Source organism: Bradysia coprophila (genome assembly GCF_014529535.1).
Source record: "Bradysia coprophila strain Holo2 chromosome IV unlocalized genomic scaffold, BU_Bcop_v1 contig_144, whole genome shotgun sequence".
Lineage (NCBI taxonomy): Eukaryota > Metazoa > Arthropoda > Insecta > Diptera > Sciaridae > Bradysia > Bradysia coprophila.
This window is the reverse complement of record NW_023503373.1, coordinates 2,346,635-2,490,813: the sequence shown is the minus strand read 5'-3', so window position 1 is coordinate 2,490,813 and position 144,179 is coordinate 2,346,635. Positions and strand designations below refer to the sequence as shown.

General features: G+C 33.7%; 3 protein-coding genes across 4 annotated transcripts; 2 read left to right on the top strand and 1 right to left on the bottom strand.

The window, feature by feature from the left end:
- Positions 1 to 22,022: 22,022 nt before the first annotated feature.
- On the bottom strand, positions 22,023 to 23,517 carry LOC119071244. Of its 2 annotated transcripts, none has more exons than XM_037176079.1 (3): positions 23,356 to 23,517; positions 23,070 to 23,297; positions 22,023 to 23,002 (listed from the first exon to the last, which is right to left on the bottom strand). In XM_037176079.1, exons 1-3 carry the CDS (start codon positions 23,417 to 23,419, stop codon positions 22,110 to 22,112), a joined length of 1,185 nt encoding a protein of 394 aa, XP_037031974.1. In that variant the 5' UTR covers positions 23,420 to 23,517; the 3' UTR covers positions 22,023 to 22,109. The 2 variants fall into 2 exon arrangements, with proteins under 2 accessions (XP_037031974.1, XP_037031976.1); XM_037176081.1 differs by having other exon boundaries at positions 23,070 to 23,294.
- A 3,593-nt stretch (positions 23,518 to 27,110) lies between these two features.
- LOC119071187 (dipeptidase 1-like) lies at positions 27,111 to 143,730 on the top strand. Its single transcript, XM_037175961.1, has 6 exons — positions 27,111 to 29,113; positions 64,767 to 64,811; positions 124,481 to 124,841; positions 140,624 to 140,789; positions 142,493 to 143,322; positions 143,390 to 143,730. Exons 1-6 carry the CDS (start codon positions 28,823 to 28,825, stop codon positions 143,452 to 143,454), a joined length of 1,758 nt encoding a protein of 585 aa, XP_037031856.1. The 5' UTR covers positions 27,111 to 28,822; the 3' UTR covers positions 143,455 to 143,730.
- Positions 112,593 to 114,153, top strand: LOC119071287 (40S ribosomal protein SA-like). Its single transcript, XM_037176157.1, has 3 exons — positions 112,593 to 112,723; positions 113,083 to 113,334; positions 113,449 to 114,153. Exons 2-3 carry the CDS (start codon positions 113,116 to 113,118, stop codon positions 114,073 to 114,075), a joined length of 846 nt encoding a protein of 281 aa, XP_037032052.1. The 5' UTR covers positions 112,593 to 112,723; positions 113,083 to 113,115; the 3' UTR covers positions 114,076 to 114,153.
- Positions 143,731 to 144,179: the final 449 nt, after the last annotated feature.

The window sequence follows — 144,179 nt, the reverse complement described above, 5'->3', positions numbered from 1 at the left end:
TATAACATCATCGCGTTCTGAATTTAAATTAGAAATGTAATTACTAAGTTAAACACAATTAACCAAATAAGTTTTGCATATGCATACCTCGTTGACCTTACTTTTGTCCATACCAATCAGGGAAAAAAATTTTTAAGATCGGACACGTTTTACTCAAGTTATAGGGGTCACGGACGGACGGACGGACATTTTTTTTTATTGCGGATTCGTCATCTATGAACATAGGCAAATGCTTTGCCCTTACTGTCTGCTTCCAATTCGACGTGTTACAAACGGCATATTAATCTTATAAGCCCCCAGTACTTCGTACGGGGCTAAAAATAATAATAATAATAATCCATTTATTTAGCAATGCTATTCCTTTACATACATATTCATACATATTCATTGATAATCCTTTACTCAAATTCTAGAAAAATTGAAAAACTGATCCCTTGAATTTACGTTATAGTCTTACACATAGGGTGTAGCGGTTTTTACAAAATGTCTTATTTCTTTTAAGGCTCAGCCGGAAATCCACTCAGCTGGTCCAGCTGATCATTTTATGGAAGAAAAAAATTTTTTTAAATTTAATTTTGTGCTGCCGCCAGATCGATTTTTGAAAATTTCGTCGTTTTCGGTCCACGTCACATATATCGATTTTTTACGGTGGGCTCAGAGTACATAAAAAGTTGGGTCTATATGGTAATCTAATCTCCAGACTTCATAGATTATTTTACAAAAAAGATAAAGTCTAAAAAATATTTTTTGAGTTCGTGACTGATTGTCAAAGTCGGGGATGGTGATTTTGAGACCTTAATCTCGCTACAAAATTTGATCAAAATGTGCAAAAATGTAAATCAAACTTTAAATATGCTAAATGGACCGCTGTGAGTCAAACAAAACATCTGATTTGATTTGGGATATCTGAATTTGATATTTATCTGACAAAAAGTTGTGATTTTGGTACATGGAATATTGGTGACGAAAGTCGGATTACCTCAAATCAATAATTTTTTAGCTTACAATGTATTCCCAGGTTCTGACAATACGAAACCTTTAATTTTAAACGTTGTCTAAGCTAATTTAAGTACTGTTGACAAGTTCTAGTGCTAGTGAGTAGGTCTCGCTACATTTCCAATTTTAATGTATTTAATGATGTAAATTAGCTTAGACAACGTTTAAAATTAAAGGTTTCGTATTGTCAGAACCTGGGAATACATTGTAAGCTAAAAAATTATTGATTGGAGGTAATCCGACTTTCGTCACCAATATCCCATGTACCAAAATCACAACTTTTTGTCAGATAAATATCAAATTCAGATATCCCAAATCAAATCAGATGTTTTGTTTGACTCACAGCGGTCCATTTAGCATATTTAAAGTTTAATTTACATTTTTGCACATTTTGATCAAATTTTGTAGCGAGATTAAGGTCTCAAAATCACCATCGGGGAACTTTGACAATCAGTCACGAACTCAAAAAATATTTTTTAGACTTTATCTTTTTTGTTAAATAATCTATGAAGTCTGGAGATTAGATTACCATATAGACCCAACTTTTTATGTACTCTGAGCCCACCGTAAAAAATCGATATATGTGACGTGGACCGAAAACGACGAAATTTTCAAAAATCGATCTGGCGGCAGCACAAAATTAAAGTTAAAAATTTTTTTTCTTCCATAAAATGATCAGCTGGACCAGCTGAGTGGATTTCCGGCTGAGCCTTAAAAGAAATAAGACATTTTGTAAAAACCGCTACACCCTATACACAAATACTTCAAATTAAAAACAAATCTTTTAAAAACTCTTTCTCCTTTCAATTCGCTAGGCAATTCATTAAAACACTTTAAACCTTCATATAACAGCATCCTTTGGGTGCATGATTTCCCGTACAATGGTAGTTTGAAGTCACCGTTGTTCCTGAGATTGTAACCATGGGTACTGCCTCTTTTGTCGATTCTGTTCGAGATGTATTCCGGCCCTAGTCCTTGTTTTATCTTGAAGACCAGTTTCAGTGTATTGAATAGAAATCGTTGTTTGCAATTCATGATATCCAATGCTTCGTACATCAATGCAGTACTGGTGTATTTACTGCATCTTAATACAACTCTGATGGCTCGATTCTGTAAACGCTGTAGTTTAGTTCTGCATTGTTGATTAGCTGACATTAGAAGTGATGAACAAAAATCGAAATGACATGAGATGATGCTCCTATACACACTCATTCTTATTCTCATTCTATTATAATATGAGTTGAACATTTGTGATATTTCAAGTAATACGAAGCGATTCAGTTTTGAAGAGTAAACAGTTCCGTTTGTGCAGTAATTAGGGTCCTAATTAATTAGCGACAAATTCTCCCAAATAATTTTAAATTCAGATAATTTTACGGAAACAGTGTGCGTACTTTGAAAATTTATAATTAAAAAACATGATTGGACGTTGAACTGAAGCCCTTTGATTGAATGCATTCTGAATTCGAAAGTAGAAAAAGTCACAAGTTCATTGGTTCTCCCTACAAAAATGTACTCGCGACTGATCAATAAAATGCTGCAGCTAAATCGAAATCGCTAAATTTGTAAATATCGAGACATTGGAAATTTACTTATCGAGTCGAATTAGTAATTTTCATGTGGAAAAATCGTTCCACTTGTGGAGCCAATGTACAAAAGTCCGATGTATTTCCGGCTGGTGGCCACATAAACTCGTTAGAGTGGAGCCGGACAAGCCGTGAGGGACAGTTTTTCCGGATGGCTAGGGCTTCGCCGGACCAATATCGAGACATTGGAAATTTACTTATCGAGTCGAATTAGTAATTTTCATGTGGAAAAATCGTTCCACTTGTGGAGCCAATGTACAAAAGTCCGATGTATTTCCGGCTGGTGGCCACATAAACTCGTTAGAGTGGAGCCGGACAAGCCGTCAGGGACAGTTTTTTCGGATGGCTAGGGCTTCGCCGGACCAATATCGAGACATTGGAAATTTATTTATCGAGTCACACATTCAAATAACAAATGCGACAAGTTCATTAAATGAAATGAAATTTCTTTATTGAATGACGAATGGTCAACATTTTACCTATGAACGGCCAAACAAATTGTTGGATAGTCGTAACCCCACAAATGTCAACACCGAAGTCAACACATATATCGATTGTTGTCATTCCTTGTCAAAATGTTTGTATTGAAATGAGTTTACAGGCGTTGATAGGTGCTGCATTTGCCGTTACAATTATATGTCAAACCTCAATATGTCAAAAAAGAGCTGCCATTTGAGAATTAAATTTAAAATCATGTGAAAAAAAGGAACGAACAATAGGCGGCGGTTCAAAATTTTTCGTTCAAATGAAATTGTTTCTAACGTGGATGGCAGTTCTTAACGTGGATGGCATTTCAAACGGCCTTGTCGATATTTTATTAACGAGCTGTTGTAGTTATCACTAAATCTAAAAATAATTCGAATAATTTGTAAAACTTGAATATAGCCAGTAAATCTGTGTCTTCTTTTGTTCATTGTTTAAATATTATTTATTATTTAAATATCGTCTAGTGTTTGCACAATCTATTACTTCATTCATTTTACTAACAGATGACGTTAGAATCATTATGTTAATACTTTCGAGAAAGATGTAACAACAAGATCCCCAGAAACGAGATTTAACGCTAGTGTTTTTGACTCACACTTCTGAGTTTGTCTCTATCACAAAACTGTTACCTTATGTAACTAGGTCCCACCTTTTGGGCGGGTCAGGTCCCTTGACTGACACTTTTCTAAATGTATTTTTGACGTATTCATGAAAACTTGTCACATTTAATACATAATATATTTACTATATTAATGACTCCACGCAAATGACAGTAAAATTGGACAATTTTTTTTTTCTTGGAAACCATCGAGGGTAAGGTGGAATTATTTTTGACAACTTTTTGAGCTCTCAATTTTCTTCATCGTGTTTAATTACCCGAACGCATGGGGGTGTTGGATCGAATAATTTCTTTAATCAGATAAACTATATGCTACGGTGTCATCGTTAAGTGTAATTTAATAGACATTTTAATTGCAACGTAATTTCCCAGAAAATTAAATTTATTTTCGTTAATTAATCAATCGAAATGAGCATGAGGTTCGAAATCATTTGAAATGTATGCTCTGTGTTATAAAATGATTTTATTGTGTTAACATTCCAATTACTATAATTATACACACAGCAAATAATCATGAAATTTATTTGCTAAAATAATTCGAAGTAAATTTATCTCCACATGTATTGTGTAATTGCATGGTGTTCATTAGAAGTAGAATTGTGTGGTACCAGGCTCTAAATTTCCAATTAGCAGAGAAATAAATCTAAAATAATATTAATTAAAATCGTATTAAACTTGCACAGAGATGAGTGATTGTGATTTATATCTCAATTATTCGCTGGTTCAGATGTGATTTGTTGTTCCCTAGCTTTTCGAAAAACACACACACACCAATTTCCGGGTATAGAAGAGTTATGTTCGACAATATGTTTGACAACAAATATGTGCGCCTTGTGCCACATAAAACGTTAAAATACACCAATAAAGGTAAATTATCCATAAAATTACCACTGAGAAAATATAATATTTCAAACGTTTTATACTGATGTTGTGTTTTCGGCATCAAGCGCGTTCTACACCGTACACACACAAAAAATTTTTTACTTAGTTTTATCGGGAATACATCATATTTTTCATATATATTGCATGAGATATTCTTTCACCCCAAAATCCATAATTTACCCAGATAAGGTTCGATGTAGAAGAGAAAAAAAAAACTTTGCTATAAATCTAAATTAGTTCCGGTTTGTATAAATCATACGGAGCCGAAAATGTTTCTCAGATTGTATATTTCCATTGTATACCTTCTAACCATGACTTTTTTATACGACGAGACGTTAACAAAAGAGGAGTCTGCACTTTTTGCAGAATTCCATTCGCTTTCAGTGTTAATTTGACTCGCTCTCTCGTTGTACTTTACAGTTAAGTATACAGTTAGAACAATGTCATGTCATTTCAATTATTAAAGTTTAGTGTAGAGAAGCTTTTTTACTGTTCATTTATTAGTATGAGTTTGTAAGGATTAGTACGGAAGGTATAACACAATTAAGAAATTATGACCATGGCATTACATCTTGTAGAACAGTTGGTGTATGAACGTATATTATATTCACATTTCGTATAAAAGCTTTAGGAGAGTCTTTTCGATGATAAATTTCTTCCATTTTTATTTGCTTTTTGTTTTTGCGAAGTTTTTTTTTCGATTTAAGCCAAGTATACAACCAGCCGGTGAAATGAAATTTTGACACAAAATGTATGGACCACCTGTCAAAATTTTCAGCGCGCGTTGAAAAATGTGTGAGAAATGAGAAACACATAAACAGTTTCTATTTACGACTAATCATCTGCTATAGAAAACAACAATAAGAGACGATAATAAACGATGAACATAGATCCTGTGATCAAAACTAAGAGATATTTGAAACAAATGAAGTAACAGATTTCCCTATATTGTTTATAAAATTTGGCAATGAATTGTTTTTTGGCAAAAACCTGAACATGAAGATTTTGGACTAATGCGTCTTGGGAGGCCTCTTAATTAAATAATGTTCTTTTGCCTGTTCTTGGAGTGCTAATTATTCGGCCATAGTCTACTTGCTGAAAATTCTTTATATTAGGGCGTAAGCTCGCATAGTCATAACATTTGCTAAAATTCTACTTAAAACTTTAGGTGTTATTTAACCAACATCGGAACACTCAACAGATGATTGGAATCCTGATAAATTCATGGAACAATTTGTCATTCTCTGAGTTTATTTAAATATAATTCCGAATATTTTAATGTAATTCACTTAACTTTATCATAGTTTAAAATGCATTACATAAGTTAAACGACATTTCATATTTAAACAGTCACCGATGCAATACACTAATGCATTGCACGTCTAGCAAAAATTCAATTATTACTTCGTTTCGTAGTAGAATGTAAGTAGAAACAAACATTGAACAGCTGTACAGAGCATGCATATGCTTTATTTTAGCATTTTCCCAATTTTTTTAAACTAGCGGTGCTCTGTATTGTTGTCCATGTAAATTAAAGAACACAATTCAATTATTAAAGTGACGGTTGGGTGCATATTATGTGTTCTTGTATGTTTTGTGCTATATCCACACGTTTCACATTAATTTCAAATTGATGTACCGTAACGTTATAATGACAGAAAATGCAGCATAACTTTTTGCAGCATCGCAAACTTTTACAATAACGATACATTTTGTACCTACACTCAATGATTTTCGTAGCGAAACAACTGCATATCGACATTGGAAAACAATAAATTTAATTCTGATTTATTTTACGAAATGAAGACTTTGATAGGAGGTAGAATAAACTCAATTCATTAATTGAATCAGCGACATCAAACATTATAAAGTGAATTGTCTTTAAAAGTTTAAGGAAAACCAAAAATGGGTACGGTAATTGAAAATTTATAGCTTTTCAATAATGGGGAGTAGCTTCCTGTAAATGGAGTCTTTTGTTTGCGAATGTGATTATTTGGTTGCAATTTTTTTTAGTTTAATTGCCCCACCGAAATTTTCAGCGATGTCATCAAAACATTTCAATGTCTTTTCATGGGTTGTGTTCATTATTAAGTCTTTACAATAAAGGTTATCTTCGAATTGATAAGAAAATAAATTCATATTTCGGAAATAGCGACAGTGATCGAACATAATCTTTGATACATAAAGTTAATTGACATGAAGTGCTACCTTGTTATTAAGCACTTGTGTAACTAGACAGTCATTATATGTAAAGCTATACGATGAAGAATGTTTGATAAGGAAATATAAAACTCCTCATAATATGGCTATACGACGTATATTATACTTATACTCTTTCGAAGATTCAGGATACTTTGTTTACTTGGTAAATAATTTTTTTTTTGTTAAATTCAAGAACAATCAATATTTTAATCATTTCCTAAATTTTGTTGTTTGTTCTGTGTACATCTACATTACGTTCACATCACGCTGAGTCAATATTAATTTGTGAACAAAACATACAACTCCGGATTTAAACATAATTTAAATTGAAGAGATTATTACATTTGGATGAAGCATTGGAGTATGATACAATGGTTTCAATTCAAAATATGATTCAATTTGAAGGATTCACTACAATTTTGGAGGTAGTTGGTGGGGAATTTAAAAGGAACTTAATGCAAAGCCAAATTAATTCTAATTCTTATTAATCTTTGATGTACATGGTCTTAATTATGTACTTACGAGAGGCTCATGTCAGACCCCATTCAAATTTTAAATTACTATATTTCCAAATTAGTTTCAGGCATCATCTGTTAGTGGTAATAATGACCGAAGGAAGCAATAGGAATTAGCCACTTGGGTTGTCTTATAAGTACAACAAGTTGAAATTATAATGAAGTACAAGATTTAGTAGTAATAGTTCCAACAACAGAAGTAGTAGATTCCGCAATGTGATTGCATCTAGTATAAGCTGAAAAGAATACTACACTACACTTTGTGCACCTATTTCTTTATCTGTTCCCTCAAATATGACATAATAAGTAACTCATAATGTTTCTAACACGATTGGACTCGTCGACAAAGAACAAACTAATTTTCGTTGGTAAATTGTTTCCTTCATTTTGTTATTAAATTTGAATAAATTTGATCGCAAGGAGAGGAATTATTTAATAAATTCAGACAGTCACAGTTCAAAGTAATTTATTTGAAAATAATTTATAACAACATCTCATCGTGAACTTTCTGCAAGAAAATGTAAATTTCCTGGTTTACTTTTCCGAAAATTTTCTCATTAATTTTTTTTTTACTTATTGCTTTTCACAATTATTAATGTATTTATATACACTCCATTCAGATACTCCAAGGATGTTTATTCATTCAATGAATACATTATTTCAAAACATCTTTCAATATTTCCGAATTATGCAAATAGATTTACCTTATAAATATTTTGTTTTCAAACTAATAACGCCCCAGAAACGAATGATAGGAACGATATGACACGACAGTGAATATTACAGCGAATACAGCTATTTTATCCTGGAGCTGAAGATATTTTCTATGTGCAGCAAATGAGCCATGGATTTTTATATACATATTACGTTCGCATAGTAATAACTCCATACACATCGATCCCGTGTTTTCCACAGGAGAGGTGGTTTTATATTTTTCACCGAGACTTTCTTCTATAATTTTCTACTCTGCAAAGATTAAACTACAATACGTGACCATCTTCAAAATTTCCGAGTAAATTCAAAGAAATTTAGCTTCTTTTACATTTTTTCTCACATCGAACTTTTGCAACCTGGTACATACTAATAGCAAAACCCTGGGTGAAAACGTTTCAGCCATTAATTTCAACAAATATTTTCCGAACATTGTTTGTGTTGTGTCATGGGTTGCAGGCTCTTTCTTAATGGTACATCTTTGCTGTAAATTAAAAAGTTGCATTTGCGTCATTCGCTTGCAATTGTTACAAGTTAATAGAAAATATTCGCATTCCAGAATTGAAGGTATTTTCCACCCATCCAAGTCTACTGCAGGTTTTCATATTTAATTAAGAACTCTACCTATATGTGTCTATCCATATGTGGTGTTTGACAAAGTCTGTCTACCTTTGTACATTTGTACCTGTACCTTTTTTAGAGCAATCTAATTTCGTTAAGGTCAATGCGATAAAATGGGATTACTGCACGACATGATTCTTTTTCCAAAAAATCTTTTTTATTACGAATATCGCCTTTTATAATGATGTGTATCTCGTTTAATAAAATATTTTAAGCTTTAAATCCGTCCATACGACTGTTGTACTACGAAACTAATCTTATTGTATCTTCTATATTTTTTGCTATGCAGCTTCATTAATTTGATGCCTCTTCAAGCAAGCAAAACCAGAGCCGCATCTTGTTTACTCAACGCTCTGGGCAATTCCTAAACTATTCCCTCTTCTTACATTCATGTTTCATATTTGATTCATTACCTCGTTGAAATTCTTACGAAGCTCCTCAAATGATAGTCAAGTTATGTCTGTGTAGAAGCGCATGAGTTAGGTAAAAAGTTTGAAATCAAATCGTGAACTTTCTACTGTCTGCGACCTCTTCACCGAGTTTCATACAATGTTTTCTCAACGCCCTGGAGCCAAGGTTCAATTATTTCCTATGAAAAAGCAGCACTGAGCGGCACTAATCAAAATTTAAGAACATACAATTGAAAATTAACCCAGTATGACTCTAGAATGGTTAACTATATTTGGACTCTTATATTATACACTTGGTTTGGTGCTCAATGGCGTATGGTCGAAGCAATTGCATTATATTGATAATAAGGTTTTCCACTTTCAAAGAGCTGAAGACAAATTTACCTTGGTCAAGTTAATTAAGAATGCTTAATTTGTACGTGTAGTCGGTGTAGTTAAATTGTTCTCTAATTAAGAGAATTAATCAGAACCATTATTGAGCTATTTTCTGGGAAAATTTTAAACCAATATTCAACCGTCTCTTTGTTTAATAGTACATTACTTATCAATGGGGCAAATGATGGAAATGGTATTTCTTGTTTGAAATTTGCTGATCGAGGCGTAGCCGAGGTCGGTAAACACACAAGAAGTACCGTTTCCATCATTTGCCACATTGATAAGTAAGGTATTTTATCCAAAAACTTGAGGTAAAGTTTTGGATCCGTGCAGTAAAGTAAACTTTACCTTACGATGTTGTTTAAAAGTCTATATTCGGTATAAGTAAGTTAAAATTCGAAGAGCAGCATGTAAACGTTTGGCCTAATTTTTCCATGCCGTTACTTCGATAGAATGTACGTAATTAAATTGTGTTTACATACACTTCATGCGAACATTGTTTTCTACCAATTTAAAGGGTTATTGCGCCAAATGGAACAGCATTACTTTCTCTTTTAACTTCCTTCCATTTTGCGAATATCTATATGTGTGTATTGTGTACCTTTATGCATTATACCCTAATGTACACGATAATAGGACTATACCTTCCCTTAATCTATATATAAATATATAATATACGTACACCGGATGTAACACAGCAAACCCATTGAGAGGAACATATATTATATTGAGATAAATACGTCCTAATACACCAGTCAAGTATTTAGAAAAGGTATACAAGTACGGGATGCTTTGAGTATAGTACATATATTTCATCGCATAAACAAATGAACCACATAATAGTAAAAAGTTCGGAATGAGGTGGAAAATGGTAAAAGGGTTTTTCGTGCTCTTCTTCAAGCATATCAGGAACCCGCACTCATTCCACATGTGTGCAAATATTCTTCATTCTGTGTGTGGTGTATATTGTATGTACTGTACAGTGTACGTGTACATGTACTCACACGAGTCTTCTATTCCCGTTTTTCGATTCGGTTTAAGGATGCGGATGTGGATGCGGCGCATTTTAGCATCGGGGCTTCTTTCGTTTTATATAAATATTACCTTCGTTGTATGAACCGATTTTGATCAACGTACATTGTTTATTATGCATAAGTATAATGTTGCGGTCAAAGATCGTTCGTTACTTTTATGTTAATGTTGAAAAGCGCCCTTGTCTGGCTACATCGAAACGATGGAATAAAGGCAACGAAAGTTTTGCTTTTCGTCACTGTGTTGAGAGACTTTTATAACAATGGTATCAGCAGATACGTGCTGATTTCAATATTTTGTTATACCCTTTTAACGACAGGAACAAAAATCGTTTTTAGAACCCCTATAAAATACATTCAGAGCATTAAAAAAAATCTCGCACGAGAACATGCTGTTCCTTTTTTCTGCCTAATTGTGCCATTGTACCGAACATATCGCAAGTACTAAAATCATCTCAAACCAAGAGTAACGTCCCATGTGGGTATGGAAGCAACTTTACCTGCAATATTGGGAGACTTTAAGCAGTCATTTAATAGTAGCACATTTTACTCGCGAAGCGAGGATCCACTTTTTAACGCTTGTGTCCTTGAATGAAAAAGAGTTTCCGGGGAATTTAGCGAGAAAAAAATTTCTTTTGGTACCCTTTTTCAACAATATTTTTAATGTCATTAGCAGTTTGTAAACAGAAAAGCACTTGAGTTGAAATGTCCGTAAGGCTTTTCTATGATTTTTTCAAAATTTTGTATTTACGATTTGTGCATTACGTCCGAGGTTCCAAATTTTTATTTTGACGAGTGGGGACGTTATGGCCCGACCCGAAGGGGTGCTTCCGGTCGGTAGATGCGAAAAATGTACTCAAAAAATTGCATTTACCGACAAGATTAATTGATGAAATTCATGAGATCAAGTTTGTAGAAAGGTAATATTGGAGTAGTTAGATGGGAGTGATTTTCCACAGAATTTTCCACGATAACTCTTGACTGATCTTCAAAATGTTTGCTATAATCGATGAATAATGAAATTTTTGATGTTGAGTTCGAACATGGATCATATTGGAGTGGTGAGATTGAAATACTAACATTTTATGAATAATTCTTTAAGACCTGATTGGTATCCTTTCGGTATCCAATGAACCCATTTGGTTTAATTCACAATTATCAAACATTCCCATGGATTATTATGATCAAGGTTGCTCTAGGTAGTCTACCTCTATGGGTGAATGAAATTGCGTTACGATCTTGGCCTATTTTTCATGATGTTGCAATTACTCTTCGATTAATGGAAAATATATAAAATTTTCAATTTCTATTAATTGTAACTGTTTATCTTTGAAAAGATGATTTTTTTCGCTGGCAGTGCAGTGTGCGATAATAAGAATCTTTATCTCGTGTTTGGTTTTGAGTGAGCCAATCTTCGCTCAATGAGATTTCTATATTTATCTTTATTGCCATGTTCACATTATGACACCACAATGAATTTATGGAAATTCATTAGTCATTACTCTACCGTTTGAGAGTTCACTCAAGCAAGCATTCGTAAGTCTCAAGATTTTCTACTTTATACAGACTGAGACGAAAACGAAGCAATGAAGGATTTCTTACTTTCGAGGAATCATAATTTTCGAGAAGTTAACCCTTGGGAAATCGATTCTGGATAATCCGCTTCTATTGAAACGGTTACTATGGATGTAGAAACGGTTGCTGTTGGTCACGTAAACTTTTTAATTGTAATTGATTCATTACCATAAATTACCTACTTTTCCATGATTAAACGTAATACCTTGAGTGCTCTATGAGAAACAGAAATCTCAAAAGACATGTATTTCTTTTTGAATCAATAAAAAAAATCATCATCAGATTTCCATTCGAATAAGAAATTAATATTCCAATTTTCAAATTAAGATTGATTCTCATCAGAAAGTTTTCTTATAATCCCCAGATATAATCCAGTTTCGGCAGCAGCAGAGCTTATCACTTAAAATAATCAAAAACAAACACACGATTCATATATTTATATTATGTGAATTCACAAAGGATTTTCCTCCGAATGTGTAAGAATCATTAAATATATTGCTCTTGAACTTCTTCTTAACTCACCTAACACATCTCCTATGCCAGCCAATTGTTCTCGTGGTCAGCATAACCAAACAACATTACGTAAACAGTGTTTAAACAAACACAGAAAATATAGAACACATTATACTTAATAGAAAGGTCAATCTAATCCAAATCTTGAATAGATTGATAGCAGACTTTCCTTGCACATTTTTCTCAATTTACAAGGGAATCATTTCGGACATGATGTGAATAGCTGAAATACAATCAATAAACATACTATTTGTGTATACACCATACATCGACAATACAACATTGGATTCCAGTCTTGTAATATTGACTATATAACGTTTTCGACCCACAAAACAACCTAATCCACAATACAATAAATTAATTTCCAAAACATATCGCCATTGTCTGGTTTAGCAATACATCATTGCCCGATCACATTTGTATAAAACATGTATACAAAATGCAAAGTATAAGTAGAAGATACGAATGTCTCCGCTCTCTAAACATTTTCCAGGCCATTTTCCATGTTACCGTTCATTCATCCCCGCATTGTACACAGCCCTTAAATAGTATTTTCTACTCTACATGCAATACATATTTTGATGTTGAGTTTCTATATTCCGTCACGGTTTCGTTGGGTTGTACGTGAGTAGCGTGATTATGATATATATACACTTTATAAAACATTTTGTTGATCTAATAGTTATTTATTATTCGTTGAGTGAAGTTTATAGAGCACGGTTTTTGGTGTGCAACGCTAAATTTATCGTTGGCCAACAAGAAAATAAAAACTGAAGCGTAAAAGGTAACATTAGTTTTCCATGTTTATGTGCGATTACTTGACGAAGGTTCTTTTTTTTCTCTCGCCTTTCAAATCTAACGCAAAAATGTATTTTGTACCATTTTACAATCGTTTTGAACTGAGGTTTAGCAACCTTTTAAAGCTTTACTGGAATGATGGAGATTGACGAAATTCTTTTTATACCAAAAATAGAATGGATAAAGCTGCGGGCGAGGCAAAAATACTTTCCATGTTTGCATGAATGGTCTATTTTGATACGATAAATGGTGGTGTTGTTTGTTATTTTACGAATATACAAATGAAATTTGTGTAATTTTAGAATTCGTTCCTATTGTTGTTTCATTCATGTACTTACTTCACTTTGATAAAATTGATTTTTATGAATTTTAACAACATGATGTTAGGTCAATGGTTTTATTGCCTTTAGAGCAAAAATATTAATTTATGCAACAAGTTGCGAAATGGGGTTGGTTTTGCCACTTCATTTCTTAACTTGTTGCATACAACGTTTTCTGCAACCAGCTGCGAAAAGTGATCTTTTACAATGCAAACTCCACTTATGCACACTTCAAAAAAAATTCCACTGCGATTATATATCTCAATAAATCAATGTCATACAGCAGTTTCTTCTATCAAATAAGCTGTCGGTTTCACAGAGCGAACCTCAAAAACTAAAAACTTCATATATAAAGTTTGTAAGTAACTCTTTGGTACCTTTGGGTCACTAGAATTTTTTCCCAGAAATCCCAGAAAATCGACCACCCCTTGTGGCTAGCTTTGTGAAAATGACAGCTTATTTGACGTGTCAAACGAGCTTTTCATGTATTTTGACATTCTTGAAGCATTTTTGATTTCTAATGCCAAGTATAGTCAAATTCATCAAAAACAATCGATTGAGATGGCTCGGTCACGTGCAACGAATGAATGAGGAACGTGTACCACTGAAACTGGTAAATACAAATCCCGATGGTAACCGCAGACCAGGAAGACCGTAAGCGAGATGGAAAGATGGAATTGAGTCTGATCTGAAAGTGCTAAGAGTAAGCGACTGGAAAACGTTGGCGCGAATAGGTCCGATTGGAGAAGATTGTTGGAGGAGGCCAAAACCAATAGTAGGTTGTAGATGCCCGCCTAAGTAAGTAAGTAAGTAATGCCAAGTATACAACCAGCAGGTGAAATGAAATTTTGACAAAAAATGTATGGACCATCTGTCAAAAGTTTCAGCTTGCGTGTGAAAATGTACAAAAAATTGCGTTTCACCGACTGGTTGTATACTTGACTTAATGAAGAGATTGGTGGAAAAAAAAATACTGAAAAATTCACTCTATTACACCATTTTACACCTGATAACCTGATAGTGGAGCGTAATGAAATTCAGTCGAATAGTAAATACGTAGAAAGTGATACTAGAGTTCTGTAAATATTATCCTCAGCACATACATCATAATAATGGATTTATTTAGTTCCATTTCTTGTGGAATAATAAACTTTTCGGGTCTCTGTTTGAATCACAGTTCGGCAGAATGTTGCTTTGGACAATACGAAATGTTTTGTTAGGGTTTGCATAAAATGAATGGAAAACAATTGTTTTATCGAAAAGGTTAAGGTTAAGTTGTTTTAGTTCTTTAGATGCAAATGTGAAAGGGTATAATCATACTACACATGGTACCACGTAAATGCTTGGCTTTCGGCTTGAACATGACCTAAGCTCATAATTGAGTTTCATTGACAATTGAATTTCATGTTTTGTGAAATTCGAGTGTCTGGAAAATACTCCCCAGCCTCATTATTCCATGCTCCAAATGAATAGGAAGCTTTTTTCTTCCTCCAAACTCATATTCTAGCAACAAAAAAAAAAACTTCCTTTTCTATTCATTTTAAATTGGGTGTATTTGTAGCTGACTGTCTATGTTTAAATTTAACATCGTTTCATTCGTCTGCAACAGGAAGCTGCGGGAATTTGCTCATAGATAGGCCTCACAGATAAATGGAATTTTTGGCTAATACTTAAAACATATAATTCCAGTCATTGAAAGTGTATTTAAAATTCCACGAATCAATGCTAACTTTTTGCATTATTGTTGTTTGAAGAACGAATTAAGTACAATGACGCTCTTAACGATAGCTCGAAAAATTAGAACGAAGTTCTGTGAGATATGAAATCTCAATATTCCCATCTGTGTAACAAGCGCCTTTTGCAATTAAACCAAAAAATCCATTTTATTATACGAGCCTATCACGCAATTTTTTTCGTTTTAATAATTTAAAATTAAACCTTTCCAGCTACCAGTCTAAATAAAAAAGACAAAATTTCGATTCTGTGAACAATATTCAAAATCAAAATTATACACAAAAATGCGCGCCAACAATGCGAATTGAATGATTAAAGTGTGCGCATTCCAAACGTTTCAGATGTATGCATTGCACAGTGCTTTTTACGGCAATAAGATAGCCGTGCCTTTTCGCCCACAAATGTTCTGAGTGATATTTTGACCAAAATGTCCGATCAATCTTCACCAAACTTTAGAGAATGAAAGTTCCCCACGACTTTTAACGATATTCCCAAAAAACAAATCAAAAAGTTAATATTTACTATGAAAACGAACTTTCTCAAAAGGGCATTTGGGGTGCTATATAGCACCCCAAATGCCCTTTTGAGAGAGTCCGTACGGGAACAAAAACAAAACTTTTTGAACTTTTTTTGGGGAGTACCGCTAAAAGTCGTGTGGAACTTTCATTCTCTAAAGTTTGGTGAAGATTAATCGGATATTTTGGTCAAAATATCACTGAGAACATTTGTGGGCAAAAAGGCACGGCTATCTTATTGCCGTAGAAAGCACTGTGCAATGCATACATCTGAAACGTTTGGAGTGCGCACACTTTAATCATTCAATTCGCATTGTTGGCGCACATTTTTGTGTATAATTTTGATTTTGAATGATTATTGTTCACAGAATCGAAATTTTGTCTTTTTTATTTAGACTGGTAGCTGGTAGGTTTAATTTTAAATTATTAAAACGAAAAAAATTGCGTGATAGGCTCGTATAATAAAATGAATTTTTTGGTTTAATTGCAAAAGGCGCTTGTTACGCAGATGGGAATATTGAGATTTCATATCTCACAGAACTTCGTTCTAATTTTTCGATTTATCGTTAAGAGCGTCATTGTACTTAATTCGTTCTTCAAAGAACAATAATGCAAAAAGTTAGCATTGATTCGTGGAATTTTAAATACACTTTCAATGACTGGAATTATATGTTTTAAGTATTAGCCAAAAATTCCATTTATCTGTGAGGCCTATCTATGACCAAATTCCCGCAGCTTCCAGAAAAATCTCAATTTTATCCATTCAGACACCATCGTCAGATTAATTTCAATATGTTTTGTCGATGTGTTTACTCATCAAGTTTTTTTTTTCTATACATCCCACACTGTCGTTTCCATTAGATTTTTCCTCTCAAACTTAATGCGATTTGTATAAAAGAATCCTTTTTGTTCGGAAAAAAAATCTTCTGAATGTAAAACGCTCAAGGATGGAGAAAACCTTTTTGAGAAATTATTTACCAGACACTTGTGTAATTGACAGGAATAATTCACCATCAATGTTGTAATTCCCGGAAAAAGGAATCATAAAACTTTTCAGTTGGCATGAATTGAATTTCTATAAAATAGTTTCCCTATGTAAGTCAATATTTTCAAATTCATGGCTTTGTTTGTAAAGAGGAGTTTTTCTGCTTTTATTTTCTTTGAAAATCTAAATAGAGAATACAAAACAAAGAGATATTACCGCTCTCTACGTAAGTAAAAGAGGTTCCAAATCTCAAAGTAGGTCAAAGAATTAAAGAATAGCTCTGTGGCTTGAAATAACAGTATTGTTGCCTTTACTTTCAAAAGCGTTGTTTGCAACACGGTGAGAAATGAGTTAGATTTCATCCTATTATAGCACTATTTTCGAAAAGTAAAGCACATGAAGTTTACTTCCAGGTTACTAACCTCTGAAAGACGTTAGTCTTCCTACTGGAAAATGAAATTGCATATTACTATATAGGATTTTACTTTTACTGTGTTCTGCGAGAGCGTGAGGAAATAGTAGATTACATTGGATGCGGAGGAAAGCATTCATTACATGAGGGATCAATTTGTGATACGAGCCGAACTCACAAGTGTGTTTTTAAGCAACGAGGTCGGCTTCGGCTCGGATATGCAATTTCTACACTTGTCAAAATAAAAGTTTCCAAACAGAGTTGCTTAAAAACATACGAGGGAGTTCGCAAGTATCACAATTGATCCCGAGTGATGAATGCTTTCCAAGCATTCAATGTACGCTATCTTATTGCCTAACCACCCGGAAAGTTGTAGTTACAAGTACATTTGCCCCCCGAGGAAGTAGAAGTTCCAAAATATCCATTATTTTAGGAGTTGGTTTGTGAGAATCAAAAAAAATATTGCTAATTGATGAATTACTTCGCATTAAGCCTATCAGATCAAACAAAAACAAAAAAGCGTTGAAACGTTTAGACACGAATCTTGTTCACTGATGAAATCGGCTCATATTTCTTCAAAAATTATTGATCCCAAAAACATCAATAATGCTACATTAGTGGCAACACTGCTTCGGTGATTTGTTGACATGCTACTTCTTTTATGAAGGTGCTAAATATTTGTTGATTCTGTTGGTGTTTCAATAAATTTTGTGGTGATGTGAAATGAATAAATGTAAAATACAAGCAAAAGTGTTTAGTGTTTTCGAAAAAGGGAGAAAAGCAAAATTAAAATTGTTTGGCCAATAAGTGTTCATTGAAATTAAACAAAAATAAAATATTACTAAGACCAATATGGCCGACGTGTTCAATTCCGTGCTTTTTATTATTTTTGTTTTCGAAAATTTTAAATCAATTTGCTCATGTATGTACTTTCTACGTATTTACTCAAGCCACAAATTTATGGTATCACCAATTAAACAACAAATATTTCGATTGCAGCGTTCAATAATTCAAAACAATATTTGAGATGTTGAATTTTTTCTATAAAAAAAGAACTTTCCTTTACTTGGCACAGAAGAGCTTTCCCTCATTTGGTAGGGAAAGAGCTTTCCTTCACGGTCACAAAAAAGTCCCTCATGTAATGACCACTTTCCATGGGGGATAAATGTACATGTAACTACAACTTTCCGGGTGGTTAGGCAATCAAATATTTTGTGATGTAAAAGTCACTTCAGCTGTATGTGCACCTATTACAGTAAAATATGTTTCAAAATAGACCAATACACACAGGGTGTGTACTTTCCTCGTGCTGCGAACTCTGTACACGTACACGCCTTGCCTGTATTGGCCTAGGATGAAATATACTATTGATATAGTTAGTTCTGACAGAGACGTTATATAAATTAGAATTACCAATTTCTATCGGAATATTAACTCCAATTATTTCAAAATCAACCTTTGGAATTATACATTTATCAAAGTACAATCTTGACTAATTAAACATCAAAGCACTATGAACCATAGGATTTATTCACTTACAAGCACACACCGTCGACTCAGTTGAGTACACATTAATCCTCCAGCTTCTAGCTACAAACGTACTCTAACATTTTATCCATACTCTTTACGACAATAATTAGCCAACGAAAACAGTTGAAAATAAATACCAGTTGAATACCATACAGTTCACAAGCGCTCTTCAGATGAAAAATAAAACAAAACTCTGGTTAAATAGGGCAAAACTCTCATCAGTACAAATTGAACTCAACTGTTTCCTGTTAATCGGTCTGGAATAATTCATAAGTTTACCGAGTGGGCTTTATATGGGTGTGTGTATGTGTGTTACGTAAAATCATGTGTGAATAGCACTTTACGCCGCTGAATTATTTGCTAAGCAAATTACATGATTTATTTTCAATAACTTCGGTTTGATGTGAACATGTAAATAATTTATTGTGATTTAAGGATTTATTCACGTTAATCAAATAAACAAAAAATTCACGGAACATATTCGTTATAATTAATTTTGCTAAAGTTAATAACTTTTCGACATTTAGTTAATTATTCATTCTCGATGTGATCCAAGTGATTCTTAACTTTTGCCATATTTCTACGTAATAGCTTTTCTTCTAGCCCGCATAACTAAGATAACTAACAATTCACCACAAAATATAGAGAGACATTATAGTACGGTAAGTTCATTTTTGAAATTTCAATGTTGTAACTACTTAATATTCGTTAGACAACTTTCTTGTTCAGACCAGGAGCTATTGCATTAGAAAATGAAGGTAGATTAAGCTGTGTGTCAGAAAATCTTCTTAGATAGGACATTCGTGTGTTTTGTATTTAGAGAATGCTTTCTTGAATGGAATGCATTCACTAACTGTGGCGTCAACTGACAAAGTATTAGTGCGAAAAACGACATAATGTGTGTGATGATATAATTTTTACACGCTTCATGATACGAAAACAAACGAAATCACGCGCCGAAAGTTATCGGAAACCATAGTTTTTTAGTTCTCTCTGAGCAGACCTTGTTAACAGGTCTAGGGATATAGATGATGTTTTACTCGCATGTGACCTGTTTTGAATGATTTATACAAAGGCGTAGCTAACTCTCTCACTTTCTTTTGCTCTTTTTGTTTTTTTTCTTCTGTTTTTAGTATCATAGAGCGTATAAAATTGTGTTCATCGACTTCGTCTCGACGAAACATACATACTTATGCAAAATTATTCGCTCGGCATACGAATTCACACGTATACTGTAATTTCGTGATTTCTCTCCTTATGATGAAAATAACTATTGTTCCGTTGCACTCATTATTTGCACTCATGTGCGTTTCATTGCGAGAAGTACTACATCGTGGATAAAACATGCCTTGAACTATGATTTTACTGAACAGATAAACCTGACATTTTCGTATGACAATTTGACATTCACGTACGCTGTTATTGTGTTTTCCCTTACATCATAAGGAGATAATCTAGTATTTTATTACTAATCCTCACTTACTTTTTAGAATTCACTTCACAATGAAATTGAAAATTTCATTTGGATAATGCATATTATGGGGGCTGTCAACGTCGGTGATTGTTGTACAATAGTTATTAGTTAAACAAGAGTATAAAATAGGAAATTTCACCAAGAGCTCTTGTTGCCAGAGCGAAGCGAGGGTTGCAATTCGCTCAAGGTAGAATTGCCTATTTCTTCACGAGGTGAACACAAGGTTTTTTATGCTGGCGTTTTGCGAAAATCCGTATTTTTGTCCACTTTAAAGAAAACAAAATAAATAGCGTGTTTTGGAATATTCAGCCATTTTAGGTGAGAAAATAAACATTTTCACCCAATATGGTAGAACCCGTCATTCTAGGGGAGCAATTATTATTTTCTCACCTAAAATGGCGCCTCTCAGAATGACAATAAAACGCTATCTTTATAGTGGACAAAAATAAGGATTTTCGCATCGCTAGCATGAAAAATATTTCTGGCATCCACCCAGATTAACCATGGCTTTCCACGTCGTACCGAAAAAGGTGGTATAGGTATTTATTGCGCTATAACTCAAATTTCTTTCAAAATCAATAATCAATAACTGAGAGCTTCAACTTTCAATCATTGTCTGCTATTCAGAGAAATGCAAATAGCTCGAACCGGTTTCTATCGTAAGATATCAAATTGCTACGCTAAGCCCCGTACGAACTCGTTTACCTACAGCGAGCGTAAAAATAGAGCGATATGTATGGATACTATATTTTAACACATATATCATGCGACACATACCTACTGCCGTAAAGTTTTTCCAAAGTCGTAAAAATTGCGTAAGCACGCACAAAGTGATAAAGCAATAAAATTGAAGAACTCTTCAAGAAAATGTCATTCTTTGTCATCGACACATTTTCGGCTCGTAAACCTGTATAGCTTTCACTTTCAACCAACCAAAACGTGGTACGTTAAGCCGTAACTCTTTATTTGCCACCCTTTATCAGATAAAGCTAAAACCGTAAAGTTGAAACAGAATCTGATATTTTTATATAACTAGTATACTTTTTACTCTTCATTTGCCCTTCAAAGAAAAAAGTAGGTGAAGGTCGGTATGTAACTACTACAAAAAAATACGCCTATAATCCTACGGACTAGCAACTGTCTCACTTTCTCATCATTTTTTTGTCGATTAGGCCCTTTACTAATTTTTTTATTATAGAAGTCCTGCATGTCTTCGGGGCTCGCTAGTAGACCAAACCTTGACCCTTGCTCCCTGCTGAGAATTTTAAAAAAGTGGCACCTTTAATCCAATAGCCAGTACGTCGTACGAGATTAAAAGAACGAGTAATAGTGTATGATGTGATCTTGTCTGGGTAATTATAAACGTAAATACAATGAAACAACAAGCAAACAATATGTAAGACTTCAAGAAGAGTTTCCCTATTATATTCATTTCTTACTTCAGTAAGTAGATACTCTTGTTGTTGCATCCATATACATTGCGATTCAATTGAACGAAAATATATTTATTCAAGCTATGCCAATTTGCCAACATTCTCAACCGTTCACGTTCCTTCTCAGTAAACTTATTTACTTTCATTTACTGGTATTTACCAGATCTCATCGCATTTACTCTGCATTTTCTTGAACCCATAAGAGTACTTACTCGGGTCGTTTTGCTCTGAATATTAAGATTAAAATACAAAAGTCGTAATAACAGTGGAAAATTATAATGAAAAAGAAAAAGTGCTTGAACTTTTGACTTATTTTTCGTTTCTTCTTTTTTATTTAATAAAATTGCAGAACACTCCAAAAGTTTTGAAATAAACTTTTTTTTTCTTTAAACGAATAACTCAAACTTTCCAGTCAATTCTGGCATTTCAGGAATGTTATTTTTAAAATTTTGATATTCACAGCAAACTATTTTACGATTATCGGCCAAGTTCCTTTCAACAACTTGCTTCAGCCACGTAATTTGATCACATTTACTGTTAAAGAATAAATCAGCTTCAACTGTTGGAGAATTGACCACAGCAAATCCAACAAAATTACGGTCGCTTTTCACACCGATCCAAACGTATTTCGGAACAGGGAAACGATTCTTATTCAAATATAATTCGGTGTCACCGTTCTTACCCAACACTTTCAGCACACCGTTGGTACCAATATATAGGTCGATGCTTTTCTCAGATTTTATCTGAAGGATATCACTTTCGAGTAGCTCTAAATTAGTGACCGGATCAATGCCATTAAACATAACGTAGTTCCAGCCAAGTTTCAACGTATTGTAGAATTGACGATTCAACAGCACATTCATTCCGACAAAGTGGTTTTGGCTCAACGATTCCGGGACGTTTTCAGCTCCTAGACTCTCGGTCATTCGACTATTTAAACCGTCGATTCTCGATGCCATCAAAAAGTCCAATTTGTATCGAGACAACGGATGCTTATTTTTGAAGTAATTGGCATCACCAATTTTCAGAGATGCGTCCATTATTTCAGCGCTGATAAAATCTGACTTTGATTTAATATGCACGAAAATGGTTCTTCCTAACTCTTCGTCGTAACACGCTTCACCTAGAACGTGTGACTGTTCTGTGACTGGATTCGTATATCCAAATTCCACAGATGTGTACTTTGAGTCGCATCCAGTTACTGGTGTGAGGATTTCTTCAATAGAACGCATTTCGCAGGACAAATCCTTGAGGAAATTTTTGTTCACATCATTTACAGCTGGACAAAGACAAACATTTTCAATTTGAGAGTTGGTTCTTCTCGTTTAATCATTTTAATACTTTACCCAATAAATTGTTTCCTCTGCATGTAGCCTCTACGAATTTCGATTCAATGGATTTAAAATAGTTCGGTGCACAAGAGAGGACAATCTTTTCGGCATTTTCAATTTTAACAAAATTATTATCCCCATTGCTTTCAGTCGGTTTGAGCGTTCCGTTCGGAGTGAAAACAAGTGGAGCAAAGAATGATAATCTCGGTAATTGTAGCGTACAGTCATCTATCTCCACTTCTACTGAAGAAAAGAACGAATTGCGCTTCTTACAAACAATTTATAATCATTAAGAACTTACTTGCGTCTGCTGTTATGTACAACATAACTAGCAAAAGAAAACATTTCTTTGAAACAACCTCCATGAGAAGTCCAACTGAATATTTGAGTGAGTAAGAATAATTTTATTTTTTTGATAATAATTCGATATAATTCGACTGACTGACGATTTGGCAATGATCTGTTGAAGCTGTTTTTATAGCAAATATTGTGCTAATATTATCTCTTTCTGGGTCACACAAGGTGATGCTTTCGTTGTGATGACTTTATACACAGGCGTGTACCTAAGAGGGTTTGTTGACGTTAAACGTATTATTTCCTACGAAAGCATACTCAGCGATAATTTAATATTCTCGGGGAATATTCTTGAAAAATTTATAAATTTTATTTCGTCCATGCCTCGTTAATACGCTACTGGTAATTTTATATTTTATTACTCAATTAAGTTGATGCTTATGCGTAATTTTCGGACGCACAAATATTTCTTCGAAATCTAATATCGGACTAGTCTCAGAGAAATGTTTGTTTCGGAAGGTGGAATTCAGATGTACCGCAATTTTATGCGGAATGTGGTATTAATGTCAAATTTTGAGAATTGTTGTTTTTTGAGTGATAAGAAATAGACAACAGTTCTTCTCTTGGTTTACGAACATTTCCAATGTAAATTTATCGATCAATATTGCACATAATTTACTGTGCAAAGTTCCTTATATGGTGAAAAAAATTTTTAATCGGACACACCATTTTTGTTTCCGGGCGTTTATAGTGCTATCGATAGGAAATTTCAAGGGTGATCATTTCGTAGAAGAAGTTTATTTTAAACGACCTCTCCAGCTTTTGGCGACTTCTAGAAAATTTCAAAATTTCAAAATCATGACTTTTTCAGAAAAGTTTACCCGAAATGAAACGACCCGGTAGGTTTTGATCTAATGGTGTAAACTTCATTAACCACCTTATTTGACATAATTTGTAACTTTATTTCGGTTAAAATTGGTAATAAAAAACTGTCTCAAAAACCTTTCGAGTAGGTCGACGTACTCACATATTTGACTTCGTAACGAATACAATCCAGATAGCGAATAGGGCAAGTATGGTATTTTTGTAAAGGTGCGGTCTCACGCTATGAGATATAGTTGCAACTGAAGCTATACCCAGCAGTGGATGAGCTAGACATGACCAGAAAGCTTCCCGATGGTGAAAAAATCTTTGAAAGTTGTCCACATTTACAAAGTAAAAATGTTAAATTTCTTGTTAGTGCATATAACTGTTTGGTAGACCAGATACAACCAGAAAATAGCAATTAATTTCATTTTTAGTCAAACTTTCCATACATTTCCATTAAAAAATCTCAGGAATGTGGGCTTAAGAAAGTTTTTCAAGATTTTTTGAAAAAATTGAAAAACCCCTTCCCAATTTTTTGATATGTTAAATGGGATGTGCTAGCCTTCATTTTAAGCCAATAAAATGAAAAATCGGTTGGGGTGCTCATTGACAAAACCATAAAATTGGACTTTGATGCCTCACCCTGACTCACAGCTACAACCTTTCGACCCGACGATACATTCATTAGAATCGTCTGTCAAATCTCTACAAACTACCATTAGATCAAAACCGGCCGGGTCGTTTCATTTCGGGGAAAAATTTTCTTAAAAAGTCATGATTTTGAAATTTTCAAATTTTCTTAGAGTCGCCCCGAGCCGGAGAGGTCGTTTAAAAAAAACTTCTTCTACGAAATGATCACCTTCAAATTCCCTATCGATAGCATCATAAACGTGCAAAAACAAAAAATGGTGTGTCCGATTAAAAAAAAAATTTCACCATATGCAACAAGTGCACTGAACTAACTTAGTTAGCTTTGGGGAGTTTTCCGATCTCTAAGGCAGTCGTTTTGTGTTGGTTACTTAAGATCGTTTGGAAAGCGAACAAAATGTTTGAAGTGAAATTAGATTCTCCGGGCGCCGATTCTCGTGAATTTAAAAAATCTTTACTTGACGGTTTTCACCTTGATACCATACGACCATATGATTCGAAACTTTTACGGTGACAACTGTCAAGTTACGCATTCTTAAATACGAGAATCTACGAGAATCGGCGCCCAGAACTTCTCAAATTGTTAGCAAAGCATATGCGAAATTTAACGCACTGGATAATATATTAAAAGAATGAAAGTTAAACTATCACTCTATCTATGCAAACTTTTTAGCAAGAGACTAGTTTTGTGTTTACATTTAAGAGTCATATCGCCAAATCTTCAGACGATTTTTTTTAACTTTGGGAACAAGCCGTCTCCGATTTTAATGAGTGATAGCTCGTTGGATTCGTCTTTCAATTCTAGGAAACACGTACTTTCACTTTTTCTAAAAAAATTGTTTTCTGTGAAAAAAGCTCAAAAGTAAAGACATGTCAGAGGGTACCGAAAACAGTTGTTTGGCAATAACTCAAGAAAAAATTATTTTAAATTGTTGTACGCTTCGATATGTCGCGAATATATGTCGTTGAAACGGATCCAACGTTAGTAATATCAAGAGAAAAATTATTATCCTCAGGAGTCCGAAACAGTAATTAGTTTTTCAATCGGACCAATATTTGCTACTCGACAGGAGTTTGGAAAAACGATATGATCAAGTGGGAGCAAACGGTTTCCCAATCTTCTGTCACGTAGCAAATATTGGTTCAATTCAAAAACTATTTACTGTTCCAGCGTCCTGAGGTCATTTGCTATACGCTAACACTTTATTTGACTAAAACCCTCGGAGAAAAATTTAATGATTTTTCTCTTGATATTACTAATAGTGGATCTGATATATTCGCGACATATCGAAGCGTTTTTCTATTGATAAGGTAAAAGAATAGTAGACAATAAAACATGCCTGACCGTAGTACCGTTCCAGATGCTGTTCCAGCTGTAGAGACCTCAGAAAGAAGGAAAAAATCTGCAGTTTGGCACCAACTTTTTTTCCCAGACATCTGTGGGCCTGCAGCACAAAAGTACTGCGATCATTTATATGTGCAACGATAGTGGGTGAGGCCAGCTACAACACCCCATACTCAGTTCCGTGGAACAACGAAGCTTCAGAGAATCCGGACTCTCCGAACATTCACTATATTTTTAGTCATAACTCTCCTGGATGTATTCGCACCAAGTGCATATACTCTATCTGTAGGTCTTTCCAAGGAATTTAAAATAATTTTTTCTTGAGCTTTTGCCGAAAAACTGTTTTCGGTACCCTCTGACATGTCTTTACGTTTGAGAGCTTTTGACAGAATTTTTTTTTTTTAGAAAAAATGAAAGTAACGTGTTTCTTAGAATTGAAAAACGAATCCAACGAGCTATCACTCATTAAAATCGGAGACCGCTTGTTCCTCAATCGCCTGAAGTCTTGGCGATATGACTCTTAATGTTCTTAAATCTGCAGTAAACCCTCAGAGGATATTCCATTTTCTAAATGGACCGATATATTTAAACAGATTCTGCTTCGTACCTGTTTCTTCGCAGCATCGAGTAAATGGTGTACAACAATATACAATTTCCATACGTGCTAACTAAGCAAAACCGAAAGATTCGATGAGAATTTATTCTTCCGAAACAATGACGAAACAAAATCCACATCAAAGTTCCACAACGCATTATTGTAATACCGTATACCGTACTGGAAGCGACAGCTTATGAATGTTTTCATTAAACTTAAAATCATTTCCACAAAGCCAGTATTATCTGGGAAGCGTTCACTATTAACATAAAATCATCTTAATAATTAAAAGTTAATCCGTGATATGTTATGATTTACACTTCGCCCTTTACCACCATAAATTTATTCGGTTAGAGCCTTTATTCATGAGCATTACTTACCTATGCACGATCATTATTCAGCCACCTGAATAATTACACACAATTTCGTATACTACGTATACCCACCAGAACATCAAGGACGAGTATGAGCATGAGTATAAATGCTGATGTATATTGTGTCTGTTGTCTGTCTTTCATATTATGTATCTACTCGGTTCTCAGTTATAGAATCCCACAGAGATAAAACATACAGAAATTTCCATTTTCTATCATACACGCAAATATAGAGAAAAACCATATCAAAAGCTCGCCCCGTAAAACGTAACATTTATACCTTTCAAAATTCCAGATCTAATAAAATGGAAATTTACAACCAACAACAGTTGCCAATGTACCAGGTCTACCATTATTCTTTAAGCTCATCACCAACTATAGACGTATAACATCCCCTTGCCCATTCTATTTTCAAATGTATTGGTTGGCGGTTTATGGAGACACAAATATGGTGGTATTGTTTGTTGTTGTTGTTGTTGCTAATGGATGCTACCGTTCGGTCCCTGGGAGGCTGGGAAAACATGAGAGTTCGGTACATGTGCACACAGCAGTCGTAACCATGCACAGAATTATATTTTGTATTATATAGAAGCGTCGAGCCATCGTCTATAGCAATAATCAAAACATACAAACCATCATCATTGCATGCTGCTTGTTCCTTGTCGCTGTGCGTACAGTCTCCCTGTGAATATACCAAAAATAAATGTTTTCCTCTCTCTTGTTGCAAAAATTTAAATGAGAATGTGAACGGCGCACTGATTTTTCATTATTTTCCCTTTCTCTTGCCACTATCGTCCATTGACACATCTCGAACACATTTTTCTATAACAGAGCTCTGATAACAGTTTTGCTGTACATACAATTTAAATGCAGAATTTGGAGGAGAAATAAGATAGCTGAAAAAGGACCATAGAGAATATCCTTTTTTGCGAAAGAGCATAGGGAGAGAGAGAGAGAGAATTTTCCCGGCTCAATTATCTCCGGAAAGGATTCGAAATATCCCAAGAATGGAAATCGAGGTGATTGAAAGTGTTTAGTCGTACAGTAAGCGTTTAGTCGCTGAACTGAATGGTTCAGTGTGTGTTTTATCGGTTGAATCCTTGGTAGATCCAATAATTGTGCGGTCCAGTTCGTTTACATTTTACCTTGTGTACCATTGGAGTGCAATTGAAATGTCGCTGAATGCATGCATATGATAGTACTCTCGTATAGAAAAGCTACCTTGTCGTCGCGAAAATAGTTTTCGGTCGGTTTTTCGTAGTTTTTTTTTTATTTTGCTGTTGAGCTCAATTTTCATTCAAATGTTGTTACATACATTCGCCAACCGTTATATGCATGACATGTAAGAAAGGATAAAAATTTAAATATAAATCCAGAAAAAAGAAACAAAACTTTTAAATTAGGTTTCCTTTTACGAAAATGAATCGTTTTTTTATTTCTGTACTGTTTTTTGAATAAATATAAATTCGGTGTTGTGAAAATATGTACATAGCGATTTAAGAAAAATAGATGTATAGCGTCGTTTATGTATATTCTATATTTTTATGTGTGTGGAATAAATGAATAAATAAAAAAAAAGAGTTGAGCGGAAAGCGGCAGAGAAAAAGAAGGGAAGGAAACCAAAAATATTGTCGAATAAAAGTTTATGTTAATGACTTCAGGACAATGGGATTTGAATGCCTTGGAGGCGTTAGAGCGAGAAGCCTTAGATGTGTTCGATGCATTAGATGTACCCGAACACATACGGCCACGTTCATCGCCGCCACATCAACATCATTCACACACCTATCATCACCATCATCTAAATCGACCCCATTCCATATTAACAACAACAACAACAAACCCCGACACCATGGACATAGAATTAGAGTCTCATATACGGAACTGTCCGTGTAACTGCAATCACATGGGATACGGAAATTTCATGGACTATCAAGTAAATATAATTTTTGTTGACGTTTTTTTTTTCTTCATCATTTTTATTTTTATTTCGTTTATACCATGTACGGCGACAAAATACTTCCCATCGCATATATCAGAATGGAAATGAAAAAGAAATATACTGAGAAAGAAAAAAAAAAGGTTGGGACACATTTTTCATTTCATATGAACATGTATCTTGAAACATATAAACTTCTTGGATAAATATGAGCATAAAGGCGAATGAAATAAATATATAAAATGTAACAATTCACCCACATCTTGATTTCAAGTGCTCTTCAGGGAAAATTTTAAAAAAGAAAACAAAGACGAAAAAAAGTATATTGAAAATATTAAAGGATGTTGAACGAACCGATGTTTGTATTATACTCTCTTCACCAGTATATATAATATACATCGTTCAGAACTCCTCTATATCATCGTAGATATACATTAAAGCAATTTCTGATGCTTGAAATAATGTTATTGTCTCGTTAATGGTCCTTGGAGGGAAGACAATTTTCATAACTTTTATAATTTAAAATGTTTTTTTTTCTATATTACATTGGGCATATCGTGTTTTTATAGAGAAAGCTCCATATGGTTTTCTTTCGGTTGTATTCTTCTCGTATTCGTTTTCAATTTCTATCAATTTTTAGATACAAATGATGATTTAAGATGCGGTTGGGGAGAAGATATTATATAGCTGTTGTCATCATGAAATAAAAAAGTTTTCCGATATGTAGGTGAATGACCTGAATTTTCGTTTAAATTGTCTGGGTTCGTTTGTCGGTTATACATATTGTTAAACGAAAAATGTCTAACATGAAAATATTATCCCAAAAATTTTAAGGATTCGAAAATTAAATTTTGAAATGGAAATATGTTTTCTCTTTAAAACCGGTCCGTTAATGTTTTTAATTCATTATTCAGAGGAATTGTCTCTACGACAAGCTGTTGTTTGTGAGTACCGAGACGATGACTTCTCAAGGTTTCGTAAATATTAAATGAATCATAATTGCCACCTTTTTGGTGCTAGACTAAGAGAATGGCAAAAATGATGCAAAATACCAACATTGAATGGTGAATTCCAGTGAAATATAAGTACATAAAAATGTATATAAAAATACGGTTGTTTTTTTTTTACAAAATGCTTTAAATAGCTTATCCAAACCAACTTGTGGAGTTATTTTAAAAATGTTACAAAAAATGTATAATGGAACTACGGTGGAATTGTGTTGAGAGCCAGGTATGTATTGACTGGTGTCAACATTTTAAACTTTTGAGGTTAAAAGTGGTACTATTGAATCTATTACTTCTTTTAATCTGAACATTTTCAACAGAATGTTACAATATTTTTACAGTTTGAGAATAATAAGGAAGTACATTTACAATCCAATGATTGGACCAATCGTTTCCATTTACTCCACATACGCTACAACGGAATATGGAATGAATTGGATTGAAATTGTGTGACGATTCTCAGACTGTAATTAAATTATTTTTAGCGATGTGTTAGATGTCAATGTGTTGTAGTCAAAGTCGAATGGACCTACTTCATTAAAATTATTTCAGGCACCATAACGCTGCTCTCGAAATACTGAAAAATACGCTGAGAACATTCGCAATAACCTAACGTAATTAGCAAATCACGACATAATTATCATAAAGTTTGTTACTTCTTCTGTTTAAAGTACCACCGAATATTTGGTGTAAATTCATTTACTTCGTTTGTTTAAACATGCATTTGAAGTCTTTAGCTATCTCGGGGTTTTTCTTTCTGGTACATTTTCATATTAATTGTTCTCATTGAAAAAAAAAGTAACAAAAATGGGGCACGAAATTCAGCACAATTATAAAACATCTTTTAGTTTCGGTTTTACTTGCAGTTCAACACATAAATCAACAAATAAATGCTCGAGTCAATAAAACCACTATTTTACTTATATAACCGACCAAGGTTTCAATTGCCAAGCAATCATCTTAAGGGTTCTTTTAATGAGTCTCTACTTTAGCTATATTATGGTTATTGTAGTTGCCGATAACAAGTGGATAACAGTAGTAGTTTCTCAAAGATAACAAGTCTTTCGTTGAACAAATGGAAGTCTAGATTCCTCGTCATTCTGAATTTAATAATTCACGCCGTAAGTGCGGTTGAAATTCAAAATGGAAAGTGCGGAGGTCTTTCTAACGTAGCGTCATACAAGGAAGCGTTGAAAAGTACTTTTCGGTTCACTTTTTCAACGAATCGTTCACTTAAAATTCAAATTTTAGGCACACTAACGGCGTGAATATAAATGCATCGTTCACTTAAAACAGCGAATTTTCCATCGATGAGAGAACCACCTAGAATGTTCAGAGATGATAAGAAAAGAGTGGACGGAGTCACATTGATACCATGGTGTAATGGTCAGATGTTGGTCTGGGATGGAACATGTTCCGACACCTTAGCTCCGTCATACTTAGGTTTTAGTTCAAAAAAGGCTGGTTCAGTCGCGAGAAAAGCAGCAGACGTCAAATTAAACCGTTACAAAGAGCTTTCCGACCAGGGTTATTTCATTTTACCATTCGCAGTAGAGACGCTAGATCTCGGTGCTCGGTTCGTTTCGAATTCTTTGCAATTTGATCTCTGAAAGAACTGGTGAAACAAGATGTAAGGCTTATTTGAAGCAAAAAATAGGTATTGCTTTGCAGCGTTCAAATGCAGCTTGTGTCATGGGTACGTTTAGATAAGATGAATTCGGACGGTTGGACGAGATTTTTTATATACTCTGATTTCATGATTTGTTGAATTGTTTCTTAGTTAAGTTTTTAGCTTTTCGCCTGTTTCTCCTGAATCAGGTCAGTTTCAATGGTTCTGGATAAATGTAATAGGGCAATTTTTGTTAAGTAAGAAGCCATTCCATGGGTGGAATTTGTTTCATGCTTTGGTGCAAATTTAGGGTTTAATCAACAAAAATTTGTATTTGATGTAAATCGTTAAAAAAAACAAGTCTAGATCTTTATTTTCTGAAATACTAACATAACAAATATAAATTTTCATTTGTTAAACAAACTTGTGTGGAATCATGTACAAACCATAACAACTACCCAAACAGAAAACATGTCGAATTTCACTTTTCTCCCCCTGTAACACTTATAAATCACAAAACATATTCAAAAATTTAGATATTAGGAAGTTTATAGAACACTAAAACTAAAATAATCATCATTAGGAATCATATGTGCACATTGTGGAGAACATTATCGGATGCACTAAAATATAACTAATTTAACCAATCCAGAAATTTAACACCAGCAAGCATATTTCACAACTATATGTTGATCTTATCTTACCACGAACTGAAACAATCACTTATATACGCTTAGAACAGCAATATTGCAGACATTATGTTTGAAGAGTTCGTACAGTGCTTGAAGTAATTAACAAGCAGTTTTGGTAAAGTGTACCCAATATATATTACTACTTCCAATGGAACTTTATGGTCTACACACGAACACATGTACGGGCAGTAATCAAAACGTTCACCTTTCGCAAAAAGCTTTCGAAAAAAAAACGAAACTTTTATTTCTTTTATTTTGCACGATTATATGGGTTTTTCGAGATACCAACCAACATGTTGCATGCTGTCTTCATACATTTAATGGCTCTGAGATGTTGACTTTACCTTAATTTTTCTTGATTGTTAGAAATACACCCATTCTGATATTTCATGTACTCACACAGTGTTCGGTTTGTCTAAAGTGTAAAAGAAATTCTTCTTTTTATATAAATTAACTCAAAAAAGAAGAAGAGGAAAATACAAAAGCAGAAAATATGAAAGTACTTTTCACATTTCATTATACATTATAATACACAACCAGCGACAGCCAAGCAACACATTATACTCGTGTTAGAAAACATGGAATTGCTTATCCTTGATAGCAATGGATAGTGCACACAAGATGCTTGGAAGGATAAATGTACTTGCTGTATTGTAGTATTAAGTAGGATTTTAAATAGCATCTCATATATATTTCACGTTCAGTATTCCCACACACTAGCATAAACGGTACGGGTTATATTCGGTTTCATGTTCAAAAACCATATATGCGGGAAGACAACTCAAAATATTATTTGTTTGGCAGAGCAAAGCAGTTCAAAACATTAGAGAGATCGGTGTTTAGACGTTATTATGGTATTTATGTGTTTATGTTTTTATTACAAATAAAATTTGTGATGGTTATTTGCAGTCATGCTGAAATGATCTACTTAATATGGTTGAATTTCAATGAAACAATTCGTTTTTGTTTGGAAATGTGCGGGCTTTCAGAAAATGTTATTATGAAAGTAAAACCTGGAATGTTTTTATCAAAATTTTTGCGCAAAACTATATATTTGTACTGCGTCTATATTTATGTAGAGTGTTGTATAAATATGAATTAGGCGTACAGTTTAAAAGTTTACGGAAACACAGGCATATGCAAAACCACATATGAGTTTAGTCGTAAAGGAATTTCATTCGGAGTTCAGAATGTTATAAGACTAACGCGAATATGCAGAATGATTATAATAATTAAAACTTTCCAGCAATTTTCAACGGTATTCAAAGTTTTAAGAGCTATGAAAATTGACTTCCTCAAAAAACCTATAGTCGCTTCAGTGGCATGCATTGCATTAAGAAGTATGTACTTTTCAAAATAAATATTTTGGTTAGCACTAGTTTTTCTCCCACATATAAACAGTTCAAAAGCCGTACAAAACTTTCTAGACTGCGCATTACCACGAAAATGTTGAAAATTAATTGAAAAGAATTGGAAAATACATAAAACGTACCGCGTGTTCTCTCTTTTCAGATTCTACTGTATAGCCAGTAGATCGACATATTAATTAGTACAAACGACAGGATTCAATTTCTATAACAGTTGCTTGCTTCAGTGATTGAAGCTCGGCCATACAATGTTTTGTACAGAAGAAAAAGTTTTAAAGGGTAGTAATGCAACACAAGAGGATGCCACTAGTTTTCTTCGAAAACTTCGAAGCGTGTTCACCACCTTCTGCTGAATTATACCAACTGGAGGGTGGTGAACTAGTAGACAAAAGCTTGTTTTTATTGTGAACACTTTTTTAATGAGAATTTCTTCGTAGAGAGAAAGTTATTTGCATCACAACGGAACAAAAGTAAAAATAAAGCGCAACAGTCTGAAAAGTTGCACCGAGTTAAAGAACACAATAGGAATGGTTTCAAAACGGCGAATTATCTCATAATTAGAAAACTCTGCATGAATTACAAAAATACTTTAGACTTTCGTTGCCATTGCTACCTTCATTTTCACGAAATACTAACAGGACTCTTTTTGTGGAAATGATTACCCATATTTTCTCTAATTCATTTTATTTTTTTGAAAATCAGAGAACATTAGGGAATTTATGGGGAAACTGGGAAGATGATATCCCAGAATATTTTTGTATAAACTTTGAACTCAGCAATCTCTAGTTTGTTTACCGATGCCTTTCATTTTTGTAAAAGGGTCAGTAAAATTACCAAAAGTACTCAAATGGTTTAACATTAACTAAATTTAATTGTTCTGAGTTTATCGTATGAATTTAATGATCTTTCGTTCCTGGTCTCTGAATTTGTAGAGAAAAAAACAACAAACATATAAGAGTTTCTTAATTGTCTGCATTCAGAAGTCTTATCTATAGCAATGTCACGCCTTTAAGCGGTTGCATGAATCAAACATTACAACGAAAACTATACCAACGCAAAAAAAGTTTTATTCCCTTGACTGAAAGTCAGGGTCTTACACCAGAAAATACCGAAAAATGTGGGTAACAAAAAGGTTCACTGTGATTGTTGAAAATGTATGAAAAACGTTAAATGTGGGTAACAGTTTTTCGTTGAAGGCACGATAACTTGAGTAATTCTCAACCAATTTGGATGATTCTTTTTTTTTTAAATACGTGGAATTAAAATCCCGAGGCTAAGTTCGAAGATGGGCCATCTTTTAACGTGTAAACTAAACATCTCTTGCTAGTGTACTACTAACATCTTCATAGTTGACTAACAACTTGATAGTTGACTATCAAATTTGATAGTTGACTATCAAGTTGTTTGTCATTTATCAAGTCGGTAGTTTTTTACTCCCTTTGCAACCACATCTTACGCCAGCAAAATGCCTGTTATCAAATTTGCACACTTTGATTAAAAGTGCAAGAAATTTTTTTTAAAAAGTTTAATTTTTGCAGGCAATATAAGATGAATTATCTCAACTAATTTCTGAAGATTTTTTTTAATACATGGAATTAAATGAATCAAAGAGAAAAATGTTAAAAATTTACGAGTGTGACATTTTATTCACGATTGAAGGTTTTGTGAATGGGAAATCGAGGGATTATTTTTTCTCGGTCTACCAATAAATTTCTCCTTTTACAAATATTTTTAATCCCTTTAATAAAGTCGAAATTGGTACCAATTGACCGAAAATATTGGTAAACTGAGTTTTACCGCAAAAACTAATAAAGTTCATTTATTACCATGTCACCATGTGAAGGTATATTAAGTACCGCGGGACGTCCTTTTTTTACGCAAAATTGTAAGGGAAGAACATCTATCGCACTTTTTTATTTTGTGAAAAAGTCCTCGTTCTACATTCACAAAACAAACTTAGCATCTACTCTGAAGTAACAAAAACGCAATCTAACAGAATAATATACAGCTCATACGAGTCATATTTTATTTATGATTTGAGGTTGATTGAAAATCTTGAAAATTGAAAATTTGTAAGAAAATTGAGAGCTCAAAAAGTGGTCAAAAATCATTCCACCTTACGCTCGATGGTTTCCAAGATTTTTTTTGTCAAATTTTACTGTCATTTGCGTGGAATCATTAATATAGTAAATATGTATTAAATGTGATAAGTTTTTATGAATACGTCAAAAATACATTTACGAAAGTGTCAGTCAAGGGACCTGAACTGCCCAAAAGGTGGGACCTAGTTACTAGTTTGTGTCGTTTTTATAAAGTTTAAATTTTCCTTTAACTGGAAATAAAAACGACAAAAAGTTTTCTAAGATGTTTAAATTTACGCAAGTCTCTATAGAAAACGAAAAAGCATAAGTAGATTACAATTTGTTTATGCACAAACATTTTAAACACTCGGATTATAATGGGTTCTCCTTGACGTCATCTTTTATCTGTGGATATGTTTGCCGTTTTTAAAAGGAAAACTGCTGAACATAGTTATAGACTCAATTCACGCCGCACTGTGCGCCGTAAGTGCGGTCGAAATTCAAAATGGAACGTTCGGAGGTCTTTCTAACGTAGCGTCATTCTCATACAATGATGCATTGAAATGTATTTTTCGGTTCACTTTTTCATCGAATCGTTCGCTTAAAATTCAAATTTTAGGCACACTTACGGCATGAATTGTGTTTTAGAGATTTCCGCTATACTTTCACAAAGCTAAAGAGCCTCAGTGAAATTGGTTAACAGTAATTTATTCAATCAGAAGAATTTCAATTTTTTCTAAATTTTACAAAGTTAAAAACTGTCGAGGCCTTTCAACATTGTACTGCAGAATAGCACAGTCTGCTTCATTTCATTTTTTTGAATAAATAAAGTTTTGAAGAAAGGTGTCTTTCTAAAAGTTAAACTTGACATTGTAAAAATTGTTTTATTTGAAGTTTATGTTGTGTTTGTCAAAATTGTAGAATTGTTGCAGAAATTGTTTTAATTGACGTTTTGCAGACCTCTCACTCTAAATTTGGACTCCTTATTAAGGAATTAAGGAGGTTTTAGCACAAAAATAAAGAAAAATAATGAAATTGTTAGTCAAAATTAAGGAAAAATGAGGAGAAATCTTTCGATAAAAATCGAAATTATTCTAAGATACAGCAATTAACATCGGAAGTGCGCCTCAACTTTAAAATAAAACGCATTATTGTTTATTTTGACGTGTCGTTTTTGTAAAATTGTATCGTAAAATCCACTTTTATCACGATGTACGGTGGCAGTTTTCAATCAGTTTTTGATGCGACAAAATTTTTGAAATTTAAGACTTAGTTACGGCGTGAATTCTTACTTGACCCCACCCTCAAGTTTAAAAACTTGCTGGATTAGATTTTGATCTCGTTAACTGTAAAAGCTGTTGTTTGTTATCCCGTTCGAATTTCGAAAAAATAATAAATTGGTGAAAGTATAAAAGTATAAATTTGAAAGAAGTAAGTGTAAATAAGGATGAAAACTTGAATTGTATGTAATAAGGACACATGTCTGAGACAATGTTAAGGGTGATTTACATGTTAAATCAAATAGTTCTACTGTAGACTCTCGAGCCGAGAGGCGGCGTGGAACCACAAAAATATATGTTAAACCATTCATGTTGGAACGACGGTCATGAGCTACGACACCACCTTTTTATTAGAGTTCTTTGTGTTAAATAATAAAAAAATTTATTTTTGCCGCGCAGTGACTTTTTGTTCTTAATTTTGATTTGCGTCGATGAAATTTGCGAAATTGCCTGAGTTTGTCAAAATTGTTAATTTTACTTGTGTAATTATTTGTGTAATTTTGATAAATTTGAAAATATGTTGTAAAACTTGACGAAATTTTGAAAAATTTGACCAAATTTTCAAAAATTTGGCAAAAACACAAATTTGACGAAAAAACTTCGCAAATTTCACAATTAATAGGCGCTAGTATATCGTCTCAATTTTTTTTTTTAATAACTGTTACATGTTACTTGCGTCGCAAATAGGGCTCGAAACAGATCGTTCTGACCTGATCTGAATCTGAAAAAAGGCGATCTGAAAATTTCAGATTCAGATCTCATTCGGCTTGATCTGATCTGATCTGCAATCTGAAAATTGGAAGCAGATCTGATCTGATCTGAAAACTGAAAATTTGAATATGGAAATTTTCGGATCAATCTGAAATCTGAAAATCAGTATGACTAAACAAATGCTATTTAATTATAAATTCTTGAACTTGAAGGCTCAGCGAGTGCAGGGGAACTAATAGAATCAAAAATATTTCTATAATAGTAGCAAGTTTTGGAATTTCAAATTTTATTCTTGGGACTTCAGATTGCTTCAGATCATTCAGATTGGATCAGATCAGATCAGATTCAAGTCTTTAGATTTCAGATCAGAATCAGATCAGATCAAAATTTTCAGATCAGACTCAGATCGGGTAAATTTCAGATCAATCCGAAAAAAAATCAGATTGATCTGATCTGTTCCGAGCCCTAGTCGAAACCCGTACTTTTCGTGTTTCAAACACTACTTCCTACGTCCTTATCATGTAAAATAATAAGCTCGGGATAAAAATGAAAATTATCGTTTTCGTGTGTTTATTGACCTCGGCTTCGCCTCGGATCAACAAAATTCACACGAAAACTCTACTTTTCATCTTTTTATACTTAGTTATTTAAAATACTATTTCATCCAACCTTGTTCGAATTTTAATTTTAGTCTCTCTCTATAAATATTTTCGCAATTATAAAATCTCTTCTAACCATATATATAGCCTCTATCTTATTTCGTTAATAAAGTCCTCTCAATTCTATTGACATGGAAAAAAATTCTTGTACTCTTTTACAATTGTATAGAAAAAGAAGAAATTCGATCACGGTCTGCTAGAATAATAAAATTGACAAAAAGTATTTATGGCATAGGTCAACATTTGGAAAAGGTTTTCGGGATTGATATCCTGTTTTTTTTTATATTGTTTGAAAAAAAATGTTTTATCGCCTAATACACGTAATAATTTGATTTGTCTTTTTTATAATATCTTCATATTTGCTTTTTTATTAGGATACAAATAAACTTTGAACCGTAAAACAAAAAATGTTCGTATATATTCATCATACACATTAATATAATCGAAAAAGTTGCTAAGCCATATTTTCTGCTATGCCACCTTCATATCATTGGTTCATATAATAATAAATAATATTGTTAAGCTATTTCATCATGTATAGCCCGCACATTCATAACGAAATAAAAGGGAAAAACTTTTAACGATATAATGTTTTAGTACTGGTTACACAAATTTTTACGTCTTCATATACTAAAGATCTATGTGTGTATACGGCGATACTATCTTATTTATTGTAGCTTTTTCATTTATATCCGTTGCTTGAACAACTTTTAATATCGATATAAATATTTTTTATATGAAAATCTGTTTGTATATATTGCTGGAGAGGAAAATTGTGTATAAACAATAGCGTATATCCGTGATTCCATACCGTTAATAATCAATCTCCAAACAAAAGCTTTGGTTGATTAGTTATGGTTAGATTTGTACATCCGCTTAGATTTGTGTTATACGTCCGATGTTTATTTATTCTTTTGCAAAGTCACAGCCAAATTTAATTTAACAGCTCAATAAAGTCGGAAATTGGGTTGGAATTCAACAATTTCACTCGGCAGTTTCATGCATGTACGAGCCACCATTCAAATATGAACCACATAAAATGCCGTTCATTCTGAAACTATTTTCGTTCGTGAAAAAGCTCACATAATATTTCTGAATGAATTTAAATTACTTTTTTTTGGTGAACAAGAATGTGAAATCATGTATTTCTCGTGTTTCTCGCATTTTGGCTAGCACGGAAGAAGTGTCGGAAATACAACGCCTTTGCTCTTTTATTTTTAACTTAGCTGTTTACACGATATCTCCAACTGCACATATGTACAAAATTTCGTTTCGTTTACATTTACTAATGTTTTCTCTCATGCATTTCCCGTTCAATGCAACCATGAACCGAGTTGATAGCGAAAAAGGAAACATTTTTGCTGATTTAACAGAAACTTTGTTTGACCTTTGTTTACGAAAAAAACTCGTAAATATTCCGGAAGCTGTAAGTATAACTAAAAACTTTCTGAGCCAACGCATTCACATCACATGTACTATGGACGGAACATACTCCCAAGTAATGTACATACGATACTGAAATTTGTTTTTTAATTTTTCAGAGCGCATATTTTAAGTCACTAACTCCTATCTCTTAATTGGAATTTTAATTGTATTGTGTGACATACAGTTCCATTTTATGCACACCAAGCACAATGCTGGGAATAGTGTTGGCTCAGTGTGTTCGTCACTGCAGGCAGCCGTTGCAGCAAGTTGCATGTTGTTTTCCTTATTATTAGTTGTTTCGAGTCCCTGTCGTTGCAGATTTGTAATTTGATCTACTGGTAATAGACGGTACGATGGAATAGCTTTACCACATAGAGGATTCGGGTTTGCATTTTAAAATTTTTGACATTGTTACAAGTTTTACTCCATGACAATCAGTTAGTGGTAATGTTGAAATGAATATTATTAGCACTCGAAATGTTGAGATCTGTCCAACAAGTTACTATTTCATGATATACATAATAGAAAACTATAATTCAAGCAATCTATTGAATCCGAGAAATGTTTTAAAATATCCTAAATTTCGTCCTTTTTTTTGACACACAAAGAGAATCCTTTGGAGATTTTCGAGGATTTTGGAATTAAGGTACGTTTGACCACTGTTTCGATCTGTGAGAAAATTAAATATGTCTTTTGACAATGTCGAATCGACATGTTGCATTAATATGCAGTTCAAAAATACCATTTCTTATCAGGCCATGGGGACAGTGGTACTTGATACAATGCTCTAGGAACACTATATCAATTTGCGCACGAACAAGTATAGCGAATCATGATCGAAACGAATATCCAATTTATAACTATCCTTGCAGACTCGTGGCGGTCTGTGGTTAAGCCACCACAAAAGCTATAGAAAGTTTGGACTTTTGTGTCTCATACGATGTGAATTAAGGAAAGTTTTTTCAAACCTTCATAAGCCATACAACATGTATGTGACGACGGTGTTTTGATTCTTCTATAGATACGAGGTGCAATGTATCTATATTTGTTGCAGCCTGGATGATTTTCAAAGGAATTTCATGAGCCTTTTAAAGAATTTTCTATGATTTAGCGGATTTTCTAAAAATTTCAGGATTTTTTTTCGTAAAATTTTTCTTTTGACTGGCAAAGGACTGTTATTTAATATTTGCTCTTCGGTCCAAAATTATGATTAGAATGTAACTTGAAAATTCCACTTGTTTGTGGAATTTGGTAATCCGAGACGAAGCCGAGGTCGATAATCACACGTTGACGGGACTTTTCGATAACAAAATTTACTCTCCTAGGGTTGTAAAACATGTATGTCTATCAATTACACCCAGCGCATTTTATTATATATTACACACTTGTCATTCTAGAGAAATTCTTCAGAAATTTATAAAATTCTGAGAATCCAAAAAATATTTTAGACTGATATTTTAAGATTGCGCGACTCGAGTGTACAAATAATATACACAGTCAATTATGTCGGATCATTTCGTACCAAAACATTTGTACGTAATCAACTTATTCATCCTCAGAAGATTTAAAACGCAAATATATTGATATAATAAGTTATGATGTTATCATGCTCAACTTGTGTACTAATGTACATATTGGATGGAGTCTTTGGGTTATGTGTCTGTGAGTTAGCATTTAATCAATCAGAAACTTGCTTTTCTTAATCTATTTTTCTTTCCACGAAACGTTTCACATAATAACCAACCTATTTGGTATATTGATGCCATCAAAACAAATCTTGAAGTTCAGTAAATCGATTATGTTATTTCCTTTACACCCATGTTGATTTATTTGAATGATATACAGAAAGAACGTCGAAACGTTATTTGCTTTCTCAAGTAAGCAGTTAATTTTTACACCCATTGGTGATAAAAAGTTTGAACGATCAATACATGTTCGGTTCCTAATAGCTCCCAATTTCAGCATTTTTATTGAATTTGGAAACTCATTTACAGTTTAAAAAGGATATCCGTAATGGGTTTTTCTGGAATTACCTCAAATTCTCAACCCAATTATTGCTTTCGTTTATTGTACTCGAGGTGAAATCTCCACGCATTCTCCATCCTAATTTCACAAAGCTAAAATTCACCTTAAATTAACAAAATCCACTCAAGAAAATTGATGGGAAATTATATGCTAGCGCTGTGTGTTATGGCTTCTCTGTCGATACATAAACAAATTGGCAAACATTATACCGTATCAATATTTTCTCATTCCATTCGACAAATTAATTGGAGCTAATTAAACATAATAACATTTCAAAGCGATTCCAATGAGATCAAATTGAATGCAATTTAATCCAAAAATCCTAAAACAGTACAAAGCATTAGTTTGTACGGTGCATATATGCGCTTAGAAGTGGCCTATGATTTTATTTATGTGTGCAAGCAGTTTCGTTTCACAATAATTGCATTTATGTAATTTACCGAATGTTCTGAGACACTTGATAATATGGTACTTAAATACGTTTTACACTCATGATTGTATATATACCGTTTAATCGGTTGGAATTTAACTCAAATATACCTTCAGGATAGAACAAATATCTTTCTGAAAAGTATACACGGAGAATGCCAACTCCAAGAAGCGATAAAACAATGATAAAATGAACATTTATTGATCACAGCTTTTATATTACACGGCAAATTCAATATGATTTTACGACAAAAACATCGATCAATAAATAGTCCAAGAGTTATTTATGCCGGTTATGTATGCATGACGGTAATAAAAAGATACGAATGAAACTGGATGCTTAAGGGAAAAAAACTATAATCGAACCGATGAAATATAAACTTTTTTATTTCAATTTGGGTTTTAGTGTAATTTCTCACTTTCTTTGTGAGTGTGACATTGAAAAATAGATTCAGCTGACTTACAACGGCCAGACGATTTCTTACTCTGAAGTTTTCAGAGTTCAATGTAACTAGAAGCAGCAGTTGTACCTAATCCGTAAAAAATTTGATTGCTTTTCTTCTTCAGAGATACTAATCCAACAAACTTTTTCGTTGTATTTGCATTTAATTTGAGTAACAACTTTAAAATTTGATAACTAATTTACCATTTGATAAGCCAATGTAAACGTAAAAATATTCTTATTCTAATTCAAATATTAAACGAAAATACCAGACATTCAGAAATATAGTCAAATTATTTTTTTTATTATTTTGGCTGGGTCATCAACTTGAAAAAGAAAAACTCAACAAAAGAAAAATGTTACTGAAAAACTTATGTAAAACATGTTGTGTGCTCATTATTCATGCACCGAAAGAATTGTGGAAAAGAAAGCACACACAAAAACCATCATGTAAACTTTTAGGACTTTTAGATGGCAACTATATTGCAGACTGAGAGTTGAGAGTTCACCTTAAACTCAATAATACAAGCAATAATTCCGAACGAAGAAATAGAATTTGAATGCAATATTCGGACTATTTGTTGGATTATCAAATTTTATACATATGTGAATGATTTAAATTCAGAAAATTGACTTAAGAATTGTTACTCTATTGGAATACTGTATTGTTAGACCCGTACGACGTACTGATCTCATAAATTCGGCGTGAACTATCTGTATTTGAATGGTCTTTGTTGAAAATATTCAAAACAAATTGTGATACACTTTCATACATTGCTTTGCAAATGATTATCCGTAACTCAAATTTACCATTAAAAATTTTCTTACAAAAATCGAAAAGGTCCCTCGGAAATCGACGGAATTCTCTGCACAAATAAAAAAAAACCAGGTGCGGGTTTCGCCTGCAGCCCCAAATCATTTGTTTACTTGTGTTAGAAATGTTTTCGTTGTTGTTTAGTTTTCCAGTGCATATTGAATTTGCATAAAGGAAAAAGTTCGATTTAGTATTCAATTCAAGTTTTGTGGCTCTTGGGGGAATGGGGATACATTAACAGCAATACTCTATCCGATTCCCAACAGCATGCGTTCGTTGAATTTCATTTATTTATTATCACCAAACTTCATATTAAAAAGTTAATGTGAGGACTGAGTAACTTTTAATTATTTGCTGTATGTTTTCAAACTTGTAAGTTATATTGGGACATAGGGAGTCACTAATTAAACGAAAATTCAGTGTGACATTACAGAACTATATTTCAATTTATTCCCAGAATGAAAAATACTTCAAGTTGATTTATAGTTTAACTACTTTTCTTTTGCAAAACTTTAAAAATATTATTTCTGAAACATTTTTTTAAATGAAATTGGATATTAAATAAAAACGTATAATGGATGTGAAAAGAGTGTGAGAAAAAAGAGTATTTTTCCGTATAACCTAAGGGAACATAAATAACATTATTTTTATTATAATAATAATCATAATCATTAATCAACTTTTTAGACATGAAAATTCATCATTTGCCTACCATAACGTTATATGTGTACGCCTATGCCCCCTGTAGCCGCTTTTAAACTCAATAGTTCAAAATGTTAAATGAGCTTAATTTATCATAAAGACAGTTCGTTTAAACGACTAAAGAAAAGTGTAATAAAGCTTTTCTGTTCGTTGTCGACGTCTTTTTCATGTAATAAAGGGATATGCGGCACGATATGAGAACAAGAGCAAACGCTTTCTTTCCGCATTGTCAAAATGCACACTGTCTTTCTGTGATTCCTTGAAAAATATTGTTTGTAAAATATAAGATAGATATACAGCAAATCGTTCACCATTTTTTATGTATTGGAGTTACATTGCGCGGTTATCTACTTATTACATGACCCATTTTTTATAGCATTTTCCTCCACAGAATTATATTGGTATTTTATGTGCTTGGGTCTTTTTATGCAAATCTCCAACAACAATGGAAAATAAAAGGAGAATTGGATAACGGAGAGAAAAGAAATTCCGAAAATTAACAACCACATGGGCAATATATTTAATGCTTTCGACAGAGGTTGAATAATAAAAGCCATTTATCTTCCACATTTGGAGATATTGTGTTTTAAACTTAATTTGTTGTCAATTGTGGTCTTTTCTGGAAATCAGACTATATGTACTCGGTATGTAGATTTTCATTGAATTATTCTCAAACATAATTCTGTTACATTGAGTTGTGATCATGTACACGGCAAATTCAACAAGCAAATTTAAAGTTTCTGTTACAACAGTATGAATGATACGATCCAGAAACTACGTAGAAGTTTCTTTTTTTGGAAAATTCATTTAGTGTTCATCGTGTTCATTAAGAGTCCGTCCGCTGCTCTAATATCGTATAGCTAATTTAAATTTTCAAAGTTACTGATGAAGCTCCGACGGAAACTTTCATACCGTAGAATAGTTAAACACATATCGGTATAGTATCTTTTGTTTACAATTTTACTTGTATGGTACATGTTTAAGTGGTTAGTTCTTTGTACATATTCTCCTATCTCTGTTGCAGTTTTACGTCGTTTTCTTCTAAATTTTTATAATTTCCCTTTATCACACTTTCTGCAATAGTAGGTATCATCTCCTTTCCAGCACACAAATATTGTCTTTTCGACAATCTGTAATCATGCCATCATATTCTTCGCTTTTGCGGCAAACAGGCAAGTTTAATATTTAACTTTTAACATCGTCCCAGTATTATGATAATACTTTCGCAAAGTTTGGCATACTTTATATCAAAATAATGAACTTCGTAAAACTCATTTCATACATAAGTTTTGAACAACTTTTGCGGAGCATACCATACCCGTTTCCACCTGTCCAATACATTATAATGAATCACAATTATCTTCGGGTTTTAACTGGCATGGAAACTATATGTGTAAGGATACTGAGGGTGCCTTTCTACCATCAGTTAAGCCGTATGCAAATTCATGTCAAAACTTATGAGCTGATATCGAGGCTGATATCGATTTGAATAGTTGATACGTTGATTTTCCATTAATTAAGTGAAAATTGATGGAAAGTAAGTGAAAATTGATGAAGAGTAATTAAAGATTTTCACGATCTCTTTTTGAAAATGGAATCAATTATTTAAAGCTATAATGCTATTAAAAGTCTCTTTTGACGTCTTTCCATAACTTCGATATCATCTGTTAAAATTTATGTTTAATATTTGAAGTAAGATATTATTGCTTTCATCTGACGTAAATACTTAGGATGTAATAGATTGGTCACTGGACAATAAATAAAAATTCTTAAGCTTCGAATGATATCTACTGCTTTGATTATCGTCAACTTAAATACAGTTTTCAAACTGTACAAATAATACCAGCGATATTCTTGTTCTCAGCGATATTGTGGATATTACCGTCGAATGATACAAAGAAATGGATCAGACCTCTATTAATGACAAAAGTTAGTATTATCGCATGTGAAAGACGTAATTTTAAAACTTTGCAAAATATCTTGCAGGTAACGATTGCATGCAGTTGATTTAAATTTTAATGAGAAACTTGCTACTCCTCTTTCACTCGTATACAATACGAATGAGGTAGAGATTAAGGTAGATATTTAGTTAGTTTATTGTGAGCCAAGTTGTATTCAATTATAAGAAAATTTCCTAAGATAATTGCTAATCTTACGCTTGTTTCATGAGAACATGGGTTCTAAGAGTCTTACAAAGCGTAGTCAAAATCTGTAATGTGAACATATAAATAGTGGTAGTCTAAAAGACAATGAATGCTCAATCTGTAATTGAAATAGACTTCCTGTGAAATTAATCAATAAACTGAAAACTTTTCGCGTATAACATTTATATTCACTGACAAGTTGGTTTTATTTGATTTAATCGCATGATAGATAACAAATTTTGAGTTACTTGTGGAAACAACATTACCACTCAGTTCGTTAACTGTCTTCCTACGAAAAGTCTCAATAGAAACGATATACAACGCCACTATCCCAAAACTGGGTAATAAATTACACCATTAATCTACAGATACAGATGCTGCAGTCAAGGAATTAAATCCACAACAACGCTAAATACTTTTAAATAATATGTTAATTCCATCTAAAAAGTTTTCAACTGAAAAATACTCGAATCAAGAACTTTGGATAAAATAGATATCGTCGTAACGTTATGTCAGATTAAATGTTATTGCTTAATTATCCCGATATTTTCTTGGAACTTTAACTTAACCATAGCATGTTGTCGTTCACAGTAAAGAATTAATTAATTACCGACGACAATAATCATTTCGTTAAATCGGTTTATAAAAAGTATTTTGAATTTTGCATTTTTCTAACTGGTTGGACTAAGATTTATTCGATTTTTTTAATAGATATAGCCAATAGTACAGTACATTTTAAAAAAATATGGTCGTTAGCATAGACCATTAATACCACACATTTTTCATAATTTTTCTTTTATTAAAGTTGAAAAAGTAATGAATTATGGAAGGTAATTATATTTGAGAGGTGGAAGTGGCTGTTTATTATATTAATCTTATATGGCTGGTACCACCCACACTTATTTAAAGAATTTCCTTATAAATCTCGTAACTGATTTTTGAAACAACCTATTTAAATGACGCAAGTGTTGTCTATTTTTTCAACTTTTCGTTGGCGGAGAGTAATTTGGCGAAATATATGGCTCTGCAAAAAAAAAAAAACAAAATTCATATATGACACACTCTATTGCCGCTTTTATTACGCCAATCATTCATATTTCCGTATAAGTAACGCATTGCGTTACTGTTAGCAAATAACGTATACCTTCACCCAGTATTCGTATTACCGAAAATGTTATTTTTGATATCGGTGTAAGCGTTGGGGAAAAAAATAAATTTGGATCACAATAAATTTCAATCAACAGCACCAAAAAAATTTCCAACAAAATACCCGTCCAAAAAGAGAACATTTTTGTCATGGAAATTATTTGAATAAATTGCGATTTCGTAAGCATAATGTTGAAGGATCGGTAAAGAAGTGGATATTTATGCAATGGGAATAAATTTTACCATGTACTTTTAACCATATAATCATATCCAGTCCAGATTCGTTTTTAAAAATGCTATGTGTCGTAACACATTTGCATAAAGAACATTAAATATTTTTCATTTTTTTTCTCCCTTTCCTTCTCTAATGTAAACAAACTGGGGAAAAATATGATACTTAACCATTTTTTGAAAACGGTCCCAGGCTGCAGTTTATTCAAATTTCTCAAGAGAATTGAAAAAAATAGAAGCAGCGAAAAAGGCAAATATGTTAAAGGAGTCATGTGCATCATGTGGCACGAAATTTTTCTTTACTCTTCTCTTTTTCGTTCTTCACACAAATAAATTTCTAAATTCAACAATCCCATTGCACACATTTACATTTCAAAAAATAAAAATAAAATTTAACCTTTTCTGTGTCACACGCATGATATTATTTTACTTTTAAATATATTTACCCGTATCGTTACAGTCTTCATAGCAGATACAATTTTTATACAGTCAGAGGATCATGCATAATAATTTTCTGACTAGGGCCTTAACTCTTGCGACTCAATTAAAATTAATATTTCAATATAATTTTGGATCATTCTCGAAGGGTCATTACATGCTGCTCGACCAAAAACGGCCTTTAATTCAGAAACTTACATTTTCCTAACTTTCCCTTCCTTTACTAGAAAAAGATAATAAGTAGAGTTTTCGTGTGAACTTTGTTGATTCGAGGCGTAGCCGAGGTCAATAAACAAACGAAAATGAAACTTTTCCTGAGTTTTGTAATGGACTTTTGTGCCACCGAGAATTGAAATACGACTCTTTTCAGCACTCATTTTAGTGTTATAAAGCGACTTATTTCAGCACCCGTTTAATGTGATATTACAACACTCAAAGCAGTGTTGATATGGAATTTGTATGTTTGTTACAGCATTCGTTTGAGAAAATGCAAAGCAATGTGATCGATCAAATTTGAAGAGTGATTGTTTATTGTCTATTGTCTTGTCTATTTCAATTCTCGGTTGGCACAAAGCATGATGTGTTACACGTATTGTAATGAGATTTTTTCAGCACACGTCGTTTAAGAAAAACTTGGTTCCTAACTCACGCTGAAAATCTTTTTTAAGGAATTCGATTCCAGAATTCGCCTCCGGCTCGTGCTGGAAATAACACATTCACTCAAAAGGCCTTTCAGAAGGAAAAAAAAACTATTATATGCTGAGGGAGTCGAAAGAAGTGCTTGAAACATGAAGAGTGCGGTTTTCGACGAGGCCAGCTCTGACTCCGGGCAATATGGGATGTTGGGCTTGATGAGGTGTTTTTCTGTGGCGGAAGGCTTAGATATTGGACCCATATCTTTTTTTTGGAAATTAAAAAAATAGTTTAGGCATGTAGAGCGAGGCATTTGTACAAATGTACTAATTCGATGGTTAGAGCAGTAAAAAAGATATTATTCTCCTATTCGAATTTTTCTTTTGCAAACATTTTTCCCGATATAGAATGTAGCACACGCTATGCTCCTCATTCACATATATAATAAAGACGTCGTTAAACTAACCATCACTTCCCTCTAACGTCCGCTCATGAACACCATGGTCAACCCTGCCTCCAAGGTATTTTTGTTTTAAGGAGCTTGTTATGTTTATCCATCATGATGGTCGTTTCTTTGTGGGCTATAAAGTTTCTGAATGTAATTAGTTTTTGGATATATAATTATTTGACGTAACCATGTAGAATACCGCATACATATACAGACTATACGGAAGAAGCACATCATTTATTATTCATAATCTATTTTCAACTCGTCCATCAATTTTAGACTTCATTATTAATAGGAAGTGTGACATATTTCCCATTTTATGTTAGAAAAGATAATATGAGGTCATATTTCAACATATTATATGTATTTATAATGCTAAAGTATTATGAAAGCACATCCTTTTCTAAAGGGCTGTATAATATTATTAAAACTGACATTCTTTTGTGTGTGGAATGGTGTATATAGTAGACATGTATGAATCCTCCCTAGTTCCGCAAAAGTAATACAAAATTTTCTCAATTTCGAATAAAATATTGAAATATTAGGTTGAACATCCACACAAAACAAAATGGACTTTCAAACATATGGATTCCCCATTTATCCTGTTTCGAATGGGTCACACTTTGAATGTGCTTCTGTTCAAAGTAAACAAAACCGAACCAACTAAAAGTCAGATGCTATATTTGATACTTTCATGAATACATTGATTGAAAGAAGTCTTATATAACATTTATATAATCATAGTTGCCAGACACCTAATGGTAAAGGTGAATTCATGCTCATAATATAGATATGCAAGATGTTTGAAATTCTGGAAATACTAGGCCCCACCTCTTGGGTGGGTCAGGTCCCTTGACTGACTTTTTTTTTTTTTTCTATAATTCCAGTCTTAGTTTTCCAGCCATTTTTAAATAAGGTGGTGTTTTTGAGATAAAAAAACTAAAGTCACATGAAAAGGTGATGTCTCTTTTATTTAGAAAACAGCAGATTCACATGCTTCATTTTACGGTTCATTTCATTTTGTACACAAAAAATGAGTTCTGTACACAAAAAATGATTTTTATACACAAAAAAAAAATATTTTGTACACAAAATGTTCATTTTGTACACAAGATTGTTTACATTGTACACAATAAATGTATTCTGTACATAAAATTGAATATTTTGTACATTTTCATTTTTTATTTTGTACCCAGAGACAGTTATATTGTACAGAAAAAATATTATTCGTACACATAAGAAAAACACTTTGTACTCTAGTATTATTTATATTGTATTAGGTGTTCGCGTGGTTTCTTTTCCGCAACAAAGTAGTGAATGGAAAAAACTAATTTTTTATAACTAACGACAAAAATAACTAACACCTTTCTGACTTAAGCACAAACAATTGGAGTCAAAAATTACTAAATACACAAATTACTCCCGTACAAAAATAATATGAATTTTCGGATAAAACACGTAGACAATCTCCTGAACATTCAAGGGGGAATACTCCCCCCTTGACCCCCCTTTGCTGTATGTTCATATGGTTTTATTGTGTAAAAGGAAAATATTGAGACTTTGGTGCCACATTGTGTAAAAGGAAAATATTGACTCTCTCTGTGTCGTATATCAACTTTCGAATGCTATTTACTTAAAGGTAAAATTCAATTTTCCCCTACATTCACTCTGTGGTGTGTTACTCTGTTAAAGGAAAATATTGAGACTTTGGTGCCACACTGTGAAAAAGGAAAATATTGAGACTTTGGTGCCACATTGTGTAAAAGGAAAATATTGATTCTCTCCGTGTCGTATATCAACTTTCGAATGCTATTTACTTAACGGTAAAATTCAATTTTCCCCTACATTCACTCTGTGGTGCGTTACTCTGTTAAAGGAAAATATTGAGACTTTGATGCCACATTGTGTAAAAGGAAAATATTGATTCTCTCCGTGTCGTATATCAACTTTCGAATGCTATTTACTTAAAGGTAAATATCAATTTTCCCCTACATTCACTATGTGGTGCGTTACTCTGTTAAAGGAAAATATTGAGACTTTGGTGCCACACTGTGTAAAAGGAAAATATTGAGACTTTGATGGCACATTGTGTAAAAGGAAAATATTGAGACTTTGGTGCCACATTGTGTAAAAGGAAAATATTGATTCTCTCCGTGTCGTATATCAACTTTCGAATGCTATTCACTTAAATGTAAAATCCAATTTTCACCTACAATCACTCTGTGATTACTCTGTAAGGCCCGTCATTGGGAAATGACAGGACAGTTTCCCGAAAATGTATGTAAAATTTTATCACAAAAATTCACCGAAAAATTTCAAAGAAACTCACCTCTTACGCTTTCCATTGTATTCGGGCATAGTCTCTTTAGGTCGCCAAGGCATATTTGAACACTAAAACACTTTTTACTCGATGCAAAAACAAAAAGTTTTTTTTTTGTTTTGTCGCGACAAAAACAGAGAAAATATTTCGACACAACTGTGACACTCCGCTACTATAAGTACTAGAATCAATGTTTACTGTGTTCACTTCGGCGGTAAAATATTTTCATTCAAAAAAAGTTTCGGACATTTAAAAACAATCATCAAACGGTTGACAAAAGGTAGCGTATACATTATTGCTCATCGACCATTTTTTAAAGCTTTACGAGAGCTCAGCGGACATTCTCTCAACGATGGGAGAGCATTTATTAAAAATTTAGCCTCTCGTAAGACTGCGCTGAGCGTAAATAAATGTTCGTTCCTCTTTAGTAAGCTAAGAAGACTTCGCGAAGTCTAATTATGCCACCTCTTTGAATAAAAATATCGGCTGAGCTCTAATAATTCTTCGCTGAGCTTTAACAAACCTCCGCTGAGCTCTAATAATTCTCCGCTAGGCTTCAGGAAGTGTCCGTTAGGCCTAAGGAAGTTGCAGGAAGGCTTAATGGAGCGAATCGGACACTCAGGGGAGATCTGCCAAAGCTAAGTGGAGTCTTATTAAATCATAGCAACAATTATTAGGTATCCGCTGATGCTTATTGAGTGTTCGCTTAGCTTCATTACCTTACTACAACGTGCTAAGGTCTGACGGACTCTTACTGAAGGCCTAGCGGAGAATTATTAGAACTCATTAGAGGTTTGTCAAAGCTCAGCGGAGAATTATTAGAGCTCAGCGGAGGTTTGTTAAAGCTCAGCGGAGAATTATTCGACCTCAGCCGATATTTTTGTTCGAAGAGATGGCATAATTAGACTCAGCGAAGTCTTGTTAGCTGACTAAAGAAGTGGGAGAGGTTACAATTTTAATAAATGTCTACCATCGTTGAAGTGTCGGACACTTTTTTGAATGAAAATATTTTACCGCCGAAGTGAACACAGCAAACATTCATTCTGGTCCTTATAATAGCGGAGTGTCACAGTTGTGTCGAAATATTTTCTGTGTTTTATCGCGACAAAACAAAAAAACAAAATTTTGTTTTTGCATCGAGTAAAAACTGTTTTAGTGTTTAAATATGCCTTGGGGACATAAAGAGACGGTGCACGAATACCATGGAAAGCATCATGGGTGAGTTTCTTTGAATCTTTTCGGTGAATTTTTGTGATAAAATTTTCCATACATTTTCGGGAAACTGTCCTGTCATTTCCCAATGACGGACGGGCCTTAAAGGAAAATATTGAGACTTTGGTGCCACACTGTGTAAAAGGAAAATATTGAGACTTTGATGCCACATTGTGTAAAAGGAAAATATTGATTCTCTCCGTGTCGTATATCAACTTTCGAATGCTATTCACTTAAAGGTAAAATTATATTTTCCCCTACATTCACTCTGTGATGCGTTACTCTGTTAAAGGAAAATATTGAGACTTTGGTGCCACACTGTGTAAAAGGAAAATATTGAGACTTTGGTGCCACATTGTGTAAAAGGAAAATATTGAGACTTTGGTGCCACATTGTGTAAAAGGAAAATATTGATTCTCTCCGTGTCGTATATCAACTTTCGAATGTTATTCACTTAAAGGTAAAATCCAATTTTCACCTACAATCACTCTGTGGTGCGTTACTCTGTTAAAGGAATATATTGAGATTGAGAATTTTGTGCCACACTGTGTATAAGGGATAATATCGAAAACTTTGGTGCCACATTGTGTATAAGGATTATATTTATTCTTTCCGTGCCGTACATCTAGTTTCTTGTTCTTATGCTTGTGTACGAAATCTATTTTTTGTGTACAATATGTATTTATATGTGTATGAAAAAAAAAATTAGTGTACAGTATCACTCTTTCTTTGTACAATGTATTAATTCTTATGTACAAAATATTTATTTTTTGTATTAATATTTATTTGTTATGTACAAAATTGACATTTTATGTACAAAATAAACATTTTTGTGTACAATTAATTATTATTTTGTGTACAAATTATTGGTTTTTTTGTACGAGAATTTTTTTTTGTGTACAGTTATTTTTTATTGTGTACAGATTTCATATTTTGTGTACAAATTAAATTAAACCTCATTTTACTCATATTTATTTAATTTCCTCTTTACTCTTTACTCTTTTACTCCATTACGAGTCGTTTATATTGTCTTCTAAAAAGCACTATGAATGGAAGGTCCAGCGAGGTACGTTTAACTCCTAATATGAGTCTACTAAAAGCGCCGAAAAGGCGGCGTATTTCTTGCCTACCTCTTGAAAAAATAAAACTCGTGTGCATTACGGCCCTCGCTTCGCTCTGGCCGCAAAGTTCACACTCGTTCAAACATTTTAGGAACGAAAAAATTCTTTTAAGAATACGATTTCACCCAAAAATTGTCGTATATCCCAGATTACTAGTCCAATTAAATTGCAATGTTCGAGTTTAACCACATGAATTTCGCTACTGGTCGAAATTGATTTTTGAAGCCTCTGAGAATTACACGAGCTATCGGTTTCTCAAGCAAGAAAGCAAAAACTCTTTTGGGAAGTACTTCTAAACTGTTAGACCAGAAAACCAGAATTTCACTACTCGTCAAATAAGAAATTTTTCTGTAAATCCGTTGCAAAAATGTCGTGGTATAACAAGTTATCTTTACAATTACTCCAAACTCACTACTCCAATATGTCATTCTCTGTCAATTAAAACAAAAAATTTGAAAATCGGGTAAAAATTACTAAAGTTATCGCGCGGTAACAAGAAAAAGCGTCTGTGTAGAATATCTCCCATCTCGTTGTTCGAATATTATCCATCAGCAAACTCAGTCTCAAGAGTTTCAATCTTCGTCGATTAAGACAAAATCTTTGAAAATCGGATAAGAATTATGGAAGTTATCGCGGTAACAAGTAAAAAACTCTCTTGAGAATTACTCCCAACTCATTCCTCCAATATTGCCCATCCACGAACTTAACCTCATGATTTTCATTCTCCGTCGATTTAAACCAAAATTTTGAAAATCGGTAAAGAATTACTCGAGTTATCGAGTCCACAAGGAAAAGCGTCTGTGAAGAATTTCTCCCATCTCCTTGTTCTAACATTATCCATCTGCAAACTCAACCTCAAGAATTTCAATCTTCGTCGAATTACACAAGAAATTTGAAAATCTGATAAGAATTACGGAAGTTATCGCGGTAACAAGGAATAAAATTCTCTTGAGAATTACTCCCATCTCATTACCCAAATATTGCCCATCTACGAACTTAACCTCATGATTTTCATTCTCCTTCGATTAAAACCAAAATTTTGCAAATCGGTAAAGAATTACTCGAGTTATCGAGTCCACAAGTGTACGGACGTTTTCTGTATTTAACGTTTTTTGCCAATGTAGAACATTTTCAAAATATCAAAGTGAACTCAGCGTTACGGACATTTAAGGGTATTTTCTTTCATAAGACCCTGACTTTCAGTCAAGGGAATTATGCGAATGGGTGAAAAAAGGTCGATCTGGTTCATTTTTTCCGGTATTTTGTTATGTATTTTGTACTATGTTTGTACCAATAAAATGTTAATCAAAGTATGAATTTATTATTTTGATGGAATCAGCAAGAAAGTTTGATTATTTCTTCTGTTTTTTTTTTCTTTCTCTTAGATCTGATGGGTAGCATTGAAGCTACTCTCATAAATTATTTATAAGATTTCTTTGAACATAATTTAGAAGTAACTGAACCAACTTTGTCTTTCATTACCTTTTTATGAAAAACGAAAGAGTAAAATAAAACACGCTCTGTAGAAAATTTTATCTCAAAGGCGATCAAATATGTTTCGTTTAGTAATGTAAAGGTGTGCGTTAATTTAAAATCTTACGGATTCGAATCATTCGAATCGAAAAGGTTCACAAAGTGTAATAATTATATACTCACTATAAGTGAAGTGAATTAAGTACATGAAAAAAGAAAGGAAAAGCATTTAATTAAATTGATTAAACATCGTGCCATCGTCAACATTTTTGCATTCGTATGTACCTTTGTAATAAATGAATACAATAAGGGAGTCTTCTAATGTAATGGTCATCTGAAGTATTTTTTTTATCAAATAGTTTCAATTTCAAGGGAGTGATTTCAGACATGACAAGAAACTTCTTTGAGGTCGTCAATATGATACTTCTCATTTTTAATAGGAACCTACTAACAAAGAAAAATGCAAATCAATCGAGCACTCTTCCCCTTTCATAAACTGCTAATCATTCACGGCAAATCACAGTGTGCTTGAATGCCCTTTAATTAAACATGTGGAGGCATATTTGATATTTTTGGATGGTATTCATTAGTTCGGAGCCTTGAACTGGGTTTCACAACTGGGTGCACCAAGAGAAGATTTATTCATGTTGTAATCGGTAGGTTCCAATGAACCATAACCATCAGGCTACTAAAGATTGATCCTATGGGGTGCAAGGGTTGAGACTCATCGAAATTAAAAAATTCTCATACAAAGGACGATTTTCGAGAGACAGATCCGTAGTTGTCGTAGTACTCCATCGAAGTCTGCAGTGGTGAAACGTTTTGACCACAGCTGCGTAACTTGCTGACATCTGAGTCAACATACTGCTCTATGGTATTCAAAATACTTATTTTTGTTTTGCTGCTAATCTCAGCTTACAAACGACACGAAATTTAGTTTACCTCACGTTAACAGTGCCGACCTTTTGAATGCGAAAGTGAGGAATTCCGTCTGTAATCGCGATTCGCTTATTTTCATGATGTTTGTGAATCGAAAATTTTACAAAAAACGTAAAAATTCGAGAAATTTCACGAAAATAATGAAAATTTGCGAAAATGTTTTCACGATAACAGTATCTACTGTATGCAACGGTTACGCCAGTACAAAGAGAAATTTCCCAGGAGTATGCTTATTTACGCATGTAGAAGTATTTTTGCGATATTAACTGCTTACATCTATTACGATTTGCGTAGATCACTCGGGCAAGTTTGCATCCAAGATGACGCTATCATTTTCTAAACATATATTTACGAAAAGAGAACTAAAGATAATGGAATCAGCCATCTGTAGCTTCAACAATTCTAATAAGTATATTTCGAACAAAGGTGAATTGAATTTTCTTTATTTCCCTGCAGATAAGGCTCCATTGTTTAAATTTTGTTTCATGCTTCAAGTGTACCGCGGCAGTTCGTTCTCAATACACAAATTAAATTATCTCGCGAATATCGATTACTTTGCTACAGAGTTTCTTTGATACACTCAAGATAATCTCCGATCGAGCGAACCGATTACACTGAAGGCAGGTATATGTATTATATGCTATATATCTGTTAATAAAAACAAGTTGCAAGAACGTTTATATGCATTTAAAAGAAAGCAGCCGTAAATTTATGTGTATCTTTTTTCAGAAAGAAGATTGCATTGTGGAAGAAAAGCTCTTAAACATATAACTTTGAGACTTATTTCTTATCCCAAAGTGAAGGAATATTATGTTCTACTATTATTGCTGCAATAATACAAGATTGTAATTTTTTTTATGCAAATGAAACGATATAACATGCTCTTGGAAAAAAAAGTGGAACAAGTCTTTTGTCTGTCTTGAATACGGTTGTAAAAATGTTCACAAAGATGTTTTTCACTTTATCGGCGGAAAATAAAAATATTATTGTTCTGCTTCGCAATTGAAACGTTACCCTTCTATGCGCAAAAATTGGTCGAATGCTTTATACTACACAGTTACGGTGGGATGAATAGGGATCCAAAGCATTTTATCGCAACGGATGCATTCAAATAAGGTAAGTGCATTTGGTTTCCAGCCAAAGCACTGTAAACATTGCAAATTGAAAACGAATTGCTTATTTACTCGTGGGCATACTGTAACAGCAAACAGTTAAGCGTGCATATTATTCTGGGGAAAAAATGAGATTCTCTTTTCATTTATAAATAAAAACGTAGTGTCTATGGAGACACTGCAGGTGATTTCTTAGTAAGAGCTACCTCAGGCTATATCAAGTTTTTGTAAGAGATTCGTATTTTTCATAATTAATGGAACATTAGAATCATCCACGTGTGACTTCATTTATAAATCGTTTCTTTGTGCAGTAAACGAGGCGATAAAAAAACAACAGCTTCGGGTATGCAAACCGTATGATTTATTTGTCAATTTTAATTTAAATTTTTGTGACATTTTCGGAGAATAATGTGACACTAATAAATGTATTTTTGAGTCAATGAACCGCAGCAATATCAAATATCTTTCTCGTTATACGCTTTTCTTTTTCTTTGCTTGTTTCCAGCTGAGCTTCGATGTATCAGCAAGTAAAATATATCTATACATATAAAGCTGAACGTCGGCGCACCACGACGCCCCTTGGGGCACCTCGGAGCACCTCGGGGCACCTCGGAGCACCTCGGGGCACCTCGGAGCACCTCGGAGCACCTCGGGGCACCTAGGGGCACCCAGCCTCCGAGAAGTCAGCCGGTCAGCCCTCCGAGGCCGTTTTTCGAAATCGGTCTCCGATAGGTCAGCCGGTCAGCCCTCCGAGGTCGTTTTTCAAAACCTGCCTCCGACGGATAAGCCGGTCAGCCCTCGGAGGCCGTTTTTCAAAATCGGCCTCCGAGAAGTGAGCAGGTCAGCGCTTCGAGGCTTTTTTCCAAAATCAACCTCGGACAGATCAGCCGGTGAGCCCTCCGAGGTCGTTTTTCAAAATCGGCCTCCGACGGATAATCCGGTCAGCCCTCGGAGGCCGTTTTTCAAAATCGGCCTCCGAGAAGTGAGCAGGTCAGCGCTTCGAGGCTTTTTTCCAAAATCAACCTCGGACAGATCAGGCGGTCAGCCCTCCGAGGCCGTTTTTCATATAAACTATTTTCAGTGCATTTTTGCCGAAAAGTTGTCTATACATATAAAACGTTTTCAATGTATTTTTCGTGAAAAGTTGTTCCTCGTATAAAATTTCAAAATCAGCCTCCGCGAAGTCAGCGGTTCAGCCTTGAAAAACGTTCTTCAACGCCATTTTTCAAAAACTGCATCTGGACACTATTAGGTTTTTCAAAAAATTTGTTTTCTCCAAGACCAAATGTGCTTCATACAGGGAGAAATTACAAAAACTCTATGATAATCAAAGTCATTGTATATTTTGTATCCTTGAGTATAACGCACGCCAGTCAATTGGTATCGATGTTAGATTATTTTCTATATTCACATCATTTTGAAATATAACCGGCCTGATCCTATAAAATGATCGTTTGTAATTAAGACAAGAGATATTTAAATGTATTCAATGGCTCTAGCATTTTTAGCAGTTCTATGTTCATAAACAAGTTAATATTTGAAACGATTAACAGCCCAATGTGACTGCTTTGCCGGAGAATGTTGTAAAGGAGCAGCTTCGTATAAAGTAATCTAGGGGGTGGCGCAGTTATACTCAGATATCGAATAGGCATGTATTTAAGCTGATCGATGTTTAATAAATTAAAATTGTATTAGCTTTCAATAAAGAATAGACATAATTGACGCGTAGCGTCGCGGCGGACCCAAAAAATGGAAGTTGAAAGAAAAAATCGATTAAATCCTGCGGATCCTTAGTCATGTTTGTGGTGATGTAGTCAATATCAGGGTAGTTAGTTTTTAAGGTTAGGATTGAATTGAGAGTTATTAAAAAAAACTTGGCCTAGATGGCCTAGCCTGATATCACGGTTACTTGAGTAAATTTTAATATTAAACAAGAAACTTTTGAACTAGCCATTGACCAACTTGTTACAAATGGAAATATCGGACTCATTGTATACTTAATAAGTATACAATGAGTATACAATAAGTATTACTTATTAAAACTTTTTATAATTTTCTGATATATAATTGGAATAGAAACAGAATATATTCAGTTCTACTGATAAATCACTACCAATTACACGTGTATTATTACGCATCCTACCTGTCAGTAATGTTAGCCGGTCGAAAAGGGATCGGCGGCGTGCGCCGGTCAAAAATTGCTTGGCGGCGGGGAAAACGGCGGCGTCAAAACGGCTGGCTGTCACTGGTCGGCTGAGCCGATTTAAATTTTTTTTTTTAATTTTCTTTTGAGACTCAGAATCTGAGTATTGTGTTTGTACCCCACCAATAAATCGTCAAATAAACTGCATTTTTCTATCTTATGGTGATTGAAAATACCACACGTACATTTCGATTTTTTGGGTGTTGCTTTTTTAGAATTGATGGTAATGTTCACCGAGTTAAAAATCGTATTTTTAAGCATTTGAAATTGGCATTTTCTACGACACGATACTAGATAGAAACGTAATTTAAACTTATTTGAGAAATGCTTAAGGCTGTAAAGAAAGTACTATTGAAAAATCGCTGCCATAAGAGATTTCGTGATTGGATAACAATTCTGTTGGCGTGTTTATACCCTTCACCGTTGAAAAGGTAACGGCCGTAGGCTTTTAGCTCTGCATACACCAACCGTATTCAAGCTTACGTGTTGTCTCAGTATTAATTCGAAAAAAAATTATTTGGCCACTGACCATCGGAAAAACTAAAGTCTCAATGTCTCCGGAACTAAGACCTTTTTTCCAAACGTCTCTTCATAGAATTATAACTATTGTCATCATCCAATATAAATGCATACAAAAACATTGGTGCCACCTCCTCGCAATATTCAATTTTACCCCTTTGACAATTTTTTTTGCAAGGATGTCATATCAAAACGATAAAATCTGGCAGCCTCAAATCTTTCTCAAACAAGTTTAAGTTACGTTTCGTGTCGTAGAAAATGACAATTTTGTGTTTACATTCTTAAAAATACGATTTTTAACTCGGTGAACATTACCATCAATTCTGAAAAAAAGCGACCCTCAAAACATCCAAATGTGTGGTATTTTCAACCACCATAAGATATTATTTCGAAAACATGTAAAGAAATCGAGAAGTAAAATAGCACTTCATTTTTGCTTGAACCTTGATTAATTTCTTTATTTTCTCAATAACTGCAATATTTTGAAATCTATATGGCTGAAAAGTCACGCCGACTTGCAGCCGGTAAAAATCATCAGCGACGGCGGGACAAAATACCTCGGCGGCGGCTAAAACGGCGGCGTCAAGTCGGCGGCATCACTGCTACCTCCTACCTGATATTACTATGGCGAGTAGGACTGAAAAGATCCGCTCGTGATATTGAAAAATAAAACGAAGTAAGTGATTTTATTAACTGTAATGGCGTACGGTCTCCGGAGCGTTTGATTAAAGAACAAAAAACATGAATGAGTTTAATAAAAGGAAAAGCAACATGGCGGCCTCATATTTTTTCGTTAGTTGAAATATTCAAAAGAAGACAGAAAGTTTAATCTTTTTAATTAAGCCTAAAACTAGAGGATGAAGTGCGGATAATAATAAGAGGTAAAAAGGAAAGCCGATGTGATTGAAAAAAATTTATTTCATTTGATGGAAAATGCTATAGCTAACTGCTAAATCAAACATTGCGTACTTGTACATTTTAATCGATGAAACTTTGTTTAGTCTAGAATTTACTTAAAGAAATGATTGTTGATAATTTTCGTTTGTGTGATTAAAAGAGAGCAAAAAGGAAAGCAAGAAAGAGATAATTAATGAAAATGCTGATTTTGAAAGAGAAAAGAAACTAAGGATTGAGATTATGATTACATTAAAAAGGTAGAATTCGATTTCGAAGTTTGGAAAACTGGAAGCGTAGGGTTGAATCTCTGAACGCAAGAACTTTGAGTGGAATCCCGGAAAGCTGGAAGTGTAGAGTTAAATCTCGAAACACGATAAGCGTAGAATTAAATTTCGGAACGCGAAGCCAGAATTGTAATAATAATTTTTAAATACGACATATAGGGTTGATATTTAACCAAGTGAGGAAACTTTATTTTGATAAATAACACTGGGAACAGTACGACCCGGCCGAAGGCCGGGAAACAGTGCTAGTTTGTAATATAAAATGGTAAAATGGAAAATTTTTAATATAAAATAAATTTACTTCTTTTCAGCATATTCTTTAGCGTAAGTCGTAAGAGGATACACATCTATAAAGTATATATATATATATAAATGTATGCATAATCCCAAACATTATATCATCACTATGGTATACATTATCTTATCTTATTTGCATTGGCAAAATATTCTCCGTGTAGTCATGTGGGAAATATTATTGTTTTAAATTGATTTTATTTTGGCGGAAGGAAAGTGTAATATCAAATATCTAAGACAAGAGCTTATAGAAGATGTTTCGTCGTTGCTAAAATTAATTACTCCCGCACAGTTAGAGGCAGTGAAATTTCAGCAGGAATTTGCTTGAGCTCTTCTTCAGCTGATCCACATAAACAATCAAAACTGTTTATACGTCTTTATACGGCTTTACCGTTCCTACGTGCGTGCATCAGCTTCAACCGTATAAACAGTTTTGTTTGTATGTGTGGATCAGCTGAAAATCAACTGAAGCAAATTCAGCAGTAATTTTACTGGCTCTGACTGTAAGTCTATTTTTAGAGTCGAAATATATTCGTAAATATTATCTGAACACACATTGAATCAAAGGCATTGATGTGTTTAAATTATAATTTGATGGATTTTGATACAATGTAAATTGGAAATGGTTCACAGCGCACGAACGACGGAACGGCTAAATTGCCGGGATCCTGAGTTCATTCGCTACACACTGTCAGTTTGCTTGACCAAAAGCCGTCGAGGTGAAATTTAATTATTTTCAGGTGACGGTTGTCAAAGCTTTGCTATTTATACGCAATTTATTCAATTGAAATATACTCGATATTCACTGGATATACGCTCGAGTATAAAGATGAACAAAATGAAAGAAATTCCCCTAAACATTTTAATGAAGTAGAACAGGATTTGTCCCCACAATTCATTACAAATTTGAGCAAAATCATAAATGCAGTAGGTGAATTTGTGAAAGGTTTCATGGAGAAAGCCAGCGCCGAGACGAAGATGTTTTATATTACATTATGCAATCATAAGCAAATGCAAATCGTAATTTATCTCATGAAATTAAATTTCGCAAATATTTCGTCTGTTAGATATCTGTTTTATAATTTGATGAAAAAAAAAATCCAAAAGAAAATAAATTAGAATTCAGATGGTACAAAAAATGTTGTTGAGAAAACTGTTCGAGCATAAATTTCAATACAATTTTAATCAAATATTAGAAAATCATTATCTGGAAAAGGGATAAGCTTATTAGATAAAGCATTAGAATGTTCAATGATTAAATCGGAATGTATTTGAATAAATAAATTAAATTCCTACTCAGTGAAATGTTTCTGGAAGCCAGCCGATTCGAAGAATTTGTAAAATGAGTACAGGAGTTCTGTTTTGTTTTGTAAAACAATTGATTAAAATCAAATCTCACAAATAGAATGGTGGCGTTGTGTACACCACCATAAACTCTCTATTTGCACCGCAGCAAACATATTTTTTGCTACATTAAACTTATTAGACAGATTATCATTTGTTTCATAATCCTAATACGACCACGACAGACGTACGTCCGCCGTGGTTACGAAAATTTTGTAACATGTTTTTATTGAAGAAGAACACCACAGAGTAAAGTAATTTAAGATGGACATTTCTTTTTGGAAAGACTGTTTGTTTGTGGAACAGGTGGTAAATTCACCTGAAACAAATAACTGGTAATCAACGTAAATATACCGGATAAATTATAAATTGCTGCTAAAAAAACTCAAAATATAGAATTAAATCGGTGACAGTAAGATCCGGGGCACAGTGTAAATTATTTGGTATAAAATCCCTTAACCCACCAAACCCTTTTTATTGAAAAAACGAGCCGTCAGAACAGTCGGAGCGTTTGCTGCGACTGAGCCCCGTACAAACCCGTACATCTATTGCGCACGTGACCCTACTTCGTCCGTCGCCCTACTCTTACCGTAAGCCTATTGCGCCCGTAAACGTCGTAAAATTCTTATGCAATGTGTACGTCTTAAAAATTGCGCATAGCGCAATTACGAAGCCCCGTACGACGTTCCTTTCAAAAGTAACACAAACTACACTTCCCACTGATCAGTGATTTTGGAATTATCATTTTCACCTATTTATATTGATTTTACAAAAATCCAAAATGGCGGCCGACGGCCATTTTGTTAGGAGGTGGAAAGTACAACGGCTGCTTTACATTCGTTAGTACCTTTCAAACAAAAAAAAATTCATGAAATTCGGTTAAATTTTACTCGAGATATTAACAAAAAACACCACCTTCACTGTACGGCCGAGTAGCCACATATAAGCTAACTCCAAGAGACCTAGCTCACGCTCCGGTAAACCGAATTTCATAAACTTTTTTTTCCCTGATTGGTACGGTCAATACCTATCTAATAAATCAAAATCCATCTAAATCCGTTCAAATATGACTAACCTACAAGCAAAAACGGCTTGCCGCCCTGTACCTAGTTCACACCAAGGGGTCTAACTCACGAGTCGGTCATCCAATTTCCATAAACTTTTTTATTGTGGATAGGTATTGTAAATACCTTTCATTTGATGTATCACTTACAAGTGTAGCCTTTAAATGGCCAGAGAAATCTTTGGAAAACGTTAAAGCACTTATGGGGCCCCAGCTCTGGAGGGTCGACCCAAAATCGCCCATCTTCGAACTTAGCCTCACTATTTCAACTACCTTTCAGGGAAAAAAAAAATTTTTGAAATCGGATTTGATTTACTCAAGATATCGACGTGACAGACGGACAGACGGACAGACGGACAGACAAAATTTTTATTGCGAATTCGTTATCTATGAACATAGGCAAACACTTTGCCCTTACCGTCTGCTTCGAATTCCATCAATTACACACGGCATCGTAATCCTATAAGCCCGTTCGTACTTCGTACGGGGCTAAAAAACCGTCACACTCTGCTATACGTAAATCAAACTAAGCCAGAAAAACGAACTCGTAACATGGAGAAAAGTATTAATTAAACATATTTTGTTACAGGTGAGCCTCCCAGAGACTTTAATAGCTACAAGAACGAATGTAGAGGTAAGAAATTTTTTTAAATAAATTCTTAACTTCAAATTATACGTTAGCGATGATGAGTTCGCCAAAGAACAAGCATAAAATTATTGCTATCAAGGATAATTACCGCATTTAGTTCGGTAAATTTAGCGTCTATGAGCAATCATGACAATACCTTGAATACTTCAAAGCGACAGTCGAACGAACTTTGTTTTACACGGTGCTGTATAACAATTTCCAAAGAAAGCATAATGAAAGCAACAAGACAAATTATTCCATCTTAAAATGCTGATCTTACCATGATGCCGAACATTATACCCTCAAAACATTGCTAATCAAAACTTTCTTAAGCCTAAATTACAAGATTTAAAATGAATTCTCAACAGCGCCATAAATTTTTTTTTCCGGCTTCAATTTATTTCGTTGTGTGATGTTCATGTACCCGAACCCATCTCTGGCGGAGGCAATTCATTTTGAAAACAAAACCAAAGTTAATTTCAAATTACATAATTTCGTTTACGGCATTACATCCACATACAGACAGAGGAGCCTTTAGCTTCCCCAAAAAGTTTTCATATCGACATAAACTCTTGATTGAACTTATCCCCAAACGGTTTCCATTTCATAATGTACCTAATTTGTTGGTGGAGAGATCGGCCTCCCGATGCTATAAACTAAATGTCCATCATCGTTATCACTTTTATTCTCACACTGTTCACATGGTATATCGTACATTTTTGCTAGTAATATAATGAAACACCCACCGTCGACCACCCGGTTTCTGTCGATTAACTTGTACTGGTTAAACCTTTTCCTTTCTACGTTATACTCGTTCGTATATCAACCAATCTTTATATATTTAGTGGTATAGATTACTTCGACGTCTACCCCTTTTTTTATCGAAAGTTTCTCTGTGTTGTACACCCCAGCGCATATTTTATGTAGCTGATGGGTTATCTAAACCAAAAAAATGTTTCTCATCAATACCATTTCCGGTGCTCTATATCGCCGTTTATGCGCAATTTATGTTGCCGAATGAAGTAAAATACACTACCGAAATGATTATGTCATTATTAATCCAGTGTTTGGATTATACCGAACAGATTGTGATTGAGTGCTTTTATGTATAATTATTGCAAACGAAAGTTTCCGTCATTCATTTCTAAAATGAGAAAATTTTCAGCTATATCATGGAGGGATATTTTATTCAAATTAATTTTTACAGGGAATGGTACACGTATAGTACGCATTATTATCTGTTATTGTAATTATTAGTAATAATTTATTACAGACTGTATAGTTTAGCGATCTGGGTGTTTAACTCGATATGTATTTTGATATGTATGCAACATTTGGGGTCAATGTTTGTCAAAGCTTTACCGAAAATGGTATACAACATAGGTGGTTAGATTCATGTTACTGAAACTGAATTTATTGGCTTTTTAATGGAAAATATAACATTTTACGTGTTACGGCATGTTTCATTTTCATTTACATTGCCTAATCACGTAAAGCATTTTACTTACGAGGTTCCAAGTTGTGTATTTGATAAGTGGGGTGTTACAGCCCGACCCGAAGGGGAAGCTGTATTCCCCACTTGTCAAATACACAACTTAGAACCTCAATTAAGAATTATTGGTGATTGTTGTTAAGTATAGTTTCCACTTAAAAAGAGCACTCCGTTTAGCCTCCATTTAGCCTCCGTTTACATGACAGTTGTAAAATTGAACAAAAGAACTGTCACGCAAACGGAGTGGAAATTGAATTTATTTCAATTTTTTACTCCGTTTACGTGACAGTTCCTTTGTTCTATTTTACAACTGTCATGTAAACGGAGGCTAAACGGAGTGCTCTTTTTAAGTGGAAACTATACTTTAGGATAGGTGTATTGTCGAATATAACTTATAGAACATCACTTTTCCGTCAACGGGAAAACACGGTTGGTTTGATTTTTCAGTTCTCGATATTAAATTATTCCCATAAAATGAGCGCGCGCACTGTTTGCTTTTTAAATTTATTTATAATTTGATATTAAATGTGTACCAAAAAATGAAATTACAAAATAATTTTTCGGTCCGGTGAGAATTGGCAAAATGATTTTTCACTCTTTGTGTGACTAGGGATCGTCGGCATTAATGTATATTTCGCTCATTGTCAACATTTTGGGACGATTTCCAACAAAAGTTTATTTAATTGTTTGCACTGCCTCCGAGTATCGTGTCTGATACTAAAATTGTCGAGGAAAAAAATATTACTTTCTGAAGCATCCAGCAAACTTCGTTTGTTATACCAATCGCATATTTCTATCATCACATACTGGAGGATGGGTATTTGTTAAAATTGAATTTGCGAGTGGAACTCAAATATAATTTACTTTAAATGCTAGACGAACATCGCAATCAATTTTTTTTTCATCTTTTTTTTTTTACCGAGCTCTTACAATTTTGTTAGTCAATCATTTCAAAGTCAGAAAGACGGCAAATAAATTTTCATGGGTAGAAAAGAGTATTGAGTTGCGATTATGTGCGAATAAAATATGGTTTGTAAAATATATACTGGCAATAAGTCCTTACACAAATTCAAAGACAAGAAAATCAATTTAAAGAATTGGCATATTTCATTCGCTCAATTGCTGAATACTGGCAGTCGAAATGTTCTTTTAAAGTTGTAAAGAAATGGAAAGTTTATACAAATAACTTTTTTCCTGTTGGTATAGAATTGAGAACACCTAAACATATTTATATAGGGGCGTATGTATAGAGATGTGGTAGATACGTTCGCAATCGGTTTGTAGAAATTGAACGAAAAAATATGTGACAATAGTAGAGATTTGAGGGGATGTACAAGTAACAATTTAATTCAATAAAGAAGCATATTGTTTTAAATCTCAAGAAAATGCCTTGGAGACATCCTGAAATTGAATTGGATTACGTTGCTCTTTTTTTATCATAAAAACGCTATTTTTGATTTTCCCAATCCCAATCCCATATAGATATGAGAATCGACTTCAACGAATTTTCTTAAAATTAAATGGCTTCGTTATCCTATTATCCCTACCAGAAGATGAACAAATCGAATCAGATAAACCCCAACAAACAATCTAATTACTGAAAACTTTTATCTATCTTCCACTTCCTGGACTAGCGTAACTCGATTAGGTTAACCCAATCTTGGAATATTTTTCCAATCACAATATAATTGGAACCATGTCTTTTAACACAATTATCCTTTTTGAAATCATCCTTGAATTTGTTAAGTTGATAGCATTTTTAAGTGTTTTTATTGTGTCGTGTTTCTTTTCGCAGCTACAGAAGAAAAAGCGATGTTGACATAAACACAAAACCACTTGTGTTTGCTACTTCAATTATTTCGGGTGTTAAGTATTTTTTCTTGTATGGTTTGCCCTCGAAGCTGACTTAAGATAACGTATAAAGTATATATAAACATTGGGAAAATATTGATTGATGAATCAAGCAGACAAGCAAGCAGAGGCGGAGAAGTGACTTGGATGATATATTATCTGATAGAGTGGAATCAAAGACGACAGATAAAATATCAAAAGCTTCGAATAGAAAAATAGATTTTGTCATATACGGACTGAGGAGTTAAGAAAACATGTCCTTTTTATGCTATACAGAGATCAAAATAATAGTAAGAACATGGCGATGTGTTAGTAGTTCAAGACCTATCGGTACGACAGCGATGACTGACGACCAGATACATCGGCATAGAGTTGACATCGTTTACGGAACTATCAACTAGATTCTATTTGCCTTATGAAAGCTTGTCTTGTGCACTAAAGTAGTATCTACTTAATAAAACTTTGATTTAGGGGTCTAAGCGACAAAATATGTACATCGATGAATTCAGGCTGATGTCGTTACTAAAAAAAACAATGTTTCAACTAATGAAGTACAAGGTTTCGCATCAACCGCTGCAAATACTTAGACCACAGAAAGTAGAATTATCGATTAGGTTACAAGCTTTAGAAATTAATAAGAACGACGGAGCACTCTTAAAACCAAAACAGAACAAAATGTACTCAGACAATTGAATAAATGAATAATAGCAATCCTAAAAGGTACAAACCCAATGTTGAATTATCTCGACACTTCCATTCTAATTAGCAGGTCAAATGCCCGGTCAAATTATGTTGATGGAAACTTCATTCAGTAAAAGTTTTGCCAAATAAAAAACGCCTTCGTCATTTAAGTGCAACCTTCTAGAAATCCTTTCATAAAGTTACTTACTCGATTCCTTTACAGACTTTGTTGTTGCGACCGAATAAACCAAGAGATTCTGAGTACAATTTTATTGTTATTTGGCAATGATAAATTATTGGCTTTGTTTGATGAACTAAATGGATACGAAAGCCAATACAGTGTTTGTTTCTTTTGTGGAATGATTTGTTTGAACTGTATCCTAAAAGTTACAGACCCATATCGGGAGCAAATGACACATCCAATAAGACATAATAAACAATATATATATTTGAGATATGGAGAACATGGACAACCAGTTGGTATATAGTGACAGCCAGCCATTACTTGTAACCAAACCACACACTGGGTTTTATTCTAAATTGAATATATTTGTCATTCTTAGCGTAAAGTCCATAACTTAATAAAACAAACTACTTAAATAAATATGATGAATGTTGGCTTGTTCATAATTTCGTATTTATACTGAAAATAACAATACAACCATGGGACTTGATGTTGTTGAAACGGTATTCAACTATACAATTCCACACAACAAATCCACTAAATAATGTTAACCTTTCGTATGTTTGTTTCTGGATTTCGCTGGATTTGGTATTTAAGTGGATTAGAGTATAGCAAAATATTTAGTTACTGGCTACAGAACGTCAATAGTAAACAAAATTTGCTGTTAAAACAATTCATTTGTTTTAACTTATATCCTTCTTTATTTGTAAGTCTAACGAAACTGACATCCAGATAAATATTTGCCAGCGAATTATGAAAGTTTCCATGAATAATTTCTTGTTTCATCTAAAATTTTAGCTAAATTATTCTAATCGTCTTGATTAAATGTACATAAATTATCATATTCAGCTTACAAAATGATAAAGTAGTGAGTGTCTGAAATGCTGAAAGGAATATTATTGAGAAATTATTCGTTTTAGATTTTTCACTAAGATAATGAAGAGTAACTGTGATAAATTATTTTATAAACACGTTTCTCTTAGCTACCGTGTCGTCGCGCTTATGAATTGGGTGATATTTGGATATTTGCGTGTTTCTTTTTAGTTCAACAACGTAATTTTTCTTTGAAGAACATGGAACGATGTGTACACTGTACACATAACACAAGCGCTGAACAGAAAGGAAATACAAAATGGAAAATGAAAATTAAATGTTTATCTAGCTTCTCGTTCAATCCCAACTTGTGTTCACATAATTCTTTAACCATCTACTTGATAATTTATGTAATTACTGGATTTTGATGGTTCATGCTCCCATCTAATATTTTCTTTCCCATTTCCCTTAAAAACATACACTCATACAACAAAAGCGTTTACGTCGGACAACAGAATCTCGGAGAATCTCTAAACCATCAATAACGATATTCAAATGAGATCAGACAAAAAGAATTTCGCTACCATAGCCCCCATTCAACCACCCACACATATATTTTCACTCGAGTAATCAAAATATTCCTTTTCGTATTCCTTTTTACCATGGGAAGATATACACACAGAACCGACACACACTTTTTTTGTTCAACACGTGAATAATATAAGATAAAATGCTCCCTTTTTGTTAGGCTCTACATTTTCCAATGAAATTTTAATAAGATCACCGAGAAAGATTTGCCCGACGAGAGAAAAAAAAATCCATGAGCAAGTTTAGAACGTGGCTGATATTTTCCGATTTTTTGTTCTTTCTTTCAAGTTAAATTTATTGACTTACAAATCAGAGCTTCAGTCTGAATATGATTTTTATTGAAGCCTCTTTTTTGGGTATATACAGTATACACATACTCACTGTACAGTTAGGGTGGTTCAAATTTGTATAAAAAATTGTTTAGTGGCTTGTTATCGGGTAATTATGGAATGGCTTGTTATCCCTGGTAATTATGGATTTATCGGTCAATTGTCTCAAAATGCAAGCCTCCCGAAATCGGCTCCAAATTGGCCTTTAATTTAGTTGTTTTTCTTTCTATGGTTTTCATTTTTATCCACAAGAGCCCAAAAATTGCAGAAAGCATTATGACTCCACATATCGATATTGTAAACTCTGCCTACGACGCCCCAAGGTAAACCTTAATTTTTCAATACAAATCGTAAAAATTACTTAAGTTTGCTTCAATTTTGTCAAGTTTGTTGTTACAATACGAAATATTATTTATTTTGAAATCCCCAACTTTTTCATGTCGATCTTCGCTATTACTTTTCACAATTGCCAGAGGGACCCGTTCCAGTCACACAAAGTGCTTTTGGACCACCCTACTGTACAGGATTCAGTTAGTAATTGGAATGACAATAAATGTTGTATGTTTTCATGATGACTTTACATGTTTTGTAACGCTCGATTGTTTCATTTATTACTGTTGTAGATTTGAAGCGAAACATAGACCGGAATTCAATTGAAATAGGTGGACCATAAACTAAATCTAACTCGTTTTTGTAATGGCTTGTGTTACATTTAATTTATATTTTGTCAAAAAACATGTTTAGTTTAATTCCCTTGATTGTTAAGTCAAGGGTCTTACGTCATTCTGGTAGTTCTGAACCGATTTGCGAAATTGTTATTTCCTTAATTGAAGAATCAAGTTCTTGAGATATGGTTCGCAGATGAGTTCATGACTTCATAGCTGGAAAATATTGCGAATGATTACGTCTTGGGTGGGTCAGGTCCCTTGACTATATAGTGATTTCTTATGAACATGGGCTCTTGCATTTTATGTTCACATCAGTAGTCAAAATGCATATGATAGTTAAAAAGACCAAATATTTTTCGATTCTTGCCCATTTTCCGTGGTATTATCTCACACACTGTGCCTTCAATTGTTTATTTTTACATTCGTTTTTAATTCATTGCAGTGTGTCTGGGCTTATACATTTTTTGGCCTTAACTCAGAAAATGAAGTTTTGAAATTAAAAAGAATGTTTCAACTTCATCAGTCAAGGGCCCTGACCCCACCGAATGTTAAAATGTACTAGGCAACAAAAAAATCAAAGCTTTCACGGAAACCGTACTATACAACAATTTTAATAGAAAGCATTCGCCGCTTTTGCCAAGAGTTATACTAAACTTCAACTATTTCAAGCATTTTAAAGAACTTCCTATTAGTCGATAATCACAAACATTCCGATTCGGAATCTGTAAGCAATTCAAATTTTTCCACTCAAACCATAACAATGTTCCAATATTAAGGCATTTGCTGGAAAAATGTCGAGTAAATCATAGCAAAGCCATACCAACATTCTTTCCATAAAACATTTCAGAGAAGAGAAGAAAAAACTTTCAATAAAAAAAGAATACCGAAAATATTGATCCTATTTGCTGAGCTTAATCGGTGAGCTGATTTGTTGCCATGCTAGGTATTCGAGTTTTCATCAACCACATAAATCGAATACAATTGAAAATAATATAAATTCTGTGCAATGTTTCTCTGGAGGATAATGAAAAGCAACAAAGTGAATGAAATATTATATGTAGAACGAAATGAGTATAAACAACTGCTTTCTTGCATACATTACGTTTCTAGAATAGCTACATTGAATATCGACATTATTAAGTAAATTGAATTTCATTGCATAGCAGAAAGCTTCTTTCAATTAATTATAGAATTTGTTGGCAATAATGTATAATACTTCCAAAACACACTGAATGCATGTGCTTTGTGCATTATGCCAACATTAGTATTATTTGTAGTCAACTCAATAGGGTCTCAAACGTTGTTTTATTACTTCACAGTTCTGTTTTCCTTCTTATTTTAAAAGTACCATGTCCTGAGCACTCTAAATGATATTGTGTTACATTGTGTAAGTGACAGCGTACCATTAACATACATTTTCATATAACAAGAACATACTTTGAAATACACACGTGAACTAATTGGCTCCGTTGGCACATTTTTGTTATTTGTTTTGTTCAAATTCTAGTTCAGTTCAATATTTTGATGATGTAGAATGCAATAATATTTGTCATAAAAACTTGTGATATTCGAACAAATATTGGCGCTTCTATTATTATTATATCCGTTACGTACAAACATATTTTTGCGACCATCGTAACATTGGATCGTTAAAACTAATGTTCCATGTCAAAAGATTACTGTTTGATTTGTTTGGATGAGTCGCATTCACCATTCACAAGGCGAACACAATAAAGATCGGTAATAACCTGTGTAATCGGATGTTTATTTTAATGTTTATGAATCGGATTGGGAATTTAATGAATCGACAATCAAATAAGCATTTTATCATTGTGTGGTGTATTCATTTCGACAATTCTAATTTTCTGTCCGGGCGTACCATATTTACGACATTTCACTGGGAATCATTTTTGCGAATATAATTGACATTGCGTCTTCATTAATTCCCGATAAAATATTGCTCATTTAATATCGCCAATGAAAATCTTTGCATCGCTCAGCAAATTCAATTATGCATGAATGAAGTGGGGACGCTTTTGTTTGTCGGTTGATTACGTTTATGGCAAAAGTTATTGTTTTTGACGAGTAAATTGATTGGGAAACTTATTAACTTAACTGTCGTACAATAATAATGAATGCGAGATTATAACAACAAACCAGTAACCGCTGTGTGGGGTCTTTCCGTTTCCATTTGAAACATCGAATGAAAACCATTTTCTTGCAATAATAGCGATCATAATGTTGTATTATACAAACTTTGCTGTTGACGGGTATCCACAGCATCCAGAGCTGTTCTTGTGACTAGGATTCAATTCTAAAATGTTGATGACAGGGTTTTCTACAAATCTACTAAAAAAATATTAATCTCCTGTCACTATTTACCCGAAGCAAAGTTCGGAAAAATCTGACTTCGAGGAGGCGTGGAAATCCTGGTCAATATCTCAACATCCAGGCTACATTTATAAGACCGTCATCATTCGAAAGTATCTAACTTCAGCTTTCCAAAAAGCCCTTACTTGATCACATCGACCTCGAATTGGCGGTGTGAGGTTTCCTCAAAGCTTAGTGGTTTTCCGGGTCATTTTTTGGGAAAATCCCTATATTGATGCCATTTTGTGTAGCTCAAAAAAAAAATTGGTCGATGAAATGTTGGTACTTGATCAGACTTTCAAGGAAAAAAATAATTTTAGAAAAATGTTGTCTTATTCAGTAGATATTTGAATTTGAATCTTTTCATGTTTTTTTCATTTTCCCTTTCGCAATATTGTTACATAGTTTTCCATGCCCAATCATACAGGAAAAGACAATCGAATTTCAGCCTATTTTCGGCTGAAATTTGATTAGCCCTTCCTGCAGGAGATAAAGAAAAAATTCTGACAGAAGGGACGAAACTTTTGTATAGACACATCATAGGGAAAATTATTCTGCATACCACCAGGATTAATTTCTAGATCTAGAATATTTCATTAATTGTTTCCAATGTTTATTCATCAGCTTCCTAAGTGTTAGAAAAATCTGCTGCATAGTGGATCTTTGTTCCTCATGTTATTACACTTTGAAATAGATATTGATTTATTGGGCACACAACATCCAATTTTCCTTCGTTAAAGTAGTGTCCTAGTTACGGCCCTGAGTTTTGGTAAAACAAATTTTCCATTTCGTTATGCTGTATGTATTTTGAGTGACTTCCTTAAATACACATAATTCAAACTGGACAACCAACTTCTACTGAATATTATGTTTGTCAGCCGCAATATAAACGTTATTTTATACGTCAATTTGGATGTAGCCTAAATGACGTTGACATTGTGTTTAGTCGCTGTTGAAGTTGAAGGCACGTTTATTTAGTGATATAGCTGTCATATACAATTGTACATGCAGAAACTTGTTGATGATGGTCCGACTTAATATATAGTATAATTGGTGGAATGGTGATTTATTATTGTTTAGAGTACATAGTCGATTGATAAACTCCGTGTACCGCTAATCTCTTAAAGTGTAGATTAAAGTATAGTCTCTGTCATGTCGGTTCACATTTAGGTAAATTTTTTCAATGTCGATCAACATTTTAAAGCTCCTTTATTCCGGCGAAATGATTATTTCTTCACTGCAGACCAATTAATTCGAAACTTTTGAACATATTGACTATAATAAAATTATATAAATTAAGTTGTTGAAAAACCATTGAGAAAATAGGAAAAGTTATTCACTGTGATTCCTTAATTGCAAGGGTTGGCAGTTGGCTTATTTTAACAGAATCAAAAGCTGACTGGTTAAAAAAAAGAAGAAGAATTAATGGTCTAATATAGCATTTGGATATATATACCATATCCGTACGTACAAATACTAATTAGTTCCAGCATTGAGAATAAAGTTACCACCGCATTTAATACTGGTACCCAGTGATAGAGATTCGAAAACATTTATTTTCATTTCAAAATACAACCTCTCGTTTCCACTGGCACACGAATGGAACGAATAAATTGCGATTAATATTGATTCGATCTCTTTGGAAAATTTATACGCCAGATGCTATTTACTGAACGGTAAATGCCGCCGTTTAACGACATAAACATTTAGTTTCGTTTGTAGGTCTAGTGATCTCTGTAGCTTTAAACCAGCATTTGTTCATTATCGCAGTCATAGTACACATGATAAAAATTGATTTAAAAAAAATGCAGTGATACGTATGTTATCTATGGGTAAATAGTCCGTACCACACTACCACATTTGAAGGAATGAACTGACAACTGGTACGCAAAATAAAGCTAAGATTAGCATTTCAATTCGGTTTTAAATTAAATTAAAGAGTATGGTCGACGTATTGCGAGACGGCTGTAAAATTTACAGTAGTCTTACCTGTAATACCATGTGAACGAATTGATTTATTATCAACTAATAATCTGTATAAAGCTATACTCCGAGTGTAGTGTATAGTATACTGAGTCAGTTAAGACTGCTAAATGTACAATAAATTCGCTTCAGTGTTTCTTCACCTGTATTGGGTTAATGATAGTAGTGTAGATTATGCACTTCTGTTCAAAATGTTTATTTTGACGATTTGAAAGTGAAGTACTGAGTCGAAGGCGTGGTACATAATCCAAATCGACAAAATAAACATTTTGAACAGAAGTGCATAATCGGCTTCGCCTCGGGTCGACTATCGACATCTAGTGCGATAAAATACCTTCATACGATTCTTGTTTCATAAAAAACCATTTTCTTTCACGACGGACATTTTGTTTTCACAATATTTGTATGGTTGCCGACAGCGATGCGATGTTCGAATTTCTATTGCCATTAAGGATAACCACAATTATATTAAGAATAATCACAAGCGTTTCATTCGAATGAAACGAGATGGCGACATAGTATTTGGTTTGTATCAAAACTGAATACTCGGAACCTCTTAATATGTACGAGTGTACGAGTTGAAGTAAAATAGCATGAACGGTTGTTATCGTTCATGAACAGGGATTCAACAAAACTATCAATTTTACTGCACAGATTTCTTTGAACATTGAACAAAGGCAATGTTACATTATCCCTTTTGATAAATGCGTTTCAATTTCCAATTGACCATTGACTTCGGTCCATTTCATTTGTAAACAATAAGCAGCTTACTAATAAACTACGAACCGTGAAATTATGCCATCGATCGTATACATTTATACCACTAATATGCTACATATGTACATGTACTCGGACTGGTATTATTGCATTTTCTCTGACAAAATGTTGGAAATTGTTCAATGTGAAACTGTAAACTTAAAAATTTTTGCAACTGATAAAAGTCGAGGCCAAAACAAAATGAAGTTCGTGTCTCCTAATACAAATAACAAATTGTTGAGAATTTTTCTCTCGTTGTGGCCACATATTGGTTTTCCTTCTTTATATTTTTTCTTGGTCTTTTTTTTATTGCTATATCTCTGAACTCATTTCGTTCCCTGATATACAGTTGTTGTAGAAATAAAGTACAAAAAATATGCTTTTTCTAGGATCTTTTGACTTTATCGTACATTGTTATTATTATTCCACATATATACGTATACTTATAGCTTGTACTACAGAAGAGTGTCTTAATATATTAAAGAGAATATTTTGAAATGAAAATCTGAACAAAATGTTTCAATCGAGACCGAGTGTAGTTCAACGTGGTACACATTGAAATGATAAGAAATGAAGCGAAAGATTTTTTTTTATTGACTTCGTAATATTTTGTGGAACTATGAATTCAGTTTCCTTTTCCGATATTTCGATTTGATTGAGAAGCTTAGTGGCAGCTCACTAAAATATTCCTTTTTGTCGTGAAATAGACAGTTGAATAACTGAGAGCTATTTCAGTTTTTCAATTGTTTTAAGAAATCATTGCTGCCGATGCTGTAAAAAGTGTAAAGGCAAATAGCAACAAAAGCAATATTTCTAAAATCTAAACTTGACAAAATGAACAATTTGACACTTATTTATCCCGTTCATGCTGTTTGACGTTGACATTCTTCCTTGGTGTATTTTACTCAGCTTGAATAGTCTATAAACATATTTTCTCCATGGAATGATGAAGAAGAAGAAAAAAATGGCATAAAGAGTTTCAGGAAGAGAAAAGGAGACAAATAAGTGACTTGCAGCTTTATTGATGTTTGTAACAGATTACAACATTGTATATGTTCTTTCTTCGTCTCCGTTCTGTATTCCATTTTCATTTTTATTCATAAAATATTCATGAGTAATCACTTACCTATCCATACACAAGACGAAGCGAAGGCTCGTTACATCGAAATGGAAAATGTGTTTGCATTATAAATTATAGAATGGAAAAGATTTACACCGCGAAATTTCACTGTACGAAACCCTTTTCAATATTTGAACAATTCATGATAAATATTTCGCCATTGTGTTATCTCATCAGACGTAACAGCCGACCGAAAAATGATAAGATGAATGGAAACGTGACAATAATGGGCGGCAGAAGTGAAGAGTTTAAGGATGATATTGGTTTTTGAGAGATAATTTTGTTTATGCTTTTCTTTGCCTTTATGTATCGCTGACGGTATAGGCCGTTATCCATTTTCAATTTTTGAAGTCCAGGTGTGTAGTTCTTGCCTTGACTATTCATTGTAACAATTTTGACTGTTACCTTCTTTTATTTTATCTGATTTGTGAATTATATTCTTTAATAATAAGCAGATGACTAGAATAATCATCATTATGTTTGCTCCGACTCAACTCTCCATCTCCAGAGCTGTGGAGCGCATACTAATAGCTCAAAAATCGAGTTCTTCTGCTCTTCTAGTAGAAGTTCTGAAAACTGGTACCAGGGGAGATAAATGATAAATTTGGAGGTGCCGGACTTGTGGTAGCTCTATAAAACCTTATTTAAGAATATTGAAAAGAAGAACCAATTCTGACTCTTTAAATTCATGTTTGAGTTGCATTTGTGCCAGTAAACGGTATAAAAGCACTACGAACAAATTGCGCACCACAATGTGGAAAATGTTTCTGTAAATGCCAAAGGCAAGGAAATAGTTAGTGTTACACAGGAACTTGATGAAACTAGGAAATCACTATACTAAAATGAGCGTGACACTTTTTTTTCATGAAATTCTTTTCAGAAAATTATGCTCACACCAGATTCATAAGAGAAACCCCAATTTTACTGTGACAATCTTTTAAATGATAAAACCCAGAGTGGCGCTAAGACAATAGGTATACATTTACATTTTACAAAGGGCAAGAAAAAAAAGGGAAAGAAGTTTTCACTAATTTTTTTTCTTCTCTTTTTTGCTATTTCTTTTATGCAAGAGCTTCATCGGAATTTTTCCAAGTTTAATGGAGCGAAAATAATATTTTCTTTTGACAGTTTTTCTATGTGTTTCATCAAGTGTACCTTTTAATGGGATTGCACGAATGGAGTATGTAGAGCGTTGGATCGGTCTATGGAATGGATAATAGCGTTTTTTTTTTGTTAGGGCTTTGATTTTGTATAACACATAATATCGAACGTAGGCGGATGCGAGATATTAAACTCGCTTGAATAAGGGTTTTTTTATGTGTTTGTACGTATATTATAGTCTTAGCATTTTAAGGGTGTCTGGTTTATTGTCGACGATTCGATTTAATCCAACTATTTATATGCATCACACAATGACTGTCTAAATTACACAATCACACTGAATTGATGCTGCGAAAGTGTGGTAGCTGGTGGAGAAACGGGGTGAATTCTTAAACAGTAGAGAGATTAAAGTCTGTTTTCGGTTATAAATTCGATTTGATTAATGCTTCTGTTCTTTTTGGGTGTGTTTATCTGTTGGTGAACCAGAATTTCAATAATTTTTCTTGACCTAGGACATTTGGAAATAAATATTCTTAGTCAGGGTCGGCCAATTTTTATGTAGATCCTCAAGGATACAAGGATATATTTCGACGTTAGACGTTCGGACTCGATATCATACTTAGATCATAGAATCGTAGAACAGCAATAAATCTAGAACTTCAAAAGATCCAGAGGCAAGAGTGGATTTTGCTTAAATCACAAACGCTTTATACTTGAATCCATTTGATGCAGTGTTAACCTATGTTGACTAAGCTCACCACCTACAAAATTTGTTCATTCATCCCTGATATAATTTTCTACGAAAAATGAAAAGTTACGACCAGACGGAGAAGACCAAGTGACTTCTCCACTCATAAAAAAACGTGCAATTTCTGGTCACACAATCACAATTATTATGAAACATCTCTTCCAACTAACTGAAATAAAAAATGTCAAACAACATGGCACTTGATGTCCCATTTTCTGAATCACCTTTTCCATTGTTATCTGATGTTGAAGTTATTTGATTTTAACGAAGTGCCATTAGTTTGCTGTATTTTCTGCAATGCAATCGTACATGTCATGTCACGTCTGTCAAAAATATATATGAAATGAATTTATGAAGGAGGAAAAGATAAATTAATGTTGTATATGCCTTACGAGTCAATATGTTTCAATTTTCCATTTTTACAAAATAGAAACGATTTTCACATTAGTTTTTGGAGATCAAATTACAATCACATATTCCGTTCATGTTGCTGTTCCAACATTATTAAAAATGAAACAAACGATTGGTTGTTGTTGGCGCTTATATCTGTTCGTTAGTAAATTCAATAAACATTTCAGTTTCATCTTTTTATAGATATATCGCTTTTATGATCGATAATAAAGTTTGTTTACACGTCAGTACAATGTACGATTATTTTACAACTTTTTTTTTTGATTGAAAGTTTTTATAGCCAAAATTGTATATTCGCAAAAAATAAAACAGATATAACGCTCTTGATTATCATATCAAAATAAATTGATGATAACGTAACTTTTTACATCATGCTTTTTCGTTTTCTGCATCATCGAAAGCTTAATTACAAAGCCCTTACGTACTCTATACTTTTGCGATATATATCAACATCAGGAACATTCGATCGGCTAATAGTCATTAAACATTAATTACATCCTACTTAACAATCTGTATGTACAAGTTGATACTGAGACAGAGCTTAAATTTAATATCATGTTCCAAGTCGACTGTCAATAATCTCTAACTTTTCAAATAATGCTATCATGTAACAGAAAAACAAGCCAATCCCTTCGCCCGTTATACACCTTTTCCTTAACTTTACGTTTATATTGTTGTACTACAATCCGTATACAGACATGAAACGGTTGGCATTAAATTTTTTCTAATTGTTGTGCTCAACACCGAATTCGGAAAAAGGAACCTCCTTTTATTCATCAAAACTCACAAAGTCAAGCACTAATTATCATGAAATTAATAAAAAAAACCTTTTGTGTTCAAAAGTTGGAAATTCAGTAGGTCTCAAATTCTCATAATTTTACCGAAAAACGGGAAAACTCTTTGATATATACGACCTAACTTAACAATAATTTTCCACTCAAATGAACATTTCGCATGCCGAAAACACCATTAGAAAAGAGAAACGTGAGTAGGGTGCCAGCCACTTTGGCTTCTATCGCATAGTATACGTTTTAAGATTCAAAAAATGAAATGTTTCAATGTGCTAATTGAAAATTATTAATGTTTTTTCATTCAGAAAATCATAAAAAGCTTTAGAATGTTATCGTAAATTCAAAATGTATTGGCATTGCGATTTACGTTAATTAATACAATTTATTTTGGCCCATTGATTTCACTGGAACTAGTATGGCAGCTTTTTGCGAACATTTTCAAGGCTTTCGAATTATTAATTGACAAAGATTAAAACAATTTTCGGAAAACTGTTGATGAATTGTTAAAGATAAATTTTGAAGGAATAATTGACTATATAAATGAACGTTAATTTTATACACTGAACGGAATAGAACTTATGACGACGGAAAATTAAATATAGAAAGTGGGAGACCGGGTAAAATTTAATGTTTAAGCTCACATTTTCGCGATTTTATAATTAATTGTTTTGAACTGCAAAAAAACATAACAAATTGAGTAAGTGTCAAGACAAGATTATGCAGACTGTGTGACTAAATGCTACAGCTGTTAGATTTAAGAAACTGAAAAAGTACAAAAAGTCGGTAGAAAATGTTTGTTTGATTGGTGGATTATTATCCTTGATATATCAGTGGAGGAATGATACACACATTTTCCATTCCATTAACTCAGGTTTGGAAAATAGCTGATAAAGAGCAATAACAACATATAGGTACTTTTGAGTGCACCTTAATAAAAATCAATCGCAGACGTTAGCAATGATATTATTGGATCCATTACTTCTTTCAAACTAGCAAATCTCAACACATTTAATTAAACGAAAACGCTATTCACACAGAGTGCGATTAGTCTTTATTTTATTATAGCGCAAAGTACAAATAGTGAAATAAAGACTAATCGCACAAAGGCGAAATACGAAATATTAACGATTACATTTTACAGATTTAAGTCAATTTAGCTTCATTAATTACGACATAGAAAGCTTCTTCGCCTAGTAAAAATATGTGAATAATGATATAAAGTTTAATCGCACACATAAAAATTTCACTATTCCCACCAAGGCCTATTTTCGGAATTTTTTTCCAGAATTTCCAAAAAATTGCCAAAAATTTCCAAAAACTGCGAACGTCCAAAAATCGTTCTCGACTCCATTTGAAAGTTGATAGTGTCAAGAATCAAACAAAATAATTGAGAGTCAGCTAAAACGCAAGACTGAGTTCAGGAGTTGCCAAAACCGTTCGAAATTATGGAAAAACTCGGTTTTTGGACGTTCGCAGTTTTTGTAAATTTTTAAAAAATAGGCCCTGATTCCTACCATGTGTGGTTAGTCAAACAAAGACTAATCGCACATTAGTGAAATTAGCACTATGAATAGAACCTACGATACCTTAATTTGTTCATTATTGTAATTAATGAACCGAGTACGAGTTAAATGTTACCATTTTCCGGTTCACTCTTTATAGAAAACCGCCTCAACTTACAATATTTATAAATTAATATCGGTATTCCATCCACGAACTCAACCTCAAGATTTTTTTTTTTTATCGTCAAAGAAATTTTCGTGGTAACAAGTGTTACGGACATTTGTTGTATCTAACGTTTTTATTAATTTAGAACTTTTTCAAAAAATCATAGTAAATTTATTGCTTCGAACATTTCAAGTTATTTTCTGTTAAATCTAAAGAAGTAAAAAAAAATTACGTCGTACCAGTCGATAGCCAGCTCATCAGAATTTCTTGATTGTTGATCAGAATTTCTTAATTAAGTACGTAAGTGTGTTAAGCAATCCGTCATAAATTTTATATCAAAAATAAAAATGAAAAAGCTTCAAAGTTTTTATTACTTAGCAAATTTTTCTTCAAGAAACGACTGTATTATAATAATATTACATAACAACTTCGCGTTTTGATTCCTAAAAAGTTTTCACTGTTAATTAGATAGCTCACACATTTGTAGATGGTTGTGAAGACCGATCAGACATGATGTGTTATACCGATACCCGCAAGAACTTAAAACTCTTCATTGAGTATTTGTATTTCTACTTCAACAAATTTTTATAATATCCGCAACGGCACCTCCCCTCATGAGAATTTTTTTTTTGTATAGCTATAGTCCACCTTTAATCTATGACAATATTTCAATATCACATGACCGATTTTTCCATTGATTGATTATTTTTCAGTTGATGTTACGGCTTGAAAAGCCAATTGCACAGTTTCACTGTTTGCACACTCGAATATTTGCTATACAAAAAAAAAAATTACAGCAAAGCCACAGTGTTTTGTACCATGCGGGTGTAAAAACAAAAAAAAAAAACAACAAAAATAACGAGAAAGCGTATTATGTACATTAACTGTTCGCTGTTGTGTTGACGGTTTCGCAAATATATGTGATATCATGCAGAAGTTTTTTTTATGGTTTTCAGCGTTTTCAATTTTCTGTTTTTCATTTCTATTTATGTTACGTTTCCTCTTTGCTTTTTTAAACATATACAAAGCAGGAAAAAAAAAATTATTAAATTGAAAAATGTCGGTAAAAGGCACAATGGTGTCTTTGGGTTGAGTTGCCATTATAAACCATTATAAAGTAGCTGGTGACAGAACTTCGGTTAATGTTTCAAGTTTAGAAAATGGAAAGTATTAAAAGTGGCTTTCCAAAGTAAGATAATCAAAACAAACAGCAAATTATGAAAAGATACTTTTAAATAATTGCTACAATACTTGAATGGTAAAAGTTTTCACTTGGAATTGTGTACACTTAAAGTAACTTTTTGTAAAGAAAAAATTGTGTCTGTAAAATTCTTTGAAAAGAACACGGTAAAAGTAAAAATGTGTTTGCAATTTTCGCCATCAAAAAAGAGATTGTGAAGACACTTGCAAAGGAAAGAAAACTTACGAATTGTTCTCGGCACTGACTGGTACGAATTGCGAGTAGTAAACTAAATATATTGGTTAATAGACTCACTTCTTTCTATTGAGTTGTTTTTGTATCACTTTAAAAAAATAATGTCTGCATCCGTCTGGAAATCTACGTTTAACCTTTCGCTGGACGTCTGTGCATATGTATAACCATTTTTGCAAACGAAACTATTACTTCATTTGATGAGTATTCGCAAGAGTGTTATTTCCACTCTTATACTTCATTTTCTAGATTTTTTTGCTATATTGCCGTAACAGGCACACCGCATGAAATTCTTGTTATTTCCTGTTGCTATTTCCTAAACAAATCGTAAACATTGTCGCGTCATTTCGTCAGATTCAATCAAACGAGCTTCACAGAAGTCAAAATAAGCTCACCGGTCAATATTAAAAAGCAGTTTGTTTTTCAGCTGAAATATGTTTGTGCTTATTAATACGAGTGAACAATATACGCGCATGCGCGAGGTAATTGTAAAACCGTTTTAAGACGGTATTTGTTTGTAGGAGTGGATCAGCTGAAAAACAGATAAAACAAAATACGACACTTATTTCAAAGTCGCCGACTGTAGGCTTCTAAAAGCTTTTCTTAAATTGCAAAAGTTGGAGGACGTTCTTATTGCTTAATAGCACCGATTCTTTGTTCATTTTTCCGAAAAGCTCACATCCATACCAGATGATCATTTACAGAATGTTGAAAGAACTTTTATCGAAAGAATTAAGAGATCCAAATCCTTGCCTTGATATCCTTGAAAATTTAAAAATAATATTTCTCTAAAATATAAAGAAGATTCTATCGTTCTATCGGAACAGTCGATAGGTTTTATTTAGATATAGATTGCAATCCTAGTATTGAATGCATTTCACATAAAAAAATCACAACGTCAGGCTTAGCCTCATTTGCAATATTTAATCGAAAAAACTGACTTGTGATTTCCTTCCACGAAATTGTATTAGATGAAACTACGTTCTCGATCCATACCACGCATTTCATATGTACACGTAATCATATTTGCCGATTACCATAAATCTGTAATATTTGTTTACAGAAACACCATTGCATTCCATAAAATCAACGTGCGGTATAAGTCATGTGAAAGCAAAATATCACTTCTCATTCGAACGAATTTACATATTTCATTTTCATATTGAATACATTTTCGCCCCTAAATGTTGTGTTTGTAAAGATTTTCCGTGCGGTTCTCGTTCCGAAAAGTAATGGAACGTTATTTTATGGATACGAGTGCCATGTTATACTAAACGACAAGTTGATTGATTTCTTTTACCAATTTCATTAAAGTTTTGGTTTTATGTTTTCCATTGTGTATGAACGAATAAACATGGATTTTTCGCAGAATTTGTTTTGTTGATATAGGGGCGACACTAAGTTCATATTTTAAGTCAAGCATTCGTCTTACTTGAGTACATGAAAATGCAAATAAAATAGTAACAAGAAACATGTGGTCACGTCTTACATTTCAGGAGGATGTTACATACAAACAGTCCGTATTACGTTTGTGCCATTCTTAGACAGCTCTGTAATGATTTGTTATAAAGACAACACTTTTAAGCAGTGAAACAATGAAAGAAAAAACCATAACATTTAAATCAACAGTAGTTTGAGTTAAGGGACTGTTCAGAAATGACGTCACGCCACAAGATGGAAGGGAACGTTCCTAAAAATGTGTTAGCAAAATATGGGAATACAGTGGGTTCTAACGATAATTGTGACGTCATAATGTCACGTCATTAGGTTCGAAAAATTTCACGTAACAAAACTGTGTCATTATCATCACAAACAACTAAAAAACTAGCAACGGGTTTTCGATTGATATGATTAGGCATTATTGACACGGAAAATGTGACGTAATATTTAGGAGTTGTAAGATAAATTTGATGCAAAGTGACAAGAAGAAGGTGGCAAAAAAATGAAAAAAGTGACGTCATTTGTGAACAGCGTGGATTGTAAAATTTCTCTCGAAACATGTTAGGTGAAATTTTTTAACATTGCAATATAGTTCAACGTAACAGCTGGATAAAATTTCGAACAGACTGAAGTTGTAAGTCAAATTATCTTTGACGATGCTGATAGCAATTAAATTACATTATGGTAAACCAAAGTTTAAAAATCGCACCCTGAGTACTTCCATACATCATTCAATTTATTTACCTGTATGTTCACTTACATCATTTATTCATATCTTGCCTGATTTATTCCATTTGTTACACATGCTCACTACTATTCTACGGTGTTAAAATTCGAGTAAATGCGGGTATGAATGTGTAATATAAGCCTTGTTATTTTCCCGCACAGTTTCCTCTCATACCAATTGGTGTTTAAATTTGTTTAGATCGAGTTTCCGTCTGTATGGAATGGAATCATGCTTATTTTACATATCTGTTGATGAGCCAGAAGTGACACGGTTTTAATATTATTTTTTTCTTTTCCGTAATTACGTATAAGTTTTCATCAAAGTGTTTGTAATTTAAAACTTTGTGATTCGTAGACGAGCAAGTAGCCTCCAGTTATACCACACATTTCGCTTTATCTCGACTGAACTAGAAAATAGTAATTTCCTGTATTGAAGGCTTTTGTATGCCATTCGTATGTACCCACCATATATATTTTCTTGACAGCTAAAGATTAACTTGTTCCGCCTATTTTAAACAACGATTTTATACGTCGCACTAAATATATTTCCACATACTTCATCCATCATTTTTTAAATGCGAGGATATAATGTCATACGCATAAATACATTCGAAAAAGGTTCCATGATTAGGGATACGTAATACATCCATCAAACGTACGTGTGCAAAAAATAGACGGAAGTTGAATTTCTGCAAATATTCACCGTTGGGCTCAAGACTTTTAAAGATCACCATCGTTCAAAAACCACCATCAAAAACAATTTCAATCGTCTTGTAAAACTCGACAACAGCCCGATGGCGGCCTGATTTGAAATCGGAGTCGATGGCTTTCCGTTGGGTAATGAGGAATGGCGCGCCGGCGTGATTCACTATGACCCACAAAGTGACATTTTACTTATACATAATGTGTCATTTTGTGTATCATTGTAAATAACGCCGGCGCGAGATTCCTAGTAGCCCACTACTCATCCAAATATTTCTCCAATTAGTTATTAGACAACAAGCAAGTACGTAATCTACTTTTCTTGACAGCTTCAGCCAGAGATAAGCGGCCCAATATCATAATAGGTCGCCTTCGTAATTCAATTTTTGATTTTATTAGTTTCCATATTACTTACTGAATTGAACCGAGGAAGTACCGAGAAACAAACCAACAAGTGCAAACCCATTCATCTGTGTAGTTATACTTTACGAATCGTAATCGTTAACTGTGTAACAACCTTTAATGTTTCATCGGCTAACGAATATACAATTTCCATTTAAGTGGAAGACCATTTTCCAAATTCGACCAATTTTGCCTCGAGAAAACCATAACACAAAATTACATATTTTCCTAGAACCATATTCTATTTTCACACTTTATAAACCCGTAATAATAAAGAAATTTAATTTACCATATTATTCAGGAAAAACACTCTGAAAACACTAAATAAAATGTATAGTCTACACTACCTAGTCATTCGTTCACAACCGAGTCTTCGCACAACTTTCATATTTATTAAAGCAATTTCCTATGAAACTTTATTTTATTTACTTCATATATACACATAACAGAGCTCAAGCTCAAAATAATTTTAATAAAATGCTTCAAATTCTACCATCCGTAATATAAATATGTACATCATGAAAAAGCGCAATGCATATAATAATATGCCAAACGATTTTCATCATTATCACATGCATTGCACAAACAATGTTGAAAGCTTAAACATTTCCCCCCTCGAATGTATAAATAAAAGTGCAGAAGGCGGAAGATACATACAATAATTTATGTATTTTAGCTGTTGTTTGTTTGCATTAAAGTCGGAAATGAGTTTAAAGAGAACATTTGCATTTACGCGAATTTCATGGCCTATTTTTGAGAAAAATAATTTCACGAAAATTCGAGAAAATCAAGAAAATGCACTCCAAGATAGATTTGGTCAGCCTAGATTCAGAACTGTTTTTTTTTCGTTTCTGTGCTCGTTGCGGTTTTTTCAAGCTTAGAGATGTGAGCGCTTTAACAACGGTTCAAGTAAAAATATCTCCGCTGTGACTTATTGCCATCTCGATAAAATAAATTACCGAAAAGCATTAACACAATTTTCGTATCCATTCTTATTTTCCGATAAATAAAAAAATTTTGTGCCAGAGAATTACCATTTTCGACAAGTGGTCGGAGCTATAACATGAAAATAAAAACGATTATCTGTCCTTGGTTACATATAAAAGAAAACACGATGCATGTTTAGTGGTATGCCGTTTATAATGTGTTAATGTTTTCGCATGTAAAGCGGGGGTAAACCAATTGCAAAGCTGAACCGAACACATATTTTATCCAACTAAATTTCGAAAGATTTATCTTGTCAAAACGTTTTAGCATAGCTTGGAACGAACGACAATATAAACACTTTAAACACGTCGTACAATTTATTTAAGAAAATAGAAAACATTTCAAAGGTTTAAACTGAAAGAGGAAAAGTCTACGCCGACGAATTTATACAGTGAACAAGACACATTCACCGAATACATTACCGCATCACATAAAAGATGTAATAAAATGTTCATTTATCATTCCATAAATTTTCCCAGATCGCAGAGAAAGAGAGAGAAGGAGCGCTTCAAATGCACATTTTCGTTGAAAACGGGGGTATGTTAAGATGGTATACAAATAATATACATACAATGACGAAGGCTCGGTTAAGACACTTACGTGCACACATAATTTATATGAGAAATCTCACTATCTTCCGCTTGTTTATCCATTTCCGCTCGAGAACTTCATTTGGTTTAATTTCTAGACACTAGCACTGCACCGAATCGTTCATTGAATTCATATCTGAGCCACATAGCTAAGTATTAATGACATAATTCAAGCGAAATTGATTTAAAATCGAATTCAATTTCTGTGAGTCTTTTGAATTTGACAAGAAGATTATGCTGATTTGGGCTCACAAATGTAACTCCAGCTATAAGTGAACCGATTAGTCATAATTAAATGTCCAATAAACTTTCAAATAGCGAATACAAGTTGGCTTTTTTGCGAAAGTTATTAGAACACGTTTTATATTTTGAAATGTCTTCAGATGCAATAGCAGTGGCATTTACAGTTCCCAGCTATTTTATACAACGAAAATCTAGTTAAAAATTTATATAAAGAGAAACATAAATTTAAATTGTCGTAAAGAAAATTCGTCATGCTCATGAAAATGTTTTCCAAAATTTGCAGACCGTCGCGTCACTTTTAGTTTAGCAAAAATGTATTAAAAAAAAGTTTGAAAACAACTTCAATTCAAATTTGAGACAGAAATTACCATAAAGAGAACTCCTTCTACAAGTTAAAATGTCAGACTCAAAATAAATTGTCTTAAGTAAATCCACGTCGAAGCAACTTTATTTGTGTGTGTTTGGGTGTGACTAGAAAACTAATTATAATTTTTGTTATTCAATTAAAACGACAACCTGCTCAATCCAGCCCAGATTCATAACTTATATATGTGAATGAAAACCCCGTTCGACCGAGGAAACATATCTCAAATTTGTCAAATTGGCTCTTTTCTCGGAACGATATTCTATTGGGAATCCAAAAAATTAGAATTCCGAGTATTGACAAAAAGCAATGGGATATTTGTTTAATAACAGTGAATTGAGGCAAATCCTATATTGATTTTGGTCAGCTTCAATTCAACATTTGCACGGATCAGTGCTTTGATTTTTATTTCCATTGAATCCATTGAATTATTATATATTCAACAACGCATACAACTGAAAGTCATTTAGTGTGAACTGTATTAAATGAACTCAATAAAACAAAAAGTATCCAATAATTTCGCAGTGAAATCCCTTAGTCCCGTCACTTCCACATCTATTCTATTATTGCATTAGATAAGATATAAAAAAACGAACGAAATAACGGTAACAAAGACTTATATCACACATTTTCTTCCACATAACGTTCTCCTCCCCTCCTTTACATTCAGTAAATGATAATAAGAATTATTATTTCGTCTAAGGAGAATTCGGTATTACGTGTGTGTGCTACGGAGTGAAGCTCGAAAAAGTTCTTGAAAATACAAATTTAATAAGAGCAACGCTCCTAACAGAAGTACAAGACACGATGAGCGAAGAAAAAAAAAACATATTTTATTTATCGATATATAAATCAAGTTATATAAATAAAAGAATAAATTCTTACAAGGCGAAGTGAAGTGATATAAAGACTTTCGGGGAATATGTATTTGAGTTAGTATGGTTCCGTTGAGGATATGCGATATGAGATTGGCGTAGAGAATATATGGCGATAAGTAAAAACAGGAGGAAAATTTATAAATAAATTTTCGCTACAAATATATAAATGTGTAAGCACCACCGGTACATATATTACAATCAATGTGTATATAAATTCGCATGAAACTTTTCTCTCCATGCATATGTCACATAAAATTGCCGAAAATAATGTTTGGAAAACTCTTGCCAATTGGGATGTTGTAAATCAAAATAGGCGATTTGAATGAAAATAAACTAATAAATGTGGGGAAATTTTCTGAAGAAGCACAACGCGAGGAGAAAATATGAAGGAAAGTGCAGGAAAAAAAACGCGCTAGAAATATATGCGAATTCAACGGAGTTTATTGGGCCATAAAGAAAATACGGATTTTGCGGATTTTTTTTTTCCTTTCTCGATGAGAGCTTTCCCTGGAGGGATAAGTTCTATTGCAAAATAAATAAGTGATGATGGTGGGGTAGATTGAATGGAATAATGGTGCGTTACATTTTTGCGCTACATATACTACAAACATAACATCGAAGAAAAAAGCTCATATATTGCAAATGTGGCTGGAGCGTTTCGGTGTTGTTAATTTGAATTTATTTCGGTTTTACTATTTGTACACTCGTCTATATCACTGGTGGCAGTGGGCAAAAAAAAAGAAGAAGAAAAAGTGTGACTGCGTAACGTTAAGTAAAATTTATTGAGTGGGTCAGGTCTTCTTTTAAACATACTTTTTCTTGTGTACATTTATTTCGTTATTTTTCCATTCTTTTTTTATATTTATTTTATTATGGCTCGGTTTCTATTATGCACTTGGGGAGGTGAAATTTGTGTGTTTTTTTATATATATATTACACAACATACTATACGGATGTAAGACCGGTGTAATGGAAAACAAAATAAATTCTTAGCGATGTATTTATTTTAAAAAGTTGTATGTTTTACACTTTGAATGGTATTCGGAAGGAAGTGAAAATAATAAATTTTCCAACCGAAAAGTTCATGGCTTAGTAGGTCTTTAAAGATTTTTTTCCTAACATTTTTGCATGGTAGTACTTTTATCCTACATGGAAATCTGCTGAATTTTTTATTAAGAACTTGTTCAGATGAAAGAGGTAGAAAATCTGGGTCTCTTGCTTGTTTTGACTTTACGTTTTGATGAAGGGTTTGATTGTAGAGTTTTTATGAGTTCGTTTTATAGAATAACTGATGTTATCACTTTTGATGTGATTCGTTTTTATTGCCAAGGATAATATATGGTCGTGATAAATATGTAGTTTTGGTGCCTTTGTAATTTATTGTCGTTGTAGGATGGTATGGGTTACATTTTTATGGAAGTAGAAACGATGAAAATTATCTTATTATCCAAATACCACTATTTATTGTTGAATGCTGGAACATTTATGGGATATTTGTTTTTTTTTTTCATCAATTGTCGTAATTTATTAAATTTTTCACCAAAATTCGAACCTCTAAAGATCTAAACTGAATTGATAAAATTTGGTTAGGGGAACCAGCGACTTTTCGGATGTCCCATTTAACACACATAGAAGTTATAGTTAAAGGAATTCTTATTTTGAGCTTCTTCTATACCTGTATCTTGAGCAAGACCAATGAACACGTATGATAAGAAGATGTCTCTATAGAACATACTTTTTTCGGAATCGAAAATTTAACAATATAGGGGACATTTTTGAAAACATTTATTTATTCAAAATCAACTTATTTGACGGTTTAACTTTAAGAAAATCCATCACAGGTATGTGTCTTGAATATCGTTTAGTGATTTATATCGACCCCTACCCCTGAATACTCTTCTTTTTTTTGATTCGGTGCTTTATTGCCATAATATAAAAGTTGATAAAAAGTTCATAAAAGTGGTTCATGTAAGTTATGAGGTGGAACTGAAACACATGATAAATTTCAACTGGATTGTAAGTTCTTTCAACTATTTTTAATAGAATTTCGACTGTAAAATGAATGTTTTTGAAAAAAAAAACTTTTTCGATAAAACTTTACAGTGGTTTGAAGCGTTGAAACTTGAGTAGAAATGATGAAAATAGACTCAATATCAAAAACATATACCGTCATTATGAGTAATATTCGCAAGTAAGTGTTTTTAAGATGATAAAAACTAAAAGAAAATCTTTAATTGGAGCGTCAAGGGTATTATATAACGCTGGAAAGGAGAACAAGGAAAGAATTTTGCGATTTTCAAAGGAAATATCTGCTGAAATTGTCTATAAATAGTTCGCAGATTTTCTTTTATATCCGTACAATCGTTTCACAAAGTTTACCTGCAGTTAACCATGAAAAACTATTTCAAAACGATATAACAACCCATACCTGCTTTATGGTATACAAAGCTTGTTTGTTTCGTTGTGGCCTCAGCATACATAGTTTAATTTTAAATTTCAATTTATACAAACGGTTGTACTTCAAATTACTAGGTAAATATTTGTTTCACTTATAATATAACGTTACCAACGAAATGTTAAACGTAAAAAGAACAAACTATAACATACGAGATCAACTACAAAGAGAGCAACTGGATATGGGAATTAGATAAAAATTTGCAATGTTTGAACGAATGTACCTTGCAGGTCGTTTACAATTTTAACTAAAAACAATAAGTCAATTCACCTAAAATTTTACCAACGGCAAGCAAGTCATCAGTGTAACTTTGAGTTATTTCATTTGATCCATGCCAACAAAGTGATTCGAAATCTTTTACTTCATTTGTTTTAACACAAACTTTGCTATTAATGCAGCGTTAGTCAGAGTGCTCCATTTATTTCTATCGTTGCTGTCCTTAACAGATGACATAATAGCATAATGGCTGAAACGGTCAAACAGCAGTTTCTACGAGCAATGATTGTCACCAAACACAAAAAATTAACTCCTCAGAAAACCTCAGCAGAATGTCTAGCTTTTGGAAAAATGTAAAACAATTACGTTCCCTGTAGTGCTTATGCCATTTTTCAACTAAATAATGAAAATTGGTGGCAATCAAAAGTTAACAAAGAAAATGAGAAAATTCCGTCAGCATTTTATGGAACTCTATGTTTGGAAACATTGCAAAATTTGTAAGTTTCATATACTTATAACGGCAATTTACGTGATACCACATCCAGCAAATAATTGGCAAAGATTCAGCCAATTTTGTATAAGAATAATTTAGATGTTTAAAGGTATCCTTTTAATAAACACATGTGTTTGCTCCATTTAGTATAAAAGCAAAACGCTTTGAAGTTTACAGTAAGAGCACATTCTTCGTGTCATTCAACCCACAACCACATCTACCCCCCAACCATCTGAATTTCAGCAAAACGAGGGTGCTAAAAAGTAAAGCGAAAGAAATTTATTTCACGTTAAAGTGAAGTTTTTAATGTGTGTTCAAAGTTGGGTGTTTTTTTATTTTTATATTTGTTTTAAAGGTGGTTGTCGTTGCTTTAAGTATATCCACTTAAAATTAAATTTGCTTCGATATTGGAACACTTGTGAAGACATTACACTTAGGAAAGTGTTTATGCTACGAAAACTCCATCCAAAATTCACGTGTGTAGTCTCTGCCATCATCGCTAATCTTTTTGGCAAATTTCCTTGGAATGTGAGGTGGCCGCAATTTCAGATGTGATATTATCAGCTTGAAGGTTTCATGATCGATTTGGATGTGCTTCATCAGATTTGTATGGATAGGTATGTACCACTACGAAATTCCCCAACTGTTTTCGAATGTTGTTCACCATTTCATCCGGAAAATTAAATTCGAGTTTTCCAGGTGTGGATCGTTTTTCCGATACATATCATAATTAGGAAAAACTTTGTAGAAGAAACTATATAAAAATTTTCACGTTCCGAGCAGCGCAAGATGACTTTTATTCCCATATAATTCGCAAAAAACGATCAGCTGATTTTGTAAACGTCATACATAATCGTCAATCAGCTGATCGTTTTTTGCGAATTATATGGGAATAAAAGTCATCTTGCGCTGCTCGGAACGTGAAAATTTTTATATAGTTTCTTCTACAAAGTTTTTCCTAATTATGATATGTATCGGAAAAACGATCCACACCTGGAAAACTCGAATTTAATTTTCCGGACAGTTCAGACGGCAAATCTGATGATACATGTCTATGTCCCGTTGGATTTTCATGTACAGCGGCACCATTCGGAACCAATTGTTTTTCCACATCATGTGTTGAAGAAATCCTGCCGTGTGACTGTCGAAATCCTGTACGACGTTTGGCGGCAAATACTGTAGAAATCTGTTGACTAACTCATCATTTCGCGCTGCTGTACATATCTTGTTGAATATGAAATTTGCTGCGGCAGTGAAAACTTTCGATTCGTCCTTCTTGGGCTTTCGGGCGGTTGATTCGATGTGCCATAACACGAACAATTTCTTTACTCAATTTTTTCCGTGCACTTTGATGTTCCAGAAAAAGCAGTCGGTGTACTGTTGATGTAAAGATTTGAACGCATTGTTCAAGTTGGATATGGAATCAATGTTTCGGCTGATGGAAACTCTCTTGAATTGACTCTCAATCATACTGTCCAAATGGTAGTCGAACATGTCCAGATTGATATTATAGTCGAACAGATGATTCACGTGGTCCAGCACTGCCAACGAACCCATTACAGCAATTTTGGTGGCACGGCGACACATGTCCTCGATGAATGTTGCTATCGTCTCGCTGGTGTCGTTTTTCAGCACTGATCGAAATGCGCACTTTATCACCGTTATCGATTTGCTGTTACGATCCTTCTTCGGTGTGAATCGGTTGTCCACCTTTCTTCGCTTTGCTTCGGTAGCTGCTTCGCTGGGATCGTTCGAGTTATTATCCGTGGTACGTTTACCGTTCGAATTGGATGTGGTTATAGCAGATTTCCTATTGTTGATTGTCGTCATCGCATTTTCCAGGCTCGTTCGTAGCTGATCGGCCGAAACGACTGCGGGAGTGGTTGCTCGATCTGTCGCCGTTTTTCCAGCGGAAAGACCTCCTTGGGGTCGAGGCGATGGTGGGTCGTTGTTCGAATTTCCAAGATGAGGTTTTTTCGGAATGTTTCCAAAATAACTACGTATTGAGCGCTTTGCTGCTGGCTGCCTTTTCGATGTCAATTTGTGGATGGGTGTACGCTTTGGCAACGGTTTTTCTGGTCGTGTTCGGTTAGCCATTGTGTGTTTGGACAATCGGGAGAAAATCGATTGATTTTTGCCCGCTAAATTGTGTGTTTGGACAATCGGGTGAAAATCGATTGATTTTTGCCCGCTGAATTGTGTGTAAACAAAAACCCAGACTCAAAAACTCGATTTTAATAAATTCGATCTTTTGACACATGACGAATTACCATTTCACGCCGAATCGAATTCAATGGATTAAGCATTTCCTGTTGAATTTGCAGCGGACCTATCTTGCGATCTGTGGCAAATGCTGTCCTCAATCTTCTCCAGGTGAGGCGGTAGTTTCCGCAGGTCCGTCCAATTTGACGAACCATTTGGTACCATAATCGACGTATTCCACGACGGCCCCTGAAAAACAAATTGTCGAACAAAGCTGTGCACATTTTCACGACTACTAAATCTTCTAATGGCGGCTATGATGACGCTTTTGTAAAAGAAGCCCATGGCACGATTTCCTTCTTCTCCATCATTAGCATCAGATTGTGCGGTGTCGGCTCTCGCGCATGCCGTAATGGTCCAAATTTATGTGTCAATTTGGCTATCGACGACTCCTGTTGCTGCAGCCGAATCTTTTCGTCATCGCGGGGCGTCGAATTAACAAAAATCGTCAGGGCACCATCAGCAAGTGGTAAAATATTTGCAATTTTGTGCAAATATTTTTCATGTATGACTTGATGTAAGGGGACTGCGATGGCATTGATTGGATTTTTCGGCGTTTCGGTTGCCCTGGCTCCTTAATGTTCGGGTAGAACTCGCAATCCAAACGCAGTGTGTGATTCGCTTCCGCGGTAACAACGCAGTGTGTGATTCGCTTCCGCGGCATGTGTTCGACTGAAGACGACCATTGTCATTCTGCGGTAACAACGCAGTGTGTGATTCGCTTCCGCGGCATGTGTTCTACTGAAGACGACCATTGTCATTCTGCGGTAACAACGCAGTGTGTGATTCAACGCCATACAGCACGCAACATGCAGCAAAAGGCAAATGGAATGGTTGACGTACATTTGATTTGCATTCGATTTTAATTCGAGTTTCCATTTTCACTGTTGTTTCTATTTTGATTTCTCCGGCCAAACAGATCTTTTTGTCGTCAGGTGGTTGCCGGCAAAAATTTCAATTGTTGTAAAGCATCTGGAATGCACCGAAAATCAGTCGCCATTGACTGCATACCGCAGTCAATGTAGTCGAGAATTGCGCCTGAAACAGGAAGTACATGTTTAGCGGTTTTCATTAACCTGTTACAGACGGCAAGCATGTGACCGGTATCATTATCGGGTCTATTACTTCCATCGATCAAAGTATTTTTAATCTGTTGATTTCATCGATAACAGATGAGTACCTGTACGTCATCGTCACAAGTTATAATAACAGACTAACCTTGCTTCATCTATTTAATGATGAAAGTGACAGAAACAGCAGTGAAATTTTTAAGGCAACGATATCATCGAGCATTACAATCACTGAAGCACATGTCTGAATATGAAAAAGAACAAAAACTCTTGTACAAAGCGTATACAGAAGCCTGTACCGTTTGTACAGATAAAAATATAATTCTGCATTTCCAATGGAAATTTTCCTTACAAAACAAATTGTCTGTTCAATATGAATTTTAACTTAGTTTTGCTCAAAAGAAGTCCAAGTACCGCTACAGCTGTAAATAACAATTAGATAGTTTACACATTCAATAATATCATGAGCCATCAGGCAAGAGATCCGTGGATCATTAGAATCAGGTTCATTAACATCATGTGAAGTGATACTATCTGTAACTTTCAAAATTGGTCATAATCATATAGATGATAATATGACGGCTGCCTCAAGTGAATTTTTCAAAATGTTAAAGAATTATGAAACATGTGTCCGATACATTGCAGACGTCACAGACCTGATCGAAAATGGAAAAGTGTTTTGATGAAAACTCTGATATTTTGTTGGTAATAATCTTATCACAACGAATTCTCGCCAGAGAAATTGCAGATTAGTCTCAGCATTCCAATGATACCAAACATTCATTGGTGAATGTACTTTTGCAGATATGAACACACAGTAGAGACTAGAATATTTTCAGTATGAGAAAATGTTCATTAAGTTATGCAGCGGTCCCAGCTGCTGTTTTATTTATTACCAAAACTAATTTAGGATAATGAATTTCTCTTCAAGTCTAGCTCTGGAACTAAATTTCTATTCCTACTGCTACTCGGAAAAAATAATGTAGCTGTGGTACCCATAAGTGGACTTAGCACGGTCTTTATTTTGGCCGAGGCTGTGTGCCCCATATTGGAAATATACAAATTTTGAAATTAATCCGAACTTAATACTGAAGGAATTCATCAACCCGAATGGTTTTACCCACAGACAAATAAAACTAGTGTCCAACAAAATCTTCCAGTATTTTCAACAGATCTTTTTTTCGTTACGCCTGACGCACTCACAAATTGTTAATGTAACATGACACATGACATACCTAAATTAAAGCCTTAACTACATTTTACGTCCATTCGTCAGATTACAAAGTGTCGAAACTTCGCATCCGATCCTATACAATACAAATGCTGTCTTTCATTATGGGAATATTATAGTATTTCCAGTCATCTATCATTTCATTAGATAAATAAACTTCTGTCTTGGTGCTGGGTACACTTAAGTAAGCAAACAAAGTTTTATTGAAACAACTCCCTGGCAAAATGTATCTCTGCCCCCATACATAAAAGATTCAAAACGAATTTTGTAGTTTATACAAGAGAGACACAAGCATTTCGGGTCGTGTTTATTCAAACATATCACCTTTAGAATGTCAACATATCCACACACGCTTTGTTCAATTTGGTTAAAGCATTGCTACATTCAAATTCAATACTGGTTTCAATATCCGTAAACCTTGTATTTTCTCTAATGTTGGCTCGTATTTGATTAGCTTTAAATCCCTGGAGTTTGGAGATGGGTATTAAAATTGAAGATTTTCTTTTTCTTCTGGTAAGCTGAAACTTAACATTCATTTTATTTATTTGAGCATCACGAGACGATTTTCCTTTTGAATTTCATCTTAATTGATTGTATTCAAAAACAGATTCATTCCCATCAAGCTATTTAATGAACCTTTCCAGAAACTGTATATTAATAGTAGCCACAATAGCAGATGTCTGCATACGACTGCCAAGGAAGTAAATACAAAGAGTCATCAAATATGAAAAATGATAATTATCCATAGAAATGGCATAAACGATTATTTTCACACACACACACAAAAAATAATATTTTTTGAGCGCAAAGTTTCAATAATAATGATACGATGATGCAGGCAATATATGAAGAATCAATGTTGATGAACACATTTTCTCATTTGATTTATGATATTGATTTGAAATCAATTGTACTTTTGTTGGCTTTATGAGAATGAATTCGTGCACAATGGTTGAGGGTGCATATTTTGAGAAAATAATAATTTTTTTCTGTTGGATATTCCTAACGTTTTTGAATGACACCTCCTTGAAAAGGTGGATTAAATTCTGATACAAATTTTTGTTACGAAAATAAAAACTCAGACAAGATATGGATGGTGATTGAGAACTCAAAGAAAAATTCTACTAGTCCCTTTACAGAAATTTTGCGGTCATGATAAATTATCATTTACAACAGCCAATATCGTCAAGATACCGCACCGTTTGGATTGTTCTACTTAATTTTTTTCATGCCATCGAGATCTTTTTCCTTCAGTAAAAAAAATATTAAATAAACTTCTAGATGTTACAAAAAAAAGGTATTTTTGTTACAGTCATAAGCCTGTCATTATGTCTTTAAAGGAGACAAGCAGCTCGTCTTTAATATTAAATAAATAAATAAAAAAAAACTCTGAAATGACATTACATCATAATACAATTATTATGCTGGAAATTCATGGCTTTAGAGTTACTCTCACAGCATAACCACCCATCAGTCACACACAAAAAAGTTTTTAATAAGAAATATAAAACCCAAAATTATTTTATTTAATCTCTGGGTTTATAATTAAATTTGAGCTGGGCCTACCACTAAACCACCGTAACCAAATATAATACATGTGAACAAAATGAAATATACTTTGTGTGTCCCACAGTCAAACAAGGAATGAGTTTTTGCTCATGACCGACGAAGATTTGGCATAGAATTTTAACCGAAAAAAAAGAGAACTGGAAAAATGGTTTTTCGCTTCCATGGCACATAAATTTTGTAGGTATCCAAATCATGATGTGGTGGTGTATTATATACCTAACACATAGTAAAGAATATGCTTGTTAACGTTATGTAAATATACACAGCCATAACTTTCGTTGATACATTTTTTTTCCTTCCGACATAAAAGCGAATAAATTTCACTTAACCTAACATTACAAAATAAAACAAAATATAACCTCGACTCGACAGCGGATATGTCACTGGGGATATAAATCTACAGTCTCTGCCGTCTCCTGACCAACTTTGCTCAAAAGAAAAAGAAAGAAATTAAATTTTGTTTCAGGAATTACATTTTAAACTTCTTTTCGAGCTTCTTTTCTAATTTGGTAGCATAACCAGCAAATAATATATAGCTAAAATACGCCGAGTCCATTTCTCTTTTCTTTACGAGAATTCGAGAGTAAATTGTGTACATAAATGAAAATGATGCTTTTGCCGAAAGCTGTGCTGTAATTGCCTTATCATATTTCGTTGTTGTACGTTTCCACGAAAAGAAAAATTCTTTCGATTGTAATGTGTACTTAGTTTCTTCCATTGCTTCTATAATTTGACTTTATTTCGATGCTAAATATCAATTAAATGATTCGGGTATCACAAATACACTGTTTACGTTTGTCGGTAGAGAGAAAAAAAAAATCTTGAAGGGATGAATCTTCTTCATTTTTTTCCTTTCTATTATATCGAAGCTTTTCAACTTTTTCTATGAGCACAATATCAAATTCAAAATTTATAAATCGAAAAATATAAAAGAAACCACAATAACCATATTTTTATGTCGGAAAACGTTTGTGAAATAAGCAATATCCATTAAAATCCTTTTTCGAATAACCAATTCAAATGAAAGAATTTATTGAAATTTACATAGAATAGAATTTGGACCCTTTTCATACCAGAGAAATGGGAAATTAATTTTTTTTTTCTCGAGGCAATCAAATTTACAGAAAATACGGACATGAGTTTTATGTCCCGGGGAGCATCCACCTAACAACGTAACATATATGTTTGTCTCTCTGGGTAATTGTATGTTATTTAGTGCAATTTGGACCACTCGTTCCGGAGATGGAAAATTCCCTATGAAACTTCCTATGATTTTAACATGCAATAGCTCGTTGGGAAAGTCTCGATGAGTTATTATATATGATAAGTAGATAAAATTTGACCATTTAATTGCACTGCAGCGCAACAAAAAATTATAAATTTGATCGAAAAGTTCCCGAAATTTCATCAAATGGCTGTTAGGGTGTAGCGGTTTCTACAAAATGTCTTTTTTTTAAGGTTCAGCCGGAAATCCACTCAGCTGGTCCATCTGATCATTCTGACAGATTTCTGACAACACGAAATTTTGTGGCAACAATAAATACATTAAAATTTGAAATGTAACGAGACCTACTCACTGGCACTAGAAGTTTTCAACAGTACGTAAATTAGCTTAGAAAACGTTTAAAATTAACGAATATGCTATCGGCACCGGGTGTCAATAGTCTCTTTATAATACTGTGGCTAATGTCACCGGATGCCAATAGTCTCTTGATAATACTGTGGCTAATGGCACCGGGTGCGATTAGCATTAGTACAATAAAGACACTATTGGCACCTGGTGCCATTAGCCGCAGTATAATAAAGAGACTATTGGCACCCGGTGCCATTAGTCACAGTATTATAAAGAGACTATTGGCACCCAGTGCCAATAGTGTCTTCCTGGACCCAACTTTTTATGTACACTGAGCCGACGGTAAAAAATCCATATATGTGACATGGACCGAAACCGACGAAATTTTCAAAAATCGATCTGGCGGCAGCACAACTATAAACTTTGATTTTTTTTATAAATAAAATGATCAGATGGACCAGCTGAGTGGATTTCCGGCTGAGCCTTAAAAGAAATAAGACACCGCTACACCCTAATGGATATTCTTTGGAAAGATTTTGACGAGCTTTAGGGAATAGGATAAAATTTAAGAAAAAATTTTAGATCAGCGAAAAAATACTTTTGTAAGAAAGCGTTACAAAAACATCTGAAAATTTGTTCTAGCGTGATGAATTTAGTGCAAACGAGAACGGGCTTTGCTTGTTTTAAGTCATTGAAAGTCTTCAAGTTGGTAAAGAATATTCTTTCACTCTTTCACGTTCATCTCCACTGAAAATTCTCCAGCCCACTTCAAGGTTACAACAATGGTTTTCTTGGTCTAAAAAACTATTTCCTTCCTAATTCATGTATTTGAATCAGATTTACAATATTAAGCGTAGCCATTGCTTTTGACATTCTTTCGACTTTGACCCATTTTTATCCTTGTTTCTCACATTCTTTCGGCTTTTATATTTACCCATTTTTCTCTATTTACCTTTTCTTTTCTACACAAATTCCCTATTGCCTCTAGCATCCTGTGACACCATTACCCCAAGCAAAGGCCTTCCAAAAATTGTTAGTATCAAAGCCACTCAATAACATCCATTCTGTTCGAATGAAATGATTCGATGTGCAATAAATTCAATTTTTTTAGTAATCAAAATGAACTTAACTCCTGGCAATAAAATATTTCCTTAACACGTACAATTACAACAGATACTTACGGTTTTATTTCCGTTACATGACACAAAAAAGTACAACCTACGCACAGTATCATCAAATCTGCTTACAACAAAGTATCTAATTCATTCTACAACGCACGTATTGCGATTTTTTTTCTTTAAAAAAAATATTCAAGAACCTTTTTTATGACACCGGTACTCGTGCTTATAGTCCTGATAATGCCTTCAACTTATGCCTAGTAGAAGAAAAAAGGTTTTGCTATTATTTTCGGTGCATAGGTTTGTGTTTAGAACATAAAATCTTCACATTCGCTATTATCACTTGCGCATATTACATTCCACCATTGAGGTCCAAAAATAAAGGAAAAACATTCAAGTTTTTTTGCGTTTCTTCCTTTGTAGTTTCACTTTTCGTCACTAAGAATCCCATATATTCATTTCCTTTCAAGAAAAGAAAAAAGAGGTCGGTAAACAAAGAAGCTTAGATTACTCAACCATAAAGAATCCTCTGTTTGATTCTAATTTTTTCTTTCGTATACATTTGAATGGGCTGTGTAATATAAAAGAGTAGGAACTCGATCCGTCTTTACATTTCATACAATTACTGGCATGTGAATGAATGACATGACTTGTAGGACGAGGACATTGACCTTGTGATGTCTTATTAGTGTATTGTCAGCGACAGCATTTAATAATAACGAGTCACATATTGTGTCGAAATGGATCTGATTCATTGAATAGAAATCAACGCTTGACTGCTTGATTGAGAAAACTATTTCATTTTCCTTTCGAAGTGTTTCGACGTCTGTTTAAGCAATAAACAGTTAGATTGACATTGACGTAGACTAAATTTTCAAAGCTTTCGAAAGTTTATTAACGAAAATATTGTACGTGGTCGGTGAACAAATAAAAACTAATTTGATACAAATATTACTAGAGAACCAAGTGATAATAGCACTTTAAAGTTTAAAACAGTGACACTTTGAACGTTATTAGCAAGATGTTACGGACACGTTCTGTGGACACTTTCTTCACTGTGGTGTCATAGTCAGAAGAAATATTGTGTGAAAGTTCAAGTTGTTTCTGAAACCAAATGGATTTGTTTTCGGAATTAATCACATTTGATGTCTATGGAGACAGTTTGAATGTTCTTTATCAAGAATAAAATTAAAGTTAGTGATTTGCTAGGTTGTATATGTACATTTAGTTATTCGTTGGTGGTTTGTACACCAGATCCGTTCGAGCCAAAGATAAGTTTAACAACAAAGGCTCACTTTCGCTAAGTGTATTCAATATTGATTTCACTGAACTGGTCTTTTGCAATTTATTTATGAATAGTATATTACCACCCACAGACATTTTTATGAGCTTTTTACACGTATTCGATAGCTTTATGTGAGTTGGCGATGATCTGCAGTGAAAGATTCAACGTAGCTATAACGTCTACCATTTTATACATTTTCCTCGACCTTTCCTTAGGACAATTGTCAATTGCATAAAATGAAGTATCCTCATTCAATTGTATTTTAACCAACAAAAGAAACGTAGTAGTAATACGAATTGTGTAATAGAGAAAAGGAAAGTTCTTCAATGATAATTTTATTCTTGATTGCAGTCGCCTAGCAACCTTTTGTCGTTTTGTATAGTGAAAGTAACACAAGGTCAAAATCATAAAACGTCTTGCAGACAAACTTCTGCTGGATATAATATGCAAAGTATGTCGATGATGATTTTCATATGATTCACAATATCACATAATGTTGAAAGTTACTTGAACCATTGAATTCGAAGTGTTTTCACGAAAAGACGATTCTTATATTATATTTTTGGCAAGTGTTGTTATGTGGTATTGTCAAATGTAAACCGGAGTGACAATACAATTTGGCTTTTTGCTTCTGCTCATATATTTAAATTATAAATGTTTTACAAGAGTGTACAGAATAACAGTGATATACTTGAGGAATTGAATAGATGGCAGCAATATGAGCAATGTTATTGCTGCTGTTTGTTATTGTCTTGAGCATTATGCTTCAAACTTTTCGTACTTACAGAACGTTGAATGGCTGTAGTTATTAAACTATTATTTATGCGATGTTTGCACAAATATTGTGTTGGATTTTGCTTTATTTTTGCTATTGTATTTAATGTAGAATATTTTGCGAGACATGAAAATTGTGATTTAATAGGAAAATTTTATGCGATGTTGAATATTACTCACGCACCAGTTACGATAAGTGCCATATGCCATGAATGAGCACGTTCATTCACGCTACATTAGATAATTTATTATTTTCAGAGTTAAATATCTTAATTTCACATCTTTCGAGTTTTGGTTTCATTGCTATGAGACGTGTGTATTTGGTATAGGTATTTCCTATCAATTGTCGTTTGAACAGAAGTCAATCAAACTCAAACAGACGATAAATAAAAGGGACAGGTCATCATTTAATTTTCAGGAAATCGATAAACATTTCCCTGAACACGCAAATACCTTGCTGCTTGCAAACAATTTCTTTTTGACAAAAATGAAGATGAAAGTATGTTTGATAAGTATACACGGAAAACTCATATATGCACCCCAGACGAAGAAATCGGGAACAGCTTCACGATTATAGAACATTAGTTGTGTGCTGCATATTGATCTGAGGATCATACAATGCCCGCCTAATGAATATTGTTGTTGTGTGCTGGATATTATTTTTCAGCGTGCAGGTCTTAGCTGTATGCCTGTTTTATAATATAAAATGACGTAATTTTTTTCAATTCAATAAACAACCTAATTTATCGTTTAATAGAAGAAATTAATTTAATTAATTTTATCAATTTTATTTGCGTTAGCAAAAGTAAACAAAAAAACTTTTTCAATTTTTTTTTTTTTTTTTTAATTTTATTATTATTATTTGTTATTAGCCGTAGATTTATATTTAAATTCATCATATTAAATTGCTAACAGAATTTTTTTTTTGCTTACGTTTTTTCCGGTCACCCACCCAAGTACGGACCGCGACCATCGATGCTTAACCTCAGTTTCTGACTGCCAACGACTTTACCACTGCTGCTATACTGCTTGCATATAGTGGCAGTCTTATTTCGAACCGTTGTTACTTTGCTTTATGCAGCACACAGGCATATTTATACCTGCATGCTGAATATTGACTAAATGAATAAAGTCGTCCGTATTTAGAATGGGTTATGCAACAACATTTAATTGAATTTATTTTCTATGAAATGTAGTACTTCACCCCACTAAGGAATGTCATCGGATATTATTATTTTAATTCTGAGCCTGGTTCTGAATTAGAGGTTTTTTCAATCGTTCTACAAAAAAACTGTTCACATTAATAGTGAGCATCTATTACGCGAATTAATAAATTAAGATTGGCTCACCTAGTTTGTGTATATTACGTAGGTGGAAGCACGGGGTTTCAGGGGGTTTCGAACATTTAGTTTTTTCATGTTGCAGATATTGAAGTGTCAAATTCTGTCCAAGATGTGACATATTTGCAAGGTATTGGCCTTTTTCACAAAGTATAATCAGCGTAACCTTCGTAAAAAGAATCTTGAATATGACAAGAGCACGTGTGCCAACGTGTAAAAAACAAATGTTCAAAACCCCCTGCTGAACCGTGGCGATCCTCTTGTCAAACGGACAGTAAACAAATTCCATCATTTATTGCTGAATACCACCAACTATTTCTGTTAACATTTCAAAAGCCTTTAACACCGCAAATGGATTTGAAAGTTCGTTCGTCAAAATTTCTATTGAAATACATAAATGTAACATTATCATTGCATATTAATTCGGTAAAAATAGAAATAACTTTAAATGAAGGAATAAAATTAGATTTGATAATCATCTTTATGCGTATGTTCTTGAGATCTTCCTTTTATTTCATTAAAACAATAAATTTATTGTTGCATAGTCCATTCTAAATACAGACGACTTTATTCATTTAGTCAATATTCAGCATGCAGGTATAGTTCGATAGTACCATTTAGTCAATATTCGGCATGCAGGTAAAGTTAAGTAATACATCCCACAACTAATTTGAAGATATAATTCAGCACACAGCAAATATATACCTGGGAACCTCACAATATTCCTACGAGCTGAATAATATTGTTGCCGGAACTATATTTTGAAAATATTCATATTACATGTTTATTGTAATACAACACACGGGAACATTATTCAGTCTGCAGCAAATATATGCAGCACACAACAAATGTCGAATTTGCCGAATTTTCCGTGTACCAGAAACGTTGTACATTGATTGGTTGCTGCTTCTTTCGTTATGGTGATAGGCACACCACAAGCAAGCAATATTTTGGTACCTGCCCCTTGCGAAAGTTGACCATTACATAGCTATTTGCTAAATTTGACGACATGAGTATCGACGACTTTCTGAAGAAATGGCGAGTTCCTGACGAAAAGGCGAGTAGTCGAAGTTTCTTCAGGAACTCACCGCTTCTTATGAAGTTGTCGCTTCTAAACAATCTGTAAAAGGGATATTCCTTTTATAAAAAATTAAGAAACCGCAAGGATAAACGGCAGATTGCTGAAGAAGCGGTGAGTTCCTGAAAAAGCTTCGACGACTCGCCTTTTCGTCAGAAGCTCGCCGCTTTTTCAGAAAGTCGTTGATACTCATGTCGTCGATTTTTGCATCCAGCCAGCATCCAATGCAATCTACTATTACAGCTTATTATTTTACAGTATTACTGCATTACTATACTATACCGTTCTGATAAATCGGTGACAGACAGGGTATATTTCTCGTAGATATGGCTTCCTGTCACATCACACCAATTCTAACCAACCTACTCCAAGATTTAAAATGCACACAAACCTTAAATACTTAAGCTAACAATTTGAACAGATGTTACTCACTTACGTTTTGACGAATATAATTAATGTCAAGCCGTTTATATAAATGCGTCCACTAGTATGAGTATAAAGCTAACACAAATGTGCATAGCACGGAATCATTTATAAGTTTATGTCCAAAGAAGAATGTCTTCTGTATAGAAAGTCAATGCTTTCTACCTGCCATTCGTAGTACATAACTCATATTGTTTTTTATTTATCAAAAGATCCCGTCGTAATTGGTTGACCTAAAACAGTTTTTTTTTCTTCTCTTGATTCATTACACTCAACTCCCAACTCAACAGAATGAATTATAGTATCATATCCCGTCCTATTAATAATGCTGATGTTGTTATTTAGCATCGTCTCTAACACTGTTCTCCAAAACAACCATCCGAAACAACGAGCATGGTATTGTACAATCAATCTCACCTTCTACACTGTGCTTCTTTTGAACTGGGTTGGTTTCATTTACTCGTCGCTTCTTAGTTGTGTATACACCATCGGCACAGGCATATCTTTCCGTTAAATCTAACCACATTTAGTTGATTACGGAAGGAACATTTTCCTCCAGTTCACATAATTTATCATATTATTTATACCGAAACATGAATGTGTGCCCAACGAGAAGTATATTGTGTGTGTGTGTGTTTTGGTAAATACGAAATTCCCACATACAATAGAAACGGTGAAATGGTTTTCAATCGGATGCAATGTCCATACGAAAGCTATCATCCACTGTAGACTGTTACCATCCAGGAACAGCAACCCGAACAGCAACCAATTAACTATTGTTGTTTTGAATGTGTAGCATTACATGTTCGTCTTTCAATGGTATCACCTTTGAAGATTGTTATTCTCTTGTTAGTTGAAAATATTTAATGATCAATTAAATTCATGGTAAAACATAATTGCAAACGAGTCTGGTAAGAAATGATAATGGTCAAAATGATAAATATTCTCAATAATGTAAAGAGTATTCATCCTGGTTATACCACACAATGTCCTTCCTTCTCACCTGGACCCATCATTACCCATGCTTATAATAATGAAATTTTTGGTAAAATTACTATTTTTTTCTCAACAACCGGGGCTGAACCACATACACTTCAGATTTTCCTTCAAACTTTGTATGGAGTGTGTAATTAACTGGAAATAACTTCAATTTGGGGTTTTTGGGGCCGCAACTGCTGCATCAATTTATATACTGACAACACCACAGACAACCCTATTACATTACTTGAACGTTCGAGCATAGATCATTATTATAGTTTAATCATAGTTTGAAAATCACAACCACAAACTCCCAGCACATCAATAATTTATAAAATAAACAAGGTCTATGAATCGCTTTATGGTTTAAATGTTGTTATAAATTTCTGCTTGCCAACTTTATCCAATTTGTGAAACTACTGGAGTCTTATGTAAACAAATGATAAGGAGCGGCAAAGTTTTTATCGAATATTGTTCAACGTTTAGCACCTGTAAATCAACATAACTTCTTCTTGTTCATCTGAAAGACAATCTTATAAATTACTGGGAAAAAAACATCAACTTGCTGGCACGACGAAAATGTATTGATGTTGTTGATAAAATATTGGTTGAAACTCTTGTACATACATCGAGTTATTGATGTTATTCTAATAAAATATCTTTGCTAAAAAAAAACAGAGAGTAACATAGAAACGAAAAGAATACTAAAACTCTAAATCCAACGAGCTGTGTCCATTCTAAAATCCCCCATCAGTTTACATAAATCGTATCAAAAAGTTTTCCAACAAACAACTTCTTCTGTGTAGGGGGGAGAATTGAGACTTTTTCAACGACCCCCAAGTGGCTTCTAGTTGACTTTCGTTGCTTTAATAAAATCTTTTGATATCTAAAATTGGACTACTTTTATTTGAAACTTTTTTTTACATAAAATACCGTTCGTCGGCATATTTTTTTTCTTTCAAAATATTGGCAAGTTTGCTCTATATACATCTCCGTGTGATAAATGTATATTTGTGCTATATTTGGAGAAAAAAAATCACCATTCTACGCTATATTTATTCACGGAAAATTGAAGACGTTTATGGAGTTTATGTGAGCGGTAAAGCAGAATAAATATAACATGGAGTATAAGTAAGTTGTTTGAACATTCTAATTTAAACCTCTAAGTCTAATGAATTTGTAATTATTTTTAGAGGATTATTTTGTTTGTTTGTTTATTTATTTCCCCTGAGCAATGCTCAGCGAGCATACATGTTTTCCGATTTTGCTAAAAGGTAAACGACTTCAAGCTTGAAAATGGACATATTTCGATGAGCTAGATTCGCTTCCTGAGCTAGGGTCGTCTAGGTTTTTCATCGATTTCCGAGTATGTTAACGGAAGAATCAGAGAGATGTTAATATAGCGACTGGACCGTTTCGAAACGACGTCCCAGTCGTCATATTAGCATCTTTCTGGAAAGAATATGTTCTCATCTAGCCATAGCTATTTCATTATTTTTTGCTGAAATACTATTTTCAGCAACAATTGTACTACGCACAGCACTGAACCAAGCACTAGGACCGATTTTCAAGAGAGCCTGTGTTGTCATTATAAAAGATGAGAGTTACCGATTTACTATATTTTGGACACACATGCGCTAGTTGTTGAAAGTATTTTGGTTTCGATAATTAAATGTTTTATCTATTTGTATATTGACTTTATTTAAAGAATAATATTTGACAACCTTTATACCTACGTGCCTACAGTTTAAAGTGAACTAAAAATTTAAAAAGTTTGCCCCTTTAGAGGCTCTCATTTAATGTATACTGTGGCGGTTCAAAAAATTAAATTTATTTTGTGACAGATCAGAGATACCAAATGTCAATTAAAAAATTTGTTGTCGTGCTTGGTTCAGTGCTATGTTCTACGCTATGGCCAAATTATGAAATTTTATATTTTTCAGTCATATTTTCCTCTCTCAAAATTTGGTCGAATACGAAAAAGTTATTTTCATGTTTCGGGGCTTTGCAGAAATTTTCTCGGGTTTTCAGTCCATACATGAAAAATAATGTGCGTATCAGTCTTGGCAAGCGGGTTGTAGGCATTTTCGCGTATTATATAGTCCGAACGAGGTGAGTCACTTCATTCGGGCTATAATACGCCAAGACAGACACTATTAAGTATCTGTTGTGGACGCTAGATTTTAGAAAATTTCACGGGTTCTAGCTCAATCGTAATACATGAAAATGACTATACCTGTTCCTGTTCGTAGAAATTCTAAAATTGAAAAATGTACTGAAACTGAGAATCGTTTTTCGAAACTAGGATATAAAGTCAACCGAAGGTTTTCGAGATGTAAGATTTTTTGAATTTTTTGTAAAATTCTACTTCTATGGTTACAAAATCTGCAAAAAAAAAAGAACATCAAAATTAATTTCTGACAACTTTTACAACGATAAAAGGCATCAGCTTTCCAAGGTTGGGAAATAACTTCACTAAAGAGCCTCAGAAATTCATTTATTGGTTTAACAAAAAAACTTAACAAAAATCCTCAGAGTCAATTTTTGATAATTTTGCAACAACGAAAAACCTCAAAGTCTCGAAAAGAATTTTTTTATAAAATAGGCCCTGGTTCAGGCGTCCCACTTGTCCGAAATGTCCGAAATGTCCGAAATTTTATACATTTGTCCGAAATGTCCGAAATGTCCAAAATTTTCTTCAAGATCTGACCGGATTTAAATATTGAAACTTATAAAAGACTCTACAAAAAAAAATCGCCTTTGTACCAATTCTTTGTCTTAAAATTTATATCAACATAGATGAGGGAGTAAATTAATTTTACGTACATATGTACATATGTACAACCCTTTGAATTATTTGAATTAAGATTCGTCCATCAGTCAACAACAGTCATTCGCTAATTAAATAAGTGTTTTACTAAAAACGATTTTGATTAAATCGTTACTGAATTTGTTAAGGGCAGATTCCGCCAATAACGGTCTGTTGAGTTACAATTTTTAAGACTGAAAACTCTAGTTTCAAGAAAAAATCGTAGTTTCAGGCATTAGACTGATCCTTCCTCTATTGCCTCAAAGTGTTAAAAATTTGATCTGAGGTAACTGGTCATACAAAACTATTGCAATTGGCGGAGGTCTGCATTTTCAAACCCATATTCTACGGCAATCTCCGCTATCAAAACAATTTTTCCGCCAACAACGGATTTGTTCCATAGTTTTTCACGCTCTATCGTCTCCAGCAAGTTTTTTTTCGTTCACCATAGAAACTCAGGCGTCCGCTGATAGACGATTTTACAGATTTTAAAATTTACCATCAGCGAACCGGCGAGCCGCCCTTAACTTAAACTACTTTCATTTCACTCGTCACAATCCGAGCCTTCACATAGATATTTTAATAATCGATGAGATAGACACGCTCTCCTGGTTTCTTCAGGATAACTTTAACTTCTGATGGCAGTCTAATTCAAAAAAACTCTCCATCCCATATTCCTATATTGACAAATTTGTAAAGATTTTTTATTCAGTAAGGGAACTATCGATATTGTCGAATTTTTTAAGTTACTTGGAACTAAATAGAAAATTTGCCTGCCTGTGGCGTATCGAGCTTCGAAAAGTAAAAATACGACTGATGTTTTGAAGGTCGACGTATTAGGCATCTAGCATAAATTTGAAGTGCGAACAATAGTACATTACTAAACTGTATAGTATGGCGTTTTACTTTACGAGCGAGGGAAAGGGTTTTCACTAGTGAGAGAAAGGCTACAAAAAAAGGCTAAAGTAAAATACATTTCTAAGCATTAGTACAAAATTTTTGGAATTGAAGTCGTCTGCGGTAAAAAAGTATGTTGCCTGGAAGTTCAACTAGTTTTATTTGAAGAAAGCCGTTCTAAAACTTTTTCTTACTTTTTTAAATATTTTCAGCCAGGTTTCAGTTAACCCTCAAATTTAACAATACTTTTATTAAAACATTTTTCAAGTCCTATATACCAGCTAATGATCAATTCATGTAACGTCAAAATATACTCCAAACAAATTTTTGAGTTTAGAATTTGTCACCAAATTCTGCTGATATAAAACGTTGAAATTTGGTGAGGGAATGATTTTAAATGTCTCACAGACAATTCCTATTGCGATTCTTTAGTGAAAACTGGAAAACATTTGTCCGAAATTTTTTCTGGAAATGTCCGAAATGTCCGAATTTCGGACAGGGCAAAATTTAGTGGGAGGCCTGGTTACATATTAACTAGGTTTACGTGCGCGTTAGGTATACGAAGTTGTCTGACCATTTAAGAGCGCTCACCCCTTGGCAATTTTCTAGCCTTCATTTGTGCGCAAAAATTTTCGTTTTTTGAAGATTTCTCTGAACCAAAATCTTTTTTCCACTCGGAGAAACCTTTGCAAATGTGTAAATTTATGTGTTTTGCAAATGTTTCTCCAAGTGTTTTAAGTTATCGACCACAAACCAATTTTTCCCTTAAAAGTAACACATTTTTGCATGCTTTAATGGTTTTACTTTTTCAAAAAAAGATTTTCGTTCAGAGAAATCATTAAAAAAACGAATATTTTTGCGCACAAATGTAGGCTAGAAAATTGCCAAGGGGTGAGCGCTCTTAACAATTATGTTACGTACAAAGTGTGGCCAGACCGTACAGACCATGCTGCATGTGTGAGATTTTTAATTTACGTAACCGTATAATGCACTCGTCCATTTCAAAATTACCTTCCAGTGGCATCAGACGTAAGTATGTTTGTATTCATGTAAATCGGCAGCGATGGCCAACATAAATGAATGTTTTGTGTATTTTCGTGACAACGATTAGCTAAATAACTAAATTCACGATAAAATCGATGCTAAAAGTGTGATAACAACCACAATAGTTATCAATTCTGAATAATTCCTGTGTGGCCACGTGCATCATGTCTTTATGATAAATAGGATTATATTTTAGGTTAATATTTCAACAAGTTTTGTGCGTATTATTGTTCGTGTTGTTCTGAAATGTGCAATTTGTCCTAAAATTCTGCCGTTTCTTTGATTAAAAAAATTAGCAGCAACGGAATGCAAAACATAACCCAAATTCTACTACGCTTATACAGGTTAATCGTAGCTCTAAATTCCAAAGCGTTACTATGTCGGGAGGATTGGAAAGCTTTGCACTGACTGTGTCAGATATCACAAAAATGTTATCCGCCACCACTCATTTGGGATCGAACAGATGTAATTTCCAAATGGAACAACATGTGTACAAGCGACGCGTGGACGGTATTCATATCATCAATTTGGGACGTACATGGGAAAAATTGTTACTGGCAGCTCGTGCTATTGCGGCGATTGAACATCCTCAAGATGTAAGTCGATAAACTTGGATATGCTATGTTATCTTTGATGATTCCACTCGCCACTCTACGGCCTCCATTGTGTCGAAATCTTCAGCAAAATCTAATCTAATCGGTCGTTTACAGGTGTTCGTCATCTCATCTCGTTTGAGTGGACAACGTGCAGTCCTTAAATTCGCTAGCAACTGTCAGGCGACCCCGATTGCTGGTCGCTTCACACCTGGTGCATTCACCAATCAAATCCAACGTGAATTCCGTGAACCTCGCCTATTGGTCGTCACCGATCCATTCACGGATCATCAGCCCATCATCGAGGCTTCGTATGTTAACATACCAGTCATCGCTTTCTGCAACACCGACAGTCCATTGAAATACATCGACATTGCCATTCCATGTAATACCAAGGGTTATCACTCGATCGGTTTGATGTGGTGGTTATTAGCGCGTGAAGTGTTGCGATTGCGTGGACGCATTCCACGAAACGAAGAATGGAGCACCGAAGTCGATCTGTTCTTCTATCGCGAACCTGAGGAGGCAGAGAAAGAAGAAGCTCAGGCTAGAGCAGCTATTCAAGAACCTCTTCCACTTGTTCAACAGGTTGCCGAGCCGGAGAGTTGGGATGAAGTGCTACCTCCACCACGTAGAGTTTTTATTCCAGCTGACGACTGGAACGACGGGGTTGATGAAGATCAAATTGTTGCAGTTGATAATAGTGCACCTATAATCTGGGGTGGTGGTGTTGAGAAATTTTAAATGTCTCACAGGTTTATGTGTGAATTTTACGTGTACATCAAGAGACATGGATGTATAATAAAGTTTGCAAATAACAAGGATAATGTCTTTCGTTGACGACCTATATTACGAATCATATATGGCTTTGGTCCGTTGACTTTTACGGAGAATGAAAATCCATTCGATAAGAAACTCAGCATTTTAAACGGAACGAGACGGTGCAACGAGTATTAAGTAAACAATGGTTATGTAACTGATTTATGCAGAAAACCATTTTTCATCCCATACAACTTGCTTTTCTGACAATATCGTCTATAGACGCACGATTGATCACACTCAATTCAGTTTATTTGTGTTCGTTAGTTATGTTTGTTATGATCAATCCCATTTAAAATTGTTAAATTCATTGTACGGTGCAGCCTAAACGACAAGGAAACGGAATAATCTCGGGATGTCTCTTAGTGTATCAAGTTGAATTCAGTTGTAAGTTACAACTTGAAACTGACTGGTAGACAGTTTCAAACATGAAAGTGCATGAGGGGGGATATTTCACACGTAGGGTTAGATTTCAACTAGACTTTAATTAATTTGAAGTTTAGAGAAGGTAACTCTACTCAGTGAACACGAACAGGTATGCAAAAAGTGATCGACTCGGCAAGCGGATAGTAAGGGGAAAACCTTCGATCACAAAATAGGGTCTCCGGAAAAGTGTTTCAGTCTGCAGCGTTCGCTTAGGACTTTCGACGATTGTACTTGCTCTATGCGCAATTTTTTCTATCTATTTAGAGTGTGAGATCCAGCTGTAATTATTTGCACGAATTATACAACTGTTTAAGCGTTAATCAATCGAAATTCAGATTTATCCGTTGTTAGACGTGTTGCAGTGAATAACAGCCAACCAAACAACCAAAATAGTTATTTGTGACATCAAGTCCAAAGTGCTTTATTAGACACTAGATGTGGCCGCAGGCCGCGTGTCATAATACACATCGTGAGCCTAATAAAGTAATTTGCAGCGAGTTGCATAAAACGTTTTATGCCACAGAGGCATCTAAAGTTTGCAACTTTTGCATATTATGATGCTGAGTGGCTCGAAATTTGGTCAGCGCAGAATTTTTATTCACTGTTAATGGTTCAGATATTCAGAAGGAGTGGTGAAAAGTAAATCCATTTCACCACTAGTGACGAAAAGCATATATGAAAATCCATTTCACCACCAGTGAAACAGAACATAGAAAACCAGAGAAAAAAGACCCCTCGATCGCCACCCAAATCACGCATGAAAAAGTTCAGTTTTCGCAGCGCCGTTGCAGAAATATCTATTAGGCAACGTGTTGCATGCAACTTTTTCTGCAACAAGCGAGAAAAGTGAACTTTTGAAACGCAAAACATTACTCTACCTTCAGCATACATTTTACCTGCTTTCGCAAGATTTTTCATTATGCCACTCATTTGAATGGTATAATGTAATTATTTCGCAACAAGTTGCATAATAATTACTCAAATGAGTGACATAATGAAAAATCCATCGAACGTCACCCAAACGACGCAGTAAAAAGTTCACTTTTCGCAGCGCCGTTGCAGAAAGAGGTTTATACGGTTTATACTATTCGTGTTTATATGTGTGTTCACGTATCAGGGTACGTACGGGGCAAACGTCTCAGCGATCTCCTACGTTCTCTTGATGATTTTTCTATTGATAAGTTTTCTTTACATCTCAATGTGACAAAATGTTTATTCTTGCGTTGCTATATTTAGAAAAATCGCCATTCTCTTCGCTGTACTTATTCACGGAAAATTTAAGATGTTTACAGGAGTTTATGTGCACGATAAAACAGAGCATCCATGGAGAATAAGTTAGTTGTTTGTACATTTTAATATGAGCCCCTAAGTCTAATGAATTTGTAATTATATTCAGAGGATTATTTTGTTTTCTTTTTTTTCTTCTTCTCTTTACATATACAAGTAAAATACGATTTTGTTGGTGTCTGTCGATGTTCTCATTAATTTTAAAGGTCATTAAACATAAATTCGTGTACAAATCTAATCTCCTACTCCATTAATGCTATGGAAATAACAAGATTTGTGTTTTTACATTAAATAAAAAAGAAATGCGCGGAAAAATCTCACGGTATTTTCTTTACATAATATGATTTGGCTCGTTAGATTTTTTTTTCATCATTTGCGTCTAAAGGAAAAATTCTATGAAATTACGTAATTTTATTTGATTTAATCCCGTGTCCGTGGTCACATAACAGGGATACAGCCCTTATTTTACGTAAAAAACTGTCGAGAGAACGACAGCCACTGAGAGTATTTTAAGGCTATTTAGTATGGGACTTCATACAGTAATGTAGGGTGAGCGTACCGATCCTCGGACAAGAATGAGCCGTCGGATACCTATTGTTCTCTTATTCATAAGAAAAAGTTTATGAATGAAAGATCAATAGGTGTCCGAGAACTCATTCTTGTCCGAGCATTGGTACGATTACCCTAAGTCATTTTACACATAATTTGTTGCTAAAAACAAAAGTTTGAAGGTATGTACCCCTGTGACAATGCAGTAAAATTCGTACTAACCGTAAATATACAAACTACTGCAGCAAAACTATACGTTGTGTTTCCATTTCACGACCTCATAATTAACGGAAAAACAAATCGGCAAACTTACTTAACCAACATACATATAGCTTTACTTTCACAGTTATTGGTGAAATGATGCCATTCAATTAATAAATTACAGAAAAACTTGGCTTCATCTATTACTTGGCAAAACTTTTGTTCTATTTATTCAATCTATACGTTCCGTTCCTTTACATTTAATTGAAGGTATAACAAAAATCTATCGATACGGTATACGGTGTATCTAGAAATACTAAAAACAAAAAAAAAACTACTTTTGTGTATATTGAAAGTTTATATTTCCCCGGAAAACAAAAGAGACTTTTGTTTCCGCAATTACAATTCATAAAGTTAGCTCATCCAATGCTCTACAACTGACTTTAATTACAGGAAACTTTCTGCGATATTAAATGAGAACGAAAATTTTTGGGCCACAAAATAAATCTTTAGCTTCAGAGTGAATGGAAACTTTGAGCTCGGATAGGAGCTGCAAACTGTTCATGAAACATTTTCGAATAAATGATAAATTGTTTCAGATAATTCTTTCCGATGCTATTGTTGTTCAGTGAAAATAAATGTGAGCTGAAATTGATGTAAATTGAATTGTTGTTCGTTCACATAATACAGCCACACATTTTCCTCCATAACAAACAGTTGACATTTATATAGCAGGCGACAATAGTAGATTACGTACTTGCTTGGAAATTTGATTAATGGAATGTTGTTACTAGCCCAGTAGTCAAAACAAAATGGATGTCTTCTAAGGCTCGACCTGAAACCTGAAGCTCACATTACCTTCGAATCTGATCAGAGCCGTATAGTACCTGAATTGAATATCTACCTGACCTGATCTGAAGACCAATAAAATTCAGGTAAATCAGGTCAGATTTCAGGTAAACATGAAAACTCACTTGATTTAACTGAATTTCTTTTGATTTCAGGTAAATTCTGACTTCAGATATTGTCAGGTGAACTTGAATTTCAGTCTCAGCACGGGATACCTGACCTGTTCCGAGTCTTAGTTTAGACTAGTAGATCTCCCTCTAGCAAGCAACTAATTATCGTATTTAAATGCTGAAGCAATCTATCAACGATCTTTAGTATACACAACAGATATAACGCCATCTTACGTCATAAACGTCTAACATTTAGGGGTGGTATCGGCCAGTTTCTCAAGGCCAGTTTCTATTTCACTCGTAATCGAGTCTAACAAAATGTAGTCATAGACTTAAATGGTGACGCTGCCAGCGACTGCAAGCTTATATTAACTTTGTTTCTTAATTTTTTGTTTGTTGCACAATGGGTGATTCGCAGCAGGTAGAAATTCGTCGATTCAGATTGACGCAGCCATAAAATAATGATTTCGATTTTAATGGGGAGGAAAATAAAACTTTTTTGAACTGAGAATTGAAATTTTGATAATGCGCTTAGCGTCGCCATAGAAACCGTTTGTGGGTTGGTGGTAATTTAATTCTCAGAATGAACCCACTACTACAACCATGTAACAACCAATCTACATTCCCTATACATAATACTGTAGTTTGCCGCATATCTACGTACAATTGAAAATCATAAATGCACAAAATACCAAAAACTAAACAATGCAATTTTCCATTTTCGTTTTTATAATAATTCGCGCCAGATATTCCTTACGAAACCAATTACCAATTAAAATGATAACATCGTTAAAAGTTGAGCGCAAGCTTTTGTTGCAAATTATAATTACAGCTTGAATTCGAATTCAAAAATAAATGTTATTTTACCATTTTGCGCTGATTATATTTATATGCTCGTTCCTGCGGATTTTGAGCATACGAGTAGAGCTTTCATTTAAATTAAGTCTTCATTACGTTCGAAAGTACACACACTTGTGCAATATTCGCTGGTTAAACTTATTAAATGTTAAATGCAAGAACAAAACTTTTGCGGAAATTCTACCTAATTAATACTTTATTAACTTTTAAATGAGCACTCAACAGGTAAAGCTGCTTGATTTCGTACAATGAACGTTTTGAGACTTAATTTCGTTCGTTTTACATTACTTTCTCGGTCGTATTTATTAACAACCGAAAGTCTTTGAAAGATTTCGTTCCCGTCGGAAAGGTAATTTTCCAGTGATACCATTTATTAATGGTAAGACAAACTAAATTAAAACGTTATTGTTTTAAATCAATCCTATTATCCCCCTTCATTTCGTCCATAATCTGTATGATATTGTATAAATCACTAGAGAATATAGAGACCAATTTCCGAAATCATGCCCTTCGCAATCGATTTATTTGTCAGACAATTATTTCGTTAAATTTTCCTGCCGCAATTCATATCAATAAACGTCAATTTGGGATCATTGATTTTATTGATGGTGTGTTAGCTGGCTGGAGATTTTTTTTTTTTTCATCACATAGTTTATGAGATCCCTCCATTAATATTTTAAACCGATTCTTTGTTTCACATTTGTTACCGTCGTTTCGGGGGTGTTGATTATTTTATTTAGTTAGACGGACAATCAATTTGTGTTTCAGGAATGAAAGAATGGTAGATTTTTCTATCAAAAGTTATCAATAATTGAACCTACGGTATGTGATATGAGGATACGTCGTGTGGTTGCAAAGCAAAAACTTTATAAAACAATTTTGGACTTACATATTAAACATTCCGTAAAATAACATCAAATTTCAACAAACATTTAGTTTCTAAAAGTTACTTCTGCAATGTGTAACGAAAAGTTGGTAAATTTTAAAATATCGGATGTAGTTACGTCACGGTTAACTTTGCAATTTCTTAAAGTTACAGATTTTTTTTGTGTTAAAATAACAGAAGGATTTTTTTTTTAAACAAAAAATGTCTTACGCTCTTCAAATACATTCAAAAGTTTGCTTAAGCTGGGATGGAATTTATATCGACATGACAAAAAGTCCAATGTCGTAACTTTTACACATACAGTATGCATAACATTGAGGATTTTAAACTTTGGACTAAGTAACTAGAAAGATGAATCAGAATTTCTGTTTATTTTTTCGTTCAGTTACAATGCTATTCAAATCTTGGGAAAAAATTGTGTCTGCAGTATGCCCTACAGCAGCAATTAAAATTTAATTCTAGTTCCTTGAATGTTAATACTTGAAGACATAAATTTCTCATTCATAGTCATCAACTATTCACTGTACACTCCTACACGTACGACAAGCTTAGCATTCTACATCGCAACCTAGCCCACAAAAAACAATCAACACGAAAAATACCAACGACTAGATTAAAGAAGTTTAATACGTTCACATACTAAGTGGTGTCACTTTGGAACTCACATCCCATTAGAATTCAATACGATTGTGTACACGTCTGTCTATAGCCCTCCTGACTTTATACAATTATTCATTCTTCGTTGAATTCTCACCTGCCGTGCACATTTTTACCGGTTTTATTGAATATACCGAATGCCATGATGCTTTATGTAAAGCTTGACTTTAAATTCTAATTACAAACACACTTGATATCGCATTCAGTTCGTATCCATCCATCGTATTGTTATTTAAGCAAAGATAAGTCCTGTGTTACTCATACACCCACGTAATTGTATTTTGTAGGGTGGATCACATTGAAGAAAAGCTTTTTGCCATAAGAAGTTGTAGATGAGTTGGCGGAATTTCGTTTTTAGAATATCGGTTAATTTTGTGAAAGACGTTAGAGCTATCGTAAATTAATGTACCTTATTCATACACACCACCTGTGCCATTCCGCTCATCCTAATGAAATGTATGGCGCCTTACAGTTTTATCAAAGCATTCAATTATAAAATTATAATATGAAAACACCATAAAAAATTCAGAAAAAATTCTTTTCGTTTTCTCATTTCAATTTACGTGCTTTCCTCTTTGACGCGGCTGTGTATTTGGCTGTGAAATTTTCTTGCTTCAAATAATTTTCAGCGAAAAAACATGTCTTGTTTTTGGGATGATTAAAACCCCCCGACTGTCTTATTTATATCATGATCTCATATTGAGTTGTTGATTATAAGTAGATGAAAATGCTGTTCGTAAATAGATTAGAATTATGAATGTAATGCTATGCAGAAATAAATATGATTAACGCTGGCGTAATGAGAAAAACTTGTGTGCATTTCACCCGAGTGGAAAATCATTTTTAGAAAATGGATACAGATAGTGCATTTTTATAGTTCAGATAATCATAGGTTTAAATACAAAAGCATGATAAATGAGAAATTAATGAATCGCTTGCATTGGAATATCTAATTTTCTTTCAGTTTTTTTTACATGTGTGAGGTTGATAAACATTTTGTTTTAACATTTTTCAAAACAAAAACGAGGTGTCAGTTCGATGGAGAAAATGTCTAAAAAACGAGAGGGGACATTTTCTCCCCTCCCATAGGCCAATAGACCGACAGACCACACTTTTTCGACACAGCTCCAAATTTTTGCGATTGCTATAGAGCTCCTTTGGTTCTTATAAAGGAAAATGTATGTTCAAACAAATGAAGTAAAAGAATCTGTTTAAAATACTTCACATCCAAAAATAAATTATAAAATTTCAAATTTTCGGATGACTGAAAGGCATGCTTCTTCTACTAATTCGAATAGTCGGTAGCGTGGTCGTTATCTAGACATCAATTCAAAAGCTTTATTTGAATTCTAAGTTTTGAAATCTCTAATGTCATGCTCATTAAATTCAAACTAGAAATTTCTGTCAGTTACTCGTATGTAGGAGGGAAGACTAATTTATTAGTTAAACAAGTTCTATTTTCCACTTCTTACCGGAAGTGACGATACAGCGTCAAGAAAGGGCAGGCCCGTAGCTACGGGGGGGCTAGTGGGGGCTGTCTCTGGGATGTCTGAGAAATGGTTTCTAGCTACGGGCCTGAGAAAGGGGCCTGACTATTTATCGGAATTCAAGCTTTTACGAGTGAGTGGACATCGCACTACGTTATAGTTACGTACAGAAAAATGTGACAAATATCTGCATTTTATAATACAACATAATTCAACGAAAACTGTATGAAATGGTCATTGTGTTTCTTTTTATTCACAGCAGTGGTTGGTCGTACGGTCCTACTTTATTAAATAACTCGTACTATGGTACCTCCATTGAGTCCAACAACATGCTTTGTTTCAAATAGAGTATATTTACAAAGCCCTAGATTCTGGACGAGTATGACAATAAAAGAAGTGATGACGATATTATGATATAGAAATCTATGGTGATGCAGTACCTCATTAATACATGTTTTGTATACAAAAGTTCGGCTTACATTCCAAAACTCTAAATCAAAGCGTCAGTTCTTAAAATTTTGTACGGGTAAAAAGACCATACGAAGCATATGTTGTTTATATTATACCTCTATAAGCATAAAGCATACACAAACGAATTAGCATACTTAATTTGAAATAGATGGAGTTGTAAAATTCAAAATGCATCCCAGCGAATTTTCGTCAAATGGTGAGGTGTACATTTCAAAAGTTAAATTGGAAATTGAATGAAAGTGTATGATATGGTGAATGAATAAATAAATTTGAATTTAAACGGAGTGAATGGCGTGCTGTATATTTCTATGAGCACACACACGACATGTACGAAGAAAATGTTAACGTTATTTAATCCTTATAAAATTAATTCTCTATATATGCGATTATAAATTCATGGTTTGTAAAACATAAAGTTAAACCGGATCGACACGATGCTATTTTTCGACGTTAATTTGAATTTAAATTAATTTATAATTTACATTTTAACACTCAGGAACTGAGTGTCATGTACGGGGAAGCAATCTTGTCGCCTAAAAATAATAAATAAAACAGCGAAATTTACATGAATAATTTATTTAAGTGGTTAAGTCAGTAAGAGCAACTGATACTCATATCATTCGTGCCGATTCAGAACACAGCAATTTGTAAGACACCTTTTTTGTTTCAATCTTTTTTGGTCGCTGATTTAATCAATTCAAATTAGGCCACATCATTTCAGCATCGAGTACCTTTTCTAAGACATATTTATAATTCAAGAAGTGAGTTCTCAGAATACTATCTTCATCTGGCATTTAATTTCGCACGAATTCGTTGGATGAGTTCAATTTACAAAATATTTACCTTAAAATTAACTGACCTAAATGCAGTTTGTGTTAGTTACATTTCAGGTTTCCATTTCATTTTAGTGATGATGTGATCTAACTTCAAATTTACAGTTTGTTGTATCGATCCAACTTTTGATGTGTAAAATTAAAATGGTTTATTGTTCATTGGTTTCGGTGGTTTGCCACATTTTTGCTAACAACAATTTTGGTGGCAAATAAAATCCATTATGTTTTATGTGGATAGCATTCGAAATGTAGAAGCTGTAATTTTCTGTGTTGTATGAAATTCAAATAATTTATTCGTACGCAATTGTGAAATAACTCATTCAAATTGGTGATATAAATTATGAGATTTGTAGCTGAATGGAATACCAAAGCAGATTTCGAATTTTGTTTGCACTGAGAAATCAAAAAGTTAAACTTTTGTTGGCACAAGCGAAAGTTAAACGAACATACTTTAAAATGTGCGAAACGAATGATAGGAACGGTGTAAACTGGTGATAAGATGTAGTGAAAGTGTGAAAATCGTTACAGATAAAAGTGAACCGTTTCTTAGTACTTGTAAACCAATTACTAGGCCCCACCTTATTGGTGGGTCAGGTCCCTTGACTGACTGAATAAATATTCGTAGCTTGACGGTTGCGTGTATAAAATCCTACAAGAACTGTCAAGTTACGAATTCTTTAAAGTTACGAAAATACGACAATCTGCACTCTGGGCGCCGATTCTCGTGAATTTAAGAATTCCAGTTGTCACCTTAATGCGAATGTCCATACGATTCGTAACTTTTAAGATGACAACTGTCAAGTTACGAAATCTTAAATTCACGAGAATCTGCGCGCTTCTTATTTTCTTATAAATTGCGCATTCGCTTTATTATATTCCAATATGTATTGAACAAAAATGAAACTCGTGTGGGTTACGGCCCTCGCTTCGCTCTGGCCGCAAAGTTCACACTCGTTGATTTTTTTTCTAGCATAGACAACAATAAATGACACATAAAAGTCTTTTCGGAATAAATAACAGATTATTACTTCAGTATTTTCCATTAACGAACTTAACCCGAGTTATTTCAGTACTTATCAAACAAAATTTTCTTGGAAAGTCGAAAATTACTCCGTATGATAAGGAGACTATTATTTAGACAGATAATCTGGATTTTTTTTGGAAATCCGTTGAGGATTACTTAAGTTATCGTGTTATCAAGCGACAAGACAAAAATTCTTTTGGTAATATCTCAGAGATCACCCGTCCGTTATAGCCCATCTTCGAACTTAACCTCAGGAATGTAATTCCCCGTCGAACAAAAAATAGTTTTTGGAAATCCATTGAAAATTACTCAAGTTATCGTATTATGAAGCGACAAGACAAAAATTCTTTTAAGAATATCTCAGAGATCACCCGTCCTTTATAACCCATCTTCGAAGTTAACCTCAGGAATGTAATTCCCCATCGAACAAAAAAAGTTTTTGGAAATCCATTGAAAATTACTCGAGTTATCGTGTTATCAAGGAATATACAAAGTGTGACAAACATGTTCTGCATTTAAGGTTTTTGGTCATACATTCATGTATTTTCAATCATAGTAGTGAACATTGTGTGACAAACATTTTAGAGCGTTTATCATCCGTAAGACCCATGACTTTCAGTCAAGGGAATTATTCGCTTTGAACTACACCACAGCAATGTAATAAATTTCTGTTTGTTTTCTTTTACTTTCAGACTCCGTGTTTCGGTGGTTTACCGGATGTGACGGAACACGCTAACCGACATCCATTGACATTGCGCGAACCATCAACAAATTCAGAATCGTTGGATATAAGTACGCATCAAAAAGCACCGCTCCCATCCAGATCATCGAGCCCAACCACTCCCAGTGCACAGCAAAAAGAAATTACAAAACGAAAATTGAACAGGAAATGCGGTTTCTGTACATGTTTGGCAATATTTTTCTTGATTTCTTGTGCTCTTATTGGCATACTAGTTATACATTTTATATGGAGTGAGAACAGTGGAGATCGAGAGTCACAGGACCAGCGATTGAAAATCGTACGACGATTACTTCGTGAAACACCTCTAATAGGTATGTGTTCAAATTCAACAGAAAACTTTAGATTTCATTTCAAATGATTTGTCTATTAACGTGTATGGCTTGAAATGAAGTTTATTTCCTTTCAATTACTTTGTTGTTGGCAACGGAAAATGCTTTTCAGGAAAGCTTTTCAAGTGAACTAAATTTTCTGTTTTTATGAAGTCCAAAGTTTATGGTTAGTTTTCAAGAGTGGAAAGGAGTTTAAAAATATTGTGATAAACACAAACATCCCTTTTAAAAGCCCCGAAAGCTTTGTTGTCCAATCGACAGTAGAAGTAGAGTGGTTACAGTCTGTTACTCGCTTATTTTAAACTATTGATGGGAGTGTAATGAATCGATTGTAAAGAAAATGAATCGGCTGGGTAAATGAATTTTTCCTCAGATGCTCACGAAGCCACTCAAGCCACTTACTTAGTTTCAGTATTCATCAACACTGTTGGTACTAGCAACAAACAGATGATTAAATTTAAAAAATGTTCTGTACAATAAATTCTGAAGAAATTAGCTACTGTGAACTGTGATGCCTATTATCAAAATTAATGCCATGCAAATTCTATGTAAATTTATCCAGCTGCATTTTTATTGGATTCTCTTTTATTTTCTTCCATTTTCCTCATTTACGAAAAGCAAAACATTCGTAAAAGAATATCTTACGCATTTCATTAATGATCTCATCAAAAACTTTTGAAGTTCCCCACCTTCCCCATCCGATTTAATTTCTCTTGTCGTTTCATTAAAGAGTTGCCGAAATTGTTACTTTGATCATTAAAAAAAATTCCATTTGAAAGAACACCCACACACAAAAAAGGCGCCCACTGAAATCTACGTCGATGAAGACTTTCCGTTGTTCAGATACTAAAGGTCATAAACAAAAAAAATGTCAATGCGAGACAAGTTTTTCCACCTCTTTTACGATTTTCCTTTGAATTTTTCTTTGTTTGCTGAAAATTCAACGTTAATAAAACAAACTTCCTAATTTTCTACGTGCCATATTCATATTATGAACCAAGAGAATATCATACATAATTTTCCGAAACGGAACTGAAGGAGAAACTTTGCAATATCCCAGCACAAAGTTTCTCACAAGAAAATGACCCATTTTCGAATGGTTGCGGTTTAGTTTTGTCAGTTTTGTAATTCATTGCGAAAATACTGTTCGATTCGTGTTCGAACACGAATATAATTTGTGCGTTTGGCATTGTGGTGGTGTGCTGGTGCACAAATGGAAAATTGAATTTGAATATACGACGTATGAAAATTTTGAATTAAATTATAAATTGCTTGAAATTAAATTTAAACGCTTCTGTGAAATATTAGTGTAAAATATTAGGTTTTGGGCGATGGCACCCTATTCGGTAGCTCTAGTTTTTCCTATGTTCAATAAACCGATAACATTGGAAATATGAATTACATGGTCTGCAGAAGAAATGTGTTAGCTTACCATATGAAATATTGTACATTCAGAGAGAATTATAGTTCAAGTTCAATGACAAAAATGAATAGATATGGTAAAGTTCATCCACTACAATTCCCATGCATTCAGAAGTTTGTACAAATAATCTATAATTTGGTATAAAGTGCATAACAAAAACGAAAATATATAACTTATACCATCGAGGTTGTTCAACCAGAAATGGTAATTCGGCAGTATTGATTCATAAGCGAGCATACATTATGTCGTTGAAATGAGTCAATTTATTTATCCAAAGTAATTGGTTTGTATATTATGAGTGGAATAAAGTGCGAAACTACAATTAAATCGATATTTCTAATCTCAAACCTAATTTCACTATCCAATTAAATTGTAACAGTCTATCGCCTTTGTTGCCTTTCTAGACCACTAATACGGTTTACGCTGAACATTTTGGCATGATTTAATTACAGATCATGAACGCCACAATTTGCCTGGAAATATTTTCTACTTTATATCAGCTAGTAAATGGAAATGTAAATTATTTTTTGGATTTCGTTAGTAGAGGAATCATTGATTTGTCGTTCGCTGTATATGGGTAACTCAAGCTACTTTGAGACTTTTCGAAATATTTTCGCCAAATGAAAACCAATTTCAGTAAACCAGACGGTAAACCAGTTGACCAGACGCGTCGTTTAAGCTACATATTCGGTGGCCGAAAATCTCGGGGAGATACCACCATAAACATTTATGCTTGTTTTTAGCAAATTTTTGAAAATTCGAGTTTATTTCACGAATTTTTCTTTTTGCTGAAAGCTATTAACAAGACGCGTAGTTCGACACCAATATGAGGTCATTGGCATAACGTCTCGGGTAGATATGACCAAAAAGTGTTTGTTTGTATTCGACTTTCCAAGATATTCTCAATAAATCTCAAATGATTTCTGTAAGCTTGTGCGGCGGTTCGTTTCTTATTCAGCACTTTTGCATATTCACCGCTCGCATATCACTTTCTACAGCTCGACAGAAATTGCATTATATTCGTTCATTCCGTCGCGCACGATCAACCGTATCATACTCGTTTAGCGTAAGCAAATTTAGCGAAATAAATTAATTGTTAAGTTGATCCGTGAGTTTCATTTACGGAGTCGTACTCCGCATTGGTGACCCCGCGTTCGAACAAGTTAATCCGCGTCGAAAGTCAATATCGAAAGTTTTATCGAAAGTGAAACGCGAGTGACCGGTTTGTTTCGGGGACGAATTGAGATTGCACAGCGATCGGGATTTCAATTTACGGACGTTTACGCATGGTTCGGGAATGCGTTTATTCACGGAGGGTGTCGCGAGTTAATTGAAAAAGGAACTTTGAATTCGAACGAATTCCGGTAAAAGAGACGATTTGCACAAAAGTGAAAGAAATTTTTCTCCATTGTGTACGAAGCCGCGTGGCACACCCATTGTCCAAGAACGTATCGACAGCTAGCGACATCTGACGGGCAGTAGCTATTCCAAATAAATTTGCAACGAAACGTACGCTCACTATAATCACGTCGGGGTCACCAATGCGGAGTACGACTCCGTAAATGAAACTCACGGATCAACTTAACAATTAATTTATTTCGCTAAATTTGCTTACGCTAAACGAGTATGATACGGTTGATCGTGCGCGACGGAATGAACGAATATAATGCAATTTCTGTCGAGCTGTAGAAAGTGATATGCGAGCGGTGAATATGCAAAAGTGCTGAATAAGAAACGAACCGCCGCATTAATGCAGTAATGCGGCGGTTCGTTTCTTATTCAGCACTTTTGCATATTCACCGCTCGCATATCACTTTCTACAGCTCGACAGAAATTGCATTATATTCGTTCATTCCGTCGCGCACGATCAACCGTATCATACTCGTTTAGCGTAAGCAAATTTAGCGAAATAAATTAATTGTTAAGTTGATCCGTGAGTTTCATTTACGGAGTCGTACTCCGCACTTGTTTCCCTGTACAAACGAACGCTATAATTCCACAATTGCACCAAATGACACGAATTAAAATTTTTAGAAGTAAGGCGACCCAAACGTTGCCAAAATTACATTTTTCATATAAAAATTGAAGATCGGTGTCATTCGAAAGCTACAGCATATGACTTCACGAGAAAAATAACTTTGAGTCAATCAGGTTAGTTGGGTGAGTGAAGTAGGTGAAATCAGCTTCCCAGTGGTGATAAGTGTCATCCTCGAATTTTGACTCGTCGAGGTTATCTCGAAAAATTTTGTAACCATTTTTTTTAAGCGGTTTTGAGCCAAAGAAACATTTTCTGTGGGGCAACAACCACCGATTTCAAAAAAAAATATTTCTGGCTATTAATGACCACCGGAAAATATCACTTTTTTAAACATATCTCCCACAAATGTTGGGCCACCAACCTCATATTGGGCTTAAACTGCGCGTCTTGCTTTCAGAGAAAAAAGTTTACAGAAATCAGTTTACATTTGGTGAAAATATTTCGAAAAGTCACAAACGTGTAACGCAACTAACCGGCGACTTCTTCGATCACACAAGTCTCACTTCGCAGGCTAAAAATTCCAATTCTTGTTGGCCTGAAAGCACTGGGTCTCCAAAGTATTATAAAATTTATAGACTGATTTGTTACCGCAAAACATAGCCAACACAGCTCACTTTATGCCTCAAAAATGACGAAATTTGTAACGCAGCTAACCCTGGAGTTACCCATATGCGTTTTTTACTAGATTTTTAATTGAAGTTTTTCTGGCTAAAATGCTGTTATGTCAAAAATAATTTTCCGACTGGATTCTTTGAATAGCTGAAAAAAAATGGTTATTTTCGGTATTCACATTTATGGAATATTCCATTGGTGACTCGGAATACGGATGCATCTATTAATTTGCTATTCAAATAATGCTTACAAATTGGATAGTAAAATATTTGTTCAAAATTCTAAATTAATAAACCGCCGAGCTTTGTGGTATTTCCATTTGAAAATAATGAACGTAACAGAATCCAAATTAATTATATTTTCAACCATTTTTGAAATGAGCTTTTGGGCTAAAATAATTTACTTGTGTTTACAAGATGTAGAATTTATAGATTCACACCATAATAAAAACCTTTTACGAAACTAGTCATTTGAACGATGGAGGTTTGCAAGGAGAATAAAGAGTAAACTTGCAATCAGTCCATGTATGTATTTTGACAAAAGAGCTTATTTTAAACCCAATACTTGTTCTTCAACACAATCTAACTGGACGCCGATTCTCGTACATTTTCGTAACTTAAAGAATTCTTAAAATTACGAACGAAAAGTTACGAAAATCTTAAAAATTGAATTCTAAAATATTTTCGGAAGTAATTAGGAAAACCTAAAATAGCTCCTTTGAATTGTTAATTAGCATACTGGAGCTATGCGGTTTTTATGTTCAGTTTTGATTTTTTTGTTAAATAAAGAAGTGAATAATAAAAAAAAAGGAAAATGAACTGGCTAGCTAAAGTGACTTTACGAATAAAATATGATTAAAGGCAGCGCAATGTGATTTGAATTGGACCAATCTCTTGAAAATATTTCGATCAAATAAAGTAATAGATCTGAGACAAAATATACCGCAAACCAGTGCACTTCAAGCAAAAGTGATCACAGTCAACAGCTGCCAAATAGAGTACTATTTTGAATAGTAATAGGCTTGCTCTGACTCCGGGGAATGTGGGATGTTGAGCTAATGAGATGTTTTTCTGGTCCGGAAGGCTTAAATATTGGTCCCGCATTTTTTTTTTTAGAATTTAAGAAAATAGTTTAGGCATTGGGAGCAAGGGATTTGTACATATTTGTACATGTAAAACTAATTTGTATGATTTTTTACATACTGTCAAGTTTCAGTGCCCTATTTAGATTACCACTCATGCTTGAAGTGCGTTGTGCAAATACATACAACACCAAATATTTCGTATTTCATGTATCATGTTGGGATCACATATATTTACGTTGTTTTTTTTCGAAATTTCTTCTCTAGGATAGTAAAACTGCTTGCCGTCTGTGAGAGTTTAAATGAACTAATGAACTTAATGAGAACTTCATTGGATGTTGTCTGGGTTAACTCATTTTCCTATGGCAAATTCAGATTTCATTTTTTTAGCATACAGTATACTCACAGCTTTGTGCTCAACTCAATAAAAACAATTTGTTTTAGGTGTACACGTACATGCTAAAGTTAAGTCTAGTTCCTAGACGATGAAATATTACACAGTACGGATATACAAAGCAGTATGCATTTCAAAGCTTTAATCTTGAAATGTTTACATGCGAACGAAGATAGATTATGTTCTGTTTACATTATAATACACATATATATACATCATTAAACACACACCAATTTTCATTATTTTTGCTTTTTATTTTCTTTTAACTTGGTCCTTTTTCACTCATTTTATTTCATTATTTAGCACACTTTATTCGTCTGTAAATAAAACAAAAGCAAATGAATTCATTATACTTTTTGCTTAGAAAAACTTTTTCATGTTTATTGTCGTTTCATTTCGCTGTTAATAGCATGTTTGTTTATTATTATCGGCCATTGGCGTTCCATGGACACACTCTTCATGTGCTACAACAATATTTTTAATGTGTGTGGTTTGTATGTTTTTTGTCGTAAATGGCTGAGGGTCTCGTGAGTTCATTAATGTGTATACTGAGCTGAGACCAGATTGACAAAATTTGTTATAACTACCAACAATAGTGGCTCGTTTAAATTTGGTTTGAATCGTGGTTTTGTGCAAGGAAATAGTGACCCCACATTTTGTGTCTACGTCAATGAATGTTACTTGAAAATAACTTCATTGAATTAAGTAGATTTCAAGCAGAACAATGAGTTTGAATAATAGAAAAAAAAAACTTTGTTGAAAAGGCGATGTATATAATTACATGAACGATACACATTTTCTTCCGGGACATCCCGAATGTAATTATGATTGGATAATTTATTTTTCTATTTGAATAAGCAGGTTTAGCACTCATTATTAAAAAATTACAGTTCCGTCAAATGTGCCTGAATAAATGATACTGTTAATCTTCAAATAAAATTTGCTTCACCTGCTTGTAGTGTATCTCAAACACTCCCACCCAGTAAATAACAACATAATTAATTTACGACGGACCCAATTTGTCGTTCATTTTGCATGTTTAATCAATCTCGTATAACATTCAGCTTGTGACATTACGATTGACCCTTTTCCATCCAGCTTCTTAAATTATTCATTTTCCGGTTAACGCATTCTATCAGATATATCCCATAATTCCCATTAATTGAATTCACCATACTATTAGATTAAAAATAAGAAACCCACTCGAAATGTTTCCGATTATAGATTAGATTTATTTGTCATACACAAGTTATTAAAGAAAAGCAAACACGTTTGTCCACCATAAAATAATCTGAAACTTACTGTTAAGACTGTTTCTGTGTGTTCTAATAGTACTCAGTGAACTATTTTTGGTCGAGAGATTCTCTAAAACTTTTTTTTTTACCATGCTCATTTTTGTGTAATAAAATGTAGATCATCATGTTGTCCTCCACATTTTTTTTACATTTGCACATTAATGAGCCATCAATGTTTCATGCTAAAAGACTACTTTAAGAATGGCTCGGCCAAATTATATCCCTAAATTCTATTGTTCTTTAAATGATTGAGAGCTTTGCCAGAATACATTTGATAACATTACCGAATATGTCACTTCTTTCGATAAAACAGTTTGAACTCTTTCACTTAATATTTTTAGATACCATTTCCTATATAATACAACGTTAGCCTAAGCTCATATTTTCTGTCGCTGTCACTAACAGCACAAAAACTTCAAAAGGTGACGCTAGTCCTGAAAAAATTAAACTTCCAAAACATTTGATATCAGTTTTGGTGACGCATTCTGCACCTAAACGTACCGATAAGATTTTACAATGAAAATAATAAAAAGAAAAATTGCGTCACAAATGGCAGTTGAAGAATCTGTAACCTGTGACGCAATTTTTTTAGTAAAATTTTCGTTGTAAAATCTAATTTACATACATTAAGTGCAGGCAGAACTTCCATTAAATTTATTGATTTGGCGGTAAAGAGTGTAAAGATTGAATTGGTGTAATTTTTAGCAAAAGTCTTAGTGCAGTTTTCGTAAACAAATGTAGTGGTACAGACCCACGTAGAGTTTTTTCCGGATGTAGTGAACCGTTTTTAATGAATTATAGTTCGTTAAACTCGTATTGTGGAGTACTTCCGTTTGAACTTTTTTTTTTATTTGGTTCACGTTCAGTATCAAAAAGTTAAAATGTTCGCCTTAGGTTCCTTAGGGAAGTAGTACTAGCGTCACAAACTCCACGATCATGATGACCCGTCCTGTTCCGGTCAATCAATTCTGGTTGTACACGAACGGAATTTTGAAAAAGGACCAATTTTTCGTTTTGTGGTTTTTTAAGACTTTTGCATGAATTTTGATATGGCGAAATCAAAAACTCATGTAAACTTGAGGATATGAGCCGATCTATAAATCTTGTGGCAAATGTGTGGTTGAAACAGTAATCATTGCACATTTACAAGCAGACGTAATAGACTTGTTACTTTTATCGGCCAATTTGGGAGGAGGGTTTCTGGTGGACTGTATACTCCTAAATCTACAGAGTACCTAGCAGTAGTAATGAGGCCTATTAAATTGACTATTTTATGAATTCCCATTACGAAATTATAACTATTCTTCCGAAGAAATAATCGTAAAGGCGAATGAATACGAATACAGTTCATGATTCCATCGGATATATAAATACAAACATTTCCTATTTCTACCTTACGTTCATACACCATGAGTAAAACCATCACTACATGTTGTAAGTTCAAAACAACAATATTTCAAAAAATGGAATTTTTCTTTGGAATGCATCCGTACGACTGGCAGCAAAGAAAAACTTATTGTATTACACAGGATGTTAAAGGTTTTACTTATCTGGAAAGACTTTATTGAAATCACTGGGTTTTCATTCATCTTTGATCTGAAGAACCAGCTACACAGAATGAATTGAAGTAAATCCGAAGAGTAAATCATTAATTTTCTGAACAATCAACTTTTAGTTTTCTTTTATATGAAAACATAAATTTGTTCAATCGCTGTATTTTCTGTAAAGAATATAAAAGCTGTGTAGTTGATTAAATTTGAGAAAAATAAAAAAAAAACCGACACAATGTACGGTACCTATCAACGGGATAGCTGCAAAGAGAAAAGAAAAGTATTGTGTACAAAATGAAATATATCTTCTCTAACTGACTCGGAAAGATTAACGATCTTCTACAAAAATATCTCTAAGCATATTATGCTGTAACATCGAAAAATGTCTAGCCAGAACCAAATTAGTGCGTTTATTTAATAGATTGTTAGATTGTGAAAAGAAAGAAATAAATTCATCTTTTCTTTCGCACATACATTTGGTAAGTACACACAACAGCCCCGGTATTGTTGAACAATATCTACCATCTTAACATGATTGAATAGCAACATCAAATTAAAGATTGCGGTTTCCAGCATTTTTCTTTTCGGTTCTCGTTAAAGGGGGTTAACATTCTCACACTGGATTGGCAAATAAATTGTTATGTGTGCAATACAGAACCCTTAACCAAAACCCCAAAACGGTCATATGAAATTGTGTGAAACGATCCCTATTCGATTCTCTCTTCTTCTTTTTTCCTTTCACTGTTGAACTGACACAACATACAAAACCGTTTACATGTTATTAAATGTGAGAGACAAAGGCATTTGGCCACATGTTGACAATATATATTTGTTAAATGTAGGTATGTAAAAGGTACTTGAAAAAGGTCATCTAAATGTAAATAAGCCCTGGTTAACGTTACATCAAAATGTAGGAAGTAGGAAGATAGAAAATTTTATCTTCAACGCCAACAAATTGAATAAATGTGCGCGACAGGGATATCAAAACTGTGTGAATGTAACACCCTCGACTACTAGGGTGTTACCGTGATAAGGTGATACGCAATATATATACTATAAATACGTAGAATGTTTGGTGAAAAGTCGTCTTCAGAAATAGATAATTTCCTAATCTATTCAATTCAGAGGGATGATGGATGGTAGGTCTAATTTACGGCAAGAGAGAAAATGAATTTTTTGAGTAATGACTTGAAAATATTTAAACGCTAAAAGGAGTAAGTCAAGTGTGTTAGGAATGGGAATACCATATTTATGTTTCGTAAGGTTTATAAGTCATGGAAATAATTGTAAAGTAAAATGATACGTATTCATCGTCATCATCACCCCATTATTACCTACTATCAAATTACGTCACCTCTAACGGCGACAGTCATTCTAAATAATCAAAAAAGGTTTTTTCTGTTTACCTTAAGTTTGTATCGAATTAAGTCCTTCACCGAACTTTCGCCTTTGATAAATTTCAGGATTTGACCCATTTCCATCGTAGTCAACGTCTTAAACTATACTATAGCTTGTGTGTCAGGTAGGGGGTAAACGATCTCCTAGAATATGGTGTCATCTGTCAGCAACAAATATGTCAAAGACAAGCGCTATGCTCTACCAAAGTTTTGTCTTATATAGCTTAGTATGTTAAAAGTAATGAAGTAAAAGATTTTCTCCCAAACACTAAAAAAACTGTTTTATCAACAGAAGAAACAGATGTGATTACAATGTGGGATGCTTAGCATTTGTAAGAGATTTAAGGGTCAAGAAAATGAATAAAATATTTATAAAAAGAAAAATGAAAATTTTAGAATTCTGTAACAGATATAATCTAGCCAACAACAATATACATTTCATTGGTGGTAACGTACTGAAGGTCATGGTCGGGTAAAGATAAAAATTCTATTTAGCAATTCAAACGGTAAAACTAATGAGAAATACGTATCTGTAAATATTTGGATTTAGGTAAAGTTTCGTAAAATGTCAGAGAGATGTTGTTTTGATAGTTGAAGTTGATAGTTGAACAATCGCTTGAAAGTGTTGCTAATGCTAAAACGAGTTTCAAATTAAAATTACGAAGAAATTTTTTGCGATAATGTAAATGACCTGTAATGTTAGCAATGCATTCTATTCACTGTATTTCCCAATACATTACGCCACAGAGCACTGGTAACTCCCAAAAATAAATATAAAAAAAATCATAAAATCAATTTTGTAATGGTAAATAAAGACGCATCGTCATCGGATATTGTCTTTGATAATAAACCTTTAAAAACACTCCAATAAACGACAAACTTCTTCGCCCGACAGCCTAAGATTGAGTGTGTATCTCGATAAGGTTCATCTAAAATATGGAAACCAGATTTGGAAAATACATTTTTTTTAAAAGGGTTTATCTACGAAAAAACCATCGTCTATTAAATATAATGTATTCCTGGTATTCCATAAGGGTGACTGTAGATATGTGTATGTAGATAGTACACAATATAACCGAGAAAAAATATATTTCAAGATAAATGTTCTTTAAACCGAGTCAAACCGAGACTTTAACTCAAACCAAGGAAGCATAAATGTTTTTTTTGCTCTAAAATATCAACAATGAAAAACTTTTGCAGCTTTCTTTTACCGTTAGAAACTAATGCTCCACCAGGCATTATGCTACAATCTGTGTTTATGAAACTTTAGATCAGGGCATTGTTGTTGGAAGCTGCGGGAATTTGCTCATAGATAGGCCTCACAGATAAATGGAATTTTTGGCTAATACTTAAAACATATAATTCCAGTCATTGAAAGAGTATTTAAAATTCCACGAATCAATGCTAACTTTTTGCATTATTGTTCTTTGAAGAACGAATTAAGTACAATGACGCTCTTAACGATAACTCGAAAAATTAGAACGAAGTTCTGTGAGATATGAAATCTCAATATTCCCATCTGCGTAACAAGCGCCTTTTGCAATTAAACCAAAAAATTCATTTTATTATACGAGCCTATCACGCAATTTTTTTCGTTTTAATAATTTAAAATTAAACCTACCAGCTACCAGTCTAAATAAAAAAGACAAAATTTCGATTCTGTGAACAATAATCATTCAAAATCAAAATTATACACAAAAATGCGCGCCAACAATGCGAATTGAATGATTAAAGTGTGCGCACTCCAAACGTTTCAGATGTATGCATTGCACAGTGCTTTTTACGGCAATAAGATAGCCGTGCCTTTTTGCCCACAAATGTTCTGAGTGATATTTTGACCAAAATGTCCGATCAATCTTCACCAAACTTTAGAGAATGAAAGTTCCCCACGACTTTTAACGATATTCCCAAAAAACAAATCAAAAAGTTAATATTTGCTATGAAAACAAACTCTCTCAAAAGGGCATTTGGGGTGCTAACTTTTTGAACTTTTTTTGGGGAGTACCGCTAAGAGTCGTGTGGAACTTTCATTCTCTAAAGTTTGGTGAAGATTAATCGGATATTTTGGTCAAAATATCACTGAGAACATTTGTGGGCAAAAAGGCACGGTTATCTTATTGCCGTAGAAAGCACTGTGCAATGCATACATCTGAAACGTTTGGAGTGCGCACACTTTAATCATTCAATTCGCATTGTTGGCGCACATTTTTGTGTATAATTTTGATTTTGAATGATTATTGTTCACAGAATCGAAATTTTGTCTTTTTTATTTAGACTGGTAGCTGGTAGGTTTAATTTTAAATTATTAAAACGAAAAAAATTGCGTGATAGGCTCGTATAATAAAATGAATTTTTTGGTTTAATTGCAAAAGATGGGAATATTGAGATTTCATATCTCACAGAACTTCGTTCTAATTTTTCGATTTATCGTTAAGAGCGTCATTGTACTTAATTCGTTCTTCAAAGAACAATAATGCAAAAAGTTAGCATTGATTCGTGGAATTTTAAATACTCTTTCAATGACTGGAATTATATGTTTTAAGTATTAGCCAAAAATTCCATTTATCTGTGAGGCCTATCTATGAGCAAATTCCCGCAGCTTCTTGTAGTTGAAAATGTCTACATATTATATAGAACGAAAAATCTTTGATTGAAACAAAATGGAAAACGTTTAAAAAAGGTTCAATTTTTATAGAAAACAAAATCATTTTCCTACGCCTCTAGACGTGAATATTCATTTGTACAAAAAAAAGATGAATAAATCTTGTTTCATATTGACATAGTGCCTTGTAATGTTGCTCCGGCATAAACACGACAATAATATTTACACACAGAAGACGAATATGATAAATAAGATAAAATAAATATATTCATTAACATATTGCGCTATAAATCATTTTTTCTCGTTTTCCACTTGCAATGGTAGAGAAAAAAAGCAGCTTCGGTTTTAAGAACGAGCGAAGAAAAAAAATGTATAAGAAGATAGAAACTTTACGCCGCGCCATTGCTTTCCGTTGTTGGGTAAGATGGGAAACGATTTTTTTTTGTTCATACAGCTTGGTGCCTTATATTCTCATTTTTCTTCGGGAAATATATTCAAGAGACGTAAATGTAATATTGTTTTTAAAGTGAAAATTAAAGTAGCTGAGAAGACTCGAATTTCTATTTTCCTTTCTTAAAAACACGACTTTTTTCTTTCGTTTAAATAACAGCACTCGTTAAACTTATTTTCGCATTATATTTTTGGATTATGTTGAATATATGCGGCATGGCACATATAACTTATGATTTCATATGAAGATTGCGGTGTTGTAATAGGACATGACACGACGAATATATATGACTCAAATGTTTATGAAAATGTTATTGCACAGCTTTGCTCCTAGCATGGACATAAAAAATATTCGGAGCCTTATGCAATCAAAATAAGCCAAATAAAGCACACAACACATCACCAATCGTACACGCATACATGTTTGTAAATTTGAAGTATTTTTGACGTTGGAAAAATTAGTGTTCGTGCTAGGCTCGTGCTAGGAGCAGTGATATAATAGTAGCTAGGCTCTAGGTACTCGGTCAACAATATGATTTTATTTTTAAATTTTGAAGCAGGTATTGTATTTCTCACGTCCTTTATAAACGTAACTCGTGGATATTACTTCTCGATCTGATTGTGTTAAGTCCTCGAAAGAATAACTCAATCCAAGTAAGGGAACTGGAACATCTGTCGTGTGTGACTGTTGTTATGCAAATCAAATATTGAACAAAGTTTTGAACAAATTTTTGTCTATTTGTATTCACAATAAATCTGTTGATTTTGGCTGTTCGTTGGTTGGGGTAAAGTTTATTTTGGGAGGATTACATAATTTCTATGTACACACAGGATGCATCACCGACGTAAATAAACATTAAATTTTATGTACACTGTACACAACTCAAGGCCTATGTATGAGAAGAGATTCTCAATAAAATTCAGTGATTTTTTCAATTTTGCTTGAATAATTAATTCTCAAATAATATTCTAGGCAATACTATTGGGTGACGTAGAGCCAGGGCCTATTTTAAGGAATTTAATTTCCTAAAATTTCCAAAATTTCAAAATTTCACAAAAATTCCTAAAATTTTCAAATTTTGTTTTCTGTTAGATCTCATTCCGAAGTAATCAGTTAAGCTCAAAGACATGAAAAACAACTAAAAAGGCAGTTGAAACAACATTTACGATGCAATCTGTTGTGTTTTTAGATGAAATGACGAAAAGTGATGGAAAAATTTGAGAATTTTTGAAAATTTAATTTCCTTAAAATAGGCCTTGCGTAGAGCTTATATGGAGAAGTTCTCTAAAGTTGAACGCCAACTTATAATTTAATTATAATTGAAAATTGCAATCTCTCTCATACAAAACCCCAATTGTAATAACTAATTTTACTAGCAGTCCTATGCCAAAGGTCAATGTAATGGTCCCTTATAAGTGGGCTATTTCCGATTGATTTTTTTTATTCTCCATTGGATACATTGGATACTTGTGATACTCGCCTACTCACTCAAGTGTTTTTGAACAACTTGCTTCGGTAACTGTTCTTCGAAAAGTTTACTTGTATATCACGCTTTTGGCTCGTATTACAAACTCTACACTTATCGGAAATGCAGTTACTGAAGGTTTTTGCTCATGTAATGAACTACTTTCGCAGCATGCAATGTAACCTACTGATAACGTCATTCTCCAACACAAATAAATAAATAAAATTCTGCACTGACGTTGGTTCTAACAAATTATATAAAAACGAGATGTAATGAGATTATCCTTCCAACGTTAAGGGATCTGCCAACTCATTTATATTCAAACGGAATTGGTATTTATTTATCTCCTGTTTCCTATTTACATCACTTTAATTTTGCTAAAGTCAACGGTTTACATATGCCCATGTCCAAGTCATACCAATTGAATTAATTTTCATTCTCCAGTCTACACATTCAGACGACACATTTTTAAAAGTTGTGTATTATATCATCGTTATGCTGTGTCAGAGTATTTTTTTCTTGTAATGTAAAATATCATGCCGTACCAGATCCTGATCCTACCGGAAAAACGTTTTATGTAAACGTGAATTTGTAAAAAAAGCACCAGCTTTTCATAACTTTCATACAGTGGTAATTCCTCATGGTTTTCTGTTCCAATTAAATAACTTTCATTCAAAATCCCTTCGTGGATTTTTTTTAAACACTTTCCAGACTGCCAACTAATTATGTCTCTTTACGTCTACGTAAACCTTTATATTGTGCCACCAGTGACCGACTATTTAATGTGGATTTAGGAGCAATTTTGAGGTAATACTACGTATAACGTTACCACAAAGCATAGTACAGCGAAAACGGTTCAGCCTCTTTACTTGAAACATTAAAAAAAAAGCTTAAAATGGAACTGTAGCATGTACATTATGCATGACTGTGCAATTGTATAATACACAAACCCTACGGATATATAATAGATGAAAAATAACCCGAAATGACGGTATACTGAATGTTCATTAAGGTTCAACTTTAATTAATTTTAATGGCTACCATTCATTTAGGCTGTGTAAATTATAAATTTACATTTTTGACAAAATATTTTATTTTTCATGAGAAACGTGCACGGAGTTTGTATATATATTTGATTCATCAATAAATTGTTGGCACCAGTTTTTTGTGATTTAATATTCGCCAGGACATAAAGGAAAATACCGGATTCATTTAATTAAATTTGACAATAAGAATGGAGATTTACTAATTATTGAACTGATTTTTTTTTGTATTGATTAATCCAGTTGATTTACACAGATAAAAAACGAATACAAAAGAGTGGTTTTTTTCGTTTCGATTGGTTATTTTGATATGTTGAAATTTTGTAGCGTTATTTTACTATCAATGACATCAAACGAATCGAAAATTTGTTAATTTCCATTTATAAATCATTTTCATTTCCCCTCTTCCACAGATGGTCACAACGATTTACCATGGAATATTCGAAGATTTGCACATAATCGTCTCGAGTACCTGAATCTTAGCGAAGGCCTAGATAGAACTGAACCGTGGAATAGATCACCGTGGTCACAAACTGATCTTCCCAGAATGAAACGAGGTCTTATTGGGGCACAGTTTTGGTAAGATTTGACTAACGATTTTTTTTATCTCAAATGTTTTGTTGTCTTATGTTACAAATAATATTGCCAATATCTTTACTGCCTTCTTATACCTTTGCGCATAACGACGAACTCCTGCATTATTCATATACAATTCTTATTGATTTATTGTCCATTTCCAATTGATATGCGTTCTAAACGGTTGACAAATGGAATAGTTATTGACGTTTAAAATGGATATGTTTCAGCATTCACTGGTTCTTTCGAACCGAACAAGTTAGATAATATAATCGAAGGCAACATGACTAAATGGCATAAATATAGTATCTTAGGGACTGCTCATCAGATGTTTATAATTTTTTCGCTGGGAACATCAGTGGTATTTTAGGCCCTATACTCTATAAAGTTCATTCGAATCGATTGGGGAAGATGGAGGTGATATTAGATCCGGTGAACGTTTAGGACACCCCATGGTCTTAACTTGAATCAATTTTTATTTTAAATGTGCTGAAATTAACCCTGATATCATTAGAGTTCTTCTCAATGAAGAGTGAAATCAATTGAGTAGTTCCAAAGATAGTACTGATGTTGCCCTGGATAGAGCCTCTATACAGTGTAGAACACACGCCTTTTAATCCCTTGGTAAGGTATTTCTTATCGACATTACTTAACTTAACTAAACTGCAACAAACGTTTCTTGGAGTCATGAGGTCCTGTTTTTGATCAAACGAGTAAGCAAAGCAGGTTGTAATGGTGGGCAACACACCACACAGTTAAAATAGAATTTTTGTGGAATATTTGTGATTTTTTTATCTGAATTGATGTGTTATTTAAGCAGAAATCTGTTCCCCGGATTCGTTGTACTCAACAATTTTTACAGACGCAAAATGCGATGACCCGAAACAAGCTAGTCTGTTCGAATGTGAATTTGTTCATAAATCGACAATAATTCTACGATTGGACGTCACGATTACTAAAAAGTTATAAATTTCCAAATTACTTCGTAATGAATCATGAAAAAAGCTTTTGACAATCTCACACCTAAATAGGACTAATTTTTACTATAAAGAGAGAGGTGAAGGTGGAAGAAGATACTAATAAGAGAGTATATTTTGAAAGGGAGGAAATTTTGCTATTATTGAATTGAGTTACGAGCGAAGCGAGCAATTCACTTTTTTTGAATTGAAATTTATTTCGGACAAACTAAGGCGGTAAAATGGAAATTGATTATGATGATGGGTTGGGATGATGTTGTTGATAATGATTGGTGGTTTAAACGAACAATATTGATTTACATTGAGACATTCAAAACGAAATAAGAAAATATGTTTGTTTTTCGAGATTTATATTCCACTAAATGAAAATGAAGCTGGAAATTGTGTTCCTCTCCACTTGTAATATTTAATTTCTTTATTTACCGTTTCCAAGTGAAGCGTATACAGTTTCGGTGGTTGAAAAACCACATTTTCGAGATAACGAGCAAAAAGAATTTACATAGTAGTTACCTTATGTTTGAAGTAACGACTTCTGCTGTGTAATGCAAATTCATACCGATCACGTCCATTGATTTAAAAAGTTATGACTCACTTCACCTAAAGCACACCCATGAATATTTAAAACATAAACACATGCATGCACCGTCTCTGAAATTCATTAGTTTTTAGTCAAATTTCGATCCGAAGTTCATTTTTGTAATTTTTAAAAAAATTTAATTTCATATTCAGGTCAGCGTATGTACCGTGTGAAGCGCAAGGCTTGGATGCCGTCCAATTAGCAGTAGAACAAATCGATTTAATACGACGTTTTTCTGATTCATATCGTCGCCATATGGTGCTCGTATTGTCATCCACAGATATTTCTGCAGTTCATCGTAATGGCTTAATTGCGTCGCTCATTGGTGTCGAGGGTGGCCATGCGCTAGGTTCATCGCTTGCTGTATTACGATCAATGTATACACTTGGAGCAAGATATTTAACATTAACGCACACTTGTGATAATAGATGGGCTGGTTCGGCTACATCCACCGACACCGGTTTGGGCTCTTTCGGTAGAGCTATCATCAAAGAAATGAATCGCTTGGGAATGATGATTGATTTGTCACATTCGTCCGATGCGACTGCCAAAGATGTATTACGAGAGACACGAGCTCCTGTTATCTTCTCTCATTCAGCTGCTCGTTCAATATGCAATTCGACGCGTAACATTGGCGATGATATTCTACGCGACGTAGCCGATAATGGAGGCATAGTTATGGTCAGCTTTTATTCACTTCACATAACATGTACCCGAAGTAGCACTATCCGTGATGTCATAACACACATCAATTACATTCGATCAATAGCCGGTGTTCAGCATATAGGTATTGGAGCCGGATATGATGGAATAGACTCACCACCGTTGGGACTTGAAGATACATCAAAGTATCCCTTACTCTTCAACGAACTATTAAAGGATCCGAATTGGACAGAAGAAGATATCAGCCTGTTAGCAGGGAAAAATTTTCTGCGAGTATTTAAGTCTGTCGAAAATGTTCGAGATTATTGGAAGCGAGCTGGTAATTTGAGTTGTATTTTCACTTTCTCCACTCAGTTCTAATCAAAATGTTTTCTCGTTCTATTTAGGCATATCACCACTTGAAACTATTTCACCACCAAAACACTCTTCATGTACTTACATGCCTTCGTGACAACCGCCTTACAGAAATCAAACTTTAAGCTAGAAACAAGAATCATAAAATAAAACCGAATACAGTTTGAGATAAAAACGATTGTATCTCAACTCTACTGAGACAGTGAAATAGATTTTTTTTTGGAAATTCCAAAAGACTCAAAAATGCAAGAAAATAAAAATGGTTTTGTATCATATTTGACGTTAGCTGTTGTGATAATGAAAATTTAAAAAATGAAAAAAAAAAACGAAAATCAAAATTGATTTCATAAATAAATGAAAGTTTAAAATCTGAGAACAGACTGGCTGTTGTTTTATTTATTGTTGATGGCGACAATGATGCTGGAAATACTACTATACTGGCAAGTGATAATATGCAAATGCGGCACTGTAGTTCCCTGTTTAAATTTTAGTAAGCTTACATTCTATTCGAATCTGTTTTTCCTACCCAGCTTATAAGTTTTTCTTCGGTGACCCATTTTCCAACTACTTCGAATGTAACATTTCAAAACAATTCAATTGTTTGTCTAACGACTGTGTTGACGACACACTGGTTTACACATTAAATAGTGAAACTCTTAAAGTCCGTCTTATTGCCGATTTCCGTATACATTTGTTCATCTCTATCTTGTTTGTTTACTCTTGCTGGTTTCTTGCGAATTCTGTTTTTCAGCCGGATTTTGATGCGGAATGAATGATGCAAACGTAATGATTATACGTTCTTAGTTGGAATGCCACCGAGTG

Excerpts from the sequence above, each read along its gene's own strand:
- LOC119071244 (XM_037176079.1), bottom strand. The coding sequence starts at position 23,419 with ATGGAGGTTGTTTCAAAGAAATGTTTTCTTTTGCTAGTTATGTTGTAC. Across the intron at positions 23,298-23,355 it reads GTACATAACAGCAGACGCAA|TAGAAGTGGAGATAGATGAC; the intron begins GTAAGTTCTTAA and ends TCTTTTCTTCAG. Across the intron at positions 23,003-23,069 it reads CAGAGGAAACAATTTATTGG|CTGTAAATGATGTGAACAAA; the intron begins GTAAAGTATTAA and ends GTCTTTGTCCAG.
- LOC119071187 (XM_037175961.1), top strand. The coding sequence starts at position 28,823 with ATGTTAATGACTTCAGGACAATGGGATTTGAATGCCTTGGAGGCGTTA. Across the intron at positions 124,842-140,623 it reads TCGTGAAACACCTCTAATAG|ATGGTCACAACGATTTACCA; the intron begins GTATGTGTTCAA and ends CCTCTTCCACAG. Across the intron at positions 143,323-143,389 it reads AGATTATTGGAAGCGAGCTG|GCATATCACCACTTGAAACT; the intron begins GTAATTTGAGTT and ends CGTTCTATTTAG.
- LOC119071287 (XM_037176157.1), top strand. The coding sequence starts at position 113,116 with ATGTCGGGAGGATTGGAAAGCTTTGCACTGACTGTGTCAGATATCACA. Across the intron at positions 113,335-113,448 it reads CGATTGAACATCCTCAAGAT|GTGTTCGTCATCTCATCTCG; the intron begins GTAAGTCGATAA and ends GGTCGTTTACAG.